This window comes from Balaenoptera ricei, chromosome 8 (assembly GCF_028023285.1).
Source record: "Balaenoptera ricei isolate mBalRic1 chromosome 8, mBalRic1.hap2, whole genome shotgun sequence".
In the NCBI taxonomy this organism is placed as follows: domain Eukaryota; kingdom Metazoa; phylum Chordata; class Mammalia; order Artiodactyla; family Balaenopteridae; genus Balaenoptera; species Balaenoptera ricei.
The window spans coordinates 106,497,149-106,625,271 of NC_082646.1; the positions used below are offsets into that span (position 1 = coordinate 106,497,149).

General features: G+C 57.9%; 2 protein-coding genes across 10 annotated transcripts; one reads left to right on the forward strand and one right to left on the reverse strand.

Moving 5' to 3' along the window:
• The first annotated feature begins 1,954 nt into the window (after positions 1-1,954).
• On the forward strand, positions 1,955-10,633 carry SLC22A12 (solute carrier family 22 member 12). The gene is given in 11 exon segments (XM_059929783.1): positions 1,955-2,232; positions 2,234-2,349; positions 3,047-3,146; positions 3,643-3,797; positions 3,873-4,041; positions 6,985-7,083; positions 7,218-7,367; positions 8,147-8,361; positions 8,861-8,969; positions 9,213-9,416; positions 9,959-10,633. Coding segments are annotated over 11 exon segments (1,659 nt in total). The 3' UTR covers positions 10,023-10,633.
• Positions 10,634-14,930: 4,297 nt separating this feature from the next.
• Positions 14,931-115,127, reverse strand: NRXN2 (neurexin 2). Of its 9 annotated transcripts, none has more exons than XM_059929788.1 (22): positions 114,404-115,127; positions 103,396-103,413; positions 98,513-98,542; positions 96,273-96,341; positions 91,194-91,495; positions 82,801-82,824; positions 75,104-75,265; positions 73,978-74,416; positions 70,140-70,526; positions 69,774-69,977; positions 63,691-63,717; positions 62,074-62,193; positions 61,355-61,736; positions 60,535-60,725; positions 58,693-58,866; positions 58,194-58,313; positions 44,406-44,587; positions 39,594-39,765; positions 35,277-35,366; positions 31,459-31,784; positions 28,862-28,940; positions 14,931-15,974 (listed from the first exon to the last, which is right to left on the reverse strand). In XM_059929788.1, exons 1-22 carry the CDS (start codon positions 115,125-115,127, stop codon positions 15,670-15,672), a joined length of 4,527 nt encoding a protein of 1,508 aa, XP_059785771.1. In that variant the 3' UTR covers positions 14,931-15,669. The 9 variants fall into 9 exon arrangements, with proteins under 9 accessions (XP_059785771.1, XP_059785770.1, XP_059785769.1 ...); XM_059929787.1 differs by having other exon boundaries at positions 96,273-96,344; XM_059929786.1 differs by having other exon boundaries at positions 82,780-82,824; positions 96,273-96,344.
• Positions 115,128-128,123: the final 12,996 nt, after the last annotated feature.

Here is a 128,123-nt window from a genome sequence, read left to right on the forward strand (position 1 = left end):
GGTTCCAAAGATGCTCTTAAGAAGGGTCCCTGCCCAGAATGAACTGGATGGAATTGAGGCCAGCTGGACAATAACAGAAGGGTGCAGGACAGTGTGAAGAGGGGGGCTCCACTGCCCACTCTGAGCTCCACGGGGAGGCAGGAATAATCAAGGAGAGCTCCCTGGAGAAGGAGGCTCTTGTAGTACATGCAGGATGTGGCCCAAGGGTGAGCCTGGAGATAGCATTCTAGGCTAGGGCCACTGTCTGAGTAAGGGCAGGAGCCCACTGAGCCAGCACAGGGTGCGTGTGGGAAGCAGTGGGTGAGCTGGGGTACAGAGGCCAGGGAGGCGAGGAGGTTGTACCTGTGAGCTACATGAATGGGCCGAGGGAAGAGTGGGCAAGACAAAAGGAAGCAGTGGGAGGGGAGATATTCCTCAAATAGGCGGGTCTCACGCTCCAAAGCACATGAGAACAAATGGCTGGGTCACCATCACTGCTCCACTGCCCACTCTCTACCTGCCACACGTCACACACACACTTGAACACACTCATGTACATATATGTGCACATACATCTATACACTCATGCACACACACATGCACACGCATTCACGCACCACGTGTGTACACACATCCATGCACTCGTGCACATGCCTGTGCACACACATCTGTGCACTCATGTACACACGGGCACACACATCCATGCATTCATGTATACACGCACACACATTTTTTGCCCTTTTGTGGCCTCTGGCCCTTTAGCCTGGAGAATTAACTATTGCAACCACAGGGGGGGGGTCCTCTTGGCTCAGGTCCAATCTTTCTTGACCTCCCCCCACAGCATGCATTGCTTCCCCACCCCCGCCCTGGCCATGGGACACATTGGCTAGCTGCTGCTGAGGGGGTGCCCCTGGCCTTTAAGCAGGATTTGACAGGAGGGTTTTGCAGTGTAGGAGATGGGTTGCAGGGACAGGAACAGAGGCAGGGAGACCAGGGAGGGGACAGCTGTGGAGACAGAGAGGTAGGGGAGGAGAAGTTAGTAGGGTTTGGCCACTGGAGGGGTTGGGAAGTGAGTAACAGGAAGCATGAAACAAGACACAGAATTTGGGAGTGGATTTGGGGAGGAGGCAGAGACCTTGGGGAAACACTGAACTTGAGGAACCCACGAGGTGTCTGGTGACACTAAAAGCCCCATGAAGGGCTCAGGAGGGGGTGACCGTAAAGGGGGTCAGCATCAATGACAGTGGACACGTACAAGTGAGGGGCCGTGGGTGGAGGGCTGGGCCACACTGGCTGGGATGTGTGAGGTTTGGATGCCTGCAGGTGACTCAGCCTACACCCACACAGAAGTCCTCACGGCGCACGATGTCATACCAGCCCCCAGATTAAGAGGACCCCGGGCAGTGCTTCTCCTGGGTCAGCCCTCGGCACCGGCACAGCCAGGCCAAGGGGCAGCAGGGATGCTGGGGGCGGCGGCAGCCTCACGGCAACCAGGGCAGAGCCAAGGCCTCCCAGCCCACACGGGGCAGGAGCTGCCGTGCCTTTGAATTTGCATCTCCGTCAGAGCCGGGTTAAACTTTGACCAAGGAAATGATTAGTAACCCTTATTCCATAGTGTCACCTGGACACAGTAACTCCAGCCTGGGTGACTTCAGCCTCCTCTTTCCCCACTTCCCAAATTCAGCTTCTCCCAGAGATCCAGGGGCAGCTGCGTCTCTGGGGAGATGCCGGTGGCTTCAGGGTCACACCTCACAGACTCAGGTCCCCGTCAGAGCCACCCTGGGTGACGGCGGCTGAGCAGGCGCTTGGATACCCGTGGGCAAGTCTGCGAAGCGGGCGCCACTGCCATGCCCCAGGTGGCCTGGCTGGCAGAGCAGGAGATGCCACGGGGGAGGCAGGCCCCTCACATCAGCCCCTCTGCCCTGCGCCGGCCTCTGTGAAGTGGGCACCTCCACTGGCCCCCTCGGCAGGCTCCATGGCCTTTTCCAAACTCCCGGACTGAGTGGGCAGCCTGGGCAGGTTCCAGGTTCTCCAGATGGTGGTCCTGGTGGTCCCCATCATGTGGCTCACCACTCAGAATATGCTGGAGAATTCCTCGGCCGCCATGCCCAGCCACTGTGGACAACGGACACTGGACAACAGCACTGCCCAGGCCAGTGTCCCCGGGGCCCTGGACCCTGAGGCCCTCCTGGCCGTCTCCATCCTACCGGGCCCCAACCAGGAGCCCCACCAGTGTCTCCGCTTCCGCCAACCAGTGGCAGCTCCTGGACCCCAAAGCCACGGCCACCAACTGGAGCGAGGCTGCCACGGAGCCACGCGTGGACGGCTGGGTCTATGACCGCAGCACCTCCACCATCGTGGCCAAGGTGAGGGCCTCCCCCAAGACCCTCCCCAGGTCCTAGCACCTTAGAGGCCAAAGTCACAGATCACAGTTGGCTGGACTCAAAAATGGCCCAGCCCCGGAGGGACCCGCCACCCCTGGCCTCCACACTCACAGGTGGCTTCTGGCTCCCCCTCGGCCACATTGCCCTGCAGGCGTTGGTGGCAGGAATGAGCCTGCAGACGGACACTGTCCCCAGGCTGTGGAAGAGCGGGTGGTACTAGAGCAGGTCTGATGCCCAGGCGTTCCTGCGGCTGCAACTCGGGCAGCTCTCTCCACCCGGGAGTCTCAGGGGAGAGTCACTGGGCTCCCAGAGGCAGCATCCAGCAAGTGTGGGAGAGCGGGAGAGGCGGCCCATGCCAGCAAGCGGGAAGGGGCCTCTCTACGGAACGGGAGGGAAGTGGCCTCAGGAAAGCGGGGAGGAGGTGCCAGCGTGGGGTGGCTGCTGCGGAGGGGCCAAAGCAAAGGAGGCAGATGAGGCCAGAGAGGGCTTGACCCTGGGCCTGTGGGCAGTAGGGAGCCATGGAGGGGCTTAGGCAAGGGGTGACGACTCCAGAGGTCACCAGGCCGGCCCCCCGGCCCCAGTTCCCTGGGCCTTCCCATGTGGCTCCTCTGCCCCCTCCTGCCCCTCCCACCTGGGCTATCCAGCCTCCTGAGCTCAGATCCTCCTCCTCTCCCACCGGGGGGACCTGATGTGCGACTCCGAGGCCCGGAAGCCCACGGCCCAGTCCATCTACCTGGCCGGGATGCTGGTGGGAGCTGCTGCGTGCTGCCAAGCCTCTGACAGGTGAGGCCCCCTTTCCCCTCACTGTCCCTGTGCTCCCAGACTCCCGGCCCTGACTGGCCCTGAACTGGCCTCTTGCAGCCGGTCTGGGGAGAAAACTCCGCTTGCAGTGGGAACACCTGCTCCGGGGTCTCGCTCTGACACCCTCCAGCTGTGCCGCTGAGCAAGGCTCAGCCCCTCTCCAGGCCTCGGCTTCACGGACCCTCCTCTGCAGCTGTGAAGGGTCATTGCCCTCATCAAACCTTCACTGCTAAAACCTGCTCAGCGACGTGCCTGCCTTCAGCTGCTGCTTGGCTGCCCCTGCTGACAGGGAGCTCACCCCCTGCCCAGTGCCTTCACTCCTGCCTGGGCCGCGGGGGCGCTGCCCACGAGCCCTCCCTCCACGGACGCAGAATGCGGGTCTGGCCCTGAGAGGCACTTTAGCACCGCTATGCTCAGCGGGCGAGCATAGGGTGGGCACACCACGGACCCGGCCGCCCTCCCTGTGTGTGTGCCGCAGGTTTGCGCTCAGGCTGGTGCTGACCTGGAGCTACTTTCCGATGGCCGTCTGGGGCACGGCAGCCGCCTTCCCCCCCACCTTCCCCGTGTACTGCCTCTTCCGCTTCCTGGTGGCCTTCGCCGTGGCGGGCGTCATGATGAACACCGGCACTCTCCGTAGGTCCCCCGACCCGGGCCGTGCACGGGAGGCTCGTGCAGGCTCCCAGGCTGACCCACTTGGTCTCCTTGCAATGATGGAGTGGGTATCGGCACAAGCCCGTGCCTTGGCAATGACCTTGAAAGCCCTGGGCTTCAGCTTCGGCCAGGTCCTGATGGCCGCAGTGGCCCACGGTGTGCGCGGCTGGGCGCTGCTGCGGCTGACGGTCTCTGCCCCCTTCTTCCTCTGCTTCGTGTACTCCTGGTGGGTGCGGCCCTTCCCCCTCCTCGGAGGAGACACTGCCCACCCTCCACCCGGGGCGCAGAGGGCTGGGGTGCCGGAGGCCGGAGGGGAGCCACAGGGGCCTGGCACAGCCACAGCTTCCCACTCAACCCAGGGCTTCTTCCCCTGCTCCTCCCAGGCGTCGCCCTCCCCCTGCTCATCCCACTCCCTCCCCCTTCCTTCCCATCACCTCTTGGCCCTTTCCTCTCTCCTGTCATTGCCTGCCTTGGCATGTGTGCCTCCAGGCACGTTTTCTGAGCCCCTCCTTCGTGCCAGGCATGGCAGCACTAGGCCAGATGGGGGGATGGGATGCAAAGATCCAACACACACACACACACACACACACACACACACACAAACACCACTCCCAAAACACAGCAGCGGTCAGCCTTACATACTGACATTATTGCTAGAGGACAAGGACCACAACCCAATTGTCAGAGGGGTCCCTGGTTCCTCCACACAGGGCTGACACATAGGGGAGGTTAGGAAATGTCTGCACTGCCCTGAGATAAATCAGGCATGGCCCTTACCAAGCTCCTGGCACATAGTAGGTGCACAGTCAATATTTGTTGGATGGATGGAGAGATAGATATATAGATAGATAGACAGACAGGCAGACAGATAGATGAGTGAATGGATGGGTGGATGGATGGATGGATGGATGGATGAATAGGTGGGTGGATGGATGGATGGATGGATGGCCCTTCAGGGTAAGGCTGAGCCTCGCTCATCACATACATATAGGCCCAGCACCTGGTAGTCGCTTGGCCATTGCAGCCACCGCAGAAAGGAGCACAGCAGAGGCCCAGTGGAGGACGGGGCACCTGCACCCGCACTACGAGGAAGGCTGGCTCCACAAATCTCTCCCAGCCCAACAGCTTGGAGCAGAAAAGTTCTTAATATGGAGCCTTTAGCAACTAATTTGCAGTCACTCTCCAGAGCAGGAGGCAATCACATCTCACGCAGTGGCTCTGAGAGAGGGCACTCGTACCTGACAGGTGGCCTTCTGGGATGGCAGCCTGACCCCCATAGCAAGAGGGTGAAGGGCAAATGTCAGTGATGCAGATTCCAGGGCACCCCTCCTGGCTCTCTGATGCTGACTCGCGGGGCTGAGCCCCACTTTCCTTGGCAGACAGGCCCACACAGGTGCTACGTGCCCACATGCAGTCATTACTCCACTACTTCATCACTGCAGCAAACTGCCACCGAGCACCCCCATGGGTGGGGGAGTGGCTGGCGCCGGGGCGACAGCGCTGAGCAGGACGGACAGGGTCACTGCCCACGTGGCGCTCGCAGGAAATCCCCTACATCCCAGCGTCACAAACCACGCTTAGGGTCTGACGCATCAGTGGGGGATGTGGACCCATCTGAGGATGGGACCCCCCGGCCCCTCAGCTCCCGCCAGCTCCTCTGCTTCTCTTCCAACCCAATTTCTCTTCGTGAGAAGCGTCTGCACACACAAACCCACTCCAATGACCCTGCCGCCCTCGCTCTGCTCCCCTCCCTCGGCCCCTGCACAAAAGGGCACCGATGCCCTCTCTCCGGGGACCTCACCTGTGCCCACAGCTCTCCCTCCAATCACTGCAGGCCCCCAACCCCCTCCCCTGTCCTGCCGCTCCGCGGCCTCCAGCCACCTGCGTGACGTCCCCATTACCAGTGTCTCGGCATCACAAACGTAGCATCTCCTTACCCCTGCTCCTCCCCAGGGCCTCCCCAGCGTTGATGGCAGGCCCCCACCCACAGGTACTGGAGTCAGAGTCACCCTGACACCTCCCTCTCCCTCACGGTTGCCGCAGCCCAAGTCCAGCAGGTCACGGGGTCTTGCCAACTCTACCTCTAATGTGCACTTGAGTCCCCCTCTCTCCCCTGCTCTGCAAACCCCCAAGGACCTCAGGGCCCCGGTGGCTGTGGAGCAGGCGGCCCCACCCTGGCTGCTGCTCGGGGGTTCGGGGGGGAAGCGTGTCTGGCTGGGGGACCTGAGTCTGGAGGCAGGAGCCTGTGCGCAGTGGTGGGCACGGAGGGGGCTCCGAGGCCTGGATGGTGCAGGGGATCTGGGCTTGATGTTGAGGGGGTGGGAGACAGGTTAGTGTTAGGGGCTGGGCCCTGCCACGGGGAGGGGACACTGGGATGCCTGAGATTGACTGGCACTCAGGAGGCGGTGACTGTCCCCGGGCATGGGCGAAAGGGCCAAAAGTGAGGCAAGGGCAGTGGGCCGGTCGCCTGCGAGGGGCGCTGGAGGTGAGGGGCATTGGTGACTAATGGGTGCAGGTGGACGGGGCTGGTGATGTCAGGACCAAAGACGCTGCTGCAGGCCTGAGCCCCTCCCCTGGCGGGTGTGGACCTGTTTGCAGGGAGGGGCACCTGGGAGGGGCCAGCTCAGGCAGGAAGGTGTGGCCATGGGGATAAACAGGAGGGCCGTGTGACATCGGGGAGAGGTGGACAGTGGGGGACCCTGGTGGGCTTGCAGGACTGCGGTCCTGGAGCCATTGGGGGCGTCCTTACTGCAAGGCCCACCAGCCCTGGTGAGGCCGGGGAAGGGCCAGGGGGTTGGGAAGGAGGCAGGAAGGAAGATCAGGGGACCCCAACCCCAGCCCAAGAGAGGGAGGAGGGAGGAGGGAGAAAGGGTGGCCTGCAGGGGAAGGAGGGTGTCAGAGGGCCCGGCTTCCACAGCCCCAGAGCCCTGAGCTGCCTTCCCCCGACCTCAGCCACCCTGAGCCTCGGCTGCCAGTGAGGCCACCACTTGGGGCAGAAGGGGACAGAGGGGCAGTGAGGCCACCACTTTGGGCAGAAGGGGACAGAGGGGCAGTGAGGCCACCACTTGGGGCAGAAGGGGACAGAGGGGCAGTGAGGCTCACGCAGGCCAGGCCCTGGGGACCACAGGCAGGGTCCGCCTCCCACTTTCCTCCCTCTCCCCTACCCCAGGTGGCTGGCAGGGTCAGCACGATGGCTCCTCCTTACGGGCAGGCTGGAGAGGGGCCTGCGGGAGCGACAGAGGGCGGCTGCCATCAACGGGAGAGGGCAGTGGGGGACGCACTGACCATCGAGGTGAGGCGGGGCTGGGCCTTCCCCCAGGACTCGACCCTCAGACCCTCTCCCTGGGTGACCTAAGGAGGGCCCTGGGCCCCCAGGCTGAGGGTCTTAGGGAGGAGGGCCAGGCTGATGCCCGCGCCCCGCCCCTGCCAGCTCCAGGTCTTGCTCTCAGCCACGCAGGAGGAGCTGAGTGTGGGCCAGGCTCCTGCCAGCCTGGGCACCCTGCTCCGCACGCCTGGACTGGGCCTCTGGACCTGTGTCTCCACCCTGTGCTGGTGGATGCCCCTTCGGCCCCCCCCACCCCACCCGGGCCCCAGCCTCTGCCTCTGGCCAGCCCTCGGGCTGCCAGCAGCCAGGGAACCTGGAATCAGGGCTCTGGCTGGCATCCAGCCAGGGAGCCTCTGCAGCCTCTTCTGTTGGCCCCACTGGCCTGAGAGGGCCTCCAGGACCAGGGCTGCAGCACTGGTACCCCCTTCTATCAGTCAGGCTCCCGACAGGAAACAGCCCGGCTCAGGTGGGCTCAGGTCAGGGAGAGAGTCAATAGAAGAGATTAATAAGGAAGGTTCATAACAAAGGTGCTGGGAGAGCTGCAGAGCCCCTAGGCAGAGGAGGCAATCAAAGAATTCAATGGCAGAAAGGCACATCCACCCTAGTTTGGAAGGACAAGAGAGGAGGGAGAGGTACAATCAGAGCCCAGGAGCCAGGGTCACCTGGCAAAGACTGACACCACTGAAGCCACAGAGAAAGGGGCTGCTCAGTGGAAGCTGGAGCCATGGAAGGGACACAGCCACTGCCTGACCTGGCGGCACCCAGAGCTGGGGAGGGAGCAATACACCAGCTTCTCCCCTGGTCCCGCCTCCAGCCTCTCACCAGTGCCTCCCATTGGCCAAACCTCATGAGGAGGTGGCATTGGCAAGGGAACCTGGGAAATGTAGTCTACAGAGACCCCACCCCCCACCGTAGAGAGCCAGCAGGAGGAGGGTGGAAACAGGTCTGAGAACAAACCAGCAGCCCAATCCCCAGGCTGACTTCACCTGCCTGCCCCACCCCCCAGGTTTGCCTTTGGTTTCACCTTCTGCGACCCGGCCCTGGACCTGCAGGCCCTAGGCAGCAACATCTTCCTGCTCCACGTCCTCATCGGGGATGTTGACATCCCAGCCAAGACAGGCACCCTGCTGTTGCTGAGCCGCCTGGACCACCGGCCCACACAGGCAGCATCCCTGGTGCTGGTGGGGTTCTGAATCCTGGCCGACATGCTGGTGCCCCACGGTGAGCTGGCAGGCTGGGTGCACATGGCTGTGGCCAGAGGCTCCCTACTGGGGAGGGCTTAAGCCACAAACAGAGAACCCTCGTCCCCCTCTTCAAGTGGGCATTGGACTAGAGCAGGGCCCAGTTAGGAAGGAGGCTGCCAGGGCATCTGGGAGAGATGGTGGTGGCCCGCACTGGGCAGCGGGTGTAGGATTGGATGGAAGAGGCAGCATCATGAAAAACTGTGGAGACAGAATAAGAACTCAGTGATGGATTGCAGGGATGTGAGAAGGCAGAGAAATGGAGGGGGTCGAGGAGGACTCCCAGGGTCTGGCTCTGGGTGTCTGGGTGGGAAGCAGAGTTGGGGGGCAGGGAATGTGGCCATGAGATCACTTAGGACACAGTGCATGTGTGGAATTTGGCGACACCCAGGTGGAAGTGACTAGCAGACACTTGGAAGGTCATGGAGGGACCCCGGGGCCTCCTCCAGCAGCCCCGCTAACCCCATCTCTATCCACAGAGGTGGGGGCCCTGTGTTCAGCCCTGGCCGTACTGGGGCTTGGTGGGGGGGGAGGCGCCTTCACCTGCATCACCATCTACACTGGCGAGATCTTCCCCACTGTGCTCAGGTGAGGCCCATGGAGGGGAACATCTGGGATGGGAGGTTGCCGTGGGGGTGGCCTCCCCCAGACCGGATGTTCCTGCCTTGAATCTCTCTTTCATGTGGTCTCAGGGCTGCCCAGGTGCATCCCAACCCAGCCTGACCCACTGCGCCTCTCTGGGCTGAGTAGGGCCGGGCCAGAGTGAGAGGCCAAAGCCATAGGCAGGCAGGCAGGCAGTATGGCCCCTCACAGGTGCATCTGTGCGGGCAGGATGACCGCAGTGGGCCTGGGCCAGATGGCAGCCCGAGGGGGAGCCTTCCTGAGGCCTCTGGTCCGGCTGCGGGGTGTACACGGTGCCTCCCTACCCCTGCTGCTGTACGGGGCGGCGCCAGTGCTGGGCGGCCTGGCCGCACGGCTGCTGCCCGAGACCCAGAGCCTGCCACTGCGCGACACTACCCAGCATGTGTGGAGCCAGTGAGCGGACCGTCCCCTCCACCCTCCGGAGAAGCCCAGAAGAGGGCACGCCTGGCACCCACCCCTACTGCTGGACAGAGGGAGAAGCAGAGGCCCAGAGAGGGATAGGATTGGCCCAGGGTCACACAGCCCATCTTTGGGAGAGTGGAGACCAAGGGCTGGGTCTCCCGGCTGACAGTATGGACTTTGTCCCCTACCCTTCATTCCACCATTTGGGACCTAAATGCCCTAGCTACCCCCAGCTCCACCTCGAGAGAGATCAAGGGGAAGGGAGCGTGTAGGACTTTGTGAGGGGGAGAGCTGAGGGTGTGACGGCTGTGCTGGAGGTCCTCACAGGCCCCAGACTCTACTACTAAAGCCCCTAGACGTCTATCAAGGCTGTCACTGCGCACGCATCCCCCACGATGTGCTCAGGGAGCTCAGTCCTGGGCCCCTGAGAGCAGGGCAGCAGTATCTCCTAAGTCTTCAGGACGGACACATGTCAGGGGTCAGGCGTGACTTGCACCCACGAGACATAACCCCTCCGTGCCTTTCCTGAACAGGGCAGTAAAGAAGGCAACACACAGCACCCAGGGGCGTCCTGTTCTGAAATCCACACGATTTTAGGCCTCCTGGGAAGGATGGCATGGGATGGGATGGGAGGCTCTTCTCTGCGGAAGGAGAGCAAAGGCCTCGATTTCCGGAGGGCCGGGGGGCTGCCCCTCCAGCCAAGCCAAGCCTCTCACTACCTGAAGAGCCGCCTTAAACACAGAAGGGGCAAAGGATGGTGTGATTGGCAGGACGCTGCCCGGTACACCATCACCCGACCCTCTCTCAAGGCTGCCGAGAGAGAAAGGAGCAGGGGCCGGCCCGACCCTGTGCTTCCTCACCGCTCATGCCCCTGAGCTCGGAGGCTGACCGTCAGCCGTGCCCTAAACCTCCCCAGCTTCTCACTCCACACTGAGGGCTCTGCACAAGCACCTCAGCTTCGCCAGAGAGACGGCCCCTCCCCATCGCCCTCGCTACCCCAGCCACGCGGCCAGGTCTTCTGCCTGGAGCGCTTCTGCCACCTTCTCTACCTGATAAATCCCCCGCCTCAGCCTCCCAGACCCAGGGCATTGGCCTTGTTCTGGGGCCCAGAGCCCAACCCAAGTCTCCAGTGAAATTCTTACCATGGCTGCGGCCACACGCCTGTCCCCCACCCCTCCGGCCTGTGAGTCCCCAGAGGGTTGGGGTGGTCTGCCTCCCTGTGTCCCCAGCTCCCACACAGAGCAGAGGGCCATTGGTGCGAGGGAGATGAGAGAGTGAATAAAGGACTGTGCCTCGCCGACTCCAGTGATGAGCCCCCAGGGTCTGCCGGAGCAGGGGTTGGGGACTTCCTCACTGGGGCGGCCCTTTCCCAGGCCAACTTTCCTGTCCTGAGTGCCAGCCGAGTGGCTGCCTTTTCCAGCCTCTGCTGTGGGCCAGGCACCGTGCTGGACGCCTCAAGGCATCGTCTCGTTTCATCTTTTCCTGAACCCTTTGAGGTAGATGTTGCCCCATTTTACATATGGGAAATCTAAGGCTCAGAGAAACTGTGCCTGGGTGCCTGTGACACCCAGCTAGGAGGGGCAGATTAGGGGTCAAGCCCAGGTCCGAAGGCCTTCGGAGCCAGCTCTGGCCCCAACACCCACAGCCTGCCCTCAGGCCTCACAGTCTGGGCATCCAGTGATGCTTCTCGAGGGCAGGGCCTCCCTCTGAAAACCATCCAAAACCCCCTCACTGGCACCACTTATGGGGAAACCCAGTGCAAGGGCTCAGATGGAAAGGGATGGGCCCCCGAGCTCCCCTACCCCGGCTAACACACACATGGGTGCAGCAGGAGGCCTTTCCTGCTCAGCGGGGTCCCCGCCAGCTGCCCCATCTACTGAGTCACCCCAGACCTGTGCTCAGGTGGTCTCTGGTCCACCTGTGCCTGCGCCTCTGCTTCCAGGCACCTCAGCAGGAGGCTGCACGCCTCTACACCGACATACACACACACATCGGTGAGGAGTACACACGTGGGCACACACGTAAGAGGGTCAACGGGAAATCAGGAAGAAGCTCCCTGGCCCCAGGAGACGAGATCACTCCCTGGCTTGGTCATATCTGCCTGAGCCTCTGGGGGATCATGTCCTTTAGCTGTCTTCCTGTGGCCACCCCTCAGTGAAGAGCCCCAGAACAAAGGGGCTGGGTGTGGGGATCATGTTTGTAAAGATGCCCAAAGGTGAGATTTTGCCAGCCTGCCGTGGACCTTCTGTCTTGTCTGTCTGCCGCCCAGCTGAGCCCCAGCTGCCTTACTTACTGTTGCTTAGCATTCTCGGGGCCTTAGGGTATCCAGAAGCCTCCAGAAGGCAGACCCCAGGGCTGGTGGAAGATGGCCCCTCCTCTCCCCAGGGATGTCCTCCAGCTCACCAAGTGGTCAGAGCTGTCCCTGTGCCCAAATTCAGACTGGCCTCGCTCCTGCTCCTTCCAGGTGGTCACAGCGTTCCAGGACCCAGGGCCTACCTAATTCCAACATGTCGCTCCTCACTTCTCAACAGGACCTAGAAGCTGGGAGGTCCAGGGCCCTGCCCCTCTGGGGCAGCTAGGGAGTCAGTGTCATCACTGTGGCGGAGTGGGCGCCCTACCAAGGGAGAAGGGGCCTCCCTCGGCAGCAGCCACAGGCCTGCAGTCAGCTAGGTGCTACTACCCGAAAGGCAGGTCTTCACTTGGGACACACTCGCTCTTTTGATGCCCGTTCCAGTTTGCTCCTGGCCCCGGAAGCTGCTGGGCACCCTGCAGTGGTAGAGCCAAGGGAAGTGGGTGTGGGAAAGAAGATTCCACCACCACCCCTAGAGTCTCCGCTCCGCCATGGCAGGAGAGGCCTCAGGCAGCAGGCACAGGAAAATGCCTCAGGACCCACTTTGGCCATTCTCCTGCCTCCAGCCAGGCCTGCAGCTCACCCAGGAGGGTGTGTGAGGGAGGACAGTGTCAGCAACACAGGCTCCATGTCCACCCCCAGGAGGAGGACATCCTCCCAGAAGAGCCCCAGCACTGGCTGAGCTTGTGTTCCCTCCCCTAGGGGCTTTCATGGCCAGTGCAGGTCTTCAAGGTCAAAGGCATCAGCCAGACTTCACTGCAAGCTTCTTCCCCAAACTCCATCCTTCCTTTCCCTCCCCGCTCCCCCAGTAGAATCTCCTGACACATCCCTGCCAGTACCAGCTGTCAAGGAGCAGCGTGCCTGGAATTTCGGCCACCCCCCGTATGCTGTTTGGACTCTCCTGGGGGTCACTGCCAGCCCAGCCAGACACCAAGGAGCCCAGGTCCAGCCCAGGTGTTAAGTTCAATATCAGATGCACAGGATGAAGGAGCTAAGAGCAAGGTGACCATCTCTTACAGACAAGTGCACTGAGTCAGTGGCAGAGTCCGGGAATCTTTCCTCTTACTACCAAGTCCTTGGGTGGCAGGGCTCTTAGCTTCCTTACGCAGAGAGGAAAACAGCCAGTCCCACAGCCACACGGCAGTGAGCCGGACTGGGGCCCATCCTTCCAGCTCCTGCACGCTCCCTCTTTCTGGCCCCCTACTCTGCTAGACTATTCAAGGCCACTCTAGAATTTCTGGAGTAAGGATGTTCCCTTCTTGATACCAAGGAAATCCTGCCTGCCTCTCTTTGCTTTCTCTGGCCAGTGGTGATGGGGGCAGGAGAACCTGAGCTAAGTCTCCATTCCTTGGACTGAGAGAGCAGCAGCAGAAGAGCCAGGGGCAAGGCCACCACCAGCACAGGAACAGGATGTCTTGACAAGCCTGCCTCAAGTCAGGCCTCCCCGCTCGGGCTCCCACAGAGGGTTAGAGCCGGCCTCGGTGATGCTGATCTCCAAGACTGAGCAGCAGTCGGAGGCAAGCGGGGCCCAACCCTCCCTCCCCGTGGCTGGTTCAGGAGGGCAAGGAGAGGCCAAGTCCATGGAAATCCACCCTCAGGGGCCGCTGGGGGAAGACTCGCTCTCCCACCCATGCTAGGACTTGGGGGTGGGGGGAGGACTCTCAAGGGCCACTGGGGCACAACCCATGGTGGGAAGGGTGGTCCCACGACAAAAGCTTCGTCCCAGGATGGAGGGAAGGAGGGGGAGATGAGTCGGCCCTGGGTGGGGCTCCTGTGGGCAGTGGAGCCCAAGGGCCCTCGGTGGGGTCCAGGCCTAAACACAGACCAGGCTTGTGAACCGGAAGACGCTGCAAGAATGAGCTGGCCGGCAGCAGAGCCGCCCGAGGTGGGAGCTCAGGAAGCAGAATAGGGCGGTGAAGGGCGACGGTGAGCCAAGAGCACGAGGAAGCAGAGCCAGGAGAGGGAGGCGAGACCCACCAAGCAGAAGGCAGAGGAGGCCTGAGTGACAGAGCATGGCTGAGTCCCGTGTCCAGTGGCATGGCGGTCCACCGTGGCGCCCCGGGAGACGCAGACCCACGCACGCTCTGCTTGCTCTCCCGAGGATGCCCAGGTGCGCGGCTCCTCGTACACAACCCCCATCTCAAGAGTCTCGGCTCCTTTCGACGGAGAGGCTTAACAAATCCAGACCCATCTCAGCATGTCTGGGACCATGAGCCTGTTTAGTGTGCCCATGAAGAAGCAAACACCTGGTCTGAGGTGTGCTGGCTCTACTTCCACCTGCGGCCACAGGGGCTGCCCACGGTCAGCCAGTGGCGGGCAAGGCCCAAACCCTAGAGATGCAGAAGGGGCAGAGGCCGGAGTTAGGCGGAACTGGGGGCCAATCTGGACTCAGACACTGAGTTACCTTGAGACCTTGGACAAGCCACTGAAGCTCTTCCCACCCAGGAATAACATCACCTCCCCCAAGGGCTGTGTCAAGGCCAGTGCCCTGCACACACAGCCACCAGAGGGGCAGGCCCTCTTTAGCCACTAGGGGGCAAAACGCTGCTCCCGTCTCGGGATTTGTCCGCCCCCAGAGAAGCTAAGGTCCGTGGCCAATGGGACCAGAGACCAGTCATCGCTCACAAGCCTGGGGTCTGTTTGCTGTCTCCTTCCCCAGCCCGCTGGGACATGGGGGTGAGACAAAGACAAGCTGCCCCAAGGTACCCAAAGTCATGCTCAGCCCAAAACTTTGGGGGCTACTTACCAGCTCTCGTGGGCTCCAATTGCACCCAGACCCCAGCCCAGAGCTCGGACCAATGTCCCAACAGCACCCAACCCGAACAAACTGCACAGGACAGTTGGATTTGGAAAGTTTTTGTTTTCTTTTCCCACACATTTCCGGGGTTGGGGTGTTTTCCAAGACTCAGACACATTTGTTAACAAAGAGAGAAAAAAAAAAAAAAAACTGGTGGAGCAGGGAGCCTGTGGGCAGAGAAGTGACCCCAGCAGTACGCGGGTAATGCCTGGCTCCCTCTCTTCCCTGCTGCCCGCGCCCAATGGGTGCCACAGGCTGCTGCTCGCGATATCTAGATTAATTGTCTTCAATATATATCTGCATTTGCCTTTCCCCTCCCACCCGCCCCCCACCCTGCTCCTCCAGCAGCTTCCCCATCAATGCACGTCGCCCGGCGGCACACAACAGAACAGGTCTTCCCAGGCCCGAGCCCCTTCCCTGGGCGGAACCAGGCAGGCGCCTCCTCCTGGTGGGCGGAGCCATGGCTCTCGGGGCCATCCCGGCCCCGCCCCCCGCTGGAACGCTCCGCCCACCCTCCCGCCCTTCTCCCACCGACTCTGGAAACCCAAAGGGAGGAAAGGAAGGGGGAAACCAGACACACACAAAAAGGAGAAGTGGGGAAGGAGGGTGGGGACAGAGAGACACAGCAAGCCTGGGGTGGGGACTGGAGGGCTTGGGAAGAGAAGGAAGGCTGGGGGAACAGAAGGAGGAGGAAGAAAAATGGAGGAAAATGAACAGGACGAGTAGTTGACACTGTACAAAACCCCCAGTCTTCCTTCCCTCCCAACCCCACCAAAATAAAACTACCCCCCTTAAAAAAATAAATCAACCCAGGGCTGTGAGCACGTGCCCTGCCCGATGGGCGCAGAGCTGAGAGGGACAGACAGCCCCAGGACGCACGATGACTCCGCGCCGGACGGACGGCAGGAGGAAGGGGACGAGCACGGGGTTTTCCTTTTTTTTTTTTTTTTTTTCATTTTTTTGCGTTTCCTCTTCGTGAGAGAAGTCTGAGGCAGCCAGGGAGTGGGTCCCCAGGGCCCCGGCAGGGAGAGGGCCGCACCCTCCTCTCGGGCCCTCCCGGGAGGGGCAGCTGGCAGTGGGGCGCGGTGCCGGGGGGCTCAGACGTAATACTCCTTGTCTTTGTTCTTCTTGGCCTTGCTGGGCGTCTTGGGGGCAGCCGGGGCCTTCTCTTTCACCACCGCCCCGTTGCTCTGGGCCGAGTTACTGATGTAGTTCCGGCTCTGGTCCACCTGGTAGGAGCCCTCGTCGCGGTTGCGGTACTTGTACATGGCGTAGAGGAGGATGAGGATGCAGAGCGCCGCGGCCGCCACGATGCCCACCACCATGCCCGTGGTGCTGCTGGACTCCCGGATCACCTCCACTGCGCCCGGCGGGCCCCGCTCCCCAGGCCCCGTGGGGTTGGCTGTGGGCAGATGGGGGAAGCCGGGGGCGGAGGTCACGCCGGGGCGCAGAGGAGGGGGCCTCCGCGGCTCGAAGGACGTGGGGACCCCGGGCCCCAGGGGTGGGTTCTCCAGCAGGGGCTGCAGCGGGTCTCGGTGGTTCATTTTGCCCGCTGGCAGGTTGGGGGCCGGGGCGGAGGGGGCGAGCAGCACCCCAGGGGCGCCCGTGGCCCCATCTGTCCTGAGGTTGGGCCGGGGAGCGGGTTTGCGGGGGGAGAGGAGGGTGGTGCGGTCCGTGACCAGGGGAAAGGTGGTGTAAAAGTCCTCGTCGTCCGTGGGGGGGAGGCTGGAGTCAAAGACCTCCCCGGAGGCAAAGCCCGAGGCCTCAATAGGCTCCTCGCAGTCGCTGTCGTCCTGCTCGGCCTGGCATGGGCCCCCGGCGGGCGGGCGGCGGGCCGCGGGCGGGGGCAGGGTGTCTTGGGTGGCACCCACGCCCGTGAGGAAGGGGTAGAAGGTGGGGGGTGGGGGCACGAAGGGGGATCGGGTGGCCACGGGAGGGGGGTCTAAGGAGTCCTCCGTGATAATGGGCAATATTAACTCTCCTCCTAGAACAAGAGAGAGAAGAGAAAAGACAGGGCGTCAGCGAGGGCCGGGGTGCAGGCGGCCGGCACAGAGAGAGAAACAACAGCCTCACACACCCAAATCGGTTCCAATTGGCTTTGGCGGAGACTAGAGCGGGCTGGGCCCGCCCGCCAGCCGGCCGGAGCACTGCGCTTTAAGCGGGCAGCGGCTCGGATGCCCTAGGCACCCCACGCACGGGCTCTGTGGCTCTCTGGGTTTTGGTCTTTTGTTTGTCTTAAGAAACCAAAAGGAAAAGAAAGGAAAGGAAATAGAAAAGAAATGGAAAAAAAAAAAGAACTCTACTGGTTTAAGGCTTTAGAAACAGATACAAGAGCAGCATTTAAACAAACCTAACAACAATATCTTTTAGGGTTTTTTCTGGGTTTTTCTCTTTTTTTGCTTTTTATTTTTTTTCTTTTGTTTTTAAAAAAGAAGATAGCATACCACGGAATTCAGGCAACTTACATCAACAAATAGGCCGTGTGATTTTAGCATGAAGAAAAAAATTACAAACAGAGCTGTGTAAGCGGGTTCTCCCGGAAAAAATAAGAAAAAAACAACTTTTCCGTACAACGTTTCCTGTCTATCTGTTTGGTATCTCCCTCCCTCACTCTTCTCTCCCTGAACAACTTGCTTCCTCCAGAATACTCTCTCTCCTCCCTCACTTGTGCCCTCTCCCCCTCATTAAACACAAAGCTGAAATCTGCACAGTGAAGGCTGGCATTGAGGAACTGTTACCACCACTTGGTGTCAGCGTGTGGGGGACGGAGGGAGCAGTGGGAAGGAAGGCTTGGGGAGGAGGTACGTGACAGGCAGCTGTGTAGGAATTGCCTCATGGGCGAGAGGACTTGGGAGGGGATGATCATGGGAAGGGACTTTGAAGGCTAACTTCAGGTTGGTCATGGGGAGAGGAGAACTGAAGGTGGGAGGTGACGAGGTCCATGAGGAAGAGCTGGCAGGGAGACACAGGCACACTGGAGGAGGGTCCTGTCCTATAGGACTTTGGGAGTGGTGGTGAGAAGCCATGTCGAGGTAAGGAGGTGAGGAAGGACAGGGAGTGAGTGAGGGAATTGGGCAGGGACACGTGATTCTTGAGCTAATCCTAAACCCCCAACTTTCTCTTTCTTCACCCTCCACCTCTGACCCCCACTGACTTCCCCCCTCCCCCTCCCCAGAACCCCCATGGGCCGCCAGCACCTGGCCAGGGCTTGACGGCCTCTGGCCCTCTTATTATTGTTAAAACAATAATAAAACAACGGAAAGAAGAAGAAAGCAAAAAAAGAAAAGAAAATACATACACAGCCATCTGGGAAGGATGCACTTCCTAATATAGGGCCCAGGAGAACTACTGGGGAGGGCCTTTGGGGTGGGGGTGTAGGTCTCCTCACTCCCTAGGTCTGATAACTGGGGTCCCCTGGGCCAAAACTGCAATTCCCATCAGCCCCAGAGAGTGAGAATTACAACTCCCATTAGTCCTTACAGGGGTGTGGACCACAATTCTCATCAGCCCCTGGGTCAACAACTACAACTCCCATCAGCCCCCTGGGTCCCCTCTCAAACAAAAGCACTGCAACCCACTGCTCTGGGGTAGAAGAGAGCTGCAGCCCTGGGTCTAGGTGGCTGGTGGAAGGGCTCCCTCCTCTTGGAGGGGCAGCTCTGGGCCTGGTAGGGGCTGTAGGTTTCCTCTCTAGCTCTCCCTCCAGCAGAGCTCAAGCCCCGCCCCCATCTGAGTGCAGCTCCCTGGTCTCTCTGCCGGGTTTGATCTTCAGAGATCACACCACAAGCCTCCCACCCGCTCCATGGGCGGCTTCTCAGGGCTTCACTGACAGACCCCTCTGCCCCAGTGCATCCAGGCCAGCCATGTGCCACCACCACCACACCTTGGCACCTCTTCTCCTCCTCCCCCCACCCAAAGCGCTCCGGTCTCCACCCTGCTATTCAAACACCTCTGCTGATCCTTCAGATCACGAGCTCCAGCAATCTGGCAGAGCTGTCCTTGGCCACACTAGCCAGCTCAGCCAAGATCTTGCTATTGAACTCACAGCCTTGCTGAGCTCCTCAGGCTGCTCTCCCCACCAGGCTCCAATCTCCCCCTGGACAGGGGCTCACCTGCACCCCAGATTGTGAAGCCTCGGGGCACCTGGCCTTCCACTGGCTCAGCCACACTGGAAAACTGAGCCAAGAGCAGAGAAGCATGTTTTGTGGGGCTGGGACTGTGCAACCCCGGCTTTTTATGGAGGAGGATGCTGAGGCCTGGGGCGGGCAGGACTTCCAGGGTCCTCCAGGTGTCACTGTCAGGCTACATGAATGAATAGACTATCCAGTCCCTTCTGTGGCTCTCAGAGGCCAGGCGAGGGCCAAGTCTCACAAGGAGCCCCGGAAGGCCTGACTCATCCTCCCCACGCCTGCAGGAATCTGCTAGGCTGCTTGACTCTTGGCTTGGATTTTAATGTGGGAGGCCAAGACCTGTTCTGTCATTAATTCCTGTGTGACTGTGGGCAAGTTTCTTTCATTTTCTGGGCCTCAATTGCCTCATCTATAAAATTAGGGTATTGGGCTCCAGGCCCAGGGTGAGGCCAAGGCCTGGATTCCAGCCTATGGATGAACATAGCTTGTCCTCCCATCCCCACTGGGCCCTAGACCCACCAAGGATGGCCCATCAACCTGGCCCCTGCGTAAGTGGCAAACTCAGCTGTTAGGTCTCAGGAGGAGGCTGGTAGCCCTTCGAGTGGTGGCATCTGGGCCCAACCATGACAAGGTTCCCTTCCCTGTGTGGACCCTGAACACATCTGGGGTCCTCACTGCTGGCCCACACCACCTGCCCCCTTCCTGACCTTTGCCTTCTGTTCAGAACACCTTTCCCCTGCTGATATCTCATTCATCCTTTGAATCCAACCAAATACCTCCTCTTCCAGGCAGCCCTCCAGAGGCTCCTCCCTGCCTTGGGTGCCTCTGACACCTTGTCCCTATTCTGTCCTAGAGGCACAGGTTTGGACTCACTGCCAGGGAAGGCCCTTGCTGGGGACACATCATGGCCCAGAGGGGCTGATCAGGCCAATCAGGGTGCAGACCTTGGCTTTCTATCCTTTTGCTCACCTCCCCGGTAAATGAGGGTGTACGGGAGCTTCAGGCCTTGGACCACAGACAAATCCTGCTCAGCCTGAGCCCCCCCACCCCCCCGCCACAACCGACAACCATTTGCCCCAACTCACTGGTTCCTTAGGTCCTTGGGACACACAGGCTCCCATGGTCCCCCTGTGCAGCCTCCTGCTTCCCCCAACCCTGCTTCCAGAGCCCTCCCAGGCCTGGTCATATTGACTTCTTGGCCCTGCCCTTCAACCCCAGCCAATTCCTGGCCTCCATCTCTGGGTCTTGGTCCTGGCCCTGCGTCCCCAGCTCCTTTGGGGACTTTCCCTGGCCCGAGGCTTTGACAGCATCTCCTGAGGGTGTCCTGCCCTCACTCACATCCCCCACGCTGCCACAACTGCCCCTTGGTGTCCCCTTCTCCTGGCCCTGAACATCAACCTGCACCTCCCCCGCCACTTCCTCCCTGGGCCCTACACCCTTCACCACAAGATGACACACTACTGAGACCCCACGCTGCCTTCCTTCCCCAGCTCTCACTCAGGTCGGCCTGGGCTCTGTGGCAGTGAAGTCACACACAAAGTAGGGTACCAGATTTTCCTGGGGTCATGCAGGAAGGGTCAGGCAAGCTTGCCCCAGTGAGGAGTTAGTGGGGCCTGGAGGAGGGGAGGAACTCTCAGAGACTTCTCACTGCAGAAGTCCAACTGGGGGCTCCCCAGGCCGCCCCTCCCTCTGGGCTTTTGGGGGTGCAGACTCATGAAGACTCATGGTGCCTGGGACCCTGGGTCCAGCTCTATGCCAGGGGTGCACATTGGGATGGAGTGCCCCTGGGGGTCTGATAAGGACCCTGGGCAGCCTCCCTCCCCTCCCCCACTTCAGGCAGCTGCAGCATTTGGGAAATATTCACAGGAGCACTTACCATAGACGCCACCCACCCTCTGCTCCTAAATTGAATTTCAGTGCATGTCAGTTCCGCTTACTAAAAGGAATTCCATTCTGGCCAAGGAGACCACAAGCCATTCCCAAGCACCCTCCTCCCCCAGCTCCCCTGCCTCTGGGGGCTGCTGGGCAAGCAAGCTGGGCCCTTTCTGCCTTTAGGGCAAAGAAGGCCCTTGACGGAAAATCTACCCAAGAACCCCATTCCCACCCAAGCAAGATGTGCCCACCCCCAAAGAAGCATCTAGAACTGAGGCTGAGCGTCAGAGACTAAGCAATCAGCTGCCTGAGGCCTCATCCGCCAATGCTGGGTGCCCTGCCCAGGCTGTGACGGCAAGAAGGCCTCTAGTCCACAGGGCATTTCGTGTGGATTAGAAACACGGCAGCCCCTTAGCGTGGCCACAGCCCTGCAGGTGCACGATTTGGCAAACAGTATCTCTGTGCAAAACTGGAAAAAGGCCTTCTGTTCTCCTGGTGGACACAGCCCCGCTCCAGGGCGCAGGACACACAGCTTGGCAAGCAGAGCACTGGCTAGATTTCAGCCCTTACTCACCTGTTCCAGCAGAGAACAATCTGTGCAACTGTGTGCAGTGGCCTGAAGGGTACCACCCCGCCCCATCCGGAAACCCACACACAGCAAGGGCAAACGCCAAGGTGGAGTCAAGGTCAGAGACGGTGAAGCGCCTACTGTGTGTACGCACGTGCACCCACCCCTCTGAGGGTCTGTTTCTGCGCACCTGGGCATGTGTCTCTAAGCATGTGTGTGCGTGTGTGCATGTCTGCGCGCGCACGAACCTCAATGTATCTGAGCACACGAGCATGCGTGTCAGCGAGTCTTAGCAGACGTGCGTGCATGTGAGTGAGCCTGTGCTCTGTACGTGGTTTGTGTGTGGTCCGCCTGCCTCTAAGCCTGGGTCTGAGCTTGTGTGTGCATGTGAATGCATGAATGTGTCACTGAGAACATGTGAGCGTGCCACCATGGGTCTGAACACACGCGGTTGTGCCTCTGTGACCACCTCCTTCCCTCGGGCAGTGAGACTACATTTCTCAGCATCCCTTGCAATTAGGTGTGGCCACAGGAGTGAGCAGTGGGCAGTGCCAGTACCGGCCCATAAAAGCTCTAGTGCCCGATCCTCCGCACTCCTTCTCCTCCTTCCGGTGACCTTGCAAACCACGTGTTGAAATGGAGGAACCACAGATGGGAGGACTCTGGATTCCCCAAGCACTCCTTGGGGCAGAGCCACCTGCTGGTCAGGAGCACGCAGGTGGGGCTTCACCTGAGTCAGAAACTTCCCCTGAAGGACCCACTGAGATTCGGGGGGCGGTTATCTGTTACAGAAACACATGTTACCTTAATACAGACACAGCCAGAAGTGGATGTCACATTAACAAAAACCTGTGGCCCTCAGGTAACAATTCAAGGAAATGGATTTGGAGGCTGGAAAGATGCAGAACCACATAATGCAGCGGCAGGACACCTGGCACCAACCGTTGCTTGGGACAGGCCACGTGCTTACTGAGGCTGAGGCACTAAGGGAAGGTGCCAGGAAAGTCGGGACGACAATGCCGGCTTTTACTTTCTGTGTTTGGTAACGTATTACAAGAAAGAGACAACGTTAGACAAGAATTGGTGCGTTTGCAACAGAGATGAAGGGACCAGAGAGAGCCCAGAAATGCGGGGCCGGCAAGTGTCAGAAGAACCACTGCCCCCAAACCCCAAATCTTAAGAGAGAAGACTGGAAACGGCTTTCAGGGATAGTGGCCCAGTGACACTTCCACCTGAAAAACGGGGCTCAGCCTTGCCTCAAGGATCACACTAAGGGTGTGTCTCCCCACCTATTGTTTCAAACGCCCTCAAGATAGTCACCACTAAATTAAGAGATGGGGCAGAGAAACAAGGAAATAAACAGGCTTGAGAATTCTGTCTAGGAGAGAACTCTGAGTGTCGTTCCGTTGACTGTTTGAGCCTTAAAACAACCTTTGGGCCCCCAAATATGCACGAGCAGGAAGAGGGCCGTCAAGGCTGTGGGACCTCCAAGGAGGTCATTTCCCCAACACCCACCCAGAGATGGCCATGGAGGATAAGGACTGGGAAGGATCTGCCAGAGGGCAGCACCAGGGCCCCAGACAAAGGACAGGGGAGTTTCTCCCAGACAGCAGAGGTGGGGTTTCAGGGAGGAACTTCCCCACTGCTGAGGGCAGAGCCTCAAGCTGCCTGCTGGCTGGATCTTCCCAACACTAGGAACTACAAGCTGCCGTGCACCCTCCATCCTTCCCTTTGGACGCAGGGTTTTATGGTGGTGGTTTTCTCTGGCCCATCATGGTATTCTGGGTGTGTGTTGGGCCGTATGGGCAGTGAGATCAATTATCCTTTTAGTTCATGGGTATCCAGACCACATATGGGTACCCAGGAGCCAAGTCTGGACCCAATGGAGTGGGTCAATCTCCCAGACATCCTCACCTCTGAGATGACTATCCTAACCAGGTAGGGCTTCGGGTGTCTCCCCTGGGGAGGAGTGGGTGTGCTCTGTCAGTGGGGGGAACAGTGGACTGGATCGTTGGTGACCCAAAGCCCAGACTGTGACAAATAAATGGCTAGCTGGTCACCAAATCTGTTTTTGTTTCCTCCTGGACTGCCTGGAAGCTAGGTCGTGCCACATGACCGAGCTCTGGAGAACAGAATCAGCAGGGCCCATGCACACCTCCTCCTCCCAGGCCTGGCCCACAAACCCTCCCCTTCATGCCCCTCCCTGCTCATCCCCTTCCACCACAACTCGGGAAGTCACAGTGAAGATGGTGCAGCTTCAAGGTGGAGACAGACCAGCCCTGAATCGGCGCTCTGAAAAGAGCTGCTCACCTAAGTGTCCATCGACAGATGAATGGATGAAGAAGATGTGGCACATATATACAATGGAACATTACTCAGCCATAAAAAGAAATGAAATTGAGTTATTTGTAGTGAGGTGGATGGACCTAGAGTCTGTCATACAGAGTGAAGTAAGTCAGAAAGAGAAAAACAAATACCGTGTGCTAACACATATATATGGAAATCTAAAAAAAAAAAAATGGTTCCGATGAACGTAGGAGCAGGACAGGAATAAAGACGCAGATGTAGAGAATGGACTTGAAGACATGGGGAGGGGAAAGGGTAAGCTGGGACGAAGTAAGAGAGTAGCATTGACATATATACACTACCAAATGTAAAATAGATAGCTAGTGGGAAGCAGCTGTATCGCATGGGGAGATCAGCTTGGTGCTTTGTGACCACCTAGAGGGGTGGGATAGGGAGGGTGGGAGGGAGACGCAAGAGGGAGGGGATATGGGGATATATGTATACATATAGCTGATTCACTTTGTTATACAGCAGCAACTAACACACCATTGTAAAGCAATTATACTCCAATAAAGATGTTAAAAAAAAAAAAAAAAGAGCTGCTCACCCATCAGGAACAGTGTTTATAACTTTAGGTGAAGGAAAAGTCAATGTCTGTGTGTTTAACCACGGGTGTTGAGAGTTTCTCTGTTACAACAACTAGTGTTACCTTAAGACACGTTGGGATCTGAACATGTTTGTGCCTCTGTGATTCTGAGCTAGATGTGTGGGTCTGAGCAAATGTGTCTGTGCCTGTGGAATTAAGCATGTGTACGCCTCTGAGGGCCCTGTGTATGTGTGCACGGGGCAACGCCTCGGTAGGGATGGGCACACGTGGGCTGAGTGCATGAGGCTGCTTCTCTGGGTCTGAGCACACGTGGGCTTATATGAAGCCGAGTACACATGTATGTGTGGGTCCTTGTGGGTCTGTGTGCTCACCTGGTGAACACGGAAGCATGCATTTTACTGTGTCTGAACAGGTGTGATTGGCCTGAGGGTCCACGGATATGTGAGTGTCCTTCTATGTGGAGCTGCAGGTGTACCTCTAAGCATATGAGTAAGTACACCAGCAGCTGTGAGCGCCCGTGTCAGTGTTGGCCTGACTGTGTGTGTTCATGTGTGTGTACACCACCGTGGGACTGAATACGAGTATGCATGCCTTGAGGGGTCTGAGCACGTGTGTGTGTGTCTGAGCATAAGGCATGCACATCAGAGTGAGCCTCGGAAGGTCTGAGCTGAGGTGGGGCTCCGAGAGTCTCCTTTCCTGGGGCGGTGGGGCAGGGGCGCAGGTCTGTGAGTCTGAAGAAATGTGTGTGTGTGCGTGGACCCCTGGGTCTGGGCACACACAGCCTGCCTGAGGACGCGCACACGTGCGCCCTCATGGCCCTCAGCACACACGTCGGTACGCGAGGGTATGCCTTTGAGGATGTGTGTGTCTTAGAGTACGTGAACAGAGTGCAGGCGACTGTAGGTCTGAGCCCGAGTGTATGTATGTGTGTGACACTCATGCACCTCTATGAGCCTGGGCGCAGACGTGTACATCCCTGAATTCACACGCCCACGTGCACATGGGTGTGCCTACATCTCAGAAGGTCTGCGCGTGTTGTATACGTGCCTGCTCTGAACACGCACACACGCACCTGTGATTCTGAAACATCTGTGAGCGTCTGTAAGTCTGAGCTCACGTGGAGGATTCTGTGGCCTGAGCACATGTGTGAGCATGTGTGTGATGCAAGTGGATTTGTACACGTGTGTGTGCCTCTGTGAGCTGAGTGTGGATGTGGAATTCTGAGAGTCTGAGGATTCATGTATGCCTGGGCCTCGAGGGTCTGAGCACATAGGTGTATGTGTCTCGTGAGTGTGTGAAATATGCAAGTGCTTCTGAGCACGTGCATGTGATTCTGAACATCTGGTCTACTCCTCGATAGATGTGCGCATGTGCGCTTCAGGGGTCTGTGTGTGCATGGATGTGCAGCTGTGAGCACATGCAACTGCCTTGGTGGGTTGAAGACATGCTGCGTGTGCACCCTTGTGCAGCTGAGCTCGTGTGTAAGTGTCTAAACAGGCAGACACCTGTGAGTCCACATCTAGGCGTGGAGCCCTAAGCCCACACATGCAGGACCATAGCTCTGAGCACACGTGTGTACCTCTGTGAAAATGTGCACATGTGTATGGGTTTGTCCGTGTTCATCGGACTTCTGGGGCTCTGAATACGTGCGTGTCTCTAGATCTAAGCACCTGGTGCCTCTTTTGCTCTAGGCACAAATGGTGTGTGTGCCCTTCAGGTCTGAACACATGAGTACCTGTGGAAGTGGATGTGCGTGAGCTTGCTGGTAGGTCCATAAATGTTTGTGCCTGGATGTGGGCGTGCCTCTGGTCAGACACGAGTGTGCATGTAGCTGGGTCCCTCTGTGGGTCTGAGTCTGTGTGTGCACTTCCTATGTGTCTCGAGGGGGGCAATTCCTACCGGGGCGCATAACACAAGGTGTGGGACAGGCTGGCTAAGGCAGCGAGGGGCGTTGGGTCACATTGCCTACGAGGCGGGGCAGGTCCCCATAAAGGCACTCCCGTTCAAAAGAAGTTAAACACCGTGTCCATCAACACAGTACTCTTGGCTGGGCTGCCAACCTCAGGTAAAATAACTGCTAGATGATGGGCTCTCCAGGCTGGGGAGGCTGGGACCGGGGGTCTGTGGAGGGGTCCAAGTCAAGGGAAGGTGTGAAACATTTCAGGGATGACCCGAGGCTTCACACCTGGACCCAGGAAGGAAGAGGGGTGCAAAGAGCCTGGGGTCAGCCCCTGGGTAGCTGCTGTCTCCAGCCAGGCTGCCTCCACCTCTGACGTTGACCTTGGAGCCCAAGGAGTCCTGGTCGTCTGCTAGAGAAAAAGCCTCCCTGCACTGGGGGCACAAGAGGGCTCTGGCCTGAGTCCCCTCCCTCTCCAGGAGGCGTGTATCACAGTCTAAATCCGCCTGAGGGACCCTTGGAGTCATCTTGGTCGTTGTCTGGCCTCCCATCAAGATAAAAATCCAATTTAAGCATTGCAGGGCAGTATGAGCGTGGAGGTGCAAACATACGCGATGCACATGTGCAGGGGAGCCTGTGGGTTGGGTCGGTTTTCTCTGGGGGCTCAAGCATGCACTCTGCCCTCCCTCCCTCTTATTTTTAAAGCTGGGTGCTGGGCTGGCCCACCAGCCTCTCCCCATCCCCCAGCTTCCATTCCTCCTCCACCCTCCTTGTCCCCTCACATACTTGGCCCTTTGATGCGGGGAGGGCAGCTGACCCGCCCACTTCAGCTCCTCCTCACTCCGTGGTCCCAACACAGCCTAAAAGAGCTCGGCCCACCTGTGCACGCGCTCAGCATCACACCCAGGCCCCGGACAAGACCCTGCGCTGGGGCTGGGAGGCCAGAATTTTGGTGGACAGGATGCGGCCTTGGGGTAGCCCAGTGTGCGCTTCCCGGCCCTGCATCATGGCCATCTGCAGGGTCCAGGGAGAGCAGAGGCTCCTCCTGTCACCCGGCAGTTCCCACCCCCGAGTGTGCAAACACGTGCGGCGGGGCCAAGCCGGGCCTTTTTCTCGTGACCGCACAGCCTTTTGTCCCCAGAGTCCCATCCCGGGGCTCTCAGGGGACCATTTGTCACAGGCACCCCCCGCAGGCCTGGGCTTGAGGTACTGTGTCCACCTATAGGAAAGCCCCACCAGTGACTAGGTAGGGGGAAAAGCAGGGTGCAAGGAGAGTGCTGTGTCGAAGCTGCCAGATTCCCAGAGCCTCCCAAAGCAGCGGTGGGGTGTGAGGGTGCATCCCTGAGCCGAGATCACCCAGTGAGACGGAGGGGAGAGCCCCCAGCAGTGGAGGGTGTCTGTCCAGAAAGCACTGGTCCTTGGCTGTGGATGAGGAGGGCTTTCCAGCCCAGCAGCCGGAGGCTCCCCCAAGGACCTCAGGGCCCAGGACGGCCAGAACAACCCCCTCAGCTCTGGCCTACTGGGGGGACACGGAGCAGTCAGGCTTCAGCCTCTGGGCCTGGCGGCCGGCGCCCCAGAAACCTCTCTGCCCTTGGTCTCTGGAACCGGAGCCTCTGCTCCAAGGCTGCAGGGTCTCCTGGCTCTACTCACACTCCTTCCTTGGTTGCAGCCCACCCTCACCCTCAGCCCCAGAGTGTCTCTTCTGGGGCTGGCAGACCCCCTAGGCTCATGCCCAGGCCAGATTCACAGGATATGCCCAGGTCACACTGCCCACCTCAGCTGACCCCATCACCCCCCGCCCCGACCCTGTAGGTACCTGCCCCAACCTCCAGCCTTCCAGTACCAACAGCCCAGGTGCCACACACTGCAAAGTAACGGAGAGAAGTCTCTGGAAACCCAAGCAAGGGATGAGGCTCCCAGGGGCTCATCCAGGACACCACCAAGCCCACGCGCTCCCACTGGGAAATCTGGCCACATCCAGTCTCCCTCCATTCCCATGGCCAGCCTCAAGCACCAGGACCTCAGCTCCTCGGGCCCTCCGTCCCCTCAGCTCCTCCCAGCCACCGCCCACCTGTGCAGAGGCAACCCCTGTGCCGCTCCACACCCCACACTTCTGAGTCGGCACCCAAGGCCCACCCCTGCCTTGCCAATCTGGTCTCTCTCTCTCTGCGGCTGCACCCTTCTCTCCAGCTGGAAGCATCAAGCAGGGCCCTGGAATGCCTCCCCCAGTAAGCCTTCCCTCCCAGCTCTGCTCTCCTCTTATAGCAGCTCCCCAACTAGAAATCTGGACCAGACCCCAGGCCCAATCTCCCCGGGGGACCTCATGTCTGGCTGGGGCACCTCCTACCCAGCACGCTGCCCGACACTGTGCAGTAACTGCCCCAGCTTGGCCTGGCAGCTCCGGCAGTGTCTGGCCACCTCCCTGCCTCTGGGAATGAGGAGGGTCGGGAGCCAGCAGAGACCTCCTCTTCTAGCGACCAAAAGAACACCAGGCCTCGGGGACTGATGGGAGTTGCAGTTCTGGACCCAGGAGTTGATGGAAATTGTAGTTCCTAGGCCTGTGTTCCCCATCCCCATCCCCCACCCACCCCGCCCCCAACACACACACCATAAGGGCTCATGGGAGCTGCAGTTACTCGTCTTTCTAGGGGAAAGTCTCCCTCTTTCCCTCCTGGCATCCTTTGGCCCTCAACCCCATGACCCCAAGCTAAGGACCTCACTATCTCGGAGGGGCACCAAAAGGCCAGAAACTGCCTCGCCAGGGGGCGTTTGCGGGACCTGGGGCAATGGCAGGAGGGGAGAGGAAGCTATCAGGGAAAGCTAAGGCCTGGCAGCAGGCCCCTCGGGCTTGGGCCAGGTGGCAGGGACAGTCGCCCCCCTCCCATCAGTGTTGCAGCGGGCCCGGGGCAGGGGAGGGGGGAAAGGCACTCACCAGTACTGGGCTCACACTCCTCCAGGTCCTCGTCATCGCTCGGACACTCGGCCGAGGCCACCAGGAGGTCATCTGTGTTCTTGGGGGCGAGAGGAGGGTGGGGGGAAAGAAGAGGGTTCCAGGGTAGGTCAGCAGGCCCCACATCCACCTCTTGAGGCACAGGGGATGAGCCCTGGGCTGAGACACACACCCTGGTCCACACCCCAGCTCTCTCAGCGCTTGCTGGGTGACCGTGGGCCTCCACCTCCCCTGTGCAATGGTAGACTGAACAGCGCCTGCCCTGCAGCGGTTCCATCGCTCCTGGAGATCAATGAAACAGCACACGTTGTGCCTTTTATTTCTGGGAAGCCTGGGAGACTGGACCCCGGAACTGGGACTGCAGGGCCAGAGCAAGGGGGCCCGGGGCAGCAGGGAGGTGAGGCACAGGGGCCTCTGGAGGCCAGCACAGGCAGACACGGAGCAGGACCTGGGGGGTTTCTTGGCTCCAGCCTCACCACCCCACCACCTTCATCTCTCTCCCAACCCCCTTCCTGGAGCCTGGAAACCCGGCTGCATACAATAATTAGGGCTATGGTTGCCATGACAACAGGAGTCGACTCTGTCAGCGTTTTCTCTCCTCCTGCTTGCAAAGAAAGAGAATCCCCAAGATGAGTGAGTGTTAAGGGGTGGGGGGGATTCTCAGGGGGTGCTAGGGAAGAAACTCAAGGAGGGAAACCCAGAATCCAAGCAGGAAGGGACTCTGAGAGACTTCGGGTGCAGGGAGAGGGCCAGGCTGAAGGCCAAGGATGGGAGGAGTCCGGGGTGGGTAGGGGGTGAAACGTCACATCTTGCTTCTTCCCCAGCCCCTGAGCTTCGGACACTGCAGCCCTCACCCAAGGGCAAGGTGGGACCTGGAAGACTAATTTTCCTTCTGTATCTCCGCCCCTCTCCCCTGTGCAGGCTCCACCAGCACAGCTATGACCCCTAGAACCCCACCCTTCTCTTCTACCTGGATGGTCTGCCCATCACCTCACACTGAGACTGGATGGCCCTTCTTGCCATTGGGCACTGGGCATGGCTGGTGCCCAACCTCGGCTAGAGCCAGGCCTTTCTCCCAGGGCTCCCCGCTCCCTAGGGCAAGGCCTGGCATTCAGGTCCCCTCAATTTTCTTGGCATTGAAGGCAGAACGGAAGGGGGTTCAGGCTTGACTCCCTTGCCTGGACAAGGCTGTCAGCCAGACCCAGGCCCCTGCAGCACTGACCGGAGCTCAGAGAACCCAGCCCTCATTTACAGAGGCTGAAGGCAGGCTGGCGGTGGAGGTGGGACACGTCCCCATGGCCGACCCAGCCCCTCCCTCACCCTGGGAGGACAGAGGTCCCTCCAGGCCCAGAGGCGCACAGCCATGTGTGATGGGGGACAGAAGTAGCTTGGGCAGAGGGAGCAGGGTGACCAAGCAAGGTCCAATGTGCCAGGTGTGAGCCCTCCCCCCGCAGGCCAACAATGACCGGCAGCAACAACTAGAAAACTCAGCTGCACCCCAGGGCTGCCTTGGTAAGTCACATATACTCAGTCGGCTTTGGTCACCAGAAAAGCCAGGCCTGTCCTTCCCCAGTGGAGCCTCATTCTCAGGTACAGCCCCCTCCGTTGCTCCCCTGGGTGCAAGAGAAGATAAATTCAAACCTGACCCAGGGAGAGCACCTGAGCAGGTGGGGCAGGCGGTGGGGAGGGAGGGTAAAGCACCAGGGGACTGTCTGTACCGGCCCCGGCTCTGAGCCACAGGCATGGAGGACACTGAGGCCTGCTACACGGTGGCGTCTACTCAAGGTCACACGGAGAGGACTTGTGAAGGCAGCGGGCTGGCAGTCCCACTGAAGGACACCAGCCATCGGGGAGAGGCTGCTCCTGCTTCCATCAGCCTCGGAGAGGGGCTGCCACCATCGGGTGAGCCACTGGCCCCTCTGGTGCTGTCGTCTCTGTGCCCCGCGCAGAGCGATGCCATCCTGGCTCCCTCCGTCTCCCCCTCGATGCCCACACAACACTGGGCGTGGCGTTCATTATGGGGCAGGCAGAGGGGGTCATTCCACCCCTCACCCCCAGCCCGGACTTCCTCTCTCATAAGTGGGGTGGTCTTCCCTCAACTCTGGGAATGGTCCCCCTAGAAATAGTGGTCACCTCCACATCTACAACATCCCTGGTCATCAGGGTGACAACCGCTTCGAGAAAGGAGACCTTGGGGACTTCCCTAGTGGTGCAGTGGTTAAGACTCCGTGCTCCCAATGCAGGGGGCCTGGGTTCGATCCCCGGTCAGGAAACTAGATCCCACATGCATGCCACAACTAAGAGTTTGCATGCCACAACTAAGGAGCCGGCGAGCCACAACTATGGAGCCCGCCTGCCACAACTAAGACCCGGCACAACCAACCAACCAAATAAATAAATAAATAAATAAATAAATAAGTAAATGTATTTCTAAAAAAAGAAAGAAAGGAGACCTTGCCAGCCCCACCTAAACCATAGTCCCCTCAGACCCTTCCTGAGCGCCACAGTTGCTATGCAGACATCAGCCCTATTCCCCACCTGGAGCCCGGTCCCTCGTGCACCGGCGGAGGGGCCCTCACCTGGGTGGTGCTGTCCCTCAGCGTGGGGGAGCGGCCCCGGCGCGTGGTGGTAGTGGCCATGGTGGTGGTGGTCTCCATGATGGTGGTAGCCATGTCGGCCAGCAGGGTGGTGGCCGTGGTCTCCGCGCTGAGCAGCACGGACGGCCCCTCCCCCACCAGGCGCAGGTGGCCCTCGGTCCGCACATTGGGGTCGCTCTCGGCGGCCAGCGCCAGCACCTTGAGCCCATTGTAGTAGAGGCCGGACACCTGGCCCTGGAAAGGGCGGCCCTGATCCTGGCCCCCAATCTTGATGGCAGCCTGGCTGTTGAAGATGGTCAGCTGGCGGCCTGGGGGGAGGGGAAGGGGCAGGAGAGACAGACAGAGGGGGGACAGGCAGTGGGGAGGGGGGAGACCGGAAAGGGATAGGGAGAATGGAGGGAGATCCAAGGGAGGGAAGGAGGGGTGGAGGTGGAAACCAGCACGTGGGGGTGGGGTGGGGAGGGAGAAAGGAGGAAGGGGCAGACACCAAAGGGAAAGTCCTTGTCAGCCACTAGGCCAGCACAGCCAGGTCAGGACCCTGGACAGGAAGGGTCCCCAGGGCACACTTGGGCTGGGAAAGGGGGCCCAGCTCCCCACTCTCCCCACCATGCTCATGCCTCTGGCCTTCCCATCCCCCCTCCTCTCCTGCTCCAGGGGCATCACCCCCCTTCTTTCCCTTCCCTCAGTTTGACCCCCCACCTTCCCTCTCTGCTTCCCCAAGCTTCCCACACCCGGTGTCCAGCCCCAAGCCACAGAACCCTCGGAAGCAGCAGGTAGAGGCGACAAAAAGGCAGAGACAGAGCAGCCACTGCCAGGCCACATGGTCAGTGCATGTCAGGGCAGGGATGGAGATGAGACCGAGGGGTGGAGAGTGCATGGGAGGAGCGCCAGCGTGAGTGAGGCTGGGAGCAGCCGCGCGGACCTCACTCCACCCTCCCAGCCACCATCAGGCCCTCTGACCTCTGGCCAGGCCCCCCTCTCTCCTCCTCCCCTCCAAGGCCCAGCCACTGCCTGGGGATCAGGCCCTGGAGAGCAGAGACCTTCCTTCCCCGCCAGGATGTGCAAGCACAGAGATGGAAAATGTTAAAGGGACCTTGCTTCGCTTGCTGACAGCCAAGAAAAACCCACTCCAGCTCCAACCTCGCTCTTTACTTAGCAGTTACACCTCAGAATTCCCACCTGGGTGGGGTTTGGCTGTTCTGTTTGGTTTTAATGGATCTGGGGGTCAGTTTAACCCTCTGAGTTTGTTGCTTTGGTTTGGTTTTTAGAAAAGATATTTATTGTGTTTAAGTTTAGATTTAACTTTGGTTTTGATGTTGCTTATTTTGCGGGGGAGAGGGTCAGAGGAACTACTAAGTTGTCCCCTGCTCCCCTGGACCTTCAGCTGCTGGTGCTGGGGGGGTTTAAGATCTGGCTTAGCCCTTGTTAGCCTCTGGTTAGTGCTTCGTTAAAGATCTGGTTTAGAGTTACGTGCCTATAAGCCCTGCCCCCGAAACCTGGGCTGAGGACAGTCCAACTTGTGAAACCCACACCCTCCTTGGAAACATGGGTTCCCTGGGACACCCAGGCCTCTGGGGCACCCAACCATCTGTCTGGCCTCTGGCCGATGATCAGCCAGGGGTGTGTCTGCTCGGCCCCTCTGCTCAACCTCTGCACCTCCTCCAGCTCTCCCTCCGCCCAGCACCTCCCTCAGGCCTGGAGCAGGGTCACCGTCTTACAGATGGGGGAGCCGGAGCCCACAGAAGCTGAGAACTAGTGAGTGGCGGCTGGACACCAGACCCAGAGAGGCCCCTGAGGAACACCGCGTCCAGAGTTTATTCCCGCATATGAGAATTATGAGAAAAACGAAGGGGAGAAGGTTCACAGTGGTCAAATGAGTTTGGAAAACAAACATTTCACAATTACACAAGAGGTCTCTCTCTCACAGGACCTCTCAGAGCCTTTATTAAAATCCATGTCCATAGGCATCTCCAAGAGGAAGAAACAGGATTCAGATTTCTCAAGCTCATTTCACCACAAATCTCTCTCTCTCTCTCTTTTTTGTTTTTTAACCACAAATCTCTTTATTGTGAAGCATCTCATGGGACTTATGCTTCACAGGACATGTTTTGGAACTGGAAAATGGATTCACTCAATAAATATTTATTGAGAACCTACCACACGCCAGGTGCTGACAGTAAAGTAATCCCCCCAAGAATGCCCAGCTTTTGTTCTCAAATACTTTCCTGCTCCTCATTTCATCTCATCCTCACAGCACCCCGTGTGAGGCAGGCTGAGCCGGGCTCACCATCCCTGTCTCCCCGAGGAGGGAACTGAGGCTCGGGAAGGGGAAGCCTTGAGCAAGGCCATGCAACAAGTGAGCTCCTCCAGCCACACTCTGGGAAATACTAGAGTATGTGGCCCAACCCTTCACTTTCTAGAAGAGGAAATAGAGGCCTAAAGAGAAGATGTGACCCTGCAGCTAGTAAAGGATGCCTGGGGTTCCAAACCACCGGCAGGAGCTCTTCCCTCATCTGGACCACAAGTCCCGCCCCCCCCACCCCCCTCCCGGGCCTGTCCGGCTCTCCCTACCCTTGGGGTCACAAGTTGTCCCAGCCTCAGCCCAAGCTGCTCCCTTAGCCTCTCTGATTCCGGGAGAAGGAGGTGGGTAATGGAGAGGAAGCTACATAGGTGAGCCAGCTAGGCCCCTGGGGCCCCACCCACCACGAACTCCTCAAAGGGTTAAAGTTCACCCCGCTGGAGAGAGCAGGCCCAGTGTGGCTGGGCACTGTAGGTTTTAGCGATGTCTGTTCGTCCCTTTAACTTTTTGTCCTGTTATGGATTTATCACATCTGGTTATGAGCATGTTTAGTCCCCGCTGGCCGTGTGGGGGGCTGGGAGTGACATTGGGGGTTTTAGTTGGGGCAGGCCCCAGTGGACATTTAAAAGCTCAGTTATCAGCTGGTTAGGTGGAGGATTAACAGTTCTACTTCCCCCCTAGAGTTTAGCCTTAGAGGTACAGAGCTCGCCCCCTCTCCAAAGGGAATGGGATGGCTTTGCCCTTGGCCCCAACTTCCCTTGGTGACAAGTGGCCTTCTCCCTCACACCCAGCAGCGCCTCACACGTACGGCCGCTTAGCCAGCCTGTTCTGTCTTCCTCATCAGCTCAGCAGGCACAGGAATCCCCATGGGACGGCCACCTCTTCCCCATCTCCTAGTCTCCCTGCAACCTCCACTGCTTCTAGGAGACCTTCTGGACCGAGGTGGGCCCGTTCCACAGATAGCTGCCCCACAGACACTCTCTCAGGGTGGCAGTCTTTCCAGTAGGAACTGAGCCCCCCACTCTTCCCTTTGCTCCTCAGATGACCCTGGTGGACCCTTCCTACCCGCCTTTGGATCCTAGGACCAGCACTTGCTGCTTCCCAAAGCCTTCCTGCTTCTCAGTGTGCTGTGGCCCTCAGCTGGCCCTTGACAAAACCTCTGAGCCAACACGGCAGCTCCCTCCCAACCTGCACTCCAGCCTGCTTTCCTGGAGGGGTTCCAGAATCTCCCCTATGATCCTAGTTCCTTCCCAGGTTTAGAAAGAGACCAAGGACTCTCCCTCTTCTAGGAAAAGCCCCGCCCCTGCCCAAACCACCACTCTATAAAGGACAGGGACCCTTGACAACAGAGAGGAAGGGAACAACCTGGCCGGACAATTGTCCTTTCACTAGGGGGTGGGCGACGGGGAAGGCACGGATGGGGAAAGAGAGAGCTCTGCACCTTTAAGATAGTGTTTTTAAAGTTAATTAATTAATTAATTAATTAATTCTGGTTAATTACCTTTGTCGAGCAGCCATTCATCTACTACTCGACCAAGCCGGTAGGGGATTCTCTGTCTAGCAATCGCCAGGCGCTCGTTATCAAAGTTTCCTTGGAAAAGTTTAGAAAGACAGTAGGTTTCTCAGGCGGCGAAGTCCAAAGGAATTAGAAAAGTAATTATGCATTTCTCAGGAGACTCAGAGTAAGCAGCGACATCCAACGGAGAGGGGGCCAGGTCCACCCAAGGCGGGAGAAGAAACGCGGGTCCCTCGTCCTCCCTCCGGTCCCCCTCCCTAGGCTCCTGTGCAGAGCCAGCCCCACCCTGGGGGCGGGAGCGACCCAAAGAAAGAGAGAGGGACAAAGAAGAAAAGGAAAGGGGAATGGAAGAAAAGGCAGCTGGAAGGTCAAAGGTCAGAGGTTAAACAGGTTTGTCTGTGCTCTCCCAGTCTGCCCACTTCCTTCCCCATCCCAGAGGTGGGCAGAGGGGCGGGGAGGGGCATTTAGCGGGTTTAAGTTAGGGGGTGGGAGGCCTCAGTGGCCCGGCTGGTTACTGCGTTTAGAGGGCTGTTTAGAAGTGGGAGGGACGGGTTAAGCGGGGGTTTATGCGGCATTTAAGGGGTGGCCCAGCACACGCATTTAACAGTGAGATTTAAACCACTTCTCGAAGCCCCCTCGGCTCCCTTTACCTTCCGTGCTCAACCCCCAGCTTCCCCTCACCTCCCACACCACCCCACCCCACCACCAGCTTCCATCTGAATCCCCCCAAGCCCCCCCGCTGCTCTCACTGCAGGCACTTCCGGCCTTCTCACCCTGGTCACAGGTGCCTGCTTGTGGCAGCTGCATGTCACCCAGCTGCCTCGCCCACCCGTTGCATCTCACCTCCTCTTCCACCCCTGGTCCACCCTACAGGCACCCCAGCCCTCCTCTGCCTGGCGGCACCTTGCTCTCTTCCCCCTCTCTCTCACCTTCATTCCAAGACCCTGAGACTCCTCTCTGCTCAGGTGCCCTCTCCTTCCGGCCCTGGGGAACCCAGCCCAGCTCCCACTTGAGGCTTCCTCCTTCAGGTTCCTCCCCCCACAGTTCCTAACCTCCGCCCCTCCTCTCAATCCTGGCTGCCCATCTGGATACACACCTGTTCTTCTCTCCACTCACAGGGAGGAAGGAGGATGTGTGTGTGTGTGTGTGCGTGTGTGTCTGTCTGTCTGTCTGTGTCTGTGTGTCTGTGTGTCCTGTGAGCTCTTCCCCAAGGCTGTGGGTGATCCCAAACTGCAGCCGTGGAAATGGAAATGATTTCCTTTGGGAATCTGGCCACTCTACCCACTGAAACCACTTACACGATCTTCAGTAACATGCATGCCAAGGGCATTTTCCCTCTCATCTCCCACTGCACAGCTGCGCTACCTGCCCAATGAGACCTGGGCCTGGGCCTGCCTGCATACACATCCCGTGAATGAGCCCATGGTGTGTTCACGCGAGCATGGATGGGGCCTCCCTAGGTGCTTGCGAGGCAATGAGACGCTGCCTCCCCACAGATTCCACAGGTTCTGAATCCACAGATTCAGGTCACTTGTGTTTCAGACAAAAATGGATCATCCATTTGTTTAGTCACTCAACAAACATTTCTTGAGTGCCTGTTCTGTTCCTGGTGCTGGGTACTGGAGATGCAAAGATGAAGGTCCGGTCCTTGACCATGGGAGCCCCAGCCAAGCAGGAGAGACTGGCAAGTGACCAGCAGTGTCCTGTGTTCTGTTAGAGGTAGCACAGCCCTGGGGACGGGGCTGGGAGGGGCCCTAGAAGACACTGGAGGAGAAGTATAGTAGCCAGAAGGGGGTCAGACGGGGAAGAGGAGGGAGAGGGCGCACACAGACAGAGGCAGAGAGGCAGGAGGGCAGGAGGCATTCGGGCACCTACCTGCACTGGGATAGTTGTGGGTGCGTCTGTGTGTCTGTGTGTGGCATGTATTTGTCTGTGTGCGGGTCCTGAGAAGGAGGGAAGAATGTATGTGTGTCTCACTGGCACACATAACAATTCTAACAAAAGCTCCGTTTACACAGCACCTCTGAGCACCTCTGCTACGCCACGCCATTCTAGCACTCTCCTTAGGTTATCTCATGGAACTCTCACAGTACGGCTATGAGGTAGATATTATCCCCAACTTTCAGAGGTAGAAACTGAGATCCAGAGGAGCTAGATGACTTGTCCAAGGTCACACAGCTTGTCAGTCGGAAATCCAGGATTTAAAGGCAGGTCCTGCTGACTCGGAGTCCCTGGGCTGTGTCTCCTAAGAGTCTGGGCCACGCACACTGCTAACCTGGCCTGCTGGCGTTGTTCAGGGTGACTCTCAGCTTTCGTAAGGGATCTGCTGCCACAGGGCACACAGGCAGCCACCAGGCCCTCAGGTTGCTCTGCTTGGCAGGTAAGGGGGCACCCAGTGGCCTTCCGCACCCCAGCCAGGGGTCCCTGAGCAGAGGAGAGAAGGCGTGACTCCTCTAACCTCACATCCAGCCTACTGGGCTCCAAGGGGAGGAGCTCTGGCTTGACATGGTAAAGCCTTCATGCTCCCCAAGTCCAGCATTGTCCAGTGTAGGCTGGTGTCTTCACTGGTGTGTGTGTCTAAGACAGAGCGAAGTCTGATGCCCACAGAGCCTGGCCTGTCAGTGTCTGCACATCTGTGGGGCTCAGCACGGGAGCGTTTATGTGCCTGAGTTGCCCTACACATGCCCAGGCCCTGGTGTAAGCTGGCATCCCTCTGTAGGGCTTTTTTTCCTTGTGTCTGTCTGACCATGTGAATATTTGCAGTTGTCTGTGTGTCTGGGGCTGGCCTGCGTGTTCGTCAGCCTCTGAGTTTCTTAGGGGGCCGTGTGGTTCTCTTTTATTTCCAGGGGCTGCCTGAGAGTGTCTGGGTACAAGCCTGCATGACTGTGAGTCGTGAGCCCACACTGGCATTTTCATCCCAGCATAAGCGGGTCCATGAGGGTTTGCACACTTGAACCTCTCACTGTCCGTCTGCCCACGGCCCTCTCAGCCAGCATGGGGCAGCTTCTCTGGGCATCACTTCTGCCAGGAGAGGGGCTGAGCCCGAAGACGCTCTCTCTGCTTCTCAGGGGCTGCTTCTCAGTCGGCCCCCGCGCGTGTGACTCTGCAGTGTTGCTCAGCCTGTATCTCCGCATCTCTGTGTTTCTGCGGCTCTTCTGCAGTACCTCCACTTCCCCTCCCTCTTCATCTCCCGCTCTGGGGCTCTCTTCCTCTCCCTCCCAAGACTCTGGCCACCTCCTCTCTCGCTGGCTGGGTCTGCGCGACAGCGGCTCCATATATCTCCCTGCATCCCTCTGGGAGCTGCCTCCGTCTTGGCTTGTGTCTCGGTGACTGTTTCCATATCTCTCCCTTGCTCCTCCTCTGGTTTCCTCTCACTCTGAGGCTCTTTTTCTGCCTCCCTCAGATTCTTGCAGAGTCTCTGCCTCCTCATGTCTTTCAGGTCCTCATTTCTGTCCCTCCCCTGTGCTCCTCAGACCTTGGTGTGTCCTCGGCCACCACAGCTGTCACACTGTTGAACTGGGTCTCTTTGCATCTCCGTGCTCCCCCATCCCCAAGACTGTGAGCTCCCTGCAAGCAGGGGCTGTATGCTGTGTCCTCAGGGCCCAGCACAGGACCTGATACTAGTAGGTTGTCAGTGAAGGTTTGTTGAAGGCACTTGACCTATTTTTCGCTCTTGTTGTCACTTGTCGCTCTCTCCTTTTCACCATGTCCCTTACTTCTTGAGACCCTGGGGTTCCTTTTCTCTGGGTCTCCATGGTTACTTCTCTTCCTTTATCGAGATCACCTAATATGAACCTTTGACTTGCTCTTTGTAAAGACCTGGGTTCTTGCCTTGGTTCTATCCTTGGGAACAGCCCTGCCTCCTTGCCAAGATCCGTTTTGGGTTACTTCTGGATCTTCTCTCTTTGGTTTCTGCATCTGCCTCCCCATTTCCACCTGTCCCTCTTTTCTCAACTCATCCTTCCCTCAATTACGACAGACTCCCTACCTCTACCTTCCTTCGCTCCTCTCCTCTCCCATCCACAAACTGGACCCTGGCCTTGCATCCTTGCCTGTTCAGCTGTGCCGCCTCCCTCCTAGCTGACCCACTCCCACAGTCTCGCCCCCACCCTACAAATCCCAACTTTTCCCTTTAGCCGCGCCCCGCTATCGTCCCGCCCCTACAAGCCACGCCTTTCCCGCAGCCGAAAGCCTCGCCACTTAACCCCGCCCCCGGTGCAGGCAGCTCTCCTATCAGAGGCCGCCCTGCCCGCCCTGCCCCGCCCCTCCCGCCGCACCTCCTCTGCGCCCTGCGCCGCCTACCTGCCGGGTACCGCTCATTGACCGGCCAGCTGTCCACCTGCAAGGTAGCATTGCCGCCGCTTCGAGTGAAGCGCACCACGTGGTATTTGCCGTCGCTCACGATGGCGTTGGGCTCGTCGATGGTAATGTCGTCCGTGCCCACGTTAAAGATCACCCCCACGGTGCCCTGGTCCTGGGGACAGGGAGGTAGAGGTCAGGGATCCAGAGGGAGAGACCGTTCACTCCTTCTAGAACTCCACCTGTGAACACCACCGGTCCAGCTCTGCAGCATTTAACAGCTTTACAACACACCTCTCCCAGCCACGTCTTTACTGGACCTTTTCACCTGCCCAAGGAGGTGGGCAGGCTTGCCCCCTCCCCGCCTCATATGCAAGCAAGGGAGTAACTGAGGTTCAGAGAGGTTGGGGAAGCCACCGTGGGATGCACAGCATGGACCTGGAGCACTTCCACTGACCACACCTGCCTGTTGCTTTTTGGTTCAATCAAAATGTTCACAAATGTTCACAGGGCACCTCCTCCATGCAAGGGCCACTGAGCCTCCAGGCCCCAGACAGGGACGACCAAGAGAAACCCAGGACCAGTGGGACCACAGAAGGTGGAGGCTTCACCAAGGCACAACCAACAGAGGAATCCACAGAAGCCAGCCCTGTGCCTGAGGAGGGTCTGGCCTCCCCACTCCTCACACCTCCAAGCTCAAGCCTCGCCTCCCCTGCATGTTCAGCACTGGGCAAGTCCCTGGGGGCTCTGGCACCAGGGCATTGGCAGGTGTCAGCCCATGGAGGTCAAGCCTGAGTGCGGGGGCAGCCCCTCTGCAGTCAAGGGGGCACAGGTATGGGGTCTGGACTGTGTGTTTTGGAGGGAGTCAGGTATAGAAAGAGATCAAGAAGACAAACCATGTTGGGCTTATTAAGGGAAGGTGAGCTTGGGGGTGTAATGGTAGAGGATAGGGCCGGCAGCTGGGAAGGGGCAGGAAGAGGAAAGACAGGGACTGAGGCCTGGAGAAGGGGAGCAAAGGGTCAGTCTGAGCAACCTCTCCCAGGCCCAGGCTCCAGAGAGGACCTGCATGGGGAACCCTGCAGAGGCCACCCAGGATCCAGCCCAGGAAGAGTTCTGTCCATGGTGCCAGAGTGAGAGGGAGAGCCTCACTGAACCCCTAAATGGTGCCAGGTCCTCTGTGGGTACTGTACACACATGCTCTCTTCATGCCCACAGCAACCCTCTGAGGAATAGACAGCATCCCAGTCTACTGAGGGGGAAACTGAGGCTCAGGGAGGTTAAGTAACCTCCCCCAATCTCACAACTCATAAGAAAGGAACCCCAGATTTGAACCCCAGTTGGCCTGACTCCAAAGCCAAGTGCTCGCTCCCGCTTTGCCCGCCAGTCTCGGGAGACACTGACTCAGAGTGCTGGAGGTGGGGGTGATCTGAGAGCCTACTGAGGCCAACCTTCCTTCAAGACCAAAGACATCTAAAGAAGCCAGTGGAAGGCCCACTTGGCCCTAAACCCGAGCCCCTACTCCATTCCCCTGTACTACCCAGCAGCACCCCCGAACTCGGCCTCCTGAGTTCCTGCACCCCTCCTTCCACACAGGACAGACACTCGCACAGGCTCACACAGTCACGGGGACCAGATCATCACGGAAGACACTACACTCCTGGAGTCTTCCTGAAAGACTGTCGTAGTCTGGCCTGGGCATGAGGAACCATTTAGTTGCCACCTCCAGTGCCCAACAGGGCCGAGAGGCTTGGCGGCACTGGGAGTGGGGATGGGGTGACTCACAGACGGGGCAGGGATTGGGGTTTTGCAGAGAGAGTTGGGGGGCAGGACGTGCAGCTGTGGCCCACTTGAAGATCCATGCCCTATCCCTTCCCCACTGTGGGTCCAGTTCTCCCCCTCCTAGAACCTGGGAAAGACACGCACACACACACACAGAGTCATACACACTCACACACACACACACACACACACACACAGAGTCATACACATGCAGCGTCCCTCAGATGCAGCAAAGCAGGGAAACTGAGGCTGAGCTTGCCTAACAAAGGGTACTAGCAAGCCGCACTCATCCACCACCCACAGACTGACGACATCCAGGGAGAAGGGGTGGTCCCTGCTCCCCACGTGAGAGGAACAGACCTCAGTACTATTGTTAGTAATAGAATAGCATCAGCCCCTTGGGTGCCTCTGAGGGTTTCTCCCCATGAGGCTCAGCTGGGTGGTGACAAAGGTCAAGGAGCAGGAGTGGTCTGGGAGCCGGGATGGCAGAGGGCTGTCCAGGGCGGCTGGAAGGCAGGGCACCTGCGTTTCCTAGGAGGCAGCCGAGCCCAGAGCCCAGAGCCGTGCACTCCGGGGGAGAGGCAGCTCCCAGAGCTGCTCCCCACGTGAAGTCAGTTGTCACTTCTGTTAAAGTCATTAATTCCTAATTCCCCAATTACCTCATTAGGCGGCGGTGGGAGAACGAGGCCGCTCCTACAGCAAATAATTATGGGAGTCAAAATTAATTTGGCAAAGTGGAGCGACGCTTTATTAGAAACGTCAAATTGCTTTTCTCTTATTTTGCTGCCGCCTCCCCACTCTCTGAGAGCTGCTAATGACGCTGTGGTGGGAGCTGATATATCACCAGGGGAGGAGGGGGCTTGGGGGCTGCCCCAGGGGGCTTCAGCCCGTCGGGTGCCCAGCTCTCCCCTCAGAGCTGACCTCTCTCATGGCTCCCACGCTTCCTCCAGGGCCCCCGACCCTCGCCAGGCTCCCCATCCCAGGGGCAGCCCCGCCCCGCCCCGCCCCGCCACCGCCGTCTACAGCACCAGGCACCAGGCCTCGTTCCTCCATCACCCTTGCTCCTCCATAACCCGGCACGAGGCGAGGGCTGTGGGCAACTGCTGGGAGGGGAAAGGAGACTCCTTCTCCCTGCACCCTGATCCCCCTGCCCCTTCTCCTCAGCACTGGGGGAACCCTGTCCCCTAAACCTACAGGCACAGAAACAGAAGTTGTCAATGAGGCAGACACAGTACACCCACAGATCGGCTCACCCAGGTGTATGCTCACAGATGCTCAGGATATTAGTGAACACAGTGGCTCCTACAGGCTGGGCAATGTCCTCAGTGCTTTACATACATGATCTCGTTTAAACCTGCGAGCATCTCTGTCCTTTTATCATGCCATTACACAGATGAGGACACAGGCTCGGAGAGACAAGGTGACTGCACTAGAACAGAGCAAGGACGTGGCAGAGTTGGAACTCAAACCCGGGCATCTGCTCCAAAGCCACACACTGCCTCTCAGGACTATGTGATGAGAGAGCAGCAGCCCTCACTCACAGAGAGGGACCCAGAAACACAGTCACACCTGCCACGCAGTCAGGAGACTGAAACAGCAGCAAACACCACACTGCCAAGAAATACAAATATAGAGCGACACACCCGATCAGAGGCCACGAGACTGTCCCCCACGGCGCCCCCCGCCCCCAGCACTCCTGACACGATCAACTTGCACGGGGCCCACACTGTCACATACAGTCACCGTCCGCACTGCCTCTCACGCAGGTGGAGACGCTCGCACGCACGGAACTTCCAGGCCTTCTTCCCAGGCTACTCCTACTCTGCTTTCCTTTCCCCCTCGTTTCCCTGCCCGGCCTCCCAGGCCCGGTGTCCATCAGCTGCCACTTCTCCTCCAGCTCCGCTCCTCCAGCTCTCCTCAGACCTCCTTCCGTCCCTCCCTCGTGTCGGGGAAGGGGTGTGCAGGCTGGGGACCCTGAAAAGCTGTCGTAAGGAGGGGCCAGAGCCCAAACGAGCCTTCTCCCCTGGCTCCCTCGCTCCCCTGAAAGCTCAGGGCCCCCCACTCAGACCCTTCCAGCACACAGAGCCTGGCCAGCCTGTTCGACCCTCCCAGCTCGGGGGGTCCTGGCCAGGGTCACCATGTGGGATGCGGGCAGGGAAGGGAGGGGGCCGTAAGGGGCTGCATAGGTGGCAAATGGAGACTGAGGTCAGAGGCCCAAGGGTTAAGACAGTGGGCAGAGGGCAGGGGAGAGGCTAAGAGCAGAAATGAAATGGAGCCAAGCTTGAGGCCACAGGGAAGTGTGTGGGGCAGGATCAGAGACGGGGAAGAAAGGGGGCCGCCCGAAGACGAGAGTTAGGATGGAAACTGTGAGAAGAGGAGCCACAGGCATGGCGGGAGGCCTAGAGGGAGGCAGTGGGAAGCAGCAGAGGGCGAGGAGGGGAGCTGGGCAGAGAAAAGCAGAGCTGAGCGGGACCGGAGGTCAGAGCAGAGATGTGGGGTAGGGCCAAGAGGTCAGGGAGGAATGAGCAGGGCTATGGCCAGAAAGGCTGTAAGGGAGGCCGGGTAAGGGGGCGGCTGGGAGGGCAAAGGTCATGGGAACAGTAATCATGGGCAGGGAGGCCCGAAGGAGGGGACAGGACTCAGTGGGAGGCATAGGTGGTGCAGGAGTGAGCAGGCAGCAGCCCAGGGCAGTCACAAGGTGGGGATGTTCCCACAGGCTGCAGGAGAAGGGCCGGGAAGGCTCAAGGAGGCCCCTGACTACATTCCGGAAGGTCAGAGACACAGACGGTCTCAGGGTGGGGAGCTGGGGAGCTTCAGGTCAGCGGAGGTGGCTCTGGGGGCCTCAGTGAACAACCGGGAGGAGAATGGGTCTCAGGAGCCGAACCACAGAGAGGAAACCCCAGCACTCAGGGAGCAGAGGTTCTGAGGGCTCCATGGGAGGGAAGGATGTGAGGTGCTGGTCCCACGGCAAGAGAGGACTGAGTGGATTTGGGGTAGAAGGCTGGGGGGTCGGGGGCGCCGGCCCCGCGTCCTTACAATGTGCAGCTGCAGGTAGTCCCCGAGGCCGGAGGCACTGTCCACTCGCACCAGCACGGCGCTCCGCTGGTGCGTGCTGAAGCCCACGGCCAGGCGGTCCATCCTCGTGCTCGGCCGGTCATTGGGGGGCCATGTGTAGGTGATGAGCGCTCCCCCCTTCCCAAAGATGTATGTGGTCCCGGCTGCAGAGAGAAGGAAAGGGAGAGGGAGATAAGAGGTCAGGAGGGCGAGATTAGCAGGTCCTTGGGGCTGTGACCAGAGCACTGGGACACCAGGTTTAGGGTACGGGGCTTCAACTGTGATACCCACAGCGGCCACCAGGCCCTGCCCTCTTAGGGAACAGTTGACAGGCGGGTGCCTGGGTGGGAGCCCGTGCAAGCGCACAGACAGATGTAGCTGCCTCATTAAGAATTCTAGCTTTAATTACAGCAAAACAGAGAGGTAATAGAGACAGTGACACAGAGAGAGAGAGCCCGGAGAGAGGCTGGCTGCAAGGGGACAGAGAAGATCGCCAGGGACAGGCAGGACCCAGGGGGCCTAGGCCTGACCCACTCGAGTGCTCCCAGGGCTGGCAGAGGTGACAGGTTCGAGGTGTGTGCTTCTGTGGGGCCTGAGCTGAGCAGGCACCGAGGCAAAAGGAGCCCCAGGCGATGGCGGGAGGACGAGCAGGGGCTGTTTGCTCTGACTCACAGCCTGCAGGCTGGCCCCACTCCAGCACCTGCTCCCCACCCCCTCCCAAGCCCCTGCAAATCCTGGTCCCAGTTTGCCCCGACTCCCTGCTTCTACTCCTAAATAGGGGGCTGCCTGGGTGCCAAAACGGGGCGGGGGGGAGGGGGGGTCCTGGAGCCCTGCCCAGAAAAGAAGAGACAGACAAGGGGGTGGGGGGTAGAGATTGACAGCCAGAGGAGGAAGGAGGCAGAGAGACAGATGGACAGAGAGGGACAGAGAGGGGTGTAGGTGAGAGAAAGCGGGAGAGTGGGAGCCAGAGATGATGAAGGGATCCCTCTCCCTCCCCTCCCCCACTCCACCCTCTCTCCCCCTGTCTCCTCTTTGCCATCCGGCTGCTGCCAGGGCGGGTGTGAGGTCCCTAACGATCTCAGCCCCAAAATAAACCCTATTAGTCGCCTTGTTCCCTCCTGCGGCTGCCTGGGCTCCCTGGGGGTGGGGGCAGACTGATGGCCAGGGTGGAGGCAGGAGTTGGGGCCGGTCACCCAGTTTCCGGAAAGGGAGCTTTGTCTGGGAGGCCTAGAGGACTAGTACTCTGGGGCCTTCAGAGAAGGGAAGACAACAATCTTGCATTCTTTAGAACATAAATGAAGCAGATGAGATTCATAAAATGCGTAATTTAATAATTAGCCACTAACGACTCTTCTCAAAGCACTTCTTGCGGGGAGAGGGGTTCAGGGGAGGACTTATCCAGAGAGAAAGAGAGAGGCAGATGGGGCCTGAGGGCAAAAGCCTGGAGTAGGCTGGGAGAAAAGCATGGCCTTGGGGGTGGGAGAGCTCTGGGTGGGATGGGAAGTCCGGGTCAGGGAAGGCCTGGGTTACTTCCCCGGAGCAAAACTGCTCTGCCAAGACGGCAGCCAAGCTGGTAACACTAAGGCCAGGCCTCTCAAGCACCTTGGGGTCTCTCACCTCAGGGACTGGGAACCCCACTGTAGTTTGGGCAATCGGGGATCAGGGGCCTCTAGCCCAGGAAGCTCCTAGGTCCCCAAAGGAGTGGGGACTCCTGAGTGCCTTGGAGGGAGGCACCATCTGCAGGCCCAGGAGGAGCTGCGGAGAGAAGCGAAGGCTGTTGCCTGGGTCCCAGAGAGGCAGTGAGGCCAGCAGGGGGCTGGGGTTGGGGGAGCAGCAGCTGTCACCCAGAGCACTTGTCATCAGTGCCCTCCGTCTCCCCAGGCAAGGCTAGAGGGGAGAGATGATTCCCGGGGGGCAAGGCAGGTGGGAAAGAACCACCTTGATGTCAATTAACTGACATCTTGCCACAGCACATTGCAGGGAAAGCCCCCCGCGCAGAAGATAGAGGGAGCTCGGCTCTGCCCCCCCAAACTGAGGTATGCTTCCTACCTGAGGGCCCCGGAGGCTCAGTGGTGAGATCTGAACTCTCAGGATGGGGTCCCAGGATCAGGGTGGAGAGCTGGATTGGGGCAGTGAGCCACACACCCGCCCTCCGGCAGGTCACTGCCTGGACAGGGCAGGGCCCGAAGGCTAGGGGCAGGGTAGGCCTCAGTCAGCAACGTTCTCAGTCTCTCCACTCCCAACACTGCAGCACTCTGGAAAATCGGCTGTTTCCATGGTAACCGTAATAGCCAGCGTCCTCCCTTCCCCCTCCACTCACTCACAAGCTGCATGTACAAAATTTGGGGGGTGAGGTGGGCCAGGGGAGCTAAGGTGCTGACCCTCCTCCACATACACCCCTCCCTGCTTCCCAGACCAGAGGCTGCTGCCTCTCAGCCCCCGGGCTCCAGGGTCTCCCAGTCAGACGCAGGAGGGGCTTACTAGGTTTCTTGATCCCTCAGACCAGCAAAGGAAACTCCATCTACCTGGAGCCTCCCAAATCTCCCAGGTCTAGGGGAAAGGAGGCCCTTTCTCCTCACTTTCCCACCCCAGGAACCCAGACAGCACATCTGGCTAAGCCCGGAGAGGGCGTGAGGAGCGAGCACGCCCAATGCCCCATAGGGCAGCGAGGCCGGAGGGATCAGAGGCGGGGCGGGTGCTCCAAACCCCGGGCTCCGCAGCATACACTTCCCCAGTGACGCACCCGCAGACCCCACACCCACACACAGGCCACGACGCAGCCAGCTGCGCACAAAGACCCAGTGTGGAGAGGCAGACCCCAGACAGGAGACAGCCGGGAAACATGGCGGTAAGCGCACAAAGACGGGCCCTGGCAGGCGGCGAGGGCAGCGGCTGGCACCGCGCAGGACGGGACAGGCGCACGGGTCCCCGCCCCCGAGGCCCATGGCGCATGGGCCGCACACCCCCGCCCCAGCCTCCCCCAGTCCCCAGCCAGGGCCCTGCTCGGCCGGGCCTCCCCCGGGATTTATTACACAGCTGCTCTCCCACTGCCGCCAGTTTTTTACGCGGGGCTGGCCTGTTAAAGCTTAAGGGCGTTCATTACACAGTGGGGAGATCGGGTGGAGAGACACTTCTTGGGCCGAAGAGGTGAAGGATGAATGGTTTATTGGACTGGGGCGGCAGTAATTACCCTGGGGAGACATTTCTCTCCCCGGCACCGCGCTCCAGCCCTCGGGCGCAAAGGGCTCGGGCTGGGGGGGACGCGGGCGGAGGGGCGGGGCTCCGCCTGGTCCCTCCCCGTCCCTCCCCGCCGCGCTGCGTAGGCGCCTCCCGCCTCTCACTCCGCAAGCCGTCCTCTGCCCTGGCCACCGGACGCCCTGGGTCGGGGGGGCGAAGGCACGTGGAGCCCAGGACACCGAACCACAGCTAGAACCTCTGAAAGGTTCCGGACAGGGCTCCAGAGAAGAAAGGGGCCAAAGACAAGGCCCATTATGTTGCCCTAGGGTGGTCCAGACCCATTGTTTTTGACCTCCCCAGGAAAACGCTAGTGAGCTACACAACAGTGCAGGGTGGAAGGGTGGGGGGCAACCCTGAAGCCCAAGGCAAGACAGCCTCTGGCCAGACACAAAGTGCCACAGGCCCAAGTGGCCACCACCCAAAGGCCCAGGCCTGGAACCTTCTGCCCACACCCAACATAGTCCCCTCAATGCCTCCTGGACCCAGAAATTCACTGATCCAGTAAAACACTAAATGATCAAGAATCTTCTGTACAATTCCCACACACCTGCATTCTAGAAAAAAAAAAAAAAAACCCCAACCAACCATTAATAATGGTTAGCTTACCCAGACCCAAACAACATAATCATCCCATGTGAAAAACCACGCATGCAGTGCTGCCCCTGTGGTTAAAACGACATGTGCAGGGCTTCCCTGGTGGCGCAGTGGTTGAGAATCTGCCTGCTAATGCAGGGGACACGGGTTCGAGCCCTGGTCCGGGAAGATCCCACATGCCACGGAGCAGCTGGGCCCGTGAGCCACAACTACTGAGCCTGCGCATCTGGAGCCTGTGCCCCGCAACGGGAGGGGCCGCGATAGTGAAAGGCCCGCGCACCGCGATGAAGAGCGGTCCCCGCACCGCGATGAAGAGTGGCCCCCGCTTGCCGCAACTAGAGAAAGCCCTCGCACGAACTGAAGACCCAACACAGCCAAAAATAAATAAATAAATAAAGTAGCTATAAAATTAAAAAGAATTATTTAAAAAAAACGACATGTGCAGACCCTCTGCCTGCATGTCCCTGCCGCAACAGAAGCCATGACAAAAACCTTCTGGTAGATCTAGAATCATGAGAGGATAAAACGTCCTGCACAATCCAGAAAAGGTGCAGTCCTGGGTGCCCACAGCCCACACCAGCTCTTTGTATACAGACCCTCACAATCCAAGGGGTTATCTCTCCAGATCCAGAGCCCTGGGCTCAGGTCTCTCTTGATCCCAGAACAATATCCCCTCAATTCTTAAGCCTATTCTTGGCCATAAGACATCCAGTCAGAAATCCAAGTGAACACACCCATATCCAGAAAATCAAATTAAATGCCAGCCCCCTTTATAAGCTGGAGTGATGAATCCAGAACCCCTGTAAGCTCCTGACTCAGAACCGAACTGGGATTGACCCCTCTATTCCTGGCCTCAGAGGGTACAAGAAATGAAGGTCAGGGGTTGCAAGGCTCGTAAAGGGCTCTGAAACTAGAATCAGGGTCAAGGATCAGGAGAGTGTCACCCCCTCAGGCCATTTTTAGGACCCAGGTGTACTGGCCCTCCCAAGCTCAGACTGACATCAGGTGCAGGAGTGTCAATGAGTGTCTGGCAGGTCAGTAGGGATATTATGTAACAGGTGGGGTTGAGGGTGGAAAGGGAAAGGGAGGAAAGAGTGAAGAGAAGGAGGGAAGGAAGGCAAGGAGGAATGCAGGAAGAACCCAAAGAGGAGGGAAGTGGAGACGCAGGTGCAAGAAAGAGAGGCTTCTCACACTGGGGGAAGCCAGGGAGATGTTGGCACAGAAAGGAAGGGTCTCCTCTGGCCTACAAAGGTCTCCCAAGCTGGCCTCTTCCTCTAGCCAAGCATGGGGTCCCAGCAGAAGCCCATCCTGTCGCCTCCCCCCACATCTGAGGTGCGCCCAGGTGGGGTTCAGCCATGACAGCTGGCCTCCTCCCTCCTCTTCTATCTGCCCTTTGACCCTCTTCCTTCCTCTTAACTGCCTGACCCTTCTTGGGCTCCTCCACTCGGTCTCCCCACCACCTTCCATCACTGCCCAGCAGCGCCCTCCACCTCCTCTGCTTCCAGGTGGTCCTCGGCAGCCATTGGCCCTCTTGGGGCTGTTTTTTTTCTCTGCGCAGCAAGGGAGTCTCTGAGGCCATCCCAACACCAACATTCCATAGGTTCCCATCCCCCAACACCCCCCCCAAGCTCTTTCCTCCATTTTCCCTCCCTCTCCCCCAGCTCTTTGCATCTCGACTCCAACTCCTTCACTGAGCCTTCTTCTGGCACTTTGGCTCCCAGGCCCCTCCTTCCAATCTGCTCAGCTCCCCTGGGCCAGCCCCTCTCTCCTTTCCCTTCCCCTTTCACCTCCTCTCCTCTTCCCCCCACCATGATTTCCCCTGATAGCCTTTCTTCTCTTGTCCCTTCATGCCTCTCCTCATTGCCCAGAAAGACCATGTCCTATCTGGGTGTCTCTGGGGACTGAGCCTCAAGGGAGTCAGAAGGGACGATGAAGAGGATGGTGAAAGGCAAAGAGGGCCAGATTGCTCGCGGGGAGAAAAGGGGAGTTAAAATCAGGAGCAAGGTGGGGGGGGGGGGGGCAAGTGGAGCAAGGAAAAGAGCCTGGAGAGCATTGCACAGAGAGGACCCCAGCTGGGACAGAGGTTAGCCAGGGACATTCTGCTGGGCAAGGGAGAAGAAAGGAATGAAGAAGAGTGTTGGAAGAGGCCGCTCCTGGGAACTGGATGAAGAGAAAGTAGAGACATGAAGAAGATAAAGGTGAACTAGGAAAAAAGGGGGAAGGAGAGTAGAAAAGGGGTGGAAGAACTTAAAGTGATATGGGGGAACAAAGACTGGGAAGCAAGGATGGACAGACGTAGAACAACGATGGGGAGGCAGAGATGAGTGCAGAAATAGGAAGCCATGAGGGCATAGATGCGAAGTGAAGATACAGGCATGAAAGATGAGGGCAGAACAAAAATGGAGTAAAAAAAAAAATGAGAGGGGATGGATGAACAGAAATGGAAGTGATGGGAATACAGAAATTAGAGGCAACAAGGTACAGAGTGAGAACTGGTGAAGGCACAGTGATGGGAGTCAAGATAAAAGGTGATGGAAGCATGGAGATGTCAGAGTACCAAGATGGGAGGTGATAGGGGTTCAGAGATGGGAAGTGATGGGAGGACAGGTATAGGAGGTGATGAGAATATAGGGATGGGAAGTAATGGAGGTACAGAAACGGTGAGTGTTGGAGGGATGAGATGGGGACCGAAGATGAAAGGTGATGAAGTATATGGATGGGAAGTGATGGAGGTACAGAGATGGGAGGTGATGAGTTGCACCATATGGGAGGTGAGAGAGGTACAGAAACGGTGGTACCCTACGGAAAGTGATAGCAAGGTACAGAGATGGGAGGTGATGTGGAGTACAGAGAAGGGAAGTGGACTAAAATGGGAGGTGATGGGGGTCTCTGGGATGGTAGGTAACAGGAGCTTTGAGATGAAATGTGAAGGAGAGACTGAGATGGGAAATGATGGAGTCTGACACGGAATAAAATGTGAAGAGGGACAGACACGGGAGGTAGTGGGGAGGGCAGAGATTGGAAGTTATGGGGATGCAATAATGGGAAGTGATGGAGGTACACATAATACGGAAGACAGAGATGGAACGTGGCAGGTACAGAGATGGGAAGAGATGGCATCCAGAGAATCTTAGAGGTCTAAGGTATGAGGTGATGAAGGGACTGGGCTGGGAGAGCCAGCAAACCCACCAAGGGGAGAAACCAGAAGTGATAGAGGTCAGAAATGGAAGGTGATGGAGTCTGAGAGGGAAGAGGAAGTAGGTTTTGAGATGGAAGGTTATGGGAGGGGGCGCTGAGATAAGAGGTGATAGTCAGTGTAAAGTGATAGAGGACTGACTCCGGAGGTGATGGGGAGACTGGGACAGGGGAACAGAAATTCAAACAGTGGGAGGTGGGAGATACTGAGGATCAGAGGTGGAGGTAGGGCAGAAATGAAGAGGTGTGGAGAGGAGAAACCAGAGATTCAGGGAACGAGGCTGGGAGAATAATGAGACAGTGGAGCGAGCTGATTGCTTGGGAGGTGGTGGAAGGACAGTAATGGGGGAAAGACAGGACAAAGACGGGACAGTTGCTGGAGAAACAGAAGTAAAATAGAGACAGATATGAAGAGGTGGAAGAGGCAGAGATGGGACACGTCTGAGCCAGAGATGATAGATGGGACAGAGTTGAGAGGTTGGTGGGGGACAAAGATAAGAAAATAATGGGTACAGAGATGCTGGACCAGCAGTGGGAAGGCGATGGTGAGGCAGAGGTGGAGGTAAGCCAGATGGAGAAATGATAAGGGGCAGGGATGGAGGAGGTGAAGAGCAAGAGAAACGGAAGGGAGAGCTGGGCAGAGAGGATGAAAGGACAGACGGGGAGGTGGTGAGGGGACCTAAACAGGAAGGTGATAACAAACCAGAGATAGGGATTCGGAGGTAAAGGTGAGGCGAGGAATGAAAGTGATGAAGACAGAGATGAGGGTGATAAAGGGACGGGGTTGGGGGATTGTGATGGAGAGGCGAGGGTGGGGCTGAGACGCTGGGAACCGAAGATGGTAGGTGAGGGGGCACGGGCCCGCAGAGCCGAGGGGCCGGGCCTCGGCGCTCACGGGCTGGGGTGCGGCCCGCGGGGGCCAGGGCCGCGCACACGGGAGGCCCCGGGGGCCAGCCGGCCGGCCGGTATCGGCAGCGCCACTTACCGTGCCCGCCGCGGGTGAGGAAGGGCATGCGGTTGATGGCGATGGGCACGGTGCCGTGCTTGCTGTGGAAGTGGTGGACGTGATGGGTGGTGCTGAGGCTGGAGGAGACCCGGGCCCCCTCGGCCGCCCCCAGCAGCAGCAGCAGCAGTAGCGGCAGCAGAGGTGGCGGCGGCGGCGGCAGGGGCCCGGCCAGGGCGGGGGGGCGGCGAGGGCACCCCCCCGGCCCGCTCCCCCCGGGGGGCATTTCGGCCCGGGGGCGGCCGCCTCACAGTCCCATGGCCGGGGGCAGGGATGCGGGGCTGCGTAGCCCCGCGAAGCCCCCCTCCGGCTCCGAGCCCCGGGAGGGGGGTAGGGGTGAAGAGAAGGAAAACCAGAGCCCAAGCCTCGGTCCAGAGCCAACGAAATCAACTGGATCCCGCCGGGAAATCCGGGGTCCGCGGAGTGGCAACGCCAAGGTCCAGGACGCCTGGGTCCATCGCGAGGAGCTAAGGGTCTCCCCGCATCCCGGCGGGGTCGGAGCGGCGCAGAGGGCCGTCAGAAACCCGGGGGAGCGCCCGGGGGAGGGGGCATGGTGCCGGGTGGAGAGGTAGGGGAGGCGCGGGGGCCAAGCAGGGAGGGGAGAGCGGGGGAAATCCTGCAGAAAAACCGAGCCGGGGAGGAGGGGGACTGGAGGAGAGAAGCGGGAGACCGACGGAGGCTAGGGCCGCTGCCGCTGCCGCTGCCGCCCGACGGAGACAGGGGAAAGGAGGGAGGGGCCGGGGGAGGGGGGGCGGGAGAAGAGGGAAGGGAAGCAAATCCGGGTGAGGGGGGAATGAAGGGAGAGGAGAGGAGGGGAGGGGAGGGGAGAGGAGAGGAGGGGAGGGGAGGGGAGAGGAGAGGAGGGGAGGGGAGGGGAGAGGAGAGGAGGGGAGAGGAGAGGAGGGGAGCGGGGCTGAGCAGAGGAAAGGCGTGAGCCTGCTAGATTCCGGCGGAGAGATGGAGGCAGCGGAGTGTTGCTGCAGAGGCTGAGAGGGCTGGAAGGGAGAGGGAGGGAGAGAGGAGGGAGGAAAGGAGCGGAGTGGAGAGGGGAGGCGAGGGGAGGGGGAGCGCGGGAGAAGGAGGGGGCAGGGTGGAGGGACCCGAGCGGCTCCCGATCTGCGGGCGGCGCTGGGCAGCTCCGCCGCGCGGCTCCCGGCTAGCCGGCTCGGGGCTCGCCTCTCCTCTGCGCGAGCCCCACCCCTCCCCCGCGCCCGGGCGCGCGCTCCCCTCCCGCCCCCTCCGGAGAAGGTGCCCTGCTGAATAATTGAACAGGACTGAGGCTAGCAGAAGAGGCCGCTCTCTTCCACCTCCTCCCTCCCCCCCACCTGGGCGAACCCCAGGAGTGCTCGCTGGTCCAGTGCACAGAGACGTGGCCACCGCCACCTCTGCACGCACGCCTCGGAACACACGTGCACGCTAGGATGTGGACGGGCTCGGGTATGGAGACACCCACGTGCCCATACAGGCATCCGTGTACGCGCACGCACACATAGGCTCAGACACATACATGCATACATGTGCTCATAGACACTGGCACACGAACTCACACTCAGCCGAGCGTGTACACATGCTCACGGAGGCAATACATGCACACACACATACATGTTTGGTCACAGGTAATGAATGAACAGCCAACGTACACACGGACAGCTCCCTCCAGCTCACCGTCCAAAAACAGGGTCACCCATGCGCCTACAGACAACGCACCCAGAGGCTCAAAGGTACTCCAGAGTAAGACATGCCACACACACACAGTCCCTCGCCACCTCTCCAACAGGGTGCTCCCCTCCCCACACACACACACCCTCCTGGACTCCTCCAATCCTTCCTCTCCACTTCCCCTGCCCCTCCCGCTGCCTCAACCTCTCCCTCTGGGGAGGGGGTTTCCAGGATACTTATCCACTGAGTGGCCCACTTGTGACAAAACCCTTCCTGGGCCACTTATGTCCAGCTGAGGAAGTCACTTCTCCTTCTAGGGGCCCCTCCACTGAGATCGGCCCCCTCTCAGACTTTGGGACACCTCTGGGAAACATGTGTCACAGGCCAAGAGGTAAGTGCAGGGAGGCTTTCTTCCCTTCATCTGGATGCCACCTCTGCATGGCGGGGGGGGGGGGGGAGATGCTGAAGGTAGAGCGGGAGGGAGGTAGAGATGGGACCTGGAAGGAGGCAAAGAAGGAGTGTCATAGAGGGAGAAGGAGAGGTGGTGAAGAAAGGGCAAAAGGAAGGGGGTGCGAAAGGGGAGGGAGGGGCTGGCTCCTGCTTATTGATTCTGAATTCCGTTGTGGAGCAAAAACTGCCACCAGGCGCCCCACAAGTTCTGCACCCAGCTCCTGGGTGCAGTCAGAACCCGGGACAGCTCCTCTGCCGCAGCTGCCGCCTCCCCAGCCCTGCTAGATGCCAGGGCCCCATTTGGCCTCCAGCCCTTCAGAAGGGAAGAAAGGGGTCCTCAGAGGCACCCGGGAGGAAGTTTCCAGGTGGTGCGTGGCCCCATGAGGGAGGAGAGATTGCAGGCTGGGGAGCAGGGCTGGGGCCCCCAAAGCCTTGTCCTCCTGCCCTCATCCCGTGCACGCTCTTGGCCCTGGCGCTGAGGTAGAGACTGACATAGCTCTGAGCAGGCAGAAATGTATGGTCCCGGAGGGAGGGAGGGAGGGAGGAGCTGGTGGCAAGAGGAGAGGAAGGGAAACCGCCTAGAGGCCAATCAATACCAGTGAGTGGGAAGTGGAGAGCTGGAGAGGGTGACGCTGAGCAGCGAGGGGGAGAGACAGAGGGTAAAAAAGAAGGGAGAGACAGAGGGTAAAAAAGAAGGGAGAGACAGAGGGTAAAAAAGAAGGGAGAGACAGAGGGTAAAAAAGAAGGGAGAGACAGAGGGTAAAAAAGAAGGGAGAGACAGAGGGTAAAAAAGAAGGGAGAGACAGAGGTGTGCAAGAGATCAATAGAGGCTGCGGAGCAAGTGGAGAGCTGAGAAACACACAGAGGGGCAGAGATGGGGAAGAACCGACTGCCTGGGCGAGCCAGGGACAGGCTCTGGGAGACTGAGCTGCCAAGGGGAGCTGTCCTGACCTCAGCCCTGGGACTTCAGGCCCTGCCAGGAAGCATGCCTCCTTCCAGCTTCCTTCCCCTCTCATTTCATATTCTCTTTTTCATTCTCTCTCCGCTTTCCTCTCTCCCATCCTGGAGATGACTTCTCTCCCTCTGATCTCTCTCCTGCCTTCCCAGGGCAGACTCCTGAGCCTCACAGAGGTACCTTCAGCCCCAGGTGTAATGCCCATATCCCAGATGGAGAAACTGAGGCCACACAAGGGGAAAGGCTGTCCTGAAGGTCGGACTCCTCCTCATCCCAGTCTCTTCACCACCAGACAGCTCCACACCCCAGGCCCAACCCTCTAAGGACACCTGGGCCATTCCCACCCGCCTCCCTCTCTTCAGGCACAGGGGCCCTTGGTGCCCAGTGGTGCCTCCAGGGCCTTCACACTTGGGGGTGAAGCAAACAGGCCTCTGGGCCAAGTGTCTGCTTGAAGTTGTGCATCAGTGGAGCCTCAAGAAGACCCGCCATAGAGAGACAGCACGAACATGAAACAGCCAAGCCTGGAGAAGCGGGAGGAGGCACAGCTTCAAGAGAAAAGGGGGTTGTGGCTTGACCCAAGATTCCTGCCTCGACCTTTGGGGCCAGAGATCTCAGAGGTACCCCAGGGCCAGTTTGGAGGCTCCCAGATTGCACCCACCTTGTCCTTACCTCCATGGCTTTGCTCAGGCTCTGCCACCAGACACACAGACCAGTGCCCGGGGACAGTGACACTTCCCAAGACGTGCCCAGCCCCAACTCTCCCTGCCTCCCACCTGCCCCCAGAGAAGTTGCTCCAAGCTCCCTTCCCACACCTGCTGAAAGATGGCTTGACTCGCTAAACCACCATCCCTCTCTACGCTCCCTTCCAGAAAGCTCCATCGTGTGGGAGTGTAATAGTGATGACGGGCAGCAGCTTTTCTCGCTCCTGGTGCCCTGCAGCCCGGGCAAGCAATGCCCACCATCGGCACCGTCTCCACCTCCGCCACCACCCCCCACCCCGGGACTAAATGAGCAGCAGGGGCAGCAAACTTTAGGAACGCCTAGGTTCTAGCACCCTGTGATTTAGGACAGGGAACTGCCTCTTACTGAGGCCTCAGTGTCCTCAGCAGCTAAATCAGATGGTTGGTCTCCATCCTACTGCCTTCTCTGAGGACAAATTAAAAGGGCTTTGCAAGCTGCAAAACACGAAACAATCAGTGGGGAATGTTACTGTTAAACAGCAAAGTTACCACCGTCCCCAGATCGCCCGTGCAAAGCTGAGTGAGCTGGAGAAGACGAGGCCCAGCCCCGTCTTTATTCCCCGGCAGCCAGGGCTGAAGCGCCCCTGAGCTGGCCATTGTCTGAGGGCTGGAAGGTACACAGAGTGGCAGGTCGGACAAGAAAAATCCTGGGGGACAGGACGGGATGTGGAGGTACCGAAGGACAGGCCTGCCTGAGAGCACCAGGAAAGCGCTGAGGGAGATTGGTGGGCATTCTTACAAAGTAGAAGAAAAAATCAAGACCCACACAAGAGCCCAACCCCTGAAACCAGTAGGTTATCTATCCCGTAAGAAACTCAGGACTCTGCCCAGATGACCAAGGCTCTGCAGTGTGGCACAGAGGCAAAGGCCCTGAACCCCGTTCTCAGCCCAGATCTACCGTTCACTCCTCCAGAAATCCACCCACCCCTCCAGGCCTCAGTGTCCATGTTTGTAAAATGGAGAAGCCCCATCCTCCTTTGTGTGTGTGTGTGTGTCTGTGTCTGTGTCTGTGTCTGTGTGTCTGTGTGTTTTTCCCAGGCAGCTGACTCTTCATGTCCCTGGTCTCAGCAGGGCTACCCCAAGGAAGACCACTCAAATGACACCTGAAGAGGCTGCGTGCTCCCCAGCCCGCCCCCCGCAAGCAGGAGGTTGGCTCTCCCCCACTCTTGCCCCACTGCCCTCCGTCTGCCAAGCTCAACCAGCTGCTGGTCACCAACCAGTAGGGACTGGAAACTGCTGCTGAAGCTGCCCTCTCTGGGAAGGGGCCTCAAACACTATGCGAGCTGGCAGCAGACACCCAGCCAGGGAGGAGAAGAACCAGGTGGGGACACTAGGGAGTGTTCTTGTGGCTCCAAGGGACACCCTGCAGCTGGGTGGAAAACCAGGGAACTGCACCACAGCCGGCTTCCAGGGAAGCCAGCTCCAGAGGGCTGCCCTCCTGAGAGTCTCCTGAGCCCGTCCTCTGGGGCGTGGGCCTACCCTGGGCAGGAAATCCCAGGCTTCCACTGCACGTTTCTGAGGGCACCAGAGGAAAGGGGGTGCAGGTCGACAGTTCCCACCCCCCACCCTGTGCAACAGTGTGTATGTGTGAGCTACGACTTGTGAGACCATCGCCAGGATCGCATGGGGAGAGCGACAGAGGCTGACGCCCTTGGTGAGGGGTGAAGGGAGCGGTGTCCCACCAGCTCAGAAGGAAGAGGAGAGGCCGTCTATCAACGATCTGCCCCAGACATGCAGGCAGCAGCAGTCCTGCACAGGCCCGAGAGGGGACTCCGGGAGGGGACAGCAGCTCCCTCGGTCTCTCATGATGAGAAGGGATGAGAAGGGAGCAAGCAGCACGGCTCTCAGAGAACCTCCCTCCTCCAGAGCATCCCTGGGGCCGGAAACGGGCCAGGATCTCCCCCCAGCGCCCCGAACTCTCCCGGTCCTGCACTCACGGTCGTTGCAGACGGGGCCTCCGTAGGAGGTCATGGTGCAGTCGCAGGTGAAGCCATCCCACTGCTGTAGGCAGACGCCCTGGTTGGCACAAGACTCTTCGGTGCAGGTGGTGCTGGGGCCTGGAAGAGGCAGGAGGAAGGAACACCCCCTGCTCAGCCAAGCCCCCTCCAGCCTCAGGAGGTATGGAAGCTTCGGGGCCAGGCCAAGAGGTCTTGCCCTCCGTTGTGCTGGGCAGAAAGGGCCAAGAACTGATGGGGGTGGGAGGGGGATGGAGGGGAGCTCAAGGACTGCTAGTCTTGGCCTGGAACTGCGATAAGTGGCCAGGGTGGGAGGCAACAGGGAGGGCAAGTGACCCGCCTGACTCCCGCATACCCTGGCCCAGAGTGGCAGCTCCTGCGAGGCCTGAGAGGAAGGCCACTCAGCGGCCCTGGTCTGCCTCTATCGCTGGCCCCCCTGCAGCGTGCAGAGTCACACCTGATTTCTGTGCCCCACACTCACCGTCACAGCCCCTCTCCACCTGCCCGATGCGGTGCAGGGCGTCAGCGATGAGGTCGGGGAGGCGCCCGTTGAGGTCCACCGAGGCCAGGCAGCCCTGAAAGCCATCCCGGGAGGCCACCAGTTTGGGCAGGTTGTTGAACATATTCTTGCTCAGACCACCAATGTACAACTCCCCTGCAAAGGGAGTGGGATCAGAACCTCGGCATCCCACTCCCCAGGTCCCCATTGCCCTCCCAGGACATCGGCATCCAGCTGTCAGGTCCTGCAGCCCCACAGTGTCCCATCCTGGACTCCAGTTTCCTGTCAGAGATGCAGCAGCCCGCAGATGCCCACCCCCCACTCTTCTTTCTTCCTTCTCCACTTTGCCATCTGTCTGCTCCCCTCCCAGAGAAGCCCAGATGCCCGGGAAGGGGGGAGCAGCTGGAGGAACCTGCTCCGTGCTCTCTCCCACACATCTGATTCCAGTTCCGGCCTGTAATCAGGGCCTTTCATAGATGTGCAGCCCGATCCCCTCCACCCCCGCTCCCTCCCTTCCGAAGTCTCCCATCCCCAGAACTCCTTCAGGCCTCTGCCAGCCTCTCCCGACTCTGAGTTGTCTCCTGGGGGTTCTAAGCCCAGCACCTTCCAACAACAACTAGGGCTTGGCCTGGGGACTCTGGGTGACACCAGGAAGTTCTCCTCAGGGACACATCACTGCCTGGCCACATAGACCCTAACTCCCTGGAAATCATGGCTGGCCCACAGCAGAGCTCCAACAAGACATGGTCAACCCTGCTGCCCTTGCCGTGAACTCAGTGCAATGCAAGACCAGCCCAGACCACCCCGGGTTTGCTGCCACTGAGGATTATCCAAGACACATCGCCCCCTTCTGGCATCAGGGAGAATTGACAGCACTGTGCCATTCGTCGGGCCCTGGATCTGACCAAGCTTCTGGTTCCAACTCTGCGGCCTGCTCACTTTGTGACCTTGGGCAAACCATGTAGCCTCTTGAAGCTTCCATTTCTGTCTCTCCAAGAGGGGGATGAATAGTCTCTAAGGGCCCTCCCCCAGCTTGGACAGTCCGAGTCGCACTGACACCAGGGGTCCCTAAGGGACTGAGGGCTGCTTTGGGCATGTGAGGGTCGCTCACGTTACCCCAGTGGGCTCTGGAGAAGCCGCAGGCCTTGTCCTCACTCTTGTTCCAAAACCCCAGTCTCTAAGCTCATCCTCCTCTTCCCTCCTCTCTCACCCACCCATTCTGGGGGCAGGCAATGACTGTTTCATTAGCTACTGAAGAGACCCTGGGGAATGTAGGTCCCTGGTATGACGCTGAGCCCACCAGGGAGGCCCTGAGTCCAAAAAAGTTCCCAGACCTAGTCCAGCCAATGCCCAAGGGCTATGACCAGGGCAGCATGTGGGGACCCGGTGACTGCTCCTCCTTCCTCCCCACATCACTGCCCCCTCCTACCCCAGCAGGGAGGCATCTGCCAGGACACTATTCTCTCTCCAGCCCCCAACCAAGGCAGACTTCTCAACCCTGGAGGGCCAAGAGGTCTTCAGAAGGCCCAGCTGCCTACTCCTAGCTCTAGAGTGAGGCCACCAAGCTCCCCGTGAGACAGACACAACTTGCAACCAGGCTTTCAGTGTTGAGAGGGCAGCCTCGCAGGGGAGCTGAGCAGAACTTTGACGGGAAGATGTCGGGCTGGACACAGTGGAGAATAGGAAAGAGCGAGGGAAACCATGGGTGGGGGTAGGGGGAGAATCACGCGTGTGAAAGAGCATCCCAGGTTAGGGGTGATCTTGCTGGGGCCGAGGGGGCATCTGGGGTAGGGCCAGGCCTTCTGCAGAGGCCCCAGGCCCCACCTTTGAGATCGAGGTTTCGGGCGCCATTGGAGTGCTGAGTGACAGTGCGGGAGTCAATCTGGAGCGTGTGCACGTTGCCGGGGTCCCTGGACACCACCACGTTGTGCCACTGGTTGTCATTGACTGGTTTGTCTGAGTTCCCCTTCATCAAGGACGGGCCATTCCCCAGGTCAAACACGTAGTGGATGTACCTGCCCCACAGTAGGGAGGAGACACTGGGTCAAGGTGGGGCGATGCTGGGAAGGCGGGGAAAGGAGGAGCTATAGCTGCGGCGGGGCTGGGAGCTGTAAGCGGAAGGGGTGGAGAGGGAGACCTCATAGTGGAGGGACCCGAGCCAACGACACGAGGACTCTGGTGTGAGGTCCCGTCATGGGCGGATGCGGGCAGGGAAGGCCACAGAGGACCTGGCTCCGGGGACAGGCTCAGGAGAGAAGTTGGTGGGGGAGAGATTTGTGAGGGCAGCAGGGTCCTCTGGGGACAGGGACAGAGCTGCTCTAGGGCGGGGACCTCTCAGGCAAGAGAGGCCAGAGGGACACAGCCCTGTCTTCTGCCTGAGCCAGGACAGTGAATGGAGGACAGATATGACCGGGAAATCCCTGGCAAGGAAGTAATGGCGGGGGTGGGGGGGCGGTCACCAGGGTGGAAGACAGGGTGCTGCTTCTCCATCTTGGCTGGTGGGGGGCGGACCTGAACCTTGACCTGTGGTCTGGGGGGACTGGACATCTCAGCCAGTGGCTGGGGGAACTGCATCTTGGTCATGGCGGGGGGAGGGGGGGCGGGAACCACGTCCTTGACAGCGGTGTAGTGCCCAGCACCTCACCCCTTGACCAGCTCGATGACAATGAAGTCGTTGCCGTTGCCCGAGTTGAACAGGAGGAGCCCGTCGGGGGCCGTAGTCTTGAACTGGAAGAAGAGGTGCATGGAGGCGTAGGCTTGGAGCGTGGCGAGTGCCAGGTAGCTGCTGCGACTCTTGAAGGTGACGGGGTCAGCCACGATGGCACGCAGGCCAAAGCGAGCGTTGAGCTCGCAGTAGGTGATGTCGCCGTCCTTGCACTGGTCCATGTAGGGCTGGCCATTGAACACCAGGCCGCTCAGGTGCCCGATGAAGTTGGAGGGCACCACAGAGATGAAACGCCGCTCCGTCATGATGCCTGTCTCAATGTTGTGGAACTCCAGCCGCGTGTGAGCTCCTGCCATCTGTCCTGCTCGGGACAGGAGACAGAGATGGGGACGTGGCTTTGGAGCCCAGATCGTCGGATCACTGGGTCCCCAGGAGCCTCCCCTCCACTCAAGGGCCACATGGGAGAGACACTGGCAAACCCTCGCAGGAGGGTGCTGGCAGCAAGCACAGCTCCTGGGTCTGGGGGAGTTGCGGGACTCTTTAGGCCAGGGCCGACAGGCTTGCGGGGCAAAGCTGCCTGCGGGGAGTTGAAATGGTCCCTGGGGTCCAGGAGCCCATGATATACCAATGGCACTGGCAGCTTGCCAGAATGCTGCCCCAGGTAGTGGTCACCAAGAATGGGGCCGCAGACCACCTACCGTCCACGGTCACGTTGTCCACTGACAGCTGCAGGCTCTTGCCACGCCGCACCACCCTCACCGTGTGCCACTCATTGTCATTGAGCTTGTGCCCCGCAAAGAGCGTCTCGGGGCCTTTACCTGCGGCACCAAGGGGGGAGTGAGCACGGCACCTCCACCCGCTCGCATATGGCTTCATGTACCACCCTGGGCACACAGAGCCTCACCACTGCACACACCCATGCACACAGGTACACACACCCACACACACAGAGCTTTTACACACCCAGTCATAAACACAGAGATGCTCAGTATTGCCACACATCGCGCAACTTCCAAGGGTGCTGTTCGAAAAGAATACGGTGTGAATGGCGTGGTGCCTCTGGAGCTGTACCCTAAGACTCTGCACCAGAGACTCACACCGGCACCAACATATTCCTCCCCACATCTCTTAAGGACCCTCAGTCGTCAGTGTGTGTAGCCAGCAGCTAAAGTCCCAGCATCTATACATAGGCCTAAAACTTTCAAAAATACTGAGCCTTACCACGCGCCCAAATGTGAATGTGCACCCACAGACTCACTGCTGGCAGTGAAAACACACAGACTCACAGCTCCCCCATCTAGAGGAACCCAACGTGACCTTTCTGCACATGCCTGGTTAATTCCACACACCCAGACACGCAATCGTATACTCAGCACATCCAGCCTGGCCAGAGAGCAGAATGTGTCTTAGGAATTAGGGCCATTTATTCGGGACCTGGATTAACCACTCCCAAAACTAAAAACATGTAGCTTTAGAATGGTGCTGCAGCCCATTTGCAGCACCCCCAGGTTACACCTGGGCCCCCCAGTGCTATTGCCAGCAGGGACAGGGTTCACCACGCACGTGCACACACGTGCCAAACACACACCAGAGCCACGGTACGTACACACCCTCTCTGCCTGTGGCTGCCGTGTCCCTGTGCTCTCTTACGTGACCTCAGGGCACACCATGCAGAAACACTCTCAGAGACAGAGCATTGAATCCAGGCACAGTGGGATGCTCAGAACTGTCCACACCCGCTCTCCATCTCACCCCTGCTGCGAGCCTCACTGTCACCTCTCAAAGAGCCCCCATTTGGCAGAATCTCGCCCCCCACCCCAAACAGGGGCTGTGGAGGGCTGAGCTCTGAAGCCCTGGCCAAGCTCACCTCCCGCTCACCTCCCGCCCTCATCGTCTTTCCTGTGTGCCCCGCCCTCCCCCTTGTGGCCACCTCTGGAGATGCAGCAGGATGTCCCAGCCCCTCTCCGGCTCCTTCCGGCCATCCTGCTGTAGGTGCCACCAAGCCTTTGCCCCACCCTCCAGAGGATTTGAGATGACTTCAAGTTTCTGGGCCTTCCTTCTCCCAGTCCCGGTGAACATGCTGACCCGGACCCTCCACCCGCTGCCCCTGGGTCAGCTTCCTTGGGCTCATTCTGCCCTCCACGACCGTATCCCCCTCACCCCCACCACTCCAGCTCCCCTCTCCACACCCACTGCCCAAGCCCCACACAAGCTAGCCATGAAGCCTTCTCCTCCCCCACCATCCCTCCCCAAATCCCAGAGTCCAGAATCCCAGGCCCCTTGGGGCTCTGCAGAAGAAGAGGGAAGCCACTTACTGGGTGCGCAGCCGACGCGCAGGCAGTCTGGGGGGGCCATGGGGCGGGCAGAGGGGGAGGGGAGACAAAAAGGCAGAACAAGGTTTTTTTTTTTTTTACATCCTTCACAGGGAGGGGTGTCTGCGGGCGGGGGTTCCCCCCAGGGCCACTTTCTGGGGACCACGCGTGCTCAGGTGCCTTCTCCCCTTCCTCAGTTGGACCCCTCTCCCTCCTTCCCCCAAGAGGGCTCCAACCCTCCCCAGAGCTGGGAGGCGGGGCAGCCAGGTGATGGGAAGAAGGTTTACATCTCCCTTCTTAGAGGGGCCCAGGCCTCTCATGTCTGAGGGAGATGGGCACCTTGGGAATCCCAGTCGTACAGGGGATCAGTGGGGGGCTGAGGGCTTGACCAACCCGACATCTCCCCGTCTCTGAGAGGGAGACGGGGGGGGGGGGAGGGCCAGAGCCCCTGCACCCCCTGCTCTGGAACAACTCCGTGCTCAGAGCCCAGGCTGTGACACATCACCCCGTGCCCTCTGGGCTCTGAGCTAAATGGAGGAGTCTGCCCCAGGGCCCCCTTCCCGTGGCCACACACCTCCCAAAGCCCCAGGGGGCTAGCACCAACCCTACAGGAACCTTCTTGCTACCCTTCCTAACCTGGAGGATGCCAGGCTGTCCTTGGGGACCAGGGTGGTCCTTCACCCTGAAGAGGAACTAGTATTAATCCATTTTCCTAGGGAAGGGCCAGGGGCTCACAGATGAAGACACCGAGGCCCCCAATGTGTGACTCCTGAGGACTTCAGGGACAAGAAGTTACCATAAGCAAAGTCTCCTGCCCCTTCCCCAGCCTCAGCATTGCTATCCTGCAACTCCAGGCTCGGAGGGCCCCATGTGCTCAGAAAGCACACTGTCTACACAGAGCTGCAGCCCGGAGCCCCAGGGCCTCTGGCCACACCCCTGGTGGGATACATTACCCACCCCATGTGAGTCAGCCAGCCTTGCCGAGGATATAGAGCACTAGAGTCCTGTGAAATTGGGGCTTAGGGCCCTTTGAACGCCTGTCCTGCTCCATCAGACCCAGACAGCTTGGGGCTGCAGAAAGTCCTGCAGGAAGAGGCAGAAATGCTGGGTCCTAATCTCATCATGTGACTTCGGGCAGATCTCTTCTCTCCGAGCCTCAGCTCCCCTCCCTGTGAGCTGAGGGGCTTGAACAAGAGGATCCTAAGCTGGGAGAAAGAAAAGGTGTCCACTGGGCTGGCCCTTGCCTCTCAGACAGGGGCAAGTTCCAGGCCTCTGTTAACAGCAATATCCTGCCATCCTGTGGCTCCTCCCGGAACAGGCTCTGTCCACAAAGCCCAGGAGGCAAAGAGGGGTGGGGGCACCTGGCATCCCCTGGGCCCTGAAGGTTCCTGCAGCGGAGGTGAAAGATTCCCCTGTGGCTCTGGGGGCATGGGCCCCTCGGGCAGTACAGCTGAGCCCCACACGCGTTGTCAACCGCAGCAGAAGAGTGGGGGGAGCAGCCGGGACCTTGAGCCACAGCCTGGCACCAAGGGAGGGGGCAGAGGGAGGTCAAGGGGCAGATACAGGGGCAAGTCAGAAGTCATAGGGAGAGGAAGGAAGTGGAGAGGATGCAGAGAGAAAAGAGGAAGAAAGGGCGAGCAGAGGGAAGGAGGAGCTGGACAGAGGGGGAAGGGGAGGATGTCGAGGTGAGGGCAGGGGTGCCAGGCCTGGAGTCAGGTCACGGGGGCTCTCTCAGGGCCAGCAGAGTCTTCACCAATGAAGGGTCCAAAAAAGAAAAAAGGGGGCTGGAAAGGCAGGCCGATCCCCTGTTGGAGAAGAGGCCTAGAGAGGAGCACAGCTCTTCCCCTCCCCAGCAGGGGAGCACCAGGAAGGGGGGGGGTCCATCTGTCCAGAGAAGAGGTGTCGGCTCCAGGCCCACCCCCTTGCAGTGACCCCACCCGCAGGAGCCCCTACTCCAGTGGGGCTTGAGGGCAGCAAACTCCCCTTGAAGATGGGCCCCCAGGAAGCAGCCAGCACCATCCCAGGGGAAAGCCAGGAACTGCGAGTAAGTGGGAGAAACTGCCCTCTGGTGCCCACACCCGCCCAGAGTGCAGCTCAGGGAGCTTTAACTGCTAACCTGTTGACTAGAAACCTACGCCTCAAGTTCAGCAAATGGACAGAAGCAATTGGTCTGCAGAGACCCACCAAGGTCCTGGCAGGACATGGAGACCGGGGTGATGGTATGAATGTGTGATAAGACTGGTGGGAAAAAGTCACCTGCATGGAAAGAATCTCAGGGAAAGAAGCCAGGCTTCTCTTTCTGCAACCCACCTGCCCCCCACCCAGGCCCCGAGGACTGGAGGTGGGGGAGAGAGAACGAAGGCTCCAATGCAAGGAGCCTCAGGAGCCCGCTGGCTGGAGTCTTGGAGGTGACACCGCAGAGTGGCAGCGTGCACTCCGGCGCAGCCCTCGTTCACAGCCATCTCCCCAGCAGCCCAGCCTCAGAAGGAGCTCAAGACCTACTGAACAGTCCCCCATGGGAACAAGGCACCGTCCCATGGTCCCAGAGATTAAAGGGCTTTGGAATGTAATGTGCATTTAGCCCGGCTTACAACACAAATGAGAGTCAGGCTTGCTCTGTACAGCTCGAGAGGGCAGAACTAGGTCCACAAGTAGGAATTTCAGAAAGGGAAGCTTCCACCAGGGAAGAACAACCCAGTGATTAGAATCACTGAGGTGGCCATCTCAGAGGTGAGGCGCTCCTGACACGGAAGGCGTCTGAACAGAGGTGGAGAGCCTCCCGTTGGTGGGGGAAGGCACAGAGGATGCACCCACGGGGCGGGGTGAAGGAGGTGCCTTCTGAGGGCCCCTCCAGCTTGGAGATACTTCAGATACAATGCGCCGTTCATGTCATCCTCACTAGGAACTGGGATTGCCGACGGGCACACCTGGAGAAAGGCAACTCCAGGGGGGTGACGAGGGGCAGGCCAGGCTGGGCACTGGCCCCAGAGGCCACGCCCAAGGTAGAAGGAACCCAGGAACCCAGGTCACCCAGGAACAGGGTGAAGAATCCAGGGACTCTACGGTCCTCTAGGGACAGAGACCAACCACCCTGCTCAGGGCCCGTAGACAGCAGAGCTCCGGGAACTGGCTCAGCGTCGGCGGACGTGGTGGAGGCCGGGGCCGGGGCAGGAGGCACAATCGGCTTCTCTGGCATCTCTGCCTGGATGGAGGCAGCAGCCTCAGGCCTTCTCGGCCCTCTCCAGCCCAGCAAACACCCAGGCGCCTGAGGCTGGCACTGAGCGCCTCCTCCCGCCACATGGCCAGGGGCAGCTCCGCTCTCTTCAGGACCAAGTCTGCGTCATTCCAGTGAGCCCCTGACATGCTGTGCAGCTGCCTGTGGGAGCCTGGCTTCCCTCACTACAAGATAGGCCCACGAGGCCAAAGACCAAGCCCGCCGGGCTCCTCTCCATCCTCCAGCAGCAAGTCTGGACCAGGACCGGGGCCTCGGTGGAGCAGGCCCTGGGTAGCAAGCAGGATGGGGATAGAATGGGGCTCCTGAGGTGGGGCCAGCTTGGGTCATGCAATGTGGAAGCAAGTCCCGGGCCTGGCTCTAAGCTTAGGTCCCTGTCCCAGTACGATTTCCCTTCCAGTCAGCTGGGTCAGTCTTTATGTGTGTGTCTTGCATCTATATAACGTCTTCACTCCCACTATTCCATTTGAGCCTCAAAACCACCACAGAAAGGAGGCAGAGTGGGGCTCCTTATCCCCACTTTATAGACAAAAAAACAGAGGCTCAGAGAGGGGAAATGACTTACCCAGCAGTCTAGGAGACCAGGGCTAGAACCCAGAACTTCTGGCCCCAGGCCCAGTGCTCTTCCCATCATAGCCTGAGGCTGGTGGCTGGGTGTGGACCACCTGTGTGCTTGTGTGGTTCACACAGAGGTCACATGCCTCCCTGCACACACATCACTTGGTGTCTGTGGACAGATGTGTCTGCAACAAGCATTTGGTCACGGCTTGTCATGAGCCGTTAGAGATGGCATCTCTGTGGATGGAGGTGGGCACAGCAGGCAGCGAGAGATGTGGGAGGACTGTCCTGCTGGCCACCTTGTTCCTTAACTTCTAAATACTTATGTGACACAGACAGAAAAGCATATCCATGGGAAGGAGAGGGTAGATCCTGAGGGTGAAAGGTCCCGAGGGCCCCCCAGAGGGCACTGTCCTGGCCAAGGCTGCTGCCTCCTGTCGAACCTGAAGGAACCCATGCTTCTTCACAGGGAAACTAAGACAGTCCAAATGAGGAAGAAGCATCTGCTTTCCCTGCAAATAGAAGGCCCCAGATTTCCCCTGCAGTGTCCCCACCAAGTACAGAGCCACGTGCTTACCACACCGAGAACACACACGTGCCAGGGTGAAGGGGTACCTCACCCTGGGTACACAAACCTGGGCAGTCTGAGAACTGCAGGGCCATGCACGGGGTCCTGGGCTGGCGCCTTCCTCCTGTGACCGTTTCAGGGGTGCCAGGGGCCGCTGTACAGACCCGTGGAGCACTGGCCAAAGGGTGTCTCCCATCCCGCTTCCCACTGCCACCCCCCCCCCACTCTGTAGGCTGTGATTGCGGTTAGAAGCTGAGCTTCAGGGAACCCTAAAGTTCCCCACCTCTGGCGCCCTGGCCGCCTGCACACCTCCCCACCTCCAGCCCCCGCCTCACTCAGCAAATTTTTGTCCTAGGAGTACAAAGGCCAGGTGGCCAAAAGGGGAAAGGACACAGTATAAATTTATTAGCAAGGTAATGGGTCCCCAAAAGGCCACAGTCTGTCCCCCAAATGCCCTGGAGACCAATGTTAGGATAGACTCCAGATAAATATTTAAAGCTCAAAGCTCCGTGTTCTCTCCAGCTGAGCATTCTAACCTGCTCAGAAGAGCTCAAATTCTCCTCCAGGCCCAGGACACAACAAGCAACCCCAGGGGCCTGAACTTCCCACATGACAGGTCCTTGGGTGCTATACCTCTATACGCTCAAAGGCTAGCCTGAAAGGGACAGATGTGACCCCAGCCTGGGCAGCTTAGGACCTCTAGCTTCCAGGGTTCCTCTGACTGAAAGTTCCATGATGGTGGGACCTCACCTTAGTCACTACTGTAGCCCCAGGTTCAGAACACACTGGCACTAAGAAGGTGTCCCATAAATATCAGCTGAATGAGTCACCCTGCTGTTTTCCTTTTGACCCTGCCCACAAGAGCTGAAGCCCACGTAGAGTCCAACAGGTCTCATGGTCCCGCCACATGGATGCCCCAGGGACTGCCAGGTGAAGCGGAGCCGTGCCTCTTCTGGGCAGGGGCAGAGGCATCGAGCCTTCAGGTGGCAAGGGCCCCTGATGCCCCTCCACCCCCCAGCTCTGTTAGAGGCAATGAGGAAAGCACCGAACCTCGAACCTCGAACCTCGGGGCAATGACCTGCGTTTGAGTCCGGGGTCTTCCCCGACCATCACTATAGCTTTGTGATGTTGGACAGGCCAGTAGATGGATTTCACAATCTATAAAACAGGGGCAGCTATGGGGACTCACATGTGAAAGCAGACAAGGGGAAGATGGCATGTCCCCTTGTGCACCACACACACACACACACACACACGGCTCTCTAAACGCAGAGCAGACGAGGGCGGCTGTGTGAGGGCTGGGTCCTCCTGTCTCCGGATCTGCCACTGCACTGAGCTTGGGCTGAGCACCAGTAGGCGTCTGCGAGCGCTTCACGAATGAATGAACCAACATATGAGCGAGCGGATGAGCCGACAGCCAGGAATGAGCTATGTCCTTACATGTGCGCGCGCGGGACACGTGGCTCCGAGACCCAGGAGCACCCCGGGAGGGTGGCTGTCACACCCCAGACACATTCGGGGTCCCCCTCCCCCAGTGCTGCCGAGCGCGATGCATCGCCCTACACTGTGCGTCCTCGCTGGGACGACGTTCTCAGGGGCTCTGACCAGGGCTGGCACCTCCCCACCGCCAATCTCTCACTGGCACCACCACCAGCTTCTCCAGACAGAGGGGGTGTGGGTGAGAGGCAGGGTCGGGGAAGGGGCCAGGGGCACGGGCGGGGCGGTTACCGAGGTTGACGGTGAGCTTCATCTGGCCCCCGTCCAGCTCCAGGCGCAGGGTGTCAGCTGACTCCCTGGAGGTGGTGGCCATCATGAGCCCGTAGGCCCGCTGGGACATGAAGCGCAGAGACACGTCCTCCGCCTCCGTGTGCATGGCGTTGGGCAGCATGATCTTCATGTACATGGAGCCATCGTAGCTCAGGACCGTGGCCTCTGCCCCAGGAGTGGGGGGAGGGAGAAGGGGGGGTGGACAGGCAGAGGTCAGTAGAGGGAGAGAGAAGACCGAGAGAATCATTGCAGGGGTGGCAGGCCCAGGGCTGGTCTACGAGGGGCACAGGGACGGGCAGGGGGCACGGGGATGACGACCAGCCTCACCTCTCTCACAGACCCGGCCCAGAAAGCCGGTCCCGATGCAGTCACAGACGAAGCGGTTCCAGCCCTCTCGACAGACGCCGCCATTGCGGCAGGGAGCGGAGGTACACTGCTTCAGCGTCTCCCGGGAGCAGAAGGGGGCGACGCCCACAGCCCCCTGCGCCTCAGCCAGGCCCCGGAGGTCTCGGCTACGCCCGTCTATGAAGAGGTCCCGCACGCAGCCCACGTAGCCAGCCCGGAGCGCCGCCGTCCACACCTCCGGGGGCAGGGGCAGGTCCACCCGCCCGCCTTCAGGTAGGCCGCCCAGGTACAGCTCGCTCTCCAGGTCCAGAATCTCGCTCTCCCCGGTGGCCAAGAATGGCGTGCTGCGGCTGTTCACCGAGATGGAGCCTGCAGATGGAGAGAGAGTGGGCTTCAGTGGGGAAGGCAGGACCGAGAGGCCCCACAGGCCAGAAAGGATGTCCTGCCCTCGCACCCCAGGCAGCCCCAGGCTGCAGACGCTGCTTGACAAAGGTGCCAATTTCAGGAACCAGTGTGAGCCAGCCCCAGCCCAGCTGCAGTGTGCAGTGGGCCTCTGTCCGGACTCCTCCTTCCCACCTGAGCAAGTCCTCAGAGGATGTACAGGAGGTGGACACACCCCCAAAGGGCTGGATCCTTCACATGTCCTTCCCCCAGCCAGCCCCTTAGACCAGGAGTCAGAGGCAGAGACCCCCAAGGAAGCTGAAAGGCTTGAATCCAAAGGGTTTCCCCCACTAACATTTATTGAGCTTTAATGACTATATGCCAGGCACTTAGCACTTCACGTATATCGTATCTCTTAAGTCTCACGGTAACCCTATGAAACTGGTCCTTTACGATCCCACTTTGAAATGGCAGATGCGGCTTAGAGAGACTGGGGAAGCTGCCCAAAGTGCCGCAGCGAGTAAGGACCAGAGCTAAAGTACCACCCAGGTGGCAGGACCCCAGAACCTGCATCTCCCACCCCCGGACCTGGAGAGGTAGGCAGGCGATCAGCTCCTGGAGCCTGTGAGACAGGATGGCAGCCAGGAAACGGAAACCAAGCATGGAGCTTCTGAGTTGTAAGAGTTCTTTGGAAGGAGAGGCTGGTTATCTTAGAAAAAAGATTTGGGATCATGTGCGAGCTTCAAAGCCTTTCCTGAGATCTCAAGAAACCAAAACCTATACATTAGAAGCTTTATTCCGTTTGTAATTTTTATTCCATACATTCTCCTTCCGCTCTCCTTTCTCAAGTTTGGAAGAATTCTTTAAAAGATAAAAATAAAAAGTCCGACTGTCTCAGAGGCGCTAATAAAGAGAGGTAAGGATGGTTTGATCCACGCTAGGCCTGATCGGGCAGAGATCGGGGGTGGGGAGTGGTAAGAGACAGAGCGTGGGCACCAAGCGTGGAGCTGCAGGAACAGGACCAGGGCCTCCTCTGCACACTTGGCGCCTCATCTGGAGCACATGCTCCTCTGTGCAAACCCTTCCCTGCACCAGAGAGGCCCTTCCCCTGTGCCCCATTTTAACACCATGGTCCCTGGCTTGTCCTCCCTGACAAGGTTTCAGATCCCCACTCCCCCTCCCGGCCCCCCAAACATGGCCCCCAATCACCCACACTTCTATCTGTAGCAGGTTCCCCAGGTGCTTCCACCCACCCCCTGTGGGGCCTGCTGGACACGGACACCACCCAACTGGACTCTCCACAGACGAACAGAACATGAAAGAAGGAAGGCTATGGTGGGGAAAGGTTGTATAATGGAGAGTCAGCAAAAGGAAATTAAAGTGAATACAGGTCTTGTTTCAAGGTCACTCTAAAACATGGAAAGGGAACAAACCAAGTGTCCCACGACAGATGGGTGGATAAACAAAAGGTGGTCTATCCATACAATGGAACGTTGTTCAGCTGTGAAAAAGGAAGGAAATGCTGTCACATGCTACAACGTGGATGAACCCTGGGGACATTATGCTAAGTGACATAAGCCACACACAAAAGGACAAATATTGTGTGATTCCCCGTATAGGAGGTCCCTAGAGTAGGCAATTCATAGACAGAAAGTGGGATGGTGGTAAACAGGGGCTGGGGGACGGGAGTTAGTGTTTATGCGGACAGAATTTCAGTTTGGGAAGATGAAAACATTCTGGAGATGGAGGGTGGGGATAGTTACACAACAATGTGAACGCCCTTAATGCCACTGAACTGTGCACTTAAACATGATTAAAATGGTAAATTTTATGTTATGTATAAATTACCACAATAAAATTTAGAAACATGGGGAAGGTCAAAGAGAGCTTTGATGGAGTGACTGTCCCAAGTCTGTGCTGGTGTACACGAACAAATGTGGGCCATTAGAAGTGGTCGAAGTGACCCAAGGACTAGCCAGGCCTGGTGTGTGGGCTCTGGAGATCGAGCGAGGCTAAGGAGACCACTTCCTGAAGACAGAGAAGAGCGGAAGGCCCTGGGGTTCTATGCAAGGCCTGAGCAGATTTCCAACCTAGAGAGTTACAGATCCCCTGTGTGGAAACCCTGGGAGGCAACGAGTGCTCTGTGAAGACTCCCGGGTACCATCATGACACAAAACCAGGGGACGAAGCCATTTACCGCAAAGCCTGGGGAAGGCAACATTTCCCTGAGGAAGGGAGAGGAAGAAACAAGCAAGCCCATGAGAGGCCAACACCTCCAGGAGCCACGGCAGCCCCTTCCTCCCTGTGTGCGCGGGGACGCTCACTCCACCCAGACATGAAGGCCCCGTGCAGCGACAGCTGGGGGAGCATGAACATTTAGTTGACGTTGATAAGAGCTTAAATTGGATAATGTGTCAGTTCTCATTTATATCAATTCTTTCTCTTATGTCCAACAAGATGGAGAAGAGTAAAGAAGAGAATTAGGCAGAAAACAGGAAGAGGATGGGAAAGGAAGACTGAAAAGGAAGAGTGGAGGAGGGGTGGCAAGAAGCAGCAGAAGATTCAAGAACAGCACCTGCCCGGCCCCAGTGCCCTCCGCCCGCTACTTTATTGTGTAAGAACCTCACCAGGCGGAGCGTGGTGTTTACTGTCTGTGTCTCCCCACTGGAGCACGAGCTCCGGGACAGCCAAGACTCCAGCTCACCACTGCCCCATCCCAGCACCCTGGACAGCGCCTGGCGCACAGTAGATGCTCGCTGAATATTTGAGTGAGTTTATAAAGAAGGTTGAATGAATCTAGATAGAAGGGAGGCAAGGTTGGGAAGTTTTTTTAAGAGAACAAGATAGGGACTTCCCTGGTGGTCCAGTGGTTAAGAATCTGCCTTCCAGTGCAGGGGACGCGAGTTCGATCCCCGCTCAGGGAACTAAGATCCCACATGCCGCAGGGCAACTAAGCCCACGCACCACAACTACAGAGCCCATGCACCTTGGAGCCTGCGCGCCACAACTAGAGAGAAGCACGCACACAGCAACTAAGACCCGACGCAGCCAAAAATAAATAAATAAAAATAAATAAATCAATAAATAAATGTTTTAAAAAGAGAGAGAGAGAACGGGATAACCACTGTGTTCGGCACTGCACTAATGCTTTTCCAGGTGTTCTCTTGATTTTCCCTCCTGAGGACCCAGTTTAACGATCCTTTTATAAAGAAGGAAACTGAGGCTGCAGGGGGTTGAGTGACGGCCTAGAGTCACACATGCAGGAAGTGGGAGCATGAGGTGTGTGCCCGGGTCCGACTGACTCCGTTCTTTCCACCAAGGCACCACGCAACAGGGACAACAGAGGGGCCGGGAGGGCCAGGGGAGGGTGGGAGGAGAACAGCCCGGGTGGGTGGAGAGGGGCGGTCAGGGGAAAGGGGAAGGTCCAGAGGCCTCTGACCTTTGCGCCCGTCCCTCTGGAAGTCCACATGGCACCACTCGCCGTCGTTGACCTTGCGGCTGGACGCCCGCAGCTTGATGCCCCCAGACCCCATGTCCAGCAGAAGGTAGAGGTAGCCGTCCAATAGCTCCATGGCAAAGTAGTCAGCCCGCTGGGCAGCGCTGTGGCTGCCGGCCCCGGCCCCGGCCCGCCGGCCCTGGCTGAAGAGCAGCAGCCCGTTGGGCTCGGTGGTGCGGAAGTCTAGCGAGATCGAGCCGGTGCGCTTGGCGCTCCAGCGGGGCAGCGCCACAAAGGCCTCAGGGCTCTCGAAGGTCACAGGGTCCAGGGCAGCCACATCCTCACAGCGGAACGACAGGTCCCCCTGCAGCTTCATCTTGGGGTCTCCTTCCTTTGCCAGGCGGGATAGCTCCAGCTTGAAGTCATTATTCTTATAGACCACCTGCAGGGAGGGGCGGGGGTGGGCGGTCCAGGATGAAGAAGAGGAAGCAGTTTAGGGCCTGGCCACTCCTGCCTGGCGGCACGGGCCCCTGCCACCCAGCCCCAGGGCCCCACTCCACACCCCAGACCGTTGTTCTAGAACTGCACGAGCAGAGGCTGTGAACAGCACCTCCCTTGCCCCACTTATTTCTCTGTCCTGTCTCCCTGCCCAGCACGAGCACGGCGGCCCTCGGGGCTGCTGAATTGCAGTTCATAATAACTGCAGGACAGTCGCCACTGACGTCTGGTTGACATTTACGCTCTCATCTGCTCCTCACAGCTGCCTTGAGAAGTCGGTACTGACCACTCGTTTTACAGACGAGGAAACTAAGAGTCAGACAGGTCAAGGGACCCGGCCGAGGTCATGGAGCTAGTGAGTGGGCCTTAAACACAGGTCTTTAGTGTTCACGTCCACCACTCTCGCCTCTGTACACAGCTGCCTCGAGGGTCCTCTGAGAGGATGGGGGTCTTTGGGGCTCAAGGAAACAAGAGAGGAGAAGCCGGAGTCAATGGGCCTTAGGTTTTGAAGAGAGGAGATCTCCCACCACTGACCAGAAGGAAGAGGCCCCTGGCAGCTGGCCGGTCAGACCGAATCACACTGCAGACAGGGTTCCCGGGCTGCCCCCAGCCCCCTCCTGGCCCTACTCACATCCTTGAGGCAGCCCATGAAGTTGTTGCTGACGGGCGAGCCCGGCAGGTCCGCCGTGTTGGGGCTGCCCCCAATGTAGAAGAAGTCGTCAGAGCCCAGCATGGTGTAATCCTCCTGCGTGTAGCCTGTGGTGGTCAGGATCCCGTCCACTGAGATGGTCACCTGCCCAGCCCAGGGAGGGAGGGGGAGAGACAAGGAGACAACCGGCATCAACTCCCTGGGAAGAGCCTCGGGCTGGGCAAGGGAGGGGCCGGGGGGCAGCAGGGGAGGGGGACCCCCCCCATTTTTATGTCTGCTTGTCTTGGAGGAGGAACAGTGGGGGTGGGGGGAGGGAAGTGGGGGAAGGAGGCAGCACAAGATTTGATGGTTTCAGGGTGGGCTAAGGCCCAGCTCGGCAGGCAGAGGCCTGAAGGGCACTCGAAGTGCTCACTGTGAGTAGCACAAAGAAGTGGCTCCGGACGGAGCGGCAGCTTCAGGAAGGGCCCCATTAGGGCAGGATGCAAATGGCGCCCCCGATTCTCTCCTCTTGAAGGGGTCTCTGGACCCCCATGTGATCTCAGAGCATCTTTCATAAACAAGGCAGAGAACATCCGTTCTCCTGGGGTCCTGGTGGCTTGGACTGCCCTGCAGCTTTCCCTGCAGGGCGTGCAGGAGTCCTTTCAATCTTAGCCAGGAGGGAGGTGGACAACCGCAAGGGCATGAGGAACAGGAGCCCCGATATTCCTGGGGAGACTTGGAACTTCCTGGGGGACACATAGCGCCCTTGAGGGCTGATTCCCACCAGCACCCCCCTAACTGGTCCTAGCCCCCTTGCTGAGTCTGTCTCTTCACTCTCTGAGTCACTCCCTTGTCCCCCAAGGAGAGGGCAGCCACTGGCCTATTCATCAGTCTGCCTGATTCATTCACCACCACCATCAACGGGGCCAGGGTAAGGAACAGAGGGGGACAGGCTAACCTCATGTCACCTTGACCCTGGGCTGAAAAGTCAGGTAAGAAAGCAAGATGGGTAGGGATGGGGGCATATCTGGTGCTCTGAGGAGGTGAAAGGGGCTCAGCAGTGGCCTGGAGAAGGCTGAAGTGACCTTGGGGGGCAGTGACAAGTACAGCGAACTCCATGATTCCCTGCTCCCCAGGCAAATGTCCACCGAACCCCTGAAAAGCCTAGCCGTAGGAGCATTCCACACCCAGCCAGGTTGTGGCGAAAAGCCGAGGCCAGGGGACCATAAGCCCCCACTCTCTGAAGGCTGTGGATTAGGACGGTCAGGCTCCTGCAGGGGTGATCAGGAAGCTGGCTCGCAGTGAACCCAACACTGTGCTTCTGCAGGCCACAGCTCACCCCACTCCCACACTCCAAACATGCCTCAGCACCCCGTTTTTGGGCGAAGTCTGGAGATTGGGGCCTTCCAATCATAGCCCGTGATGTCCTCCCCACATCAGTCCATACCCACATGCCACCAGCCATCTTCCAGTGACTGGTCGCCACGGTTCCACTGTTGCAGGGCCGCAGACTGCGTGTTAGGAACACCTAAGGGACATGGGCAGAACGGGGCCAAGGGGAACGTCCCTCACAGGCCCCTCGAGTCCCCCTCGTGCTGGGCTGGAGCCTCACAGTGAGAGGGGTGGGGCCGAAGGGGCCCCCTCCTGGGAACCATCAAATCTTGTGCTGGGGGGACTAGGTTCAAGGACAGAGGTAAGGGGGTGTATTTGTGGAAGCGGGCACTTTGAAGCTTTTGGGTCTTGTTTCGAGGGGAGGGCTGGTCATTATTGTTTATTTCTTCTTCCCTCCACCCCACCCGAGGCTAGGAAGTGGAGATCTGGGTGGAAAAGGGAAGGGTCAAAGTATTAGTCACAAAAACATGCAGACAAGATTAGAACAGGCAGAAGGGGGCTGGAGAAAGGGCAGAAGGGGGCTGGGACACAGAGATGGGGGTAAGACAGGGAGGCAGGGGGAAGGGGCCTCCATCCTGCCCTCCACCTCCACTCCCGGGGCTGCACTGAGAGACCAGGAATTGGGCCACTATTAGTTCCTGAGCCTGTGTCTGGTCACCCCAACTAGAGAGTCAGCTCCTGAAGGCCGGGCCCCTGGCCTGATGTGTCCCTGTAACCCTACTAATCCCAGCACAGTCCAGGGGACACGTCTCCGTCATTAAAATGAATGTCAAGTCACCTTGTGACCCAGGGCCACACTTGGCTCTCACTTGCCTGTGTCCCATCTGTGAACCCGGCGCCTCGGGGGCCTTTGGTGGACAGAATCTCAGTCCTCCGAGACTGCTCTGATGGGACGACCCTGCTCCTGTGCATGGGGAGGGCCCTCCCGGCCCCAAAGCTCCCCCGGAAGAGGCTCTTCCTTGCTCTACATATACGTCAGCCTACCAGCAGCCTGAGCCGGTCAGCTGTCTTCCTTCCCCAGCCCCAGAAGCCAGGGCGCCAGCTACTGGCATCTTCCTCACCCTATGGGCCCTCTTCCGCCAGTCGATTCAGCCAGCTCACCTGCCTTCGCTCTCAGAGTTAGAAGGACCTGACTTGGGGGGGGCCCCTCCTCAACTCCCCTCCAGACTGGGCACAAATCTGACCTTGCCCGCCATGGCTTTACGCAAATCACCACCACGTGGTGCCCCCTATTGGGAAAGGGCTGCCTTAATCCCTTTTGTATCTGTCCCTATTTTAGAGCCACCCTGGCCCAGGGGGTGGGGAGAGGGTAGCAGGAGGCAGGGTAACACGGGGTGCACAGAGGAAGGGGGGTGGTCAGCCTGGGGGTGGGGGAAGAAGAGAGAGAAAGGGGGAGACGGGCACCGGGTAGAAAGGAAGCCAAGGGTCGGGGGAATGGAGGAAGGTCTCTGGGGAAGGCAAGGAGGGAGATGACTGAGATTAGTAAAACCCGACTGTTCCCTCAGACAAATCAAAGTCCAGACACAAAAATGGCAGGTTCGTTAGTAAAAGCAGGAAACAGGGGAATAATTCCCCCGGTCCCCCTCCACCCCAGGGGTTCATGATGCCCCTGCCCCCCAATCCCCCCGCGCAGCTTCTGGAAGGGGTGGGGCCAGCAGGGGAAGAGGGCAGAGGTGGGGCATGCGACACAGAACAGCCATCACAGCTAGGACGCGTGCAGGTTAGAGGGCCAGGGTGGGGGGCCTGGCCCAGCAGGACAGGCGAGAGAAAGGCAGCCACAGGTGGGAAGGCGTGCGGGACCGGGGGGCATTGGGAAGAACCGAGATGGAGGCGAAAGAGCTGTAGGGGTGCAGGAAGGAGAAGCTTCCTTTCAACGGAGGAAGGGAGAGGAGCCACCACTGGAACAGAGACATGTACAGGTTGTGAAAGAAAGGGATGGGACATTAGACTCAGACCTCCCTCCCCAGATGGTGACCCAGACACTCATTCCCACCACCCATTCACCACTGATCACGGATCACTGAGCCCAGACACGCCTGCTCACACATCACGTCTTACTGAAGGCAGTGGGAGGGAGTCCTGACAGGCTCATTTCCAAGCAGAATCCTTTTTGTCATCAGGACCACGGCTAGCACCCCAAGACACAGCAGATACTCTGCACCCAACCCACGCCAATCCACGCAACACAGACAGACTGGGCCCTGAGTGGGGCTGAGTAGGACAAGAGGAATGAGCCACAGCTCTGCCCTGGAAGAGCCACGCCCAGCCAGGGATGAGGGGAAGGAGCACAGAAGACTCAGGAGCCCAGCGCCCAACCTCCGCTGTTCCCCAGGGACGGGGAGGGTGGCTGGAGGTGGCTGCAAGGGGCAGCCTATGACCTGGGTGGGCTCTCAACCCTCCCTACTGGCCCCACCTCTCTTCTGCTCTGCTCTGCTCTGCTCATCTCCCCCCAGGCAGGCTGCTAGGAGGTGAAACCAGGTCTTGGCCACAAATATCTCCACTCGGGCATTCCATGCCCACCGCACCCCCGGAGGAGAGGCTGGGGAAGAGGAAAATACCCCTCTGACATCATCCAGAGCCTTTCCCAGCTCCCTGCTATGATCACAGGGTCGCTGACCTTCCTGGGAGGGGGATTATTTGGGGGAGAATAAGACTGAGGGCAGGTGTTGTTAACCTGTAGGCAGGCTAGATGGGCTTTGGGGAGTCATGACACCCCTTGGCATTGTATGCAAACTGCTTCAGTGGGCTTCTTTTTCCTGTGAGAGTCCACTGCTGCCACCAAATTCTCAAAAAGCTCCTGAGCCAAAGACGGGTAAGGACAACTAGTTTAGGAAGAAGGTCCTGGCCTGCCCTTAGGACTGCGGACGTGGGAGTAGGGCATGAGGACGGGAGGATGGCCGAGGGAGCGTGTGCAGCCCTGTTCCATGTTTGACTTTAGCCATCTGCTTGGGGTGGGGAGAAGCTGAGAGAGAAACAGGTTGGAAAGACACACCAGGAAGATGACCTAACCAGCAGTGATAGCCCCACGGTGAATCCTGACGACTGGATTTAATAAAGTTTGGGAACAGAAACTTCAGGTCACAAATCCTGAGTTCTCCTATGGCCTTTACCACCTTCCAGAACAATCTCATTTTACATCTCTGACTCTCGTCTGTAAAAGGGGTTTAACAACTTCCATCACTCCTGCTTCTCCCAGGCTTACTATGAGGATCAAATGAGATCAATAAAGTGAAAGCACTGAACTCTTCCACTACTTGCTATGTGACCCCAGGCCTTCTTGGGCCTCAGTTTCCCCATCTGTTAACTGGGAATAATCTCTGCCTGCTGCCTGCAATCTAGGCATTCGTCGAGTTTAAATGATATTCACAAGGTGAGAGCTATTTAGAAGAAGCAAAGCCTCCAGTGTCACGAGCAGAGAACACTTCTTTCAGCCTGACCACACCTGACCCAAACCTCTCCACTGGTTGGCCTTTTTGATCCGGATCCACCCTCTCCCCCAAGAAGGAATACTCAAATAACAAAAAGAGTCCATATAAAGAAGTTAGTAAAAATAAATACAAAACCAACCAGAGCCCGGCTGAGGAACGCCCGGGAATCAGAGCAGGTTGAACCCTGTCTCTTCGGGTGCCCGGTTGTCTGACTCCATTCTTGGCTGAAAGAGCTGATCCCTGGGACAGGTATCTGAGGCTTTATGAGGCGACTCAGGCCACCCACGGGCACCAGCTCTGGTCGTCAAGCAGTGACGCTCACGCTAGAAAGCGTGGACTTTGGAGACTTAGAAATTCACAGGGACTTTCCTGGCAAGGGCTGAAACCAGACAGGGCTGTTTGCTTCTTGACCAACTTAACCAAGTCATTCCATCCTCCCCAGGCCCGATTCCTGGGGCATTCTGGGGTTTCATGTAGTTATTTTGGGACTGATTCCCAAGAAAGGACGGTAATAGGATCTCCAATGGGGCCAGATATGCTGTATTCTCCAGGGTTTGCTATGAGAAGGGAATTGCTTCTTTACAAAACATCCCTGCCCTGGAAACACGGAGATATAATCAGTTAACATCTCATAAAGCTTAATAAAATTATAATTCCCTTTACAGAGTACAGACGCTTTCACTTCCGTTCCCCTTCTTGATCTTCACACTGACCCCATGACATAGGCAATGCAGGTGTATCAGCAGCTCGTTTGGTAGCTGAGGAAACAGCTTTAGTCCCAGTTCACACAGTTTTTAACTGAATTGAGACTAGAAGGAAGGGGAGGTCTGTAGGGCCCTGATTCTCAGATGGTATCCCCAGGGGCTGGCTTTATCTTGCCTCCCTTCTGTCCCCAAAGTCACAGTTCGGCTGTCTAGTGAAGCTCTGTAAAGAAAGAGTTCCAAATGCCCAGCTCCTAACAGGTACTCAGTGGCCTGGCCTGAGGCGTGGCACCACCGAACTCCTAGCAGCAGCAGCTGGAGAACAAGGCCTGTGGAGGGGCAGTGCTGGGACCACCACATGGCTCCACCTAAACACTGGGACGACAGAGTGGCCAAATGACGTCTTGGACCGGGGAGGGCTAGGCTGGCCGTGGCCACAGGCACTAGCTCAGGACAGGGCAAAGGATGGGACCACCACAGGTCTGTGGGTGCAGGGAAACACAGACCTGCAAGAGTATCAGGACAGGCCAGATGTGGCCTCAGAGGTACATCCTCCTGGGGAGGTGGGGGAGCCACTCAGACAGGGAGCCTCGGCTCTCATGCTTCCCTCCTCTCCAGCCAGGCAGCTACGCACACCTGGGAGGCTGGGAAGGCCAGGCAGCTGCCCCAAGCAGCGTGGGCCCCGTGGGAGCAGACACGTCCATCTGCAGGGTCCCCAGCCTGGTGTTCAGTCACTCTGCATTATTAATAGGCGATGACTAACCGCCTGCTGCCGCAGAGCCAGGACAGGGCAGGCAGGAGGGAATCCCGGGGGATGGCGCACAGCAGGGCCTGCAGGCATACGCTCCAAGGTGAGGCGAGGAGCAAAGGGCCAGCCTCAGCTTCTTCCCTGTTCCTGCCCTCCCTGTCTCCACAGCCCACCTCCTAAGAGCCCTCAGCAGCTCAGAAGCACACAGTCACGCAGCCCCCAGCTCACACCGGCGTTTACACTTGTAGAATCACCAGCAGAGAATCACAAACACACAGTACAGTCTCCCACTAGCACCCCCTAAATGTCACACCAACATTTACACACAGTCGCACCCACACACCAACACACACCAGCTGCGTCTACACAGACACCCACACCAACACTCACCGGGACTGAGCCCAACCCAAACAGAGGAGCTTGGCGACAAGTACCCCGACTTCACCCCAGCTGGGCCTCCTCCTCTCACCCCCTCAACAGGGAAGGGAACCAACCCCAGTCAGAGGCCATGCGGGACAGGCAGGGGGCAGACAGGGGACAGGAGATGGAAGGGAAGGAAGGAAGACAGTGTGAGACACAGTGTTAGTCAGAGCAGCAGAGTGGTGGGGGAATGGGACACTGTCCCTGGAGGGGGGAAAAGACCATTCATGCCATGCAGGGTGTCGGGGGAGACGGAACCAGGACCCCTCAAGACTGAGAAGTGAGGGAGGGGATGCCGCTTCTTCCCTGGCAGCCAGCATGGGGCAGCTCCTAAACTGGTATGAATGGTGATTTGAAGGAGCTCTGGACCGGCCCCAGATGGCCCTGCATCCCCCAAGGCCACCTCCCTCGCTGCAGCCTGCGGAGCTGGCTGCCACTGGAGGCCTCACCCCCAGCCCCCTCCCCCAACTCAAGGGGCCTGTCCGGGAGCTGACAGTGAGCAGAGCGTAGCATGTCATGGGATGGTGTTTTCCATGGATTTTCAGGAGACCAAGAAAGAAAGTAAATCAAAGAAAAGAAACAAGGGGCAGGGCAGGGGAGAAAAGGAACAAAATAAAGCAATAAAATAAGCAGCCTGGCATCGGGGCTGGTCTAACCAGAGCCGATGAACATGGGGCCTGCCCCAGGTCTCTCTGACCAGGAATCTGAATTCAGAAGTGGGGGGTTAGGGCAGGGACAGACCAAATTCCTCAATTTCCGTTTGTCTTTTGGATTTGAGTTTGAACCAAAAAAAAAAAAGGAAAGAAAGAAAAGGGAAAGAGGAAAACTAAAAGAGAGAAGCAAAATCTAAAGATTGTCCAGGACGCAGAAAACAACTGGAAGAGCAAAACAACCAAAACCAAACGGGGAAAGGAAACGAAAGAGGGAGAATCGAACAGTTAAAAAAACCCACGGCAAACCAAACGGTAAGACAATTAGAGTGATATCTACCAGATAATGCAGTTTGTTTACCATAGCGTGTCCAATGCCTGCGTGCTTCACCGGAGATATGGGGGAAGGGGGTGGGGGTGGGGTCAAAGAAAACAACAAAGACAACAACGAAAGAACAGAACGAAAAGAAAAGAAAAAGAAAATGACCAACTGTGAAACTCAAGGAAGGAGGAAAAATATATATCCATATATGTTTGGTTGTCTGTTCAGACCCTCCCACCTTAAGTTCAGCTGAAGTATTTTGTTTAAAGAAAATTAAATTATAATGGGAGGGAGAAATAAAACACACACAAAAATTAAATCCCTTCTCCCAATCCCCCCCCAACCCCTCCTCTGGATTCCTCTCCCCTCCACCATCCCCTCCGGGAAGGGCCGGCTGCAGAGAAGGGGAACAGTTAAAGACCTTGGTTAGTAGAGAAGAAAACAACAAAAGAACTGGACCAGGAAAGCAAAGGCTTAAAGATGGCGACATTCCGCAGATGAGACAGAAAGGTTAGTTCGGTTTTTCACTCATACCTTGCCCCACCTGTCCCTGCCCATCCCTTGGTCCCCCAGGTTATAAGCGTGTTAGTCACACACACAGAGTTGGCAACGGGGTTTTCCAACAGAAGGTGAGAGAGGGAAGGCAGGCGGTTAAGAAGCAGACCCAATTATGCAGTATTAGTAAGTCCTATGGGCTGAAATGTTAGGGAGTTGAGGGGAAGGGAGGGAGGGGAACAGGGGTGTGAGAAAGGGATGGGCTATTGACTCAGGGAATGGACGGATGGGTTTGTTGGCTAACTGGTCAACCAGATGGCTTTCCAGAGAACTGGCTAAAGAGCAAGTTGGTACTGGCCAACTGGCTGACCAGTGACCATGTCGAGTTAATGGGTTAACTGGTTGGTGATGGGCCAGCTGGCTGTCAGACTGGGAGAAGAGTGGCCAAGGCCCCCAGAGAATCCCAGGACTGGCTCAAATGAGAGGCAATTTCATTTGGAGGCAAAGAGAAGGGGTTCCCAGGGAGCATAGGAGGGGATATGGGTGTCTGCTTTTCCTGGGGATGGAGGATAGCAAATAGATCCAGGGAGTCATGGTGGGGGGAGGGGCAGCTCTGTTTTTGGTGGGGGTGGGGGGGGTGGGGTAGGGTTGGGGTTTTTTCTTCCCGTTTCTGTTCCTTGAGAAAGGAAGAGAGAGCAAGTCACCACCAGAACAGGGAAAAGGACACTTGCCCTCCATGGGCTGGCAGAAAGCTCACGCTCACATTAGAGCTAATCATCCCAAAACCTCTTCCCTCCCCTCCCTGCTCCCACTGAGAACTGCCTCCTCCTTCCTTCGTAAACTGACCTTTCAGAGCCCAGATTTCCCCCAGTTCTTCAATCATCCCGCGCCTATTCTCTTATGCTCCTCTGGGCAGCTGTTCCCCCCAGAATGAAGCACCCCCTCACCACCACCGCTCCTGTAAGTCCCTGGAATTGGTCAGGCTTTCCCAGCAGCCCAGCCTCCTTCCACACACACCCCCAGACCCCTGCGCCTCCGCTCCCCACAGCCAGCAGCAAAAATTCACTCCCCCCACAGACCACACCATAAAAAGGAACAGAGAGGCCCACCTCTCTCTAAAATCCCTTACTCCTCTGTAAACTATAAGCCAGCTTCTTCTACCTGAGCCTCTAGAGGCCCCGCCCCCATGTGGCTTTATATTCATTTCCTCTCCTCATGGTCAAAGAACCACCTTCAAAATTACCCTTTGAGGAGGAGGAGATGGCGAAGGGGCTGAGGCAGCTTCACTTAGTGTATCAGAGATGTTGGGACACTACTGCTTGATGTCCATCAAATACTAAACTGTGCGCCCGAGAGTGTGATTGTGAGAAGGAGAGGTCTTCTAGAGACAGATCCATTAGTTAGAGAGTTATTATAACCAGTGGACACAGGACTAATTCAGTAAGACAATTAATAAAGGCCTTGTATCATTAAAAATAACAGAATTCAATACTAAGCAGCTAGAAGAAGTGCTAAATAACCAATATTAATTATTAGTGATGCAGAAACAGTTTACATAGCAGGAAGACAAGCGTCTAACTGCAGGTGCAGAGACTGGAACAGGGGATAACACGTGGTACAAGGACTGGTCCTATCAGCCAGTAGGACCGCTGGGAAATGAAGAGGCCAACTACTCAGGACAAGGAACCATTAGCTTCAGGGCAGCTAAACCCGTGGCACCAAAAAAGGTACAAGTGCTCTGGTATCACTGCACTAGTCAAACAAGATAGGGGGGAAAAGGCATTGGAGGTAAAAGTCCAGCTACTACTCTTTTTTAATTAGAACTGGTTGTGGAGACTAGAATAAGGAAAAAATAATTTTCGACTTTCATGGACAACTTCAATTTTTAACAAGTACAAGAGCGAATTAAGAAACAAGATTGAGGGCTTCCCTGGTGGCGCAGTGGTTGAGAATCTGCCTGCCAATGCAGGGGACACGGGTTCGAGCCCTGGTCCGGGAGGATCCCACATGCCGCGGAGCACCTGGGCCCGTGAGCCACGATTGCTGAGCCTGCGCATCTGGAGCCTGTGCTCCACAACAAGAGAGGCCGCGACAGTGAGAGGCCTGCGCACCGCGATGAAGAGTGGCCCCCGCTTGCCACAACTAGAGAAAGCCCTCGCACAGAAACGAAGACCCAACACAGCCAAAAATAAATAAATAAATAAATTTAAAAAAAAAAAAAAAAAAAAAAAAAAAAAGAAACAAGATTGAGGGAATTCCCTGGTGGTCCAGTGGTTAGGACTCCATGCTTTCACTGCCAAAGGCACGGGTTCAATCCCTGGTCAGGGAACTAAGATCCTGCAAGCCGTGCAGCACAGCCAGATTAAAAAATAAGAAAGAAAGAAACAAGATTGAGAGGGCCTTCCACTGATGTGTCAAGAGATCCGGGCTTCCTCTGATAAATAGCGAGGTTGTGGTGGGCGAGACGGGGCCCCTCTAGACCTAGGTATTGCAGATCCAGAACCAGTCCATGGTGATCATGCCCGAGGGGGCAATTGTGGCCAAATACTACAGTGGAGCCTCCACTGGAACCCATCCTGGCACCTGTAACACAGCAGCCCATGCCTTCCCGAATGCCGGGATCGGGAGGGCTGAGGCTTCAGACTAACAAATGAGCAAGGAAAGCTTTGCCCCACCCACAGAAACAGCTAGAGGGCTCCTGGAGGCCAGGAGCACAAGGATGACGGTGCATGATGAGGGAGGAGGGCATCAAGTCACAGAGGGAAGAAGTCAGTCATTGTAGCAAGTATAACTTACCATGGCCAAGGGCCTTTGACAAAACTTTACCCCATCTTCACCTTGATCTATCGGCATAGCTCCAGCCCTTCAAGAAAGCCAAGAAGGGGATTATACGCACAAATCACAAAAGTCTGAGTGAAGGCAATCTCTGTGGAGCTTGAGCAAGAGACGCTCAGGACAAAGAGAAGAGGACTCAGAGATAAGAGGGGCCCATTGGGCTTCCCTGGTGGCGCAGTGGTTGAGAATCTGCCTGCCAGTGCAGGGGACACGGGTTCGAGCCCTGGTCTGGGAAGATCCCACATGCCAGGAAGCAACTAGGCCCATGAGCCACAATTGCTGAGCCTGCGCGTCTGGAGCCTGTGCTCCGCAACGAGAGGCCGCGATAGTGAGAGGCCCGCGCACCGCGATGAAGAGCGGCCCCCACTTGCCGCAACTAGAGAAAGCCCTCGCACAGAAACGAAGACCCAACACAGCCATAAATAAATAAATAATAATAAAAAAAAAAAAGAGGGGCCCATTTTTCCAAGAGACAAGCAGAACATTTAGATGGTTCAAGATTTGGGAACACCCAAGAATGGCGGTACCACAAGACGAACGACAGGCACCTTAGCAGTGCGCACCAAGGCCGGCAGCCAGGCCCTCCCGGGAGGCAGAAAGATGGAGTCAGACTCCCATCCTCCCACTTCCTGCGGGACAGCCTTGGGCCAGCTCTTCAACCTCGCTGGTGAAATAGGAGTATCTCCCACTTCACAGGATTGTTCGAAAAGTTAGGTGAGATACAAAAGAGAAAAGAGACCCTTAAACTTGGGGGTTCCGGAGGAGGAGAGATGTGAGGGTGCAATCTGATTAATGCTGTAAGAAAGGGACAGGTCCTGAGGAGACTCTGAGGGGGCGGGAGAGTAAAGTGAGGTGGAGTTTTTCCCAGAGGACAAAAGATATTTCTGGGCACCTATGAAATAGATCTGCTGGATCCTCATGTCCAAAACCTCACCAACTGGCTTCAAGAAAAAGCCCAAAGGAACCAGCAAAACCACTAGAAAAACAAATAAAAACACTCAGTAGTTGCTGGTATTAAGCTCTCAAGGAGCTTACCATGTAGAAATAGAGAAAAGAGGTGAACACAAATTATTGACCATGCAGACAGAGTGTGATGATAGGGCCAGAGCACAGCAAAGAGGGAGACTGGCCAGGGGGCCCGGAGGATCAAGGAAGGCCTTACAAAAAAGGTGGCGGTTCAGCTGGGCCTGAAGGATTGGAAAAAAAAAAAAAAACCCACAACTAACAATAATGACGGCAGCAAGCCCTCCGCGGCTCACGCGGTGCCAGGCACAGGCCGTCACCTCAGCTACTCCTCAATGGCCCCTCTCACTTTGCACAGAGAGGTTACATTACTTGCCTCGAGTCACTCCAACTAGTGGCAGAGCTGGGATTTGAACCCAGTCTGTCCGACTCAAACCCCAGCTCTAGGGTTTCACCCGGCAGAAGGGAGGGTGAACGGTGGTGTTGGCGGGAGCTCTGTGGGAACGAGGTGGGCAGCTCGGGAAGCCAGTATAGACAGGGTGTGTAGAGCAGCACAGTTAGGCCCTAAGATGGGGCGTGTGACAGGCCGGAGAGACAGGGCAGCCCGGGCCAGAAGGTGGGGGAGGGAGTCCCAAGTGCCTGCCAGGCCCCATCCTTGGGGGATGTCTCTCCTTGGGGCCCAGAGGGGCTCCCGAAAATCTCCCCACTGAGGAACGGCCTCATGGGAGCTGGGCGGGTGGAAGCTCCACATGATATTTTGGGAGCCAGCTTGTCTTCCAGAGTTCGTGCTGGCTAGTGATGAAATGGGTTGGCACTCGGCTTACGTGGTGGGGGGAGGCATACTGCGTGTGGGAGGAGGGTGGGCCCAGGATTAAAAATAGGCCTCAGGGAATCCTCAGAGGGAATTATTCCTGCAAAGATCCCCCAAGAGACACCACCGGGCACAGGGTCCTCAAGGCTGGGCTCGGAGGGAGAGGAGGGCGAGAGCGGGGTGTGGTCTCAGTCAGGTGTCCTCCGGTGCTGACTGCAATGTTCTAGGAGTCTCTGGACGATTCCGGGGATCACTATCTGGTTCAGGGGAGGGGGGTGAAATTCTGCCTCCTTCCAGTTTCCCAAAGCTGCAGGACCAAGAGGAAGGGAGACCCCTCAGTGCTTGTCCTGGGGCAGGCTCTCCCCAGGAGGCAGCCTCCCCGGCTGTTCTAATCACTTGGGGAAAACAGCGTGGATCCCAGTGTCCTCAGATCCCAGCCATCTACCCTAAAGGCAGAAGCAAATGTCATTTCTTACCTCACCCCCCCATCCCCGTCTTTGCTCCTGGCCACTCCCAACCCAACGTCACTCCTAAGATCATAAAAGGATCTTTCCAATCCCAGGACACCACGTGGCCCCTGTATAAATGTGTCTGCACAGGGTTTCTCCCCTTCTTCACACTACTGACATTTGGGGCCAGATAATTCTTTGCTGTGGGGCTGCCCTGTGCATTGTGGGATGTTTAGCAGCATCTTGGCCTCTACCCACTACATGCCAGTAGCACCCTCCCTGAGTTGTGACACCCAAAATGCTTCCAGACATTGCGAAGTGTCTCCTGGGGGGCACTCCGCCCTCGGTTGAGAACCACTGCCCTAGGGACAACAGGACCCAATAAATTATTAGAAGCCCTGAAAGACAGGCACTCAAAAGGCCTGGTGAGGATGGACTTGGCCACAGGCTAGGCCCTGAGCAAGGGCAATGAATCCAGAGCAGAGCCTTAGGGCTGCCCTTCCATCCCCCTGATGGTCACAATGACCAAAAAAGGGCTGCAGCTCATATTTACGGATGTGGACTGGAGTCAAATAAATCTCTCCAGAAACCCTTTCTAAGGAGACCTCTCAATCAAAGTCTTAAAGCAGACACCCTCTTTGGCCCCGAAGGCTTATGTTCAGGTCAGCATGCTGACTCTGCTCTGACCCATCCGGCACAGCAGGCCAGGGGGATGTGGTCACCAGTTACCAGCTCAGACCCGGGACTCTGTGAGCCCCGGGAAGAGGCTACAATGGGTCCCTGTCCACACTCAGTACTGCTGAGGCCAGGCCTCACTCCCTCCGTATGGCGTCCCCACCTTCCCTGGTCACAGACCTCTCGTTCCTCTCCAGGCCTCTCGAGTTCCTAGAACGTTTAAGATCCCTGCCGCTCAGCCGGCCCTTGTGTGCCTTTGCTCTGTCCACTTTTAACCGCCTCATCCTGTCTCCTCAAGAGCCGAAGGGCCAGGAGGGCGGGGCCCATGTCTTTTTTCCCTCGGTACCCAGTACAGATGGACAATATATTGGCCAAAGGACACGTGGATAGGGACTCTGGGCTTGCAGCGTGTTGCCAAAGGCAGTACCAGGTGACAGCGCTGGTCCTGGGGAGGGAACGTCAGCAAGAAGGCAACTCCGCCCAGCCCTGCAGTAAATGTGGGTGGCACCTAAAAGTATGACAAACAGCACACACACTCAGGTTTGCTCAGACGGTGGTGACAACACAGGACAGCCCTCCGGCAGGGTCAGGGGATGATGCGACGGTGAAGGGGGCACCACCCTGAGGAGGAGTGCCGCTCTTCAGAGCTCGGGGCGCACTGAGAGCAGGTGCCTGGGTGGGAGCCGAGTACAGCAGGGAGCAGCGGCTCGGAGAGAGCAGGCGGGTTCGTCACAGTGTCCCTGCAGCAAGGGGAAGGCACCCGAGGAGGGGGACTCCCCATTAGATCATCACTCAGTGGGCTGAAGAAGAGCAGGTAAGAACAGTGTGAGGTCAGCCGGAATCCCGCCCCCCACGAGCCTTTCAGTGGGAAGAAGGGGAGGAGGAGAGGGCAGGTGACAGTGACGGTGAAGAGCAGAGTCATCGGAAGTTCAGCCACCAGGAAGCTCAGCTAGAACCAGGAAATACAGAGCAGATACCTAGTAAGAGAAGGGCTGCAAACTAGCCAAGACAGCACCTCCCAGGGCACAGAGGCTCCGTGCTCCTGGTTGCACTGAGCTTGCTGGGGGTGGAGCTGGAAAAGTGTCCCTGCCACCTGCTACAGAAACTGGTGGACCCGGAGAGAAGGACCAGCAAGAGTCTGGGCACCTGGGCCCCAGGTGCCAAGCGATCAGGGCACGGAGTCAGAAGGTGGATCCAGGAGCCGCTGAGGATGCACAGCGGCTTCTCCTGCTTTGGAAGAAGGGTCTGGCTCGGACTCTGCTTGAGGCGGGAACTTCTCAGGGCTGGAAACAAGCTGTGGAGCCTGCTGTCAAGCAGAAGCCCGGCCAGAGGGAACGCTTCGCCCGCCATAGCCACCCTGCGCCTCGCGAGAGGCGAAGAGGCCACTGAGAGGACAGCGCCGACGCCCAGACGCATCAGCCCCCGGGGTGGGGGGAGTCTGCGAGACGGAGCTGAGGGGACGCTGAGGACACTGTCCTGCCTGCAGGGGCTGCCCCAAGAGTCTCCTCGAGCTCCCGCATGGGCTGGCCTGGAAGCCACGGAAAGACAGCCACCGACCGGTGGGAGAGCCTGCGTCCCTTCGGAGGGACGGGAAGGGACAGGGGAGAGAGGGTACTGCCCGGACGAGAGGCAGGACCCAGCACCTCGCCAGTCCGTTCACCTCTCACGCCTGCTTCCCCGACCTTGCTCTGAGCCCAGGCCTGCCTCTGCCCTAGAAAGGCCCCGCCTAAGGGCAGGCCGCACCCCACCCCACATGGCCCAGGCTTCCTGCCCTAATGGGACACCGACTCAACCAGAGTCTGGCCAGAGTCTCCCCATCCCGTAGCCCCCCAGGGCCCCGCAAGTTCAGGTTCTATCTCATTCCTCCCAGCCCCCGAATCGCCCTCCTGCCAGATTACCAGATTCCTCAGCCCCAACCCTTGAACCCAGCCCCTGGCACCAGTCGGAGCCTGGCCCTTCCTCTTCCCTCGGGCTCCGGCCCCGGGGCAGCCTCCTCCCTAGCACAGTATCCTGGTCCTTGAAGCCTGCCCCCTGCGGCTGCGCTCCTGGACCCTCCCAGCCCACCCGCGGCCTAAACCTCCTTCAGAACCACGCCTTGCTGCTGGCCCTGACGCCTCGCCCCCGCACCCCAGACAGCCCGCTCTCCCCACTCCCGTTCTGTCCCAGATACAGCTGGCCCCTGGCCTTCTTCTTGCTCCCCCTACCTGGCGCAGGTTTCGAGTGACCCGGACGTCATGCCAGGCGTTGTCGTTGAACTTGCCGTTGACGGGTTCCACAAGGGCCTCAAAGGCTCCCGAGCCCAGGTTGATGACGAGCCAGACGGCCCCAGATTTGAGGGACAGGTTGACATAGTCGGCCGACTTGCCCGTGTGCAGCATCAGCCCGTTGCGCTGCAGGGTGCGGAAGGCCAGTGTGATCTCGTCCGTGCTGCTCTGGATCGGGTTGTGTGACAGGTCATAGCAGAAGAACTCGTTGCCTTTGAAGGTCGCCACAAACTCCTCCTTGCCTGGATGCCGCGGTGGGGAAACGGGAGAGGGCTGAGTGGGGCAGGGCACTCCAGACCCTCCCTCTTCCCCTCCAGCCACCCAGGCGCAGGTCCTGGGCACCGGGAGCCCCTCGATCCCAACTGCAAGCTTTAGGCTCTCTCCCCTCCCCGTGCTGTCCACCCTCTTCTCTGGACCCTGCCGTCTTTGCTGTCAGAAGTCAGCTTCCCCCATGTCTGTCTCCAAAGCACGAGGCTGCTAAGTGGCTCTCACACTGCCAGCTGACAACTAAGCTGCCACAGGGCCAAGTGAAGCAGACATTCTCACTGTCTCCCCCGACACTGGCCCTCCATCGGCCACCCCCCTTAACAAAAGGATGTGGAAGAGCAACAAGGAACTGCACCGGACATCTTCCCGGAGTGCCCCCCTATGGCGGGGGCACCAAGGGTCTCCTGAGTGCAGCCCACCTCCCCCTCCCGCCTCTTCTGCCATTCTCAGTGCCTGGGGACAGTCTGAGGCCTCACCACATGGGGTGGGACTAGTAGGCCTACTTCGTAGCAGTGAGCAGATGAGGAGAATGGGGTGGAGGAGGCAGGGGGAAGACACATGGGAGGCGATGCAGGTGGCAAGGATGTGCGTCAGGGAGCAGTGGGCCACTGGGCGGGGCTGACACAGGTGGCCACCATGCCAGCTGTCACCGCCCCCCCAGCTTCCTAGTTCAACCTGAGAGGACAGCACAGACAGGCCCTAGGCAGAGAGCCTCCAAGGGTCCCCAGAGGGCAGGTGTGGGACCCTGTGTGCCAGGAGATGGCTGGGGGCAAAAGTGCACGGGCAGGCCCGGCTCTCGTGTGTGTGTGCGTGAGTGTGTGTGCACGGGTAAGCGCCCTGCATGGGGTTCCTTCCACTGGCACACTTTAAACAGGAGTGAAAACAACTGGGAGGGCCTTAGGGACTTTTAGCGTTCTGTAAGTGGGTGACAATGGCTCCGTGGAAGGAAGGTGGGTCCCAGCCCCACACCTTCACAAGCCGGAGCCCACACAGAGGGAAGAAAACAGGCCGTGGAGTCAAGGGAGCGCAGAGGACCTGGACTCTGACAGTTTCTCCTCCCAGCAGGCGGTGGCACAACAGCTGGGCCCACCCACCTTGCAGGGTGGATGGGGGGCGAACAAGACGGCTGGCCAAGGGCCTTCATGGAGTGCAGAGATTCTCAGCACAGGTCCCCAGGCCCAGGAAGAAGCAGGGCACGATGCCGGTGCGGGGGGCACACGTGGCCTTCAGAGGCCCCTGCTCCCCTGTGGGCCGGGCCCCAGCAGCAGGCGCCCCGTGTGGAAGCCGTGGCTCTCTGGGTGCCTCTCCTGCAGATGCCTCTCCCCTGCACAACGGTCCCACTCTCTCCCTCCGGGCAGTCTGCCCACAGACTCAGTCCTCACTGCTTCCGGATGCCAAGGCACCAGCTGCTGCCCCAGAGCCTGGCACCGCACTCACTGCAGCTGGCCAGGCCCGGTTTCCTGAGGTCACAGGGCAGTGAGGCTGGTGGGGCATCGGCCACACGGGGACAGCCACAAGCCCCACTCTGCCTACCTTGGGGCTCCAGTGGGAAGGGCCAGAAAACCAAGAGGAGGAGTCAAGGAGAAACAAGAAGGGAAAGACTGGCGATGTGGAGGGAGGCCACGTAGAGAAGGAGAAAGATGGACCATGAGGGACAGAAGGGAAATGGAGACAGCGCAGAGCTGTGAGGGAGCAAGAGGTGATGGGGGGAAGCAATCTGGATAAAGACGAAGGCAAGCTGGGAGGGGACAGGTAAGGGTGATGGGAAGAGGGCCCTCAAGGAAAAGGGGACAGAGACCTCCCAGGAAAGGAAGCCAAGGGTTTCTCGGGGCCTTCCTGTTTCCATAGCAACCAGGCCTGCTGCCCAGGCAGAGTGGGGGGGGGGGGGGGGCGGCTCAAGGACCAGAAAAGGGAATGTGTTTGACCTTGAGTTTGCTCCGCATCCTACTCCCTCCCAGAAGCCGGGCCTCCCCTCCCACTCCCTCACCTTCACTACAGTCAAAGAAAATATTAAAGGGAGAGTCAAACAGAAGGAAAGGAAAGAATAAGGCAACCACGTGAGAAAGTGATTGGAACAGAACAAAAGAGGCCAGTAAAAAGGAGAGAGGCGGGCCTAAGGCTGGACCACGGCTGCCAAGGCAAAGTGGAGAAATGAGGCCATTCCTTGACTCCTCTGGGCTCTGGCTCTGGTCTCCTAGGAGAGGAGGCAGAGCCAGCCACTCTGGAGCCAGAGTCTACATGTTCTCCAACGCCCGTCACCGCCACAGACCCAGGTAGGCCCAGGGATGGAAAGAGGCTTGGAGCAGCCAGAGGGAACCTGAAAGAATTGGGGGAGAGCGACAGAAAACAGATGAGCAAATGCGAACAAGAAAACCCAAGGTGGTGGGAAGGACAGAGATAGCCCCTGAGTGGGGAGGAGGCAGTAGGACCTCTAGGGATTAGTGTGTCAGGTAAGCACGTGGGGGCTGCCCTGCCAACCATGCTCAGAAGAGCACCAACCAGATCTAAGAGGAGCGAGACCTGAAACAGCAGGGGGCGCTCTCCCACACCTCGCCGCGCGGACGACCCCGGAACTACAACTCCCAGCAGCACTTGAACAGTTACCCACTCCTAATAGTCCCTGGCACTGGAAGGGGGTCATTGCTGATACCTGTTTATCTCCCAGGGTCAGGGAATGTGGAGCCCCACAAGTGTCTGCAGTCAAGCTGAATGTGGCTAGAGACCAGTTGTTGTGGTCCTGGATCTCTAATGGCCATGGCGGGGCAGAGCAGCTGCCTCCTTTCCAGGCCCAGCTCAAAGCCCTCCTCTGGGAAGGTCTCCAGCCCCCTTAGCCCCTCCCTATGCTCAAGCACTACAGCTGTCTGTTCTGCTCATTTGGCACTTACTGCCTAGTAACATCTTGTACTGCTCCCTTGGGAGGAAGTGCGATGTGAGAAAGAAGACCTGGGCACTAATGCTGGCTCTTGCACCAGCTTTGTGACCTTGGCCGAGAGGCAACATCTCTAAGCCCCAGCTTCCTCCTCAGGACAAAGGAACTCATCATCGGCCTACCTCACAGGTCACCGTGGGCATCTAGAAAGAGACCAGACCAGGTGAGGCTTCATAAACTGTAAACCATTCCACAAATAAACGACTCTTACACTGGGATGTAACTTCCTCTGTGTGTATGTGCTGCCTCTCTCTCTAGATCAATGAATAAATTAACTCCTCTGCACAAAGTCTGCACTTTCCCTATACTTTGCACGTACCACACTTTATTGTAGTTCTTTGTTAGAACATCAATGAGCCCCTTGAGAACAGAGCCCATTCACCCATTTAAAATAAATCTGCTGAGCACACACCTACATCTGTGCCAGGAGCTGTGGAAAGCACCAGGGGTATACCAACGAAAATACCCAACCACTGTCCTCAGGGAGCTCGGTCAAGTTGGGGAGGCAAACAGGTAAAGTGACAGTTACTCGCCGTGTGGCGAGTGACGTAATGGATGTGTAGACAAAGGGAACGCCGAGCAGCTTCTGGGTTTGCCTGGGGAGTTTGGGGGAGACTTCCAGTGTGGTGGCCTGGCTGCTTTTTCGAGAGTCAGCTGAAAGAGATACCAAATGGTTGGGGAAGAGGGCAGGGATGGCAGGAATCCAGGCCAACAGAACAGCGAGAACTAAAGAATGGGACTTGATAGCCCCAGGGCCTGGCACCCGCTGGCGCTCCTTGAGGGGTTGCTACACTGCCCTGTAAACTTCTTAGGGAAGAGAGTCTCTTAAGAGAGGCAGCCTCACACAGGTTCGAGCCCTGGTCCGGGAAGATCCCACATGCCGTGGAGCAACTAAGCCCACGAGTCACAACTACTCAGCCCGCGTGCCACAACTGTTGAAGCCCACGCGCCTAGAGCCCGTGCTCTGCAACAAGAGAAGCCACCGCAGTGAGAAGCCCGCGCACCGCAACGAAGAATAGCCCCCTCTCGCCGCAACTAGAGAAAGCCCGCGCACAGCAACGAAGACCCAACGCAGCCAAAAATAAATAAATAAAATAAATGAATTTATTTAAAAAAAAAGAGAGCGAGAGAGAGAGAGGCAGCCTCAGTGCAGAAAAAAAAAAAAGGAGCTTGAAACCTACAGCCCTGAGACAGGATAAAGGGGCCCGGGCTGGCCTCAGGGGCATTGGCAAGCGTCAGTTTCCTCATCTGTAAACCAAGGGCAATGAGCCCTTCCACAGGGGGTTGTGAAGGCTCATTTAGGTGACACATGTGACACATAACTTATTATAAATGCCACATCTCCCATCCAGAATCCCCCTGGGCTGACCCCTATCGTGCTTGCAGAATTTGATGGTTAAATGGGGGGCTGACCCTGCTGCCTAGCCACTCTCCCAGAGAAACAGATACTTTCTAGTCATCCCTGTTCTTTGGCCTGAACAACTGCCACAAAAAGACATCTGTGGGGACTTCCCTGGCGGTCCAGTGGTTAAGACTCAGCGCTTCCACCACAGGGGGCATGGGTTCAAGCCCTGGTCGGGGAACTAAGATCAGAGCGGCCAAGAAAAAAAGACATCCGTGTTCTAGAAAGAGGTCAACAGGACAAATGGGCTTTGGGAAAGAAATGGAGGTTTGTGGCCCTTTACACCGAGGCAGGTACTGCGGGTGGACCTCAGAGGGGGTTGAAGGGGACACGCCTCTATTGACTCAGCTGCCCTCCAGAAAGTGAAGCTGGCCTACAGAGGGTGAGGGCTGGGCTCTCGGGGGACCGTGGGGTCACTGACCTTTTGTCGGCTGGTGCACATCGCTGGCTCCTCCTCTCCCGGCCCCCCCCTCGGAGAACAGTAAGGACCCTACTGGAGAAGCAGAATTGGGGAGTCAGGCACGGGGGGCTACCCAGGCAGTCCCACCCCAGCCTTGAGGCGATGGAGGGCCCTGTCCAGGGCGGAGGGCCGGCTTGGAGGTACAGGGTCGGGGTGGGTTGCTGCTCTGGGGACTCGCTCGCTTCAGGGCCTCTGGGGAAGGAGCCAGTTGACAAACCGGGAACCATCAGCCCCACAAACCCCGTCAGACTCACGACCACTGACCTCCCCCTCCTTGCCCAGGGGCGGGGGGACAAGTGGAGGGGCAGAGGCCTCGCTGCTGGTTCAGGAGCCCCTTCTGCCCAACAACATGCAAACAGGCCAGACCTCTGGCCCTGGGGACCCTGAGCTCCCGTCCAGATTCTCCCCCACTCTTGGCTGCGCTCTGCTGGGCCAGGTTCCTCTTCTTCGACTAGTCCAACAGCCTGACAGAGCACCCCTCTTCCAAAACTGCCCCGTTCCCACACCAAAGCCCTCTTCTCCTCTTTGCCCATCCTCGAGGCAAGCTGGTTCTCCCTCTACACCTGTTCCTTTACTACAGTGAGTGCTCTCAACGTTGCCTTCATCCACTTCTTGGCCAGTTAGACCGAGGGGCTCCCCAGGCGCAGGGCCGCGCGCTCTGTTTGCTCCTTGTCCCTCCACCGTGCCCTCAGCAGGGCTGCGCACACCAGGAGGTCCTGCCTGGCTGAGCTCACAGTGGATGCGGGAAGGCCTTTCTCGGGGAGGACTTCCCGCTCGCCACCACCCAGCGCCCCCAGCCCAGGCCTCCAGAGTCCCGCAGGCACGTATCACCATGTCTGGGCTCCAGGCTGCCTTAGGTTCTCCACCCAGCCCTGACCAGCGGTTCCCAGGCACCACACCTACTGCCAGACCCCACGAGATGGTTCTTAAGGGGAACTCAAGAATGGAGTTTAAAAGTCCTTGTCTGGGTCCTATTCCAACTCCAATCCCCAGAACTAAAGCTAGAATAACAGCTGGGCTGTGGCCTTTCGGGAGGTGGAGGGGTGGCTTTAGGGATCCTTCAGGGCTTCATCTAGGACAAAGGTGAGCCACAGCCAGCAAACCCAGAACCAGGCACTGAGATGCAAGAAGGATGTGAGTAAACCCACCAGGCCCTGACTCCCCACTCGGGACTTCCTCTTTCCCCACATTTCTTACCATAATTTCACATCCCTGCAAGAATCCCAGGCCTCTACCTCCCCAGACCTAAATCCATCCCAAATTCCCGATCTGAGTCTCTCCCCACAGCCCAGCCTTCATCCTGTAGGCTTCTGCTGCCTACAGGCTAAGGACACCACCCCGTCCCTATGGAAGATGAGCCCCAACAGAAGACCACCGGGGCAGGGAAGCAGTGCCTGAGGATCTGGGAGGGAGTCAGCAACAGGGAGGTCAGAGCTGGGGGATCAAGGTCAGGACTCCTGGGGTCTGTCTCCAGGTTTGCCGAACACCAGGGCTTTTAAAGATAGTAAGGACTTGGTCGAAGGGAGGCTAAAAATAGATGAGCGGTCCCAACGGTACCACCAATTAAACGCTGCGTAATCACTAGCAAGTCACTTCATCTCTCTGGGCCTAAATGTCCTCATCTGTCAAATAGGGTCAGGAGACATCCAAAAGACACAAGGGTGAGGGTGTACGGGGGTGAGGGGAACAGCTGTGGAAAGGGGGCATCCCACAGCAGCAGGGTGAGGGGAATGAGGCTGCCTAAAATCCACTTCCTCCAGCCCATGCTTTTCTCTTTCTATTTGGATTCACAGAAAAGAAAGAATGATCAGAATGAGTAGAAGGAAATAAAACACCACCATGAGAAAGAAAAAAAAAAAAAAAAAAGCAAGATACACTATCAGGAAAACGCAAAAAGGTGACTGGAGACAACGGCAGGAGTTCAAACATCTCTTGATGTCAGAAACCAAGGTGGGATGAGGGCGGATGGAGTGTGTCGGGGGAGGTGGGAGAGGGGAGAGCATACATGGGGACCAGCCCCCCCCCCACCCCAGCGCCCAAATAAAATAAAGACAAGGCAGAGGAGGGGGGTAGGAAGGCAGGAAGGAGGCGGGACAAGTGGAGGAGGGGGAAGGGGGGCAAGGGGGGGTGGACAGAAAATCCAGGTGCAGGTTGGGGGCCATCCAATCCAATCCAAACCAAGCCAGAACTTCAAACCATACCTTCGCTGTTTAACGTCAGGTGAGCCGGACCTTGGAAAGGGAAGGAGAGAAAGAAAGAAAGGAGACAATAAAAGAAGAAAAAAGAAAGAAAAGGGGAAAGAAACAAAGAAAACACGAGTCATCAAAATCAGCCAGAGAGAGGGGAGAAAAAAGCTTTTGCTGCCACAATTTAAAAACCCTTTTTAACTTGTGACAGACATCGGGGGAAAGCCCCCAGCCCAGAGCTGAGGAAAGGGGCCCGATGCCGAAACAGAGGGTGGAGGGCACGAGAAGCGGGGGGAGAGAGAGAGAGAGAAGGGGGGCGCCAGAGAGGGTGAGGGGGGTACAGGCAGAACCAGAGGAAGGATTGGGGCAGGAGTCACTGCAGGGGGAGAGGAGATTTTGGTTTCTTTTTTTTTCTTCTTGCCGGAAAAAAAAAAAGGAAAAGGAGGAGAAGCATGAGTCTGGGAGGGCTGCTTTTTCCTTTTTCTTTTTTTCTTTTTTTTTTCTTCCGGGAGGCGGAGAGAAAAAAAAACGGTCAACGAGAAAAACGATTCGGATGGAGGAGAAAATAAAACACGACACAAAAATCAAAGCCACCTGGAGAGAGAGAGAGTGTCCTGTTAGCGCGGGATTGAGCAGACAAGAGGGATATCCAACACCCCCCCCCCACCCCATCCCGTTACCCCACGAGCCTGGCAGAGACCGGGAAGACGGGGGTATGAAGAGCCTGGGCCTAGAGGGAATCTCCCACCAAAGGGGGCTGTGGAAAGGCATCTGTCCGGGTCCAATCCTCCCAACTCCACCCCTCCCAACAGCCTCCGAATGGGTAACAGGCACCCTGCCCACCCGGGTTCTACGAGGAAACTGGGATTCAGGAGGACAAAGTTAGAGCGACAGCAGGTTGGAGGAAACAGAATCTGGGGAAACACTGGAGCAAGGATGGGGGCCTGGATCCTTCCATAGGGAGGACTGGGAGGCCAGGCCAGCACTCTTGGACAGCAAAGACCAAAGAGGGCAGCCAAGACCCATGGGCAGGAGCCCCAGCTCTCTGAGAGGTCGAAACACCTCATTCGAAACTATTCTACGGACCCCCTTTCTCTGGACAGGCCCTCTCTGAGGTGACCCAAAAGCTGAATTGTGAAAAGGGAAAACAGAAGCCCGACAGCCAAGATGGAGAGCAAGATTGTGTGGGATTTTTTTTTCGGGGGTGCCTTGGTCCCTTGAGAGAGCCTGGTCAGCCCTGATTTGGGGACCCCCTCAGCCTTAGGGGGAGAGACTTTGGCCCACTGGACCAGTACCCTAGTCCCCAGAAGGCATCAGCCAAGGAACACTCTCCCCCAGAGAGGCTGGCAGCACCATGCCCCACAGCGGAGCTGAGACCCCAGGGCTCCCTGAGATGACCAGCCCCACCAGACCTCAGCCCCCGCCTCCCCCATCCCTGCACCCGTGGTGTCTGGCCAAGAGGATGGGGAAGGAACAGCCCTGCAGCACCACCTCGCCCTTGGAAACCATCCCCGCTGCTGAGGCTGTGAGATGTGGGCCCTGGGGGGAGAAAGCCGGGACCAGGATGGAAGATAGGGAAAAGCGCTCCAGGTGTCTCTGGGGCAAGGCTGAGGGCCAGGATGCCTGGGTTCCAAAAAGAAAGGCAGCAAAAAGGCCAGAAGGGCATGGCCAGCGCCCAAGGGCCTGGATCCTGTGGAAGATTTGGGTAGATGGTTCATGTTGCCCCCTTCTTGTCTCAGGCAGCACTGGTCTCTCCCCAGTGCTGGGTCTGAGGCCAGTCGGGGGAGGGGACCACAGCTGCTAAGGGCTGCCTCAGGACAAAACAGCTCTTGGGAAGACACAGGTTTTATCCACAAAACCGGAGGGGACCCAAGCATTTGGACCAAGTCTTATTCCTTGCTCCGAACGCCCCCCACCAACTCTTTCCCCCAAAACTACCAGCATCTTCCAAACCCCCTGAATCCAGGACCCAGACCCAGGGCCCTAACCCCTCATCCATCTCTTCCAGGCCCAGGAGCCGAGTGACCTGTGAACCTGCCTCCTGTCCCCCCTGCCGCCTGTACCACTGCTGTGGCGGAGTGGCATCTCTGCCTCGAAGACCCTTCCACTGCCCAGCTCCCAGCCAGCCTCATTAGCATACGGCACTCTCCCTCTGTCGCCACGGCAACCAGCTGCTCAGCTCCCTCAGGAGTGACAGCACCAGCCATCCTGGGGAAGGCGAGGCCGGTTCCCTGCCCTGTCTACCTGAGGCTCAGCCCAGCCTGGCCCGAGGGTGCTCTCCCTAAAGCCTGCCTCACCCCCTGGCCTGAAATCTCTGCTCTCCCCATGCCCCGGCCCCCCTCCTTACACCCTCCCCACCTCTACCTGTGGCATCAGTCCCTCCTCCAGCCACTGGAGAAGAGGCTGGTAGTGACGAATGGCATTACCAAGGGTCCTCTCCTAGGGCACTTTATCTGGCTGCTTCTGGGTCTTCTCTCCCTGCTACAAAAGGCTAGGGGGAAAGGGGTGGGGCTACCAGGATCCCCAAAAGGAGATGCTCGGCAGGGGCCTGGGGAGCAGGACGGCTGGGTCCCTGGGAGAAAGCTAGGCCTGAGGCACAGTGTCGAAGGACCAGACAAGAGGGTGAAGGCACGGAGGACTCAGAGATCTGAAGAGGGACCTGCAGAGTCCAGAGCGTAATGCCACCAAGGAGTCCTGCAGCCCACCCCCCGTGAAGCCACCACCTACCAGACCCACCTCCCCACTCTCAGTCTCGCCCCCTTACTCTCCTGACAAAACCCCAGGGAGGACCAACATCGAAAGAAGGAAGAGGGTTATAGGGGACAAGATTGTGAGACACACAAGCAGCCATGACACAAAGACACACAGATGCATCACATCCCTGGGTGTATACACACACACACACACACACACACACAGCCTCAGACACACACCCCTGCACAGCCACTGACCTGCAAGCACACGCAGGGCCACATCCAGACCAGCAGGCCACCATGGCGCCCCCAAGAGATGGCTAAGTGGTCTCATTCCCCACTTGTCCCTAAAGCCCAGCTTCCCGTCTTGTCCCTCTATTCTACTATTCTACTTGTTTGGAGAAGAACTGTTTCCTTTTTCCTCCCCTTCAGCTCCAGGCCACTGTTCCTCCCCACAGCAGCCCTCCGGTTTCTTCTCTTGGGCTGGCCTTTTCCCCCTCCCCATTTCTCCCCTTTCTGCCCCTCTCTCCACTGTGTCCTTCCTCTTCCCGCCTCTACTTACCCCCTCTTCTTCCTCTTGTCTGTCTGCCCCCTGCTCCCTACCCCCCGAGCCCCTTTCCTCCACCCTTTTCCCCTCTCTTTCTCCTCCATCTCTCCCTTTGTTCCGGAGGAGACATGACATCAAGAGCAAGTAAAAGTCACATCAGCACTAAATCTTATCTCCAGCCCTCAGAAGGCTGCGTCCACACAGACACGCAGACTCTCTCTCGCACACACACAGAGGTAAACACTGACACACGGAGACGCAGACACGGACAGGACAGATGCAGACACAGATGCAGACGCTCCTACAGAGGCACACGGAGATGTGGGCCACGCCACAGAAGACACGACGCTGGAGGGGCACACACCTCTACACACACTCAGACACATGTACACAGGCATACGTGTACAGACGTGCACAAAGACACCCAGACACAACAGAGCAGCAGAGCTGCGTGAACACGTGTGCACACAGATTCACACGCACGCACACGGGTGCCTGCCCAGAGGGATCAGGAGACCTGAGGGCACCCAAGGAGAAGGGACATGAGAGAGAGAGACAAGCCAAACCATGGACACCACCAGGGAAAGTGGATTCCAGCCCCTTCTTTCCTTCCCCGGACTCCTGCATCCAGGGCAGGGCCAGGCCCGGGGAGCTCCCAGCCTGGGGCTGCACACATGCTTCCCACACCCGCTACTCCAAGAAGAAAGTGTGGGGCAGGTTTGGTGACTGGGGTCCTATCTCCCTCCCAGCCCGCTGCATGCCCTCCCTGTGCGGGCCACATGAGCTCCCCTGCAGCACAGCTGTCCAGCCTGGACCATTCAACCCAGTCTTCCCTCCCTGACGTGGTCCACCTCGCAGAAGGAAAAGAAACAGGGAAAAGCATGGTGAGAGAAGGTTCAGACGGGAACACAGAGAGAGCCTGGGGAAGGACAGAAACAAAGAGAGAGGTCCAGGGACAGAACCCTGGAGAACAAGAGAGGCAAAGACAAAAACAAGAAAGAGAGAGAAGGCAAACGAAGCAGAAGACAGGGAAAGAATGGACAGAGACCGCGCAGCGAGGCACGTTCCCCACCCTTCCCCGGGCCTGGGCTGAAGGAAGAAGCAGACCATCCCTACCTACCGAGGCCAGCCCGTGGGGCAGGGGACAGGGGACTACAATTGTGTCAAACAGGAGAAGCTGCTACCCAGCCCACATCCCCTGACCCGGGGACCCGACCCCCTCCCCATGCCTGCGCTCTTCAGACCCCGGAGCGGATTCTACCCAAGCACCACCCCCAGCCACACCCCAACCCCTGGCAGCGTGGCCTTTCTAAGCTTCCTCAGCTGGGCTGGGCAAAAACCCATCTCCTCAATCATTTCTGGACACTTCTGAATGCTCCAGCCCCCTCCCTCCAGCTCCACCCCCAGTCTGGTCTCCTCCCAGGAAAGAAGAAAGGCCGGTGGGCAGACGTGCTGAAGACAGACAATGGAGGGACCGCCTCTACCAGGCAGTTCTCCCCAGCAAACCAGAAAGAGGGACCAGGTGAGAGGCGGGCCGAGGCAGCCAAGAGGACACCCAGACATCCTTCCCCGGGGACGCCACACGTGGGCAGGGGAGGGAACCACCAGGCCCCCCGGCGATTGATCTGCCACCCTAGCGACCGAGAGGTATCACTCACCTTCCATGGGGTGCTCCTCTGCAGGCCGGCGAGGTTCAGGAAGGGGGATGCAGAAAGAGAGAAAAAAAGGAGGACGGTTAGCGAGGGTACCAAGGACAGGGCTCCAAGGGGAGTGATGGAAGGTGGGTCCAAGTTCCCCTAGCCCGCCCAGGCCCGGACACAGGTCACCCAACCAGGAAGGCCCTGCGGGGATGAGACAGAGCCTCACACACAGGGTCACACAGTCCAAGGGGACATGAGCCTCGAGTTACACTTCAGGAAACTGAGGCCCAGGACAGGGAGGTAATCGCTCAAGGTCACATGGGAAATCAGAGGCAGAGCCAGGAACAGCAGTCAGGCGTCCAGACTCCCCCAGCGCGCTCCCCCCACCCCCGCACTCCATCGCGTCTCAGAGACAGATGGGGACACGCTCATGCCGGGCTCACCCTCAGTGACACACTGACACACATAGGCACTTGATGATGCAGAGACATGCATAATCTCTCACACGACTCACACCTGAAGCCTGTGCACACTCAGGCCCAAGCACTCCCCACCGCCACCCTGTCGGGGGAGAAAAGTCAGCGTACTCAGAAAACACAGTTTCTGCCTGCAAGTGCCGTGTGACTCCCACCCCAGTCGCCCAGCCTCTCTGAGCCCCCAGTACCTCCTCTGCAAAAATGAGACGGGTGGGCTAGAGCTCCTCTGAGGGCCCTTCTGGCTCTGGTTCTGTGATTCTGGGGTAAATGCCTTCTCAACAGCTGGGTGTGGCAAAGGGCCCCCAGGCCGGACGGGCCACTTCAGGGGGCCAGACCGGGCCCATCCCTCTGTCGTGCCACAGCCTTTGGGCAGTCAGCCCTCACCTCTCAGGGGCCTGCCTGGGCCTGTCCCTGGGGCTCACCAAAGAGATCAAGAAAGAAGGAAGGGAGGGAGGAGAGAGGCAGTTCCTTCAGCTAAGCTCAAGCAGGCTGGGCTCCGGCCTGCTCTATAAGAGGGCCAAGAAGCCCCCTCTGCAAACATTTCTGACCTGCCCGCTTACGGGGAGCCTTTAGAGGAGGCAACAGGGGGAAAAGGAAGAGCACAACCTACAAACAAACAGACCCATTGGGCAAACACACACGCACGCAATCACACGTATGTGGACCCAGGATACACATGTGTACACGCAAACAGCTGTTCAGGACACACTCACGCCCGTGTGCACACGCTATCTCCTACCTCCAGCCTCACTTTGTGTTCTCTTCTCATCCGCTCTTAGGGGGTTAGCTAAACTCCAGAAACACACACTGTCATTTGTCACACCTTATAGCACGCCCACAATACACACACACAGGCTGAATGCAGAATCAATACGCGTGCTGTGACCTAATACATCATATGAGATGCACACGCCACGCCACCCCACACGCCCTCCAGTGGCTAGAGACACACACCCCAGGAGGAGCACAGCCCCCTTTTGCTATCTATCGATCTATTAGTCTCCTGTTTTCTAAACCTACACACACAAGCCTTTACATATCCACGTGTGTTACAAACACACTTCTATACAACACAGAGCTTCTTTTACCTGACAGCTGCATCCCCCAAAAGCCGTGTATACACTGATTCCCTTAAATAAACTGAATCACGTGACATTTATGGTGGGGAGGGGAGCTGGCTAGGAAGGGACCCTCGGGAAAACCCCTGGACTCTCGAGAGCAGCCCTGTGTCTGGATCTCTGTCGCAGTGTGCTGGGGCCCTGGTCGGTCAGCACACGCATGTCTCCAGCTCCTGCACAAACAAGGAGGCACATCACCCGACACGGCGGGGATTTCAAACCCTATTCCCACCTGCCACAAATGTGGGCCGTGCTATGCTCAGGAAGGTCAGACGACCAAGTACAGCCTGCTGCCTGCATGAGTCTCCCCTCTCCTGGTTTCGCAGAGGGGCCCCTGGGGACTCACTGGCCTCTCTTTCTCAGCTGCCCTTCGCTTTCTGCTGATTCACCTGTGCCCCTCACCTGCCATCACGGGCCCCTCCAGGCTCAGCCCCAGGCCCTCCACGCTCCTCTCTCTTCTCCCGCCCTCCTCCATGAGAGTGCACTTTCGTGGCTAAGGGACCCCCAAACCTGTATCTTCATCCGTGGCCTCTTCCCTGGGGGCCAGTCCTGCACCCCCAGCCATGCGCTCTGCGATCACTCAGCTCCTGACACCCAGACTACCACTAAAGCCGCGTTTGACATCTCCACCCGCTGCAACAAAGCTCCCGTTTCCCTGCCTTCAGCAAAGGCACCGCTTTCCACCAGAGCTTCTTGAACACCCAGCATGTGCCCCACACTCTGCCAGGCTCCAGGGAGGCCCAGAGTTAGCCACGTGCCAGACACCATGCAGACCCTCAATGTGCGTTATCCGCATCAGCTTCCCAGCAACCCCCACAAGCTGGGTGTGTTACCTACCTCCTTTGCAAAGAAAAGGACACTTGCCCCGGAGCACACAATCACCTCTGCCTTTGTCCACTGCGCTCCTAGGTCATCAGAGCCCCCATGCTCACCCCTGACCCCCGGTTTCCTTCATTAGCCTCCTGCTGTTTGGTCCCCCCGCCCATGCCCAGCCTCGCTCTTGGGCACATGTACCAGATACACCTGACTAAGTACAGCCATGATCAACACACATGCACAAGCACACACACACAGTCAGAACTTTTCAGTAGCTTGGGTACAAACCTCTCTTCTGTGCTCCCGATCTGCCTTCAGAGAAGCTTGACCTGAGTGTCTCATGGGCTGAATGTCCTCACGTCCAAGATGGACCTCAAAACCCTCACCCCTGCAAGCCCGTTCCTCCTGCCTGCACTCCCGGATCAGGTCAGACACCCAGAAATCAGCCTTGCTCTTTTCTTTTTCACACCAATCACCAGGTCCTATCAGTTCCAACCTGTAAAACTCTAAAAGCTCGACTCGACTCCTAGAAACACTTTTCATCCCTCCCTCACCATCAGCACAGCCCCAAGGCCAGACCCTCATCAGATCCTCGCCTCAGAACACTGATAAGCCTCTTAAAGGACCGCCCCCTCCAGCCAGTCTTTTTATCCCAGAAGTCACAGTCCAAGCACCGCCAAAGTGGTCCAACTGAGTCACGACCCTGCTTAGAACTCTTCAAGGCTTCCCAGGGCCCACAGGATCAAGTCCAATCTTCCCAGGAAAGTCCATTTGGGTTTGACCATGCCTCCCTCCAACCTCCTTTCCTGCGACAGTCCAGGCTTCAGCCACACCCAATTCCTCCCCCTTTCCCTACTATGCCACGTCTCTGCACATACTATTCCCTCGGCTTGAAACACCCTTCCCCATGCTCATTCCTCTCACCCTCAGCTGCCTGAGAAAGTCAACTCCTGCTTTCAGACCAAGTCAGTATACGTCGGTCTGTGTTCTGAACTGACCTCCTAGCCATCCTTCTTTTGTGCCAGTTCTCGATATGTAGCTCGGGTTGTTATTTCACTTATCGCATCTCTATTGCGATTGTGTTTCCACGTCTGCTTCCTGGCTGGACTGTGAGAGCTCCAAGAGGAAGGACAACGTCTCATTCATCTCTCTATATCCAGCTGCTTACACAGTTCCTGGCTCAGAAAAAGGCAGGCCTGTGTTTGTTGAATGAATAAAAAATAAGAAGTGAACACTTCTCACTTACCCAGCACTTCAAATGTGCCTGGCTCTTTCCATGCCTCGTTTCCCTGCTACCTCATCAACAGATACTACTATTACTCCCTTGTAAAGATGGGGAAATCAAGGCTCAGAAAGTGGAAGAAACTTACCCAAGGTCACACTGGTGGTGAGAGACAGAGTCAAAATCTGAACCAAATCTGTCTGGCTTTAAAAGTTTCGATGGGCTGCATTCTTGGCCTGAAGTTCAGAACTTCTAGAAGCTGGCTTTAATCTACAGTTCTGATTTTATTTCCCATAAAGCACAACCATCTTGGTCTGATACACTCGACTCACACCCTCTGGACTCCTCATTTAGACCATTTTCCTGGCGGGGAAACCCTGGTCTTTCTTTTACCTCCACAAATCTCACTCAGTCATCCTTCAAGATCTAGCCAAGTCCCACCTCCTCCTTGAAGCCTTCTCTGACCACAAGGGTTAATAATCATAGTAGCATTTATTGATCACTTAAGAATAGTGCCTGGCACATTGTAAAGGATTTCCATGTATTAACTCATTTAGTCCTACAACAACACATGACCCCCATTTTACAGAGTAGGACATTGAAGAACAATGCAATTCAGCAAACTGTCCAAGTTCTCAGAGCTAGCAAGTAGCAAAGCCGGGATTAAACCCGTCAGCCCATGCTCGTAACCATTCTGCCACAGGAGGCTTTCCTCGGGAGCATCTGTCTCATCTCTGGGATCTTACAGCAGTCGCTCTCTGCACAGCTCTCTCTCGAGCTGTCCATCCCATTCTGCCTAGAGCCGTTTCCAACAGCAGAAACTGTCAGGACCACAGGTATTAGATGTTAGAGCTGACAGAGTGATTCCACATAGGTGACTTCATTTACTCAACTTTCATACACACAGGTCTTGAGTGCCTCCCCAGAGGGCATAAATGGCATTGTCTTGGCTAACATGAACTGGGGATCCCAGCAGATTCATCATCAAGGACAGGGATGAAGACCAGAACCAAAGAAAAGAAACAGTTCTGAGCAGCCAAAACCGACATGGTAACAGTTATGCATTAAAAACTGTTATTTTCTCATAGGAGAGCCTCTCAGACCCAACCCAGAATCCACTCCCTCTTAGCGACATACAATTCTAACATGCTGGGAATGCTGATGTCCAAGTTCACAGAGAGAGAGAGAGAGGGATATGGATTGTTACCTGACAACTCCTCCTCAGGGCAGAGGTGGAAAAACTAGAAAAAGCTAACATAAGAACTCAAAAGTCAGGCATCATTTCAGGCAGGGACAAACCTCAACAAAGGAACCACTGTGTGACAGTCCGGTGCAATACCTGAGGGGAATAACGACATCCTGAGTCATCCGGAAAAGGTTAAATCACATTCCAAATATGCTTAGGGAGGCAGAGAGGTGTGCAACATATTTTTAAAAGATTTCCATCTGAAATGTTCTAAATGCTAGTGAGCTGTGTATTTTAATGGGATAATGCCCCACTTTCCAGGGTGAGTTCCTCCCCGCGGGCTCCGGAAGCCTGCGAGTTTCCTGATCGATTTCCACTGCCCTCTCTCACTGCTGGGACGACAAATACGGGAACACCCTCAACACATAGTGGCTGAAAGGAGAAGCTGTGGCCCAAGGAATCTGGGGTGGTTGCTGGTTTCTAATGAAACACTGCCCCTAGGCACCTCCAGTAAGCCAAATGCAGGTCATCCACGGACACAGCTGACTGATTGACTCTCCTTTTCGGAGGCAGTGTGGAGAAGGTGGGGGGACCCGGAGTCAGCTCGGTTCAGATCCCAGCTCTTACATCTCACGGGGTGGTCATGCCTTCAAGGCACCCAGCAAATGCCCACTCACTGTGAGGCCCCGCTCTCTCCTCCCTTGACTGTGTGATCCGATTTACTTTTTGTTCTAACTGCTCCTTCCCTGAGTCTGTAGCCACTCCTCTCCCTCCTCCTCCCAAATGAGCCCCCCTGAAGTCTCTTCACCTTCTCCTTGGCCACTTCATCTGATCCCAAAGCTTCAAATACTCTCTCTCCACACACGTGGCTCCCAGGTCTCTACCTGCAGCCCCACCTTCAACTCAAAGCTCTGGTCTCACACTTCCAACTGTCTGGACGCCTCTGTCCGGGAACACCAAGACAGGTGCATGATCTGTGGCTCAAACCTGCTCCCTGTCCCAACTTCTCCCTCCCCTCAACTCCCACCGCCATCCTTCCGAGCAAGCAAACCTGAAACCTCATCACCTCTGCCCCTCCACGTGGGAAAGGCAGAGTCCTACAGCTTCAGTGTCAGCAGCAGCTCTCAGCCACTGTTGCTGCTACTGCCACCACTGCCGCCACCACCCTTCCTTGCCAGTCCCCAAGACAGCCGAGGGTCAGGGCCCCAATGTCCCTTTCCTGAACCATCTCCCACTGACCCCTCCACCGCAGGACTCTGCCCTCCATATTCCATTCTACCCTTCACTCCCAGCTTCCAAAACACAGTTCTTCTTATTCACGTGCCTGCTCAAAATTCTTTTGTGGCTCCATTTACCAATACTCTATACACAGCATCCAATAAATGTTAGGTGAATGATTTAAGTCAAAATTCCAAGACCTGGGGAATTCCCTGGTGGTCCACTGGTTATAACTCAGTGCTTTCACTGCCAGGGGCCCAGGTTCGATCCCTGGTTGAGGAACTAAGATCCCACAAGCCTCACGGCACGCCCCCAAAAAAGAAAAACTCCAAGACCTGGCCTCATCCTGCTTCTCCTGCTATAGATTCCACTGTTTTCCCTGTACTCCTTGGTGCCCCTCTAAGGACATGATGTACATTTCCCTCTTCCACACCTTTGTCCTCACTAGTTCCATTGCTTAGCGTGACCTCCCCACACCAGGTTTACTGATCAACATTCAAGGCCAATCTTAAATAGTATGCCTTTTATTATTAATCCCCCGACTTGTAAATTCACCCCTTCTTCAAAACCCCAAGAGCACTCTGCTTATAATAACAACTACCATTTACACCACTAATTATGTACTAGACACTCATTTCATTCCCAAAACAAACCTGTGAGATAAGCATGCTTATCCCCATTTTACAGGTCAGGAAAAAGTAGTCTGAAGGTTAGTACTCATCTGACTCACAGGCCGAGTGAGTAGAGAAATCAGATTTAAACCCAGATCTGAGCCTCAGAAGACTATGCTTTAATCACTAAGCTACACTGCCCCACTGCATCTCTTTGCATCTTACTGCATACGCCATGCTGTTCTTTTGTTATTATTTATTGAGCACTTTCTATGTGCCGGCACTATTCTAAGCACTTTATATGAATTAGCCAATTTAATTTCCATAACAACTCTGTAACGTAGGTACTATTACTGTCCTCATTTTACAGATAAGGAAACCAGGGCAGAGAGAGCTTAAGTCCAACGTCACTGCCCAGACAGCCAGACTACAGCATCTGTGCTCTTAACCACACCCTGGACTGCTTTTTTATCTGCTTCCCCAATTAAGCAGGCAACTCCCTGAGCAGTGTCTTCTTCATGTCTGACTCACCTTCAGCCCCCAACACAAGGCTTATCACCACGGAGGACTTGACAACAATCTGTTGAATTAAATTGCCAACACACCTACAAAATACGAGACCCATGCGTCTATCTCCCTGCCAACACAGGCATTACCACTGGTTTCATTTCTCCCCCAAGCAAGGTACGCACCTGACATTCCATCGTATACATCTACATCCCCACTCCACTCGAGGTATCCCACACACACCTGCACACTCTTCTTCCTTGATCACTTTTCATCCCTTTCTCCCCACACATGAGTGACACGAGGCGGAGTTCACATGTAAACCAATGCAAAATCCCAGTCTACTTGATCCCCACTTTGGCAGACAGTCAGCAGCAGTACACATACTCAGTGACTCATGCTTAGCTCTGTCTTCAATCACCTGTGGCCAGAGCCCCAGAGAAAAGAAACAGATTTCCTAGCATGGAGGTTCTCTGTCAGCGGGTAGGCCCAGACCCCGGAAGGCATCGGCAGGGCAGGGGGCGGGGGTGGGGGTGGGGTGGGGGGGCGTGGTCCAAAGGATCCACAAATCCATATGCACACCAAATATCTGAAGGCAGATTGGCATGTCTTACATATAAAGCTAAAACTATTTTTCCTAATGTATATTTGATTAACCACAATGGCAAATATAACATCAAAGCCATCTAAAAGCTTTCCTGAATGCACAGTAGCCTTGAGTCATATGTTTTCACAATAAACAGATATAAAAATAACTACTATTTGGAAGGGGTACTGTGAATTACTGAGTTTCAAAAATGTCCTCAATCTCAGAAAAAGTTGCGAACCACTCAAAACAGATAATAATGAAGTAAATGTAACTTCCAGGGAAGCTTGAAGACTCTGGCCCTCATCTGGAGCCAGACCTGTTCCCCTTAAAAATCTTCCATCCCTAACCCCAACACCCAAGGGTGGAAGCTCATTCCTGTCCTCCCTGGCTGGATGGGAATGTACTAGAAGAAGTGTAATGAGCACAGGATTTTACAAAAGCTGCCCAGGAAATAAGGAACAAATATAAGGGGAGGGAATGAGGTCATGGGTGGGGAGGACAATCAGTAGAGTTGTCACTGTGCCTGTCATCGCCAGATGTAATCAGTGTTTATCAGTGTTTATAACCACCATGGCCACCTACAACATATATCTGAAAATACACACATACATCGTTTCATATACACATACAGCCTTACCCCAAGCCTTTATTCTATCAGATACTTGTTAATATCTCTTCAGTCATTCCACAGATCTTTATCAAACACTCACAAAGTGCCAGGTACTACATTAGGTGCAGGGAACTCAGAGATGAATATCCCTCCCTTTTTATCATAGACAAAGCACAACTCCCTCCACAGATGTCACACACACACACACACACACACACACACACACACACACACAGTGGGTCAGATACGCAACTGCCTCTCACAGTTCCAACACAGCTGCCACAAACATTCAACTGATACACATCCAGCACATACATATACACATGATACAACCATCCCTGTCACACACAGGGACCCAAACACATCTCAGACACACAACCACACGATGCGCCTTCAGAAGCGCACATCTTGTATGGCTTACTGGGAGCCTCTGGCCGATTAATCCTTTCAGGGAATTAATACAAAGGCTCTGGTTGACCAGGGGGCCTCTGGCTGCATTTTTCATACACCCAGGCCAATTCTGCCACAGTGAGACCATGGACCAGCAGCCTCTCTGTAGCTCACATTTACCTTCCATCAACTTAGAAGGGTGGTTCATCCTATTTTCTTAGGGAGGCTTGGAGGGGAGAAGTCATAGGGACCAGAGAATCAAGTTAAAGGTCATAAAAGATTCCTCATGAAGTCCAGGTGTCTTACTGAGGTCTCACATGAAAACGCACGCACGTGGATACCTACACGAGCACCCGCACCCTTACACTTGTGTACTACTCACTCTACTAGGCACAGGACTTCTATTTGCAAACACTACTTTTCAAACAGACCGTTCACACGTAACATACACGCTGCCAGACTCACGCACCACTGTATGCAAGCAAACACGCACAGACACACAATTTCACAGTTTCGGGAGCACCTGCACTCCTTGGAGAAAAGGTAAGAAGGTGTCAGATTAACTTAATACACATAGTTCCTGAAGATACATCACCCAACCTTGTACAAACAACTCCCAAGAGCCATCCAAAACCTTCCTTATATATTCCTCTACCACAACTGCAGATACATAATCAAAATACAGACTTCCCAAGCCCAGAGCCACACCTGCAGATGTGGCTCCTCCCATGGCTGTAGGCAGGTCCCAGCCAGTAGGACACCAGCCCCAAAGCAGTCCCAGGGCCGTGCTGGTCTGTGGCACACACACTCCTCAAAGACCCTACCTCTTGAGGGCAGACACACACGCAACTGCTAAGTACTCCAGCTTCTAGAGGTGCTAGGGGAAAGGAACGCTCATCTGTCTGCACACATCTGCTAGAAAACGGCGGCCACAGACCAGGAGATGCACGTGCCCCGTCCCCAAACTGATGGGGAACCTCTCCCCGACTCCCCAGCCAGACCAAAGTAAACCAGGGGCCTCGAAAGCCCTCCTTCCCCCACCCCCTCTAAAACCACAGCCCACCCCAGGCCTGGCGCCACCCTCGACCTTGTCCCCTCATTTCGCCCACTGCAGCCTCTTGCAGCCCGGGAGCCTGCGGAACCTCTCCCTCCCTTAACCTCCTTTTCAAGTCCCAATTCCACATCCAATTCCATATTCCAGAGTCCTCACCATGCCTCTCCAGCCCTCCAGCCACCCTTCCAAACCCCACGCTCGCGAGGGCTCCAGTGTTTAAAACAGAGGCCTCCACTTCCAGTTTCTCACCCGGGAGAGACGACCAGCCATTTTTTTTGCCCGTCAACAAAACCAGCAACTCTAGTCACGAGCCTGAGAGGCCTCAGCCACCCTGTCGCTCGGGCTTCCTTCACTCTCAAAACACTCGGTTCCCGCCCTCCTGGCGCGTGCAGTCACCCTGGCGAACCCCACTCGCCCTCATCTGCCCTCGCACGCGCCGCCCTGCCCTTCTCGCCGCGCCCACCGCCCTCCGTCCAGGGCCCTCATCCTCTGGTCCAATCCCGGCCTCTCAGACAGTACTTCCCGCCCACGCGCTGACCCTCAGACCGCGGCCCCGCCCCCCTGGGCCGACCACGCCCCCGCCTCCTGGGCCCCGCCCGTACCGACCCCACCCACGGCCCTGGCAGGCCCCGCCCCCCCCCCCCCCCCGTGCTGACCCTCTCCTTCACAGCCCTACACAGCCCCCAGCGGTACAAGCCCCACACACCGTCCTCAGGACTCCTTCACAGGACTCCCACCGTCCCCGCCCACAAGGCCCCACCCACTGCATCACATAGGCCCCGCCCACACAGATCACTTCCACCAGCCCTCACGGGCGCCTCGCAGTCAGTCACCCACCCGCTCCAGACGCCCTCAAGGGCCGGCCCTCATCCTCTCGCTAGTTGGACCTGACTACACAGTCCTACCCACAGGTCGCCACAGGACCTTCACTAGAGGACAGGGAGAGGGGCACTGGATGGGCTCACGAGGCCGCGCCCACACTGGCCACGCCCACACGGGACCCGCAGGCCGCCCACGCCCACGCCAAACCTCAGCACCCCGCTGCTCCTGCAGTTCACTGGCTGACCGTGCGCGCCCTCTCTTTGGGACAGGCGTCCTCACACGCCCCTCCCAACTCGCGTGCTGGTACACACTCTCACTCGCCCCGCAGGCGCCCCTACAGGCCCAGACAACTCTCCCGCCCCTCACTCCGCGCCCAGGCGCCCAGCGGCGGCTCCCCCCAGGCTCACCTTCGCTGCAGAACTTGCCGCCGAAGCCCGTGTGGCTGCAGTCGCAGCCCACCTCGCCGGGAGCCAGCATGGTGCAGAGGCCGCCGTTGGCACAGGGGTTGCGCGCTGGCGCGCACAGCGGGTCGGCTGCGGCGCCGCGCAGGCCCTGGCTGCCCAGCAGCGCGGGGGGCCGCTCGCCCAGCTTCAGGTTGGCCAGGAGGCCGCTGAAGGGCGGCTCGTACTTGACGGTGCTGAGCGTGAGCGCCGAGAGTCGCACGTCGGGTGGGATGCCTCCCACGAACAGGTCGCTGGCCACCTGCATCTCGCGCCGCTTCGAGCGCACCTCGGCGGCGCGGGCCTCGCCGTCCACCGACAGGGCCGTGCGGCGCGCGTCGCGGGTCAGCAGCACCATGTGCCAGCGGTCGTCGGCCACCAGCGTGTCCAGCTGCAGCGTGGCGGGCTCGGCGCACGAGAGCGTGAAGCGCAACCGCAGGCGCCCTTCCACCAGCAGCAGCTCCAGGAAGTCGCAGTCGCCGCCGTCGTCCAGGTAGAGCAGCAGCGCGCGAGTAGCGTTGGTGCGCACGCTGAAGCTGAGCTCGCCGCTGCTCGCCGCTCCGGCCCAGCGCGCGTAGCGCGCCCACTGCCCGGGGCCGCCGCCGAACTCCAGGCCGCCCGCACCCGCCGCCAGCGTCAGCAACAGCAGCAGCGGCAGCGACGGCGGCCGCCACGGGTTCCCGGGCGCCATGCCTCCGGCGGCCCCGGCCCCGCCCGGCCCCCGGCCCCGCTCAGGCTTCAGAGTCGCCGGCGCATGGGGCGGGGAGGGGGCCGGGCGCCCCCCGCGCCGAGCGGGGCTCCCTCGCCGGCTCACAGTGCCATGGGCCCGGCCGCAGGGCGAGGCAAGCAGAGGCCCAGGTGCCGGCTTCCACGGACGGAGGCGGAGGCGGAGGCGCCCCTCCCCCGCTGCGGGCTCCGACGGAAGATGGGAGAGGGATGCCTGCGGGGAAACGGAAAGGAAAGGGTTAATGAGGGGCTCGGAGGAGGGGAGGTGTCGGTGTCTGGCTCCCCCCTCACACCAGCAAGAGCTCAACTGTTTCCCTTTAGGACTGGAGGAGCCGCCCTGACCTGGAGAGGGTCTCAAAACAAGAGACACCACCATGACAGAAGTACTGGGGGCCCAACCCTGGGGGGGGCGGGAGATGACACTCGCTAGGGGCATTATTGGTTTAAGATGTAGACAGGTAGGGAAGTAACACCTTCGAGTCCAGTAGGAGCCCAACCCAGATGCCCTCACCCCCGCCTCCCATCAGGACCAGGGCCAGCTCCTGTGGGTGAGGCCTAAAGACTCCTTCAGCTGGTGACCACAGCCCCTTCGTCTTTGAGACACCCAACCTCTGTGCGTGGCTCCCACCACCAGCCACGGCTCTCTCTCATCAGTTCCTGATGCTGGATAATGAAGTCGCTAAATAATTCATTAGGATTAATTAAATGCCAATTTGTCAATGGTATCACTGGGTAACCTGGCTGGAAGGGGGCAAGGGAGAGAAACCAGCCAGGACCCAGGCATCCAGACCCCAAGCCCTCTCCATCCATGCAAAGAGACAGGCATCTGATTCGGTGTCTCCACTTCCCCCAAAACCACACTCACCCCTTCCTGGGCCCCAACCCCCTGTTCACCAGCCCAGGTCCTTCCTGTGAACCTAAATGTCTGTCACCCTCAACCTCCAGCTCCCAGTCTTCAGCCTGAGACCTGAGCCGATACCTGGGTTCTCTTCACCCCTCAGTTCCACCCTCCTCCTCATACAGGGCTGGGGGAGCCACCAGGAGGCAGGCAGCCTCATTTGCATAAAATTGCCTTTCTGAAATGATTACCCTTGTAACGGGCTGTCAGAGAGCAATTTATACCCCACGCCAGGGAGGGGAATTTGCATCTCGTTAAACTCTGAGTCGTAATTATTTATATCCAACAACCCTCCTGAATATTGCATTGATTTTATTTTGGGGAGGGAGGAAGGGAAAGAGGTGGGGAGAAGCCTGAGAGAGAAGCAGAGAAGGACCATAGTTTAGGAAGAGACAGGGAAAGATTGAAGGGGAGCGCGGAGAGGAAGAAGAGAAATCGCATGAAAAGGAAGAGTAATGGAGGAGAAAGGTGGCCTGATGGGGAGAAAAGGAATGAGAAGATAGAGAAAATTAAATTCCAAATTCCAACAGCATTTGTCAAGGCCCTGGACGCTGAGCATTTTTACAAATGTCATTTTACTTAATCAGTCTGGGATGTCCCATTATTCCCATTAACCACTGGGGAAGCCCACATAGAGAAGTCTAGGGACTTGCCCAAGGTCACACAGCCAGTCAGCAGGGAACTGGGACTTAGATCCATGTAGGTCTGACTCCAGCATCTCCACGAAAGAAACAAAGGGCAGGGCAGCCACAGCTGTGGTTCAGAGAGGTGTGAACCAAAAGAAGAGAAGAGGGGTGACTTGGAGAGAGAGAAGGTTGGATGGGTGTGGTTCCTCCCTACATGGGAGGAAGCTGGGGTATGAAGGGGGAGAGAGAAACCCAGGGACCCCCTAAAAGGCCAGAGTGAGGGGTGTGAGCAGAGAGTCACGGGAGGGCAGGATGGTTGGAGTGATATGTATGCAGAAAGAAGATGGGGCAGAGAAGGCCTCAGGAGGCTGGCAACAGAGAGAGTGTGGGGAGCCATCTCCAAGAGACCCTCCAAATCCAGCTCTCAGGTCCTTCCATCTCGCTCCTTCTGACTGCTGCCCCCCCAGTCCTACAGGCTCCAAGAGGGTCTCAAGTGTCCTGCCCCAGCGCCCCTCCAAGGGCTGCCCCAGGGAGGGAGGTGTTCCAGGCAAACAGCCCCTTCTCTCTCCAAACACTATCGCAGTTATATATAGCTTTGCCACTGCCTCTCCTCACTGGGTAATAGAGATAATTAACATGCGCGGGCTAATTAGCCAATCAAATTAAATGCAGCACCTGCTCCCAGCCTGATTGACGCCCTTACCCCCACACGCATGCACCCTCACCCCAGCCCAGGGCAGGGGAGAGGGTCCCTCAGGCTTGGGGGAGGGAAAGGCCAAACTCCCCCTCTTCCCAGAAGGAGCAGCCAGAGACCCCCAGCAGAGGCACGGCTCCGGAGGCCGGAGAATTGCATCCTCCCTCCCTCCCCGACCCAGGGTCTCAGTCTCAGTCTGGCCTTGCCTCTGAGCAAGGCCCCCACCCCCTCCTCCAGACACTATTTTGGGGAGGGAATTAATTAGCTATCGATTTCTGCTGGCAGAGGGAATAGGATTTCGTGCTGCTGTCCGCTCACTCCTCAGCTCAGGAAAGGGAGGGGATTAGTTCCCCGGCCCCACCCCCATCCCAGTCCGTCTGTCATAGTCACAGCCCCCACCCTCTAGAGGGTGGCACAGGGGTTCCTACTGGCAAAGCCCGGGGTCAGGGTCTCCCTCATTCAGGAAGTTGGCAGAGGACAGAAAGAGTGAAGGATGGTGAGGCGGCCTCCAGAGGCTGGGAGGCAGATGCCTAGGTCCTAAAAGCCGGAAGGAATGTTACCTGGCTGGGGGATGGGAGCGGCAGTGGCAAAGTGGGTAAGAGTCCAGGAGGGGATGACTCTATCGGTCTTTGTGTGCCCAGATGTGGAGGAAGAGTGTGGCAAGGGAGGGGGTGCTGTGCGCAGGCACGTGCCTGCGAGCGCCTGCCGGGGTAGAGGCTGGGCTTCTGCAGTGCCTCCGGGAGGGGCCGGGGCAGGGTCTGGGCCTGCCCCCCCTCAAAGCTCATTACTCATTCTCCCCACAGCCCGCAGCTCTGCAGCACAGGCCTGCCTAGCTCAGCGCCAGGGGCACAGGGGCTGCAGAGCTGGCCAGGAGGTAGCCCCGGCCCTCCCTGCGTCCTCTCTCCAGGGACCCAGGGAGCAATGAGGCAGCTTCAGGCTTGTGAGGCAGAGATAGCCCCAAGAGGGGCATGAGCTAAGCGGACACCTGGGTCCTTTCCACCCCACGCCACCCTACAGTTCCCAGGAAACCTGCTGCTCTTCGCCATTCCTGTCCCCTCCCTTCGGACTCCCTGCCTCCCCAGGACCAAGCTTCTGCTGAGCCAGCCTTCAACCCACCCTTCCTCCCAGGACGCAGGGGCTTCCTGCTAACCTAGGATGCTCCATCCTTCCTCAACTCCTGGTACGCAGCTCTCTGGCCTCAGGTCTCCTCCCCGTGGGCCAGGGCCATGGCCTTGCACAATTACATCAAGTAAACAGTGTCCCTGGAGTTGCACATGGCTCCTCCCCGGGGCTCATGCAGTACAGTGGGAGCCCCCCTGCACCCACAGTGTCCAGGTGCTGCTCCCCAAGATTGATTCTTCTCCAGTGCCTTCTGCCAGTGCGGGGACATTGCCAGAGCAGCCGCGGGATATCCTGCCTGCTGACTGATGTCCGTGCAGTGCACACTGCCAGCCACTGCTGGCCCAGGGCCACTGCTCCGCTGGGGAACAGACCTCTTCCTTGTAACTGGGGACTCTGCACCCAGTCAGCTCCCTAGCACCCCCTACCCACAGGTGGACTCAGCAGCCTTGAGCCAGCGGTGATGGGAGCTGGAGGGGGTGGGGGTGGGGTGACTCAGCTGCGCTCAGGACCTCAGCCCACACTCTTCCCCCACAGAATCCTGTCCCACAGATTCTTTCTGGGTCCTCCTAGGCTGACAGCCTCCTTCCCATCTTCCCATGGCCAGGCCAGTGCCAGTGTGGCATCTGGGCTGCAACGTTGGGGCTTCCCACTGTGCATCGGGTGGCAGGCGGGACCACCACATGCACTGTCTTACATATCCTCCAGTTCTAGGAGGTAGTTTTGTCACCCCGGGCTTACAAACAGGGACTCTGAGCTTCAAATGATGGATTCATTTGCCCAAGTGCAGGTGAGGGGCCGGCTGGCTCCAGCACCTATGGCCTTCCTTCTACCCTGCACTGTGCACGGGCCACAGAGCCCACCCTTCTCCGACCCAACCTTCACGGGGGCCACTGCCCTCTTCAGACAATCCAGACTCTGAGTCCGCCCCGGGGGCTGAAAGACACAGACCTCAGAGCTCATGGAGTTTACCCCTCTCGTCTTCTCTGAGGGGGAAACGGAGTCCCAGAGAGGGGCAGTGACTGACCCAGGGCCACAGAGAAGAGCAAGACTAAAATCAAGGTCGCTGGCCTCCCATTCTAGATGCTTCCCCTGTACCCACTGTTCCACTCCTGGGCCTTTTAGCCTGACCAAAGGCCTAGCCCCCATATCACCAGCACAGACTCAGTGAATGGATGTGAATTCCAGGGTGAGATCATCTGTACCCATTCCAGCAGAACCCCTGGTCAGGGGTCTTCTCCCAGCATTCACTCAGCCCCTTCTCTGGCCACATCTACACCACACACACACACACACACACACACACTTCCAGCCATGGGAACACCAGCCTCCCTCTGGCTCTCCTCACGCCAGCTCCCTCCCTCGCCAGCTGGGAGTGTGACAGCAGGGGCCTCCCCCAGACATCAGGGAGGAAGAGCTGGGTTTACACACATTCTGGTGGCCCCAGAAGGCAGCCCGTGGACAGGTGGGAGAGTACGTGTTATGGGGAGGGAGATTTTGGCTCGAGCTAAAGAGAAACTTGCTGGCAATCCAAAACAGCCAACAGTGGAGTAGGCTGCCTCCGGGGGGGTGGGGGGGGGTGGGGGGGTGAGTTCCCCGTCTGTGGAGGTGTGTGAGCTGAGAAAGGATGACTACTGCTCAGAGGTGCTCAGGAGGGGGGCTCTTGAATCATAGGGGAGGGGGCATCGAAGTGCTTGAGCTCTGAGGGCCCTTTCAGTTGCAGAAGGTGTTTTTTGGAGGGTCCTGTTTCCTCCCTAAAACCTCAGGCAGGATTGGTGGGCTGCGAATAGGTCCCACCCCCTCTTCCTGCTCCCTCCTTCCAGCCCTGATGACCTAGAAGTGACAAGGGAAGACCTTGGGCAAGTCCAAGTCCAGCCACATCTCGGCAGGGGGCAAAAGCAAAAGTGAGATACTGCAGTGATTAGAGGCACTGACTCAGGGGCCTGGGTTCATTCCAGCTCTACCCCTTTCTAGCTGTGTGACCTCAGACAAGTTGCTTGGCTTCTCTGGGCCTCAGTTTCCTTACGTGTAAAATAGAGATATTAGTAGTGCTGTCAAAATTAAGAGTTAATATATGTAAAGCATTTGAAACAGTGCCTAGCAGAGACTAAAGTGGAAAAGTATGTATTGTATTAATAATCACTTTTAAAACTCCTCATCTCATCATTTTACAGTTTGCAGAACTCTATGTGTCTCTTGTTTCCTTTGATTCTCACCAAGGCCAGATGAGAGAAGTAATGCAGGCCTTATAACTGCCCCCTTTTGCAGATGGGGAAACTGACACTCACAGAAGAGAAGGGGCCTCTGAGTGCCCATTTCTATGGGACAGGATTCTGTGGGGGAAGAAAGAGTTGAGATCCTGAGAGCAGCTGAGTCACTCCCACCCCGACCCCCTCCAGCTCCCATCACCGCTGGCTCAAGGCTGCAGAGTTCACCTGTGGGTAGGGGGTGCTAGGGAGCTGACTGGGTGCAGAGTCCCCAAGGTCACACAGCTTGTCAGTGGCAGAGCTGGGACTCAGATTTTGCCCGCTGAGCCTTCCTCCACTCTGCTGAGCACCTCCTCCTACCTAGGAAGGTGGGAAAGGGATGAATGGGTCTGGAGACTAGTGGAGGTCCCACAGCAGCACGGCTGGGAGTGGGCAGGTGTGTGCGAGGGTCCCCCTGAGCAGGTGTTCGTGAGGGGGGCTGAGCACAAGAGCGGCAGCTCAAGATGTGCATGACAAGGCTGTTGCCAGGTGTGGGGGGCTGAGGAGACGGGTGGGCTGGGGACCGAGGTGCAAATGAATGACTCGGCAGAGTGGGGGCCGGAGCACAGGTGCCTAGGAGCTTGGGGGTAGTCAGTGAAAGGAGTGAGCTCACCCCTGTGCCCACCCTGTGCTATGCACAGCTGAGGGATGATGCCGCAGGTGGGTACACCCCAGCGATGCAGAGGGGATAGATGGTTTCCAGGGGTAGACTTGTGAGTAAGCAGGAGGTGCCTGGGAATTTTCCTAAAGGTACCCCTGACAGGTGTGTGCACGCGTGTCGTGATGATGCTGGAAATAGCTGCCATTTACCGGGGTCATGACAAATACATGACAAAGTTCACAGAGTGCTTAGCACAGAGCCAGGCTCACAGTAGGTACAGAGTACAGGCAGACCTTGGAGATACCGCAGGTTCAATTCCAGACGACCACAATAATGCGAATATTGCAATAAAGGAAGTCACACGAATTTTTTGTTTCCCAGTTACACTATACCATGGTCTATTATACTGTAGTCATGTGTGCAATAGCATCGTGTCTAAAAAGCAATGTACATACCTTAATTTTAAATTACTTTATTGCTAAATTACGCTAACCATCATCTGACAGCGCAGTGTTACCACAAACCTTCAATTTGCAGAAAATCACAATATCTGTGAAGCACAATAAAACAAAGTATGCCTGTATATACAGTTGTTACTATTATTATTGTCAGCATAATCATCTGGCCTACTCCTCAGAAGAACCCCATGAGGTAGGTATGGGAACCCCCATTTTACAGATGAGGAAACTGAGGCTCACAGAGGGGCAGAGCTGAGCCCAGGCGGCCTCACTCTCACCCCACTCCACCGTGGCGGCAGCAGAGACAGCTTTGTAAGGATCAAGGACCGGCAAGGTGTCATGCAGATGCCAGATTATTTGTTGAATGAGTCCCTGAGAGCCATAGCCCTGCCGGTGTGGACGGGGCCAGGCCGGGAGCGCCCCAGCAGATGGAGGAGCAGGGTGGGTGGCGTGGGCTCGCACTGTGGGTCGGGGTATCCCCATGAGGGCTGGGAATAAATGGACAGCATGGCTCTGGCACCAGGCAGGGTGTGAGTGTGAGGATTAGTGCTGGGGGGTGCAGCGCCTAGAAATGGGAAGGTTCTGAGGATGGCAGGTGTGGCTGAGTGCTGGGCCGGACCCAGAGGGGCTGTGGTCGTGCACACCCAAGCCTGGGGCAAACAGCTTAGGACCAGGAAGAGAACGTGGTGCTTAATGATGGGGGTGGGGTGCGGCTAGGAGGAGAGGGTGTGTCCCAGGGAGTGAAGGTATGTTGCGAGAATACAGATGTGCCTGAGATGTCTGTGTGAATCCGGGGAGGTGAATGGTTGCATGGGGGGCTGTGTGCACCTGAGGGTGAGGGCTGACAGTGCAGTGTTGGGGCTCTGGGGGCAGGTAGGGGCCATGAGCGTGTCACGTACAGGAGAGCAGGGCGCCTGGGGGAGGTCTCTGAGGCAGGCAGTAAGGTGGCTGTCTCTCTGGGCGGGGAGTGTAGGCGGTGTGCAGCCGGGAGGTGTATTGTGTACGCAGGTGTGTGTGCCTGTGTAGGTGTGTGTCTGGGTGGGTGCCACCGAGCATATGTATCAGTGTCAGGTTGTCTGTGTCACTGGCAAGGGCGGGCGGGAGGGAGCAGCTGGACCTGGATAGAGAATGAGGACCTGGGAGGGGAAAGAGGTCCCCAACAGTCCCTCTGGAACCCAGCCCCCTCCTCTCAGGAACCCATAGTGTGGATTCAGCCCAGGCTGAGAAGCCAGCAGAGGCCCCGGCTCCTGGAGAGAACTGCCCAGCCATCCTCTGATGGCTGGCCTCTGCCTGTCGGTCAGTCCCGCCCACCCTGTGGGTATGAGGACAGGACGGATCTGAGAACACCTCCTGTAGCAGGAATGAAGGAAGCCCCGAGCCTGACCCTTCTCCCCTGCCCCTAGAAAGATCCAGCCGAGCCTCAGATGCCAGCATCCCTGGAGGCAGAAGGAGTCAGGGACCTGAGTGGCCAAAGCACCCACAAAACAGAGGGCTTTACGGTTAACAGATCAGCCGACCTCCCTCCTCTCTTTCTTCCTCTGTCTTCCTTCTCTCTGTCTACTTCTCTGGCGAAAGATAGAGAATGCAAAGCCCTGAAGTCTACCCTGCCCCAAAAGGAATACCCAGACACTGGGAAGGTAGACGAGAGGGAGGGGCAGGAATGAACGGGAGGTCCTCGCCCACCTGACCCCACCCCCAACACATAAAAAACCAGAAGTGTATGGAAGCCCCAAGGCAGTCAAGAGGACTGGAGACCCAAGACCCACACCCTAAGATTGATTTCATCACTCCAGGTCTGGACAGCTTCCCCCTTCACCTCCAGGCACCAAGAAAGAGCCCCCTCCCAGCCCTTGCTGGCTCAATGAGGCACCGAATGCCTTCACCCAGGACTCAGGTGGGGGCTGAGAGTAAAGAAGACAACAGCCGCCCACAGCCAATTTTTTCCTCCAAGGACCCATCAAGGCTTCAAGGGCTCATACCCCAGCCCAGAGGACCCAGGGCAGATGGCTCCTTCAGCTGGGGAGGAGGCTGGGACATGAGGAATGCTCCCCTCCTCTTTGGGGGCAGGGGAGCGAGCCCAGGGCCCTGCAGCTTCCTCTCCCTGCAGCACTCTCTGACCATAACCCTGTCACCGCCCCCAGCACGTTCCCACCCCAGCACAGCCCCCTCCTACTGATTTCCCAGTCTCCCTCTCTCATCACCTCCAACCTTCCCCCGCAAGCTTCTGCTCCTCTCCCTCGGGCCCCCCATCTTTCCCGGCTCTCCACCAGCACATGCCCATCTCTGCCTCTAGCACCTTGGCTCCTTCCCCTCTGCTCCCTCCCAATAACCTCCTCTCCCCTTGGCTCCCATCCCCCAGTAAAGCCTGGTCCTCCGTGGTGCCCCCCAGTATGGAGCCCTTGGCCTGGCCCTGCTCCCTGCCTTTCCGCTTCTCTCCTTTCCCCTCTCCAGCCCCCTCTCCTTTTCCGAGGAAGGCCAGTTCCTCGCTGGTTTCTCCCCTGCAGACCCTTCAGAGCACATCAGCTCCTCATCCCCTCTGGACGAGCACTGCTTCCAGCCCTCGGGGCTAGCATAGGCTGGGGACCCCCTTCAGAGCCTCCCTCACAAGCCTTCCGGATGCCCCTCCTTCTCGCCCCATTCCTTCCCCTCAACGACCATCCCTCCCACCCCCCTCCATTCACCCCAGCTCAGGGCCAGTGCCCCTTCCACAGGGAGCCTCCGACCCCCAACCCCCCAAGCCGTTTAGCCGCCTCGCTGTCACCCAGCCAGCCCTCTCAGCGCGGCAGCGCCCCCGCCCCCCAATCCGCCCTTCTTGCCTCCCCCGCCCCTCCAATCGTTCCCCTCCCCCGATCGGCTCTCGCCCCCCCACCGTCCGTCTCCGCCGCAGCAACCCCCCCGTACCTGGTTCTGGGGGCGCCAGGAGCAGGAGGGTGGGTGTCAGAACCCCAGGGCCGCCCCGTCTCCGGCGGGTGGCAGAACCAGGGCCAGTGGTGTCTGCCGCCTCGCGCCTCTCTTCGCTCCCCGCCGCGTCCCCGCCCGCCTGCCGGTCCGCCCGCCCCGCCGCGGTGCCGCTCGGAGAAGGATGCTCCGCGAGTCAGGGCGGCTGCTCCCGCCGCCGCATCCCTGCAACACCGACTGACGGCAGCATCAGCACCAGTTTCCGCCCCCCAGACGCGAGCATTGGATCACGCTGCGCTAACGGACGAGCTGCGCAGCCAATGCGAAGGCGCAGAAGCCGCCAGTCCCGCTGCTCCACAGGCCCACCCCCCGCGAGGGACCCCGGCGTCCCAGCCTCCCGGCATCCGAGTTCTTCCCCGCTTCTCGAGGTCCTTAACCCTGGCGCCTGGGCCCCCAACCAGGCAGACCCCCAACCCAACCCCGGTGACTTTTCCGGAAACCCAGGCGCCCTAGCTTCTCGCCCTGGGATCCCGCATCCCCCGGCCCGCGGGCCCAGGTGGCAGCGCCCAGGGCTGGGGCGAGCCGAAGGGGAGGCTGTGGGCCCAGACTTGGGGCCCCGAAGGAGCAGGACCTGTGCGGGGCCCGGGCCGCAGCGCCCTCTCCTGGCAACGCCCTGGAGCGGGCCCGGGCTGCCCGGAGCCTAGGGACGTGGGCTGCTGGAGGCCCTTTCCAGCCCTTGCCTGGCTTCCGCCTCCCACTGCCCAAGGGCCCCCTGGCTGCCCCTAGAACTGAGGAGGGGTCTTTCCTGGGAAAAGGACAGAGGCGCGGTGGGGGAGGGAAAGGCAGAGATGGGGGCGGGGTAGACCTAGGGGCTTGGGGTTTCCCAGCCCTGCCTCATGGGAATCCCAGAGTTTGAAGCCTGATTTCCAGTCCTGCCTGGAACTCTGGACTGGGATAGGAGTAGGTTGTGGGGCAGGGGCGTGGATGTACACTGCCCGGACCACAGAAGGGAAGCTGGCAGCAGCTCCTTTCAACCAGAATTTTCGGAGTGAATGTGGTGCTGGGGTGAAGGTCTTCCCTGTGAGGGCGTCTGCATCACTATGCATCGGTATGAGTTTGGAAAGAAAGGGACCACCTTCACTCACTCATCCAACCCAAGGTGGACCTGGCACCTAGCGTGTGTATCACAAAGTTGGACACTGGGCTTCTGAATGAGGGAGGCAGTGTGTGTGTGTGTGTGTGTGTGTGTGTGTGTGTGTGTGTGAAAGACCATTCTGCCAGCTCACTCCAGGACCCTGATTTCTGTTGCAGGGTCCGTGATCTGCACAGCCAGTGGTAGTTGGCGCTTCCTTAGCCAGAGGCAACATGCAAGAACACTAGCATTCGACCACTAATGCATGCATGCGCACTCGTGGGTGTACTCACAGCCATGTGCACACAGGCGTTCCCAAGGGGATACACAGGGACACCTGCAGAAATGCCCCCCCCATGGTACAACACCCACAAGAAGCATATACTTGCTCAAGAACATACACAAACTTGTGCACACAGGTGCCTGAGGCAGATGCATGCCTCAGGGGGAACAGGTGTACACAGAGGACGAGGTCATCCTGCCCCCCGAGGCACTTAGCACAGAGTGGTCAATTACTGAGTAGATGGGTGGGGACACCCCCCCCACCAGAGAGCTCCCTCCCGGCCTGTGAGGGGATGAGAGGGGGACCCAGGCTGTAGGACCCTAGAGGTTGGGAAGAGAGATCCCTGAGCCAGGTTCTAGACTTGGGGGGCCTACTCTGACGGAGAGACCCTCAGGATGGCCCCACCAAGGCCACTAGAGGAGCCAGAGAATGGGAACTGCTGAGTCAGGGCCTGTGAATGTGAAATTGCCTCGCTGACCCCAGAGCCCACTGCCCTACCCATCCCCCACTGCTCCTCTCCCTGCAGGCTACACACACACACACACACACAACACACACACACACAACACACACACACACACACGCACACACACACAGAGACGTGTCCAGCCAGGCAACAGGGCATAGATGGGTACACAGACAGGCACAGTGACTCACAGAGACTTTCTCTCAGACCCTTATAGATGGGTGTGGGAAGGGGTGGGCGGAGGGCAGGGGCAGGGAGAGATTCAAGAGTGAGCACTTGTCTCTGGTCCCCACCCCCAGCTCCCTGGGCCACCTTTGCCCATCAAGGGCAGGAAAGGTCACCTGGCAGCTGCTGCACCTCCCTGCCCCTCCCCCAGCTACAGTGATGTCTCCCCCCACCCAGGTCCAGGCTTCGGAGTACCGGATGTAGGTGGGACCCACCACTTCAAGACACCACCCCAACAGGCACCCACCCAACGTGGCCCTTCTCCCATGCGCGGTCCAGTGAGGACACACGGTGGAGGAGAAATGCAGCAAATACAGTATGCGTGCCTGTGCACACACATGCACACACGCACACAATGTGAAGCTCATCTGCCAAATTCACACAGGCAACCATGAAAAGGCAGTCACACGTCACAATCCCCAGGGGGAGCAGACCTGGGCACACATTTGCAAACACACACACTGGGAAGAGGCCAGGCTGGGGCTGGGGGGTGGCAGGGAGGGGAGCCGACCAGGCTGCAGGGATGGAGGCAGCGCAGGGAGCGAGCTGCTCTTCACAGCACAATCGCCGTCTGTTGTTATAGCAACTCAGCCCCCAAATCGTGAAACGGATATTACAGCCTCCAGAGGAGGAAGGGAGGGAGGGGGCTGAGGATGGAAGGAGGGGCAGTGCGGGGGACCCAACGGGGGACAGGGCTGGGGGTGCCCAACAGGTGGCAGAGCTGCAGCTGAGAAGTCACAGGGTGGGAGGAGGAGGTACCCCAGATGAGGAGTAGGCCAGGGGGAGTGGGGTCTCAAAGGGAAAGATGGGCATGGGGTCAAGGAACTTTGAGGGAGGGGGCCAAGGCCATTGCCAAGTCCTCAGATATTGTGCTTTGAAGGTAGGAGTTGGGGTGCTCAGGCCTCTACTCCCAGAACAACCTGCAGTTGCTGTAGGACATGCTTCAGCATGGGACAGGGGGGCTGGGGAGGTAGCTCCCATTCTCGGACTGCTGTCTAGAGCCTCCTGACCCCAGGGGCAGCCTGGCTCAGCTTCAGAACCTTTCGAAGACCCCCAGTCCACCCTCCTCACCAAGACCAGCCTCTGAAGTGGCCTTAGCCTTCCTCAGGTAGTGGTGACCCCCAAAACCTCCATGCTGCAAACTCGGGAGGGAAGAGCTGGGTCGGGAGAGGCTGCCAGAGGCTGACAGCAGGATCAATATGCATTTCCTCTGGAAGTCCCTGTCCTTCCGGCTGGCAGCAGCGCCAGGCCAGGAGACTGCAGGCCCAAGGAGTGTGGCCCCCCTCGCTCCTTCCCCCACATCCAGCACTCTGGG

Excerpts from the sequence above, each read along its gene's own strand:
- NRXN2 (XM_059929784.1), bottom strand. The coding sequence starts at position 115,127 with ATGGCGCCCGGGAACCCGTGGCGGCCGCCGTCGCTGCCGCTGCTGCTG. Across the intron at positions 96,345-98,512 it reads CCTGACGTTAAACAGCGAAG|TAGGGTCCTTACTGTTCTCC; the intron begins GTATGGTTTGAA and ends CTGCTTCTCCAG. Across the intron at positions 82,825-91,193 it reads TCACTCGAAACCTGCGCCAG|CACGCAGGCATTGGACACGC; the intron begins GTAGGGGGAGCA and ends TCTCCGGTGAAG.